Raw genomic sequence first — 142,170 nt, forward strand, 5'->3', positions numbered from 1 at the left:
TTTTCTGGCAATTCTAACTTCCCACAACCACTCTTGGCAGCTATATATTTTTGCAGCAAGGCATCACAGGGGTCTGTGAGAAGTTTGAATGTGAAGCAGAGCTAACATTAAAATACACGTGACATACTCAACATATTTCACTTCAGAAAGTTACAGTTTGCTTAGATGGAATGAAATATGAAATAAATAAACCTCACACAACATTTCTAAATCTTGGAAATCTATTACCTGAACTTTGAGTCAGTTTGCAGGACAGGACTCTGTAGAAATGCAAATGTGAAGTCCAAGAATAGAGCAGAAGGTGTATTGGGCAGAGGTACAGAAGATTGCTCTGAAGGGTGATGTAAGCAAGATTGCATCCTATAAAGATAGCAGCTGCTTCTGCTGGTGCCAACATAGAGAATTTGCGCCACCAGCCTAGTTTTCTGGGGACAGTTGACCTGTACACTCTTGAGGGCTTGTAGATGGGAATGAATGTGTCCTTTGATCTGTTTTTTTCTTTTGAATGTCTATGACCTGACTTGCTATTGTGTACTGTACTGTATCGTTTTATAAACAGACATGTTTCATCTGTTTGAAAGCTGTAGTTGAAAGTGAGCTTGCAATCATGAGTTGGCTGTCAAAAGAATTAATTTTCTGCTTTAAGCAAAATATCAATAGAAACATTCCATCCACTCCTATGATACAGATTCCTTTTGAATTTACAGGGTAATTTGCATTAGTGAGTATACTGCATGTGCAATAAATACGCCTTGCTTGGTTTCTAATGATGATAATAGTCCTCTTTGTATTACTCTAAGGATTGAACTCACCATCATTATTTTCCTGTTGTCATTGAACTGTAAAGGAAAAATAGTTTTGCATTAACCAAGGAGTAAAATGCATGGATTTAGCATCATTCTTGCAAGTAGTCCTCGATTCTGAAAATACCTCTCAGAAGCTGCATCAAATGGGAAAGCTAGACAGATTGCAGAATGCAGAACCTGCCATTTAGGATCAGGTACAAAATAACACCCAAGAAATTCTTCATGGATGCTGCATAAGTACAAAGACGCCGTTATTTAAAAGAGAAAAATAGTCAATGTGAAACGTGTTTGATGAATAAAAAGCTATGCTAATCAAGAGACTACAGTGCCAAGTGTGCTACAAGGCTTTTTTGTAATTAACATCATTCCCAGCATGAAAAAATACTATTTTTATTGTAGATTGCTTAAGAGTGCACAACAGTTTGGAGAAAAGTGCTTTGCTTTTTCTATTCATAGGAACTGTGTATCATGGTAAGAGATACTGTAAACAGGTTTTGGAAAACAATGTTATTATTTTGAAGATTCATTCTATTCATAAATACTTCACATGAAAAAATTTGATCTGCTCTCCATCCTGAAGACTCTTAAAGGAAAATGTCTTTGTTGCATTCTCTTCACACTAGTTCAGGAGCTCAGTCTTACCTGCATTCTAATGCTTTTTTATGTTCCTGATGGCATGGCTTAGACATCCTTGTCTCCATTACCATCATGATTTCCAGATCAAGTGATGAGAATTTTTCTTCAGGATTGGTGAAGTTAAGTGTCATAACATTTTTGTCAAGTCAATTTGAAGGGGTTTTTTTGCCAAAGGAATCTCTTCCTTCCTAATGAAAACCATTGGCAATAGCAAACCTACTCAGTTTTTCAGGAAGTCAAATAATACATCTCCACTGTACAAGGTCCTCCATTTGTTTTTTTTTCACCAGAAGAAAACTGCTGTTCTCTTCTTCTTCTATCACCTTAGACTTACTTTCTTCCAAAATCTTTTTAAACCTTTAGATTTCTATTTATAGCTACTTACTTTCACTGTGGGCTATAGCATATGTATTTGAAAAGACCATTTGTACATATTCAAATGGCTTACTTCTATTCTATTAAGAAATGGCTGTACTTCTATTAAGGAAACATAAAGGTGCAGTAATATTTTTTCTTCTACAAAATTTAAAAAGCCCCAACTATTAAAAATTATACCAGCAAATGATGTCTGTAAGACTGAGGCAGGAGACTTTTTCCAGAACAATGTGCAGTTCTTCCCAATTCTATTTTTCCCTCCGATTACTTTGAACAAAAATAGTTTTACACAGTCTTCTAATAGTGGTGTGTTACTAGTGGGGTAGAGTATTGCCCTGCCAGCATTGGAATTGACTCGACTGTAGTTGTGTTCAAATTTGCTGATGAGACAAGGTTTTTTTGCTGAACGCACTTCAGCAAGCAAGAGAGCTTCTTAGTCTTAAGATGCTATGAGTCCCAGAAGAAGATGAATGAGGTGATGACATGCCTTGTGTTCTGAAGAGAGATCAAAACTTACTTCTGGGGTCACCCCCCCTCTTGGTACAGAAAGCACACAGAGGGCTTTGAAGCAGCACTTTCACCCTCTTTGCATTCACTAGTAAATCGGAGACAGAGCTTGCCCCAAGGTTTGTGCAAAAATACTCTTTTGATGCAACTCTTAACCAGACAAAATCTCTGGGAAAATTTGCAGTGGCAGAAAGCAAGCCCTTCCTGGGAAATCTACTGAAACGGTTCAGAAGTTATTCCCATTCCCTGTTGCTAACCTCTGCTGTCTAGCTGTCCGATATGTTTGGGACCATGTTGAAATCATTCTAAACAATGTACTGATGCCGCACTGTTGAGTAAACATAGGTCTTTTCCATAGGTGTCAGGGAAAAATATTTCTGTTGGTAAAAATGATAGAAAACAATACCAGCATGGCAGAAAAACAATTACATCAATAGAATGAAGATGCCCAGAATTCTTCTTTTGAAGTTACACACAGTCAATATTTTCTAAAGAAGGTTGTGAAACTTAATAAGGAGTACATTCCACGTGACTGGTGCACAAGTTCATGTTTCCACCTTACAAAATACATATTATTAAAAGAAAAATGTTCTGCCTTGTAGAAAAGTAACCCATTAGTAATTTGATCAAAGATAGGATTAGATCAAGTATTCCTACAAGACAGTAGTAGTACTAGGAAAAGCCTTTTGGCGTCTATTTAACTACAGGAAACTTGAGAAAGCAGAAGAGTGTCCTTCCCTGCTGCAAGCTGTACTTCCTGTTTGCTAGTGCTGCTTCAACATTGTCTAAAGAAAACTTGCCAAAATAAGACTATTGTATACAAGCAACTGTAACTATCCATTCCGTTCCAGCTAATTTTAACTAGCAAGTATGAGTCACACACTCTAATGGAATATTCTAATGCATAGATAGAGCATACCTTCACTAATAAATGGGGACTCTGGAAAAAGGAGCAAATGCAGTTGAATTTCAGGGAAGGAAATTATTGGAGTGCTGTCGCAGACATCTTTCATGAAAAATCTTTTTTTAGGATTTTTCTTTGTGAGAAGCTGCAGTTCAGCAACTAAAGTAAACAATGGTTATCGGCTGCTGTGGAATGCAACAGGTAGACTCATGATTGGTCTCCCGTAGGTGTTTAGATTTCTTGACTACTCATGGCAGAGCTAGCTCTTACTTGGTCTGAGACACAGATCTTTGTTATTCATTCTTTTCTATTCTTAGCTTAGCTAGCTTCTCAAGAAACTTTTTCTTTTCTATTGCTTTTTAGTATAGTCTTAATGTAACATATATCATAAAATAATAAATCAAGCCTTCTGATCATAGAGTCAACATTCTCGTCTCTTCTTCATCCTGAAAATCCTTGTGACCACAGTCACAGAGTGCTAACTGCAGTCCCTCGACTTCACAAGAAATGATGTCTGGTAATCCCAACCAGAAACATATAGAAATCCATTTTCAAATGGGTTGCATCTATGGTCCTCTGTTCTTCCTATATGAAGAAACTGTGTTTTGAATCAATCTTCAAAATAGTATGCCTAAAGACCTTAGATGCCTCCAATTCTTTTCTTTTTTTTTTTTTTCCAGAAGCAACTGTCTCAAAACCTTTTTAAAGCTGACATTTTCCCTTAAGATGCCATATTTTAAAAGAGCACCTTGTCATTTAACAGGGTATTCCAAACATCATTTACAAGTTTAGACTGAAAGTAACACTTTTCCTAGTAATCTTTCATTTTTTGCAGCTCAGTGCTAACATAGGCAGCAAAGAAGAGAACAGACCACAGCTCTTTCTGGAGCATCTTGAACAAATGCCCTTGCTTATGTTCTAATCATTCACTTCACCAAAAGACCTAATGATGAAGAAAAGGTTGTGAAAGCATTACTAGTAGTGCTACATGGCAATGTACGGGTGTGATTTCTCAAGCAGAATTTGTATCACATAGATGATACTTGGCAAACAGCAAATGAAGGGGTTTTCTTCAGCTCTCAGACTGATGTTACATGTCAGTAATTTAATAAAAAGATAACAAGAAGAAGGTTATTTTTTAACATGTGAATTTAATTCCACCCCTGCCATGGACATCTGAATCTTATGAATAGACAGTGTCTGATTTAGAAAAAAATAAAGAATTACCACAGTTTAAAGAAACATAGGATCATAAACCCTTTGCTGATGGAACGTAGCCTATTCATTGGTTGAAATGAAGCAGGTAGACAGGACATATGAAATATTTTTTTGTGGATCAAACATTTATTTTCTAAAGTGATGCTGACAGATAGTGAACTCACCAACTTAGATATTGCACGGTAGATAAGGGTACATAACTTGCTCCATCAAGTAATCCCTTGGAACCATCATCCAAGGGGATTTTCCCCTGCATCTGTGAAAATATGCCTACCTTTTTCACAATACTTCTGCAGCAGCATTGTTAGGCCTGATCAGCTGGTATGGAGAGGGAATTATCGGCAGCAAGGTGACTGGCCAGGGCAATTTGCTTCAATGGATTTTGATCTCCCGGATATTTTGCAGACCTGCTTCAGCCCTGCTTGTCAAACACAGCCTTTAAAGGGTGCCAAACAATTGTTAGTCTGTACTGGGCCATATGCTCTTTATTCTCTCCCTCAACTTCTCCATCGCCTCTCATCTGTTTCACATGAGCTATGTTCAAGGTCCACAGGCTACTTTTCACAGAATCTTCAGGCCTGATGCAGTAAGAATGATGACTAGAACACAGCTGGGATCAATTTTCCAGTTTGGATAAAATGCATTCTGCACACAAATCCAATGAGAAGGTGTTCCCCCTATGCCCAGAAAAACCTTCACTAGTACTAGTGCTCTACGTAAACTGCAACTTAGTCTGAAAGAAAAGCTTTTTTCTGAGAGTGTCTAAGAGCTTTGTATGAAGCACAGATATTTGATATATGCAATTTTGAATACCAGAGGAAAAAGAAAACGGCACGAAGTTTTTAATGGTACTGGTTTTAATTTTAAAATCCATGCACCTTTTCAAAAAGTGTCAGCTCAAATGCCCATCAACATATTTTAGTCACCTGTAAGTCAGTATTCATATAAAATGTGATTCAAATCAAAAGAATTTCAAACCTTTCCTCAAAGTTTATATGCCTAGATTTAATACTTCTGACACATATTAGATGAAAGGAAGACTTTTTTTACTGTGGGGGTGCTGGAACACTGGAACAGGTTGCCCAGAGAAGTAGTGGGTGTCCCATCCCTGAAAGTATTCAAGGTCAGGTTGGATGGGGCTTTGAGCAGCAACACAGGAGACTCTTGATGGTAGAGAAACAAAGTTTGAATCTAGAAGAAACTCAGATTGAAGTATAGGAGCACATTTTCCCTCAGCTCTTGGGGTAAAATCAAAGTGTTACAAAATTACCTTTATCTGTGATTTTCACTACTGTAACAGGTTAATGAAAACTATGCAGAAGATAGCAAATTTTAAAAGAGGTAAGAATTACAGCATAAAATACATGGGATGGGTTTCTACATGGGACACAATCTCTGTATTTCCACACTTCCTCATGTTAGGATTTCATGAAGTGCCAAAGAAGGCGGCAAAATATCATTCAGGACATTATTTACTGGGGTTCAGCCTGGCCTTTAGTAGGAATTGGGTTTGAACATAATGCAGATATACCACACACTTTCCCTTCACTGAAAAATTACTGTTTACAATGAATAAGCAGTGAGGATATAAAATTGACTGAAAGCATCTTAAAAAGGTAAAGTATTTCATTGCAAATGATCTGTGATCCAAATAGTTCTTCCACCTTAGTGAGGGACAAAAGAATTCTTCCATATCATGATGGTTTCAAATTGTATAAACCAATGTTTTCTTCTGAAATGATATTATCATTTTTTTCTATTTTTAGAAGAATATATTCCTTGACATACAACACATGAGAACAAAGTAATTTTAAAGAAACAAATGATATGAAAATATTCCCTACATATAATTAAATGAAAAGCTGTGTTTTAAATAGGAAGTAGATATTAAACAGAATTTTTACACCAGATATTTGAATTGTTGCACCAGCTATTTTGCCCACAAAGAGAGGTATTTAGCATTTCGGTCTTTTCCAAGGTGTTCATCATCTGCTATGCTGACCTCTGCGTGGGCCTAGGTGTGTGTGGAAGGGGGGCATGTGAAGGGGAGTGTGTATGTTTGCTTAACACTTGTTGTGGCAGATTCATGCCTCAGCTCCATCATTTGTTTTAGAAACTTCACAGAGAGTGGATATGAAGTTTAATATCAACAAGAGATCAATTCCCAAATCATCCATTTTACCCTACCTTATAAATCATATGCTTTGTTGCATATTTTATCAAATAGACTTTCAAGCCACATGGAGAAATGAGAATGTGGAGAATCCCTCCAATGTCTTGCAACTTTTATGCAAATAGAGTTTCAAGAAAGCATAATTTCTTTTTAAATACATCTGGGACAGGCATGATGGTGGTGTCAAGCTGTTGGAGTTTTTGTTGCTGGGAGAAGTCGTACAAAAGGATTGGTTTTTACATTGACTAGTTACTGAATCAAGTGCATGAATACATTGGAAATTCAACTGGGGGTTCCTTTTTCTAGCAGATTACTTCTAGAACGAGCTTGCAGACTGAAGCTGACTCTTTTGCTCTCTTTTTGTTTCTTACCTATTTTCTTGGCTTCTTTACCACTATCTACACAATTTTGGAACTTTTTTCCCAACTAAAATTGTTTCATAGTCTGATAATTAGGATACATTTTTTACAAGGAATTTTTAAAAATCTTTGTTTGAGTTAAGAAGGTTAAGGACTAAGGTCTTTTTCTTACCTTATCAATATTGGGATGAAATTGATAAATAAAGACTAACTCTTTCTTTTTATTTTCAACCCAAGTAGATAGTTCCCATACATTAATACATTTTGTGGACCAATATTTGCCATTCTGATGTAAGTTGTCCCTTCTTAACAATATACATTCTGTGACTATGTTGACAACACTATTGGTGAAGATCCTAACTGGTCTTAAACACACATAGGGAGAAATTTGCTCAGCCAGTGTCAGTCTTAAGCATGCCTATCAGAAGATCTTTCTATAGCTGGGGAATTTTCCCATGAAAGGGATTCAGTTATGGAAGAGACACTTATCCCAGAGTTTTGCATTCTTCTTGAGCACTACTTAAGGAACTTAGATCCCATGTCCATTTGGATCTCTCTCTGCACAGATCTTTGTCATGCCAGTGCTTGAAATGCATCTCTAAGAGAATTCACTAGCACAGAATGAACGAGAGTGGAAGGCGTCAGTGGGGCTCACCAGGTCCAACCCCCCTGCTTAAACCAGGCTACCTAGAGCCTCTTGCCCAGGATTATATCTGGGTGTACTTTTCATGTCTTCAAAGATCCAGGCTCCACAATCTTTCTGGGCAGTCTGTGCCGTGGTTCAGTCGCCCTCACAGTAAAAAATCATTTGCTGATGTGCAGAGGCAATCTCCTGTATTTCAGTGTGTGCCTACTGCCTCTTGTCTTTTCACTGAGCATCCTTGAAAAGACACTGGTTCCCTCCTCTTTGCACTATTCCTTCTGGGATGTATGTGTGCTGCCACCTAGAGAAATGTCAAAAACCTTCCTGAAGCCCAGGCAGACAATATTCCCTTCATCTACCGGGCAAGTTGATTCATCAGAGGAGTTTAAAAAGTTGTTCAGCATCAAGTTCCCCTGGTAAATCCATGCTGACTATGTTATTTTGTCCTCCTTCATGTGCCTGGCAATGCTTTCCAGCAATAGCTGCTCCATCAACTTCCTGGGGATAAAAATGACGCTGGCTGGCTGGCTTGTACTTTTCCAAGTCCTCCTAGTTGCCTTTTTCCAAGATGGGTGACATTTGCTTTCATCCAGTCTTTGGGCACTTTCCTCAGTCACTATGATCCATCAAACATCATTAGGAGTGGCCTCAGAATAACATCTGCTAACACCCTTGAGACCTGTGGCTGCATCTCAACAGGGCCTGTGGACTTCATGGAATACGTACCAATTCAGTGACTATGCCCATAAAAGTTTGCAGGGGATAACAGAACATATTAACAGGTACCTGAAGAGTGAGTGAAAATCTATGGAAGCAATCCAAAAGGACAAAGACTTGAGTTCCCTTTTCAGACAAAGCATCCTATCGTGGAGCTGAGCAGCTTTAGATCTAGGGAAGCTTCCCCTCTGAAAGGATACAGAAGACATTCTTTTACCCGTATCCACTAATAAAATGTATTGACCATTCACTTGCAATACAAAAAACTAAATTATTTCCAAAATTGTTGCCGCCTAACTAGACAATCATGTACTGGCTGGGTATTCCCCTAACAGATGACAGCACCTGCTTGATGCCTCTTATGCCTACAGACTATTTGAATTAGATCATTTGGGTCTGGAACTTTCTTTCTGATGAATTTGGAAGATTTACTGAAGCAAGGACCTGAAGATGAAAACTTCATTTCCCATCAGTGCACTTTAACATCCACGGCTGTAATGCCATTGTTTCTCACCAACTGAGTCAAGAATTTATGACTACAAAGTGAATCAGCTCCAAAAGGAAAGATAAAGGCTGGAAAACATTCTCTCTTGGTAAAGCAAATGAAGTGACTAAATTCTAATCACTCGCTGGCCTAAAGCTTCAAGGAGCGGGAGGTGGACCAGGTTTCCTTCCACTGCCATTCTCTTTGTCACCTCAGTGTTTTATAGGGGTATGCAGACATTCAAAAAGAGAGCTTTGCTGAATTCATAAAATTCAGTCTTAAAAAATAACTTGATAGCAGCTGAAATGAAAAGAACAAATAAAATGCAATTAATTCCACGGAAGCTTGAAATGATTATTTCTTCATTTTGCATTTGAGGATGTATATTGTGTGAGTTTGTCTTGTATTGTTCTACAGGTTTTCTAACTGGCACACCTTTCTTTATGAATGGACTGTCCTTTCCTAAATGCTCTCATATGGAGGAACATGCTTCTGATAAGAAGAGCACTAGGGTGTCTTTACTTGACCTTTTATTTTTACTGATGTTTGGTCCTTGGAAATGAATGGGGTTTTTCAATTGAAATGTCTTACTATTGTTCCCACAGGATAAGCCACAGGCTCTTCTGCTCAGATCTGTCACTAGTCAGCTATTCTCCTATCTGCCTTTAAGTAGTTGAATGTTCTGGTCTAAAAGTAGCACCTTCTATGTAGCCATGCTCTTAGCTGCCAGTGTCATCTTGAATCCAAACACCCTCCCACAAGGGACCGCTGGTTCTGTAGTCAACTAAGGGGAAAAAAACGGTCCATCCATGCTTCCTGATTTAAAATATAAAGGTATATAAAGGTATGGTGTCCCTAAACGATTCTCTGCAGTTGAACACTACTTATCTTTGCCGTGTTTCTTCAACTCACTCGCAAGTCATTCATGCGCTACGTTATTGTGAGAATTGCTTGGTTTGAAGATGATTTAAAAGGGTATGAGAATACTTTTGTGCCTCTGCTATAAGGATGCTTTTCAAATCCACACAAACTTCCTGCAAATGCAAAAGCATTCATCCTGTATTGTCCTAGGCTACAATATAAAAATGTATTCTGCTCCCAACCTCAAGAGCTGCTGAAACCGGGAGGGGCATCGTTTTTTCCTTATCTCCTTATCTCTTAACGGGGCCATCCATGTCTTGCCACATGACTCAGAGATGACTCCCTCCAGGAGCCATTTCTGTTTAAAGGGTAATCAAGGAACCACCGCATGACTCAGAACAATTTGAGCCCATTACAAGATGCTCTGCCCAGGGGGCAGGAGCTAAGCATCCCCAGCTGGATAGAATCTGAGTTTTGGGACACCACAAGCAGTCTTTCCACTGGCTTCCTAGAAGAACGGCCACCCTCACCCACTGGTCTTCAGAGGACAAGAGCTACCAGATGGTTTCTACAGGATCACCACTTCAACAAGACCATTTCATCCGGACTGCTGCCACCACCCTAACTAGCAGGGTGACAGGTCGTATTCTGTCCGTGGTTTTTCTTTTGTATTATTGCATGTATTTGTTTTTTTGCCTTTTCCTAATAAATTGTATTTCTGACTTGGAGTCTTGCTGCCATGCTGGATTTCTTCAGACCGACTAGCTCCTGACACCAACAGCCAGAGTGGGCTGCCCCCAGAAAGCTGTCGAATCCAGGGTGCAGCTGTAGGGCACAGCTGCTCTATGGCACAGGTGGACTGCATTGGGGATAGGACTGCGCTGAGGGCAGGGACAAGGAACAGGGAGAGGTCTTCTGCATGTTTTCCAAAGGAGTTTCTTCCCTGGAGGGTCAGGGACAGAAAGACACTGACTCAAATGCATACATGTACCACAGGCCCTGAGGATGCAGGATGATTTGGCTCCTGTCTGTGCCATCAAACGTCATGCCAGGAGGCACATGGGGCTCAGCACATGCAGTCAGTGGCTGCTTCAGCCCCAGCTCACACTTAAGCCTCATTAGGAATGTCATGCTGGGGTGACTCGTGGATGTAGCATCACAAGTATTGTGTGTGCAGCTCCCCAAGGGCTGCTCTGCTGGTCCCCAGAGCCTCCCTGAGGTGGGAGGCTGAGCAAACCTGCCAGCCTGGAGCTCCCTTGGTTGGGAACAAGCAAGGAGCTCTGGCTCTTTTTGTTCCCTTTTGTATCAGCAATTACTGACTCATGGCTTTTCTGTTTGCCTCTCGCAGGAGAGCGGAGATGAAATCATGGCATGATGAAATCCGAAGAAAATATGGTACAGTGCTGACATGAGTGATGCAAACTAAGCTTTAGATGAAGCAGCCTGTGTAACTGTGCTCCTTGCCATGGTCACAGCTGTAGATGAGACCTGGCCAGCAGGGAAAACATGGTCCCTGCTTCTCTTGGCTCAGAGTAAGTGTAGAGATGCTGGGCTCATGGTGTGTGAGCCCACACAGGGCTATTTTCCCTGGGCAGGGAAGAGGAAGTGTATAATGTTCCCCAGAATGTGTCCTCCAAGCTTACCCTGTGGGAGAAGCTGATGGAGCTTGACTGGAGGGGAGAAGCAGAAGCTGGCAGACACAGCACCATCATGATGCTGTTACCCTTCAGGCACAGCCCTCCAGTAGCCCTGTGGTGAGCCAGCAGCCTGGGCTGTGGGGCCAGGTAAGAATCAGAATGGCCACAGCTGCAGGAGCACAGAGCAGGCACCAATCCCACCCCAGTCCCTCTGGTCCTCTGTGCCAGCAGTGGTGTCTCAGTCCCCTGGGGATGGGAGTGCACAGTGAGTCCCACAGACCTGGGCCAGGTTTGGACCTAGCTGAGGGGAACATCAGCTTGGAAGGAAGCAGGGAACAGCCAGTTGCTCTGTGCAGGGGACAGCCTGCCCACTGGGGCTGCCAGGGGCTCTGCCAGTGTCTGGCTGTGGGGCAGTTGGGGTCATGCATGCTGCATTTGGTGGTCTCTGGCTTTGGGGGGGTTGTAGGGAATACTAGAGACCTTTTCTCTGCCTGCAACTGCTGCCTGCTGCAGGTCCAGGTTAGGCAGATCCCAGGGCTTCTGGATGGGCAGGCTCCTTGGGGGAAGAAAGAGCAGGCAAAACTGTGCCTGAAGGAGCTCTTGGATGGGAAGCATCTTCCCGTGGAAGAGCTGTGCTCTGGGTCTGTATTGCTATGTCAGGGCTGTCTTGCTGCAGCCTGACCCCAGAGTTTGCAATCTTGTCCTTTGCGGCTGCTCCTCAAAAGTGCTGAGCTGGGAAAGCAGGAAACAGCAGGGCACATGGCTTGTTGCTAGCCCAAAAGCCAGCCCCATACCCTGCCTTGCTGCTTCCTAGTCTCAATGCTGGAGCAGGGAAGCAAGTCTAAGAACAGTTTTAATTTAATTAGGGTCTGGGCTTTCTGCTTGTAAGTCCAGTCTGACAGAAGGGGTGTGCAGAGGGAGCACTCTGGAAGATTAGGCAGGCTGCTTTACCTGGACTGCCTGGGAGAGGAGTTTGCCATCAGGTCAAGCTTCTCTATGGATGTCTCCTCTTGTGCAGAAAGGAAGAGTGAAACAGTGCTGACTGTGGGCACTGCTCAAGTTAAGAGCAGGTGTTTTGGGAGAACTGCAGCTGGGAGGCTTGAGGAGGCTTAAATGACAAAGAGTTGTTTCCCAGGACTGGTTTTCTTGTTGGCTGTGACCACTGTGGGAGCTGCTGTCTGAACAAATCTCTCCTCTCTTCTAGGCCTGTTCAAGGAAGAGAACCCTTATGCAAAATTTGAGAATTAGCATCTCCAGACACACCCACCCACCCTGGTGAACAGTGCCTTCTGCAGAGCCAAAAGTCTCCAGGCTTCCCCCACCACCATGGTGCCACTTCAACTGCCACAGAAAATGACTCAAATCCTTGGTGACACCATTGTCCCCACTCCAGGTGCTCGGTACTGGAGGATGGAGCATTTCTTCTCCCTCACCCCAGGGTGGTTGTGGTGTCCAAAGCAATGCACAGAACACTCCTTGTCCCAGCCAAGGGCAAAAGCAATGCCACACCTCTCCCTCACTCCTGCCTCACCAAGAACACTTCATGCACACAGAGCTAGGCTCTTCTGCTCTGCCCTCCCTGTCTTTTTTCTTTTAGTATATGCAAAAGCCAGCACGAGTTTCCTGACATCAGGGTCAGCAGGAGGCTTTGGCTGTCACTCCAGGTGCCTGCACTTATCCCAGCACATTAGCAGTCCTCTCAAAGAGCACAAGTTTCTGGTGATCTGGTGCTTCCAGGAGGAAGGTCTTATGGTGCACCTTCTCACTTGCAACTAATCTGGGGAAATGCCTCAACTTTCCTACCTCTCTGTGCCTTTCTAGAAAGGTGGTCTTGGGCTCAATGGCCACACCTGTTAGCAATACTGTAAGTTTCAAGTGCATTTACAATATGCTGACTGTATATTAAACTGATTCAATTACTGTTCTGGTCTGAAAGAGTTTAATTCTGCTTCCATGGCAGGCACAGGTTGGGAGTAGTGGCAGATGGAGTTCTCACTGGTATGTGGCTCTGACTCATTGGGTTTAGCTGGGGGAGGCAGAAGCAAGGCTGATGGGCTCCTGCTGGGCTTGAAAGGAGGAGTCAGTTCCCAGAGATGTTCAGGTGTTAGGAAGAGCTTGGGATGGAAGCAAGGCTGCTCTCTGAGGAAGGAGCTGGGTGTTGTGGCAAGAGCTTGGCCTTTTGTCCCCTGGCATCTCTAGGAGAGAGCCCCTGTGTACGGGGGGGGGGCCTGGGGGCTCAGCCTGCAGCCCCGGAAGTGCAAGGGAGCTGGGAAGGACGATGGAGCTGCGTGCCCTGGAGCCTGCCCAGGGCTGGCCATGCAGCACCCACAGCCCCGTCTGAGGCTGGGCAGGACAGGAGAGGCTGGGCTGAGCAAAGCTGCCCGTGGGGGGAATCCCATGGCTGGGATAAAACTCTCCCTGTGCAGGGCCGGGCTGTGGAGCTCAGCATGGCTACTCCAGCTGAGCTGGGGAGGTGAAAGAGCCCTGGCTGGGATAAAACTCTCCCTGTGCACGTTTGTGGAGCTCAGCACGGCTGCTCCAGGCTGAGCTGGGGAGCTGAAGGGCCGGGAGCCCTGGCTGCTGCCAGCACGCCCCAAGGGCAGGACTCGCAGGTGACTTTTGATCCAGATCGTCCCAGGCTATGCCAGAAGAGGCTGGGGTGGAGGAAGAAGTCTGGCTCTGTAAAATTCCCGTTCCTAAACAATGGTGCTGGGAAGGTCGGTGACACGGGGGAGGTAGGGCTAATAATAACAAATACCATTAGAGTTATACCTTACATAGAGAAAACTGCACTGGAACTGGCTTTCCAAGAGCCCAGCAAAAAGCTTTTGTTTAATTTATGGGGCTCAGGCTATTTTTAGCTGGCGGATCCTTGGGGTTTTATCTGGGATCGCTGCTCTGAGCCAGCAACTGGAACATTTTAATTGTTTGCTCTGGATTTAGGGTGGGTTGTTATTTTTTTCTAAAGGGAGAAAGAGGAAAGCAGGTGCTGCGGCCTGACCTTGCTGGTCTCCAGATTTCCTTGGCAGCACCTTCTGGAGTGGGGAAAGCAAGTGGGTCTTGGAGCAGCTCTGTGCCTCCTGGGAGACTTTTTGGGGTGGTGCTGGGGGGCGATCAGCTGGAACCCCTCTCCTCCAGCCCAGCCAGCACCCCACACTCATCCCCAGCCCCTGCCAAAGGCCAGCAGCCAGCAGGTGAGAGGGTGGCAGGGGGACACCGTGTCTCCCCATCCTCTGGTTGCTATGCAGGTCTAAAAATAGCCTGGGCAGTGCGACAAGGAGGGAGCATCCCCTTCTTCCAGGAAAGCCAGAAGCGCTCCAGGGCTGCAGGCGGCCGTGCTTTGTTTGTCAGGAAAGCCCTTTGGTATGTGCCTGCAGCAGGGATGTGAGAGGAGCCATCTGCTCGGGGACAGGAGGTGTTTACAGCAGCAGCCCGGGCGCAGACGCCCTCTGCAGAGCCTGTCCCTGCTCGGAGCTTGGCCCCGGTGCAGGCAGACACCTCTCCCTGTGCTCCTGTAAAGGTGCTGGTGAGTTGATGAGACAGAAGGGAGGCAATTAAAAGCAAAGCAAAACACCTCAGCCTTGAATATGCTGCCAGGAGAGGGTGAAGTACTCCAGGACCCCCATCTGCCTGCACCCTGAGCGTAGGCAGTGGGACAGGAACCCCAAAACACTCTCTGGAGCTGTGCTGTCCCCTAAGGGCCACTGGTTCTGCCAAGGGCTGCAGCCCAGCATCCCCTCCAGCTCTGCCCAGCCAGGATGCTGAGCCCCAGGGCACAGCTCTGGAGGGGCTGCCAGCAGCATTGCCAGTGCCCTGCATGGACAGCAGCCCAGCTCTGGCTGTGCCCAGCCCCAGGGCACAGCTCTGGAGGGGCTGCCAGCAGCATTCCCAGTGCCCTGCATGGACAGCAGCCCAGCTCTGGCTGTGCCCAGCCCCAGGGCACAGCTCTGGAGGGGCTGCCAGCAGCATTGCCAGTGCCCTGCATGGACAGCAGCCCAGCACGTGGCTGTCACCCCCCATGCCAGCTCTCAGCAGCCAGCAGGGATTTCTGAGCTGCCCCAGGAGCTCCCAGCGTGGAGGAGACGGTGTTTTCAGTCCCCTCTGACCCAAGAGAATGTGGGATTGGCATTAAAGGGAAAACTTTAAGAAGTTTTTCTGAAGAACAGCAAAAAAAGCACAAGTTTTCAACCTTACTTCCTCCCTGCCTTTTTTTTTCTCGTTTTTGTCTCCCTACAGAGTAAATCTATTTCATTTGGATCCTGCTGACACAAATAACCCCAGGTTTTGGGCTGAAACATCAGCAATCACCTCTTTCCATTGCTGGCCAGCATGGCAAGCTAATTTTAACCTCCCAAGCTCCCTCCCATCTCCTGGAGGTTGTCCTGTTGCAGCCAGGGAGTGCTAGAAAATAGTGCATTGCCCACTCATCCAGCCTCCTTCAAGGGAAATAGTTATATGATGCCAAAGAGAGGGTTTCCGTGGCAGTGATGACTCTAGCACCGTCGCCTTGGAAACCACTTGAGGCCATCTTGAAGGGTTTGAAAATCCCCTTCAGAGACAAATAAGGAGAGGGAGAGGAAAGGCCACTGGGATCAGAGTGGTGTTCTGGTCTCCCCTGACTTTCCTTGCCTGCTCCTGCTGAGCTGGAGAGCTGAAAGAGCCCTGGCTGGGATAAAACTCTCCCTGTGCACGTTTGTGGAGCTCAGCACGGCTGCTCCAGGCTGAGCTGGGGAGCTGAAGGGCCGGGAGCCCTGGCTGCTGCCAGCACGCCCCAAGGGCAGGACTCGCAGGTGACTTTTGATCCAGATCGTCCCAGGCTATGCCAGAAGAGGCTGGGGTGGGAGGAACAAAGGGACTGGCCCTGCCAGGCTCTCTGGGCGTTGCTCTCCCTCGCTGTGTCCGGGCAGGGGCTGCGCTCGGTGCTGCCCGGCAGGAGCCGGGGGCGGTGCCGGGAGCGGCGTGTCCGGGTGTGCTCGGCACGGAGGTGATGATCCAAAGAGATCCCCGTCTGGCTGGAGTCCCCTTGGGCATGGAGGATGAACCGTGGAGCCCAGTAAAGAGAAGGGAAAGTGCTGATAGGGGTCCTGCTTTTGCTGGCCCAAAGGACCCATGGTGTCTCTGCCCACCAAAGGTACAGGGAAAGCTATGAGGACTTTGAGGGCCAGCAACATCCAGGGACAGCTGGTGCTAAATCCTTTTGAACTGCCTTTCCCCTGCACGAGGGTCCAGTCCCCTTCCTGCCCTGGGACTGGGACCAGTAAATTCATTTTGGGTTCCCTGAGTGCTCCCACTGGCACTAAGGGGTGATGTCTTCAAACCTATCAGGGATGGGAGACCCCTGCAAGCGAGTTCCTCTTCCTGAAACCCCACTTGTGACTGGCTCTGTCCTCCTCTGCTGAGCCAGGGCAGCAGAGAGACCTGCTGGGAGCCAGGATGGATGGTGGATGGAATGTGGCCATGCCCTGGGGACAAGCAGAGGCCAGGCCATGCTGCCAGGGCAGCACCCAGTGTCCCTGGACAGAGGCACTGTGTCCTCTGCTCTTATCCTGAGCTTTGTCCTGGGCTCCAGCATCCTCATCCCAGGGGCTGCTTCCCATCGGCTGGCATGGAGCTACTGATGTTTCTAATTCCTCCGGTGAATGTTTCTGTGTGCAGGGATCATGTGGCTGAGGCACTGCAAAGCTGGTGAACCCTTTGGCTTGGCTGGGCCATGGTCGGGAGGTGAAGCTGTGTCCTTGGGTGGCCAAGGTCCCACTCAGGTCTGGGAAGAAGTGCCTGCAGTGTAACTGAGAGTGGAGCCTGGCAGCTAAAAAGACATTTCATGAGGATTAACTGGTCCCTTGCAAGGCTGCCACAATGGAAATCTGTCCTGAGTGGGATGGGTAAGCAGATAGTGATGGGGACATCACAGCTGAGGAGTGGGACAGTGCCCCACCACCTGCACTGGGTACTAGGAGGACACACAAGGGAACTTGGAAAGAAGGGGTTAATGAGATGTAACAGGGAGCTTGGCTTTGAGCCCAAGGGGAGTTCTACAGCCCTGCACATAAAGGCCACAAAAAGCTGGCACTAGGCCAATTCCAGCCTTGTGATAGGAAAGGTGGGACAAACAGCCAGCACTCTGAGGGGTGAAATCCCAGGGACAGACTGAGCTGTGAGCACAGGCTGCCCAGCTACAGGTGGATAACTGTGCTGGGGTGGCCTGCTGCCATCACAGCCTCTTCCATTCCATCCACAGCAGGGCTATGGTGGCAGCAGCAGCAGGGCCCTAGAGGTGCCTTGTTGTATTGCCTGGTCCTGGAGAGTCTCTGCCAAACAACCTCAGTCTCTTTGCAAAGGGCACAAAAAGATTCCGAGAGCTGGTGTCGGTGTGTAGTGCTACAATGGTATTTTCAGGAAAATACCAGGTATGTTTCAGGTATATTTCAGGAAAAGTGGTGGAAGAGGCAAATGATTCAACAGATCCTTTGCTGTATTCCAGAGCTGCTGTATTTGAAGGGGAAAATGCTCACTGGGGCTGATAAAGGATCAGCCAGACATTTCTCATGAGTTTGGAGAAAGCAGGAGGCTTGGCGGAAGCAGAACTTTGCAAATAAGCTCTGCCCTGTGAGGAAGTGATTTTAACTGTTGACACTGGATTTTAAGTCGAGGATGTTGATCAGCAGCATGAAGCTGAGATAGAGGCTGATCATCAGCAGTGTAGCCCAGGCATCAGCACTGGGACCAGTCCTCTTCCTTCTTGATAGTGGCCTGAATAAAGGGGTCCAGGGCACCCTCAGCAAGTTTGCTGAATTTCCTACAGTGGGAGGAGCTGCTGAGACACCAGAAGGTGACTCTGCACCCACAAGGACCTCAACAGGCTGGAGAAATGGGCTGACGGAACCTCCTGAAGTTCAACCAAGGGCTGAACAGAGTCCTCCCGCTGGGGAGGTGCAGCCCCAGACCCCAACACATGGCATGGAAACCAGGAGGGACCGCCTGGAAGGGATCTGGGCAAACACTGAGGTGTGCAGCCCACTGCCAGGTGGGCCTTGTGCCACAGGATCTGTCTGTGGATGGGGAGCTCCTGGGTGTGGCCCTCAGAGCCCTGTGATGTCAGGCCGTGTCACTCATGGTCATTATGACGCCACCTGCGTAACTATAACCGCCAGCGTTGGGTAGTGCCAGCACACTCAGCTTGTGATCCACAGCAGCTGAGGAGCTTCCAAGCGCTGCCAGCATCTGAGGAGCCTCTGTGCTACCAGCGAGCGAGCGTCTTCTGTGTGCTGCCAGTGACTGAGGAACCTGACTGCTGCCAGTGACCGAGGAGCCTCTGAGTCCTGCCAGTGACCGAGGAGCCTTCGAGTTACTCCAGTGACCGAGGAGCCTTCGAGTCCTGCCAGTGACCGAGGAGCTTCTGAATTACTCCAGTGAGTGAAGACGACCATCTGAGTCCTGCCAGTGAGTGAAGAGGAACCTTCAAGTCCTTCCAGCGACTGAGGAACCTCTGAGTCCTGCCAGAGACTGAGGAATCTCTGAGTCCCACGAGAGGTTGAGGAACCTCCGAGTGCCCCGAGTGGAAGCCAAGCCTTCGAGTCCTGCCAGCGGCTGAGAGCAGTCAATTCCGGGAGCAGCAATGTCGGAGGCCAGGGAGGAGCCACCAGCGCCCCGAGCCGTCCGGGTGTGCCGCATCTGCGTGGATTTCCTGCACGGCCCCGCTGCTGCCGTGGAGCCCTGCGGACACGTGTTCTGCCACGCCTGCATCCAGCCCCAGGCTGCCCCTGATGCCGCCGCCACCTGCCCGACCTGCCAAGGGCCCATCGGGAGCATCCGCGTGCTGCAGGATCAGGAGAGCCGCGCCGGGCTGGTCCCGCGCCGCCCCCGCCGCCGCCTCCATCCATCCCTTCGTGGTGCGCTGGCGCCAGCGGCAGCAGCAGGAGGCGCGGGAGGATGCGGCTCCTGGAGGTGGCCGGCGCCGCAGACTGGCTGATGGGGACAGGGCCCCAAGCCCTGTGCCCCGCCAGCGTCCCCGGAGAGAGCTGGATGACCTGCGAAGAAACGGGCTGGGACAGCGGCCACCGAGGGGAAATGAAGCCATGGCCGCAGGAGACAACCAGCACCGCCCCCGTGTGATCTGATTTGATGTGGATCCTCCACGGCCCGTCGGAACTGAAAACCAGCATGCTGAGAAGGGCCTCGTCTGATTTCTTCTTCCCGTTTACTTCAAGACTAGGAGAGTGGGAACTGTGGGAGGGAAAGCATGTAGTTGTAGAAACTTGGGGATAGAGTTCGATGTTGCTATTAGAAGATTAGGATATTAGGATGTTAGGACGTTTGTTAGGATGTTAAGGATGTTTGTTAGGATGTTTGTTAGGATGTTCGTTATGAAATAAACGTTTTTTCAATTTAAAGCGTTAGAAAGCAGTCATTCTTTATCAGCGCTGGACACACAGAAGTGTATCTATCTCCTTTAATCTGATGTGTGTGGTGAAAATTCACAAGAGGGTATTTATTCCATCCTGATCATACATATTCATTACAATGTGTCTCCTAGCTCATATGCTAACACCACTTCCCTAGAACTAATTTGCATGCGTTCACCTGTAACTGGAAGTCCTTTTTTGGTCCTGGAGGTCATCTAACGGGGGGGGGGGGGTCTCGTGGTCATATTCACTGAATGCTTCAGTATTACTGGTGACCTTTCTTTGAACTTTTTCTTTGGTATGCACTATTGGTTGTTGTTCCGTAACTTGCAAAAACCCCTCTGTAGTCCCCTATCTTTTTCTCCACTGGTTCCAGCTACATTTATCCTCCTTCATGCGTACCTTTAATCTTTTTTGCTAGTTAGCCCTAAAGCTCTATTCAGCATCTTCAGGGGAACTGAAAATTTCTAGTCTCTGTGTTATTTATCAAGTCCCCCCTTTTCTTAAGACTGTCTCTTTTAGGCAAGTCCCAATCCTTCATTTTCCAGCCCAAAGTGCTGCAACAACTGTAACAGTTAATACAAACACACACAACGATTAGAGTGACTGCCATGAATGCATAACAAGGCAAACAAACATTAATAAGGCAAACAAACAGCAATAACTGCTGTGAAACACCCACCGCACTCTGTGAGGCGGCGCTGGACCCACGGTGGTGGTAACACCTTCCCTCTGCTTCACGTAATTATTCTTGGCTATCCCCACTTTTCTACCTTCTTTCTTTTCTCTTTTATGAAAAAAAAATAAAGGTTGAAATATCGCTTTGGATCCCAATATTTAACCTCGTTTGTGTTTTAAATCTCGCTTTCGGGTATGTTTAGAATCTAATTCTTTCCTCAATTGTGGATCGAGGCAAACTTGCCTCTCCTCCCCTTAAGGGGGATCTGAACACCCCAGCACCGGTCTGGGCTGGACTGGAGACACTGGGTGTTTTGATGGAAGGCTTCTCCTCCCGTTTTCCCTCACCCAGGAGCTGCCGTGTCACCGGGAAGGTGCGGTCCCGGGCGTGTCCAGGGGCTGTTTTGGGCTATCCAAGGGCTGCTTCGGGGTATCCCTGGGGTATCCAGGGGCTGTTTCGGGGTGTCCCGGGCTCTCCCCTCACGCCGCTCCCCCTCCGGAGCACAGCGCCCCCGTGACGTTCAGCGAGGACGCGCCTGCACGCGGCCCCCCCACGCCCCTTGGCCGTTGGCCACGCCCCCAGCGCGACCCCCTTGCTCCCCCCCCCGCCATGTCGGAGGAGAAGCCTCCGGTGAGGCGGGGAGAGGAGCGGCTGGAAGGGAGGAGCCGGCGGGAGGGGAGCGGCTGGAAGGCGGGGAGGGAACGAGGAGCGGCCGCCTCTCCTCGTCCCGGGGGCGCGGCTGTGGTGCGGCTCCGCCTCGCCCGCGGCGCGAGGCCGCGAGGTGTCCCGGCCGGGGGCAGCAGGGGCGGCCTTGGTGCCGCAGGATGTGGCGGGTGCTGTCCGGCCCGAGCCACAGAACTACTGGCAAATGAAGCAAAACAATTGAAGTCCAGCACGAGGATGGAGCAAGGGATCTCAGCTGGGCTTTGGGATGCAGCTGCTCCCAGTGCAGTAAGTGAAATACTTTTGTAAAAGCCAATAGAAAAAGCAACGAAGCCTAAATATCTGGGCTGGGATAGCAGGTGTTGGATGTGCTCCTCACAGCCAACATGGAGTGCTGGGAAAAAGCATTGGAGAAGGACTGGAGAGAACTCATCCTCATGAGCTGGCCACGTGTGCTTGAGGCAGTGGGATGCTGGCAGCTCTTTAAAGGGTTGGAGGAGAAATCTCCCAGAAAGCTGTAAGTCATTGGCTGTCTAACATCACAGATATATAAAATATAATATGAGGAAATATTGTTAATGGGCTTGATGCCAGAAAGGAGGTGAGACAAGCCCCTACATGCATGCTGGCTTGCACAGTGTCCACCAAAGGCTGCCCAATACATTTGCCTTCCAAGCAGGAATTTATTTAAGGGTCCACAGCTCCCAGGACAGCTGATAGGGATAGAAATTAAGCAGATGTTTGAGACAGGCCTTAAATGAGGGTGGCCCTACAAAACATAGAATGTCTTAGTATCAAATAATCAGTTGCCCGCAAGGGAAAAAAAAAGGTTTAAACTAAAATAAAAAGGCAGGAAAGTGGCTGAGGTGGGATCCCACTCCAGCAGAGGAGCTGCCAGGAGGAAGAAGTCTGGCTCTGTAAAATTCCCATTCCTAAACAATGGTGCTGGGAAGGTCGGTGCCACGGGGGAGGTAGGGCTAATAATAACAAATACCATTAGAGTTATACCTTACATAGAGAAAACTGCACTGGAACTGGCTTTCCAAGAGCCCAGCAAAAAGCTTTTGTTTAATTTATGGGGCTCAGGCTATTTTTAGCTGGCGGATCCTTGGGGTTTTATCTGGGATCGCTGCTCTGAGCCAGCAACTGGAACATTTTAATTGTTTGCTCTGGATTTAGGATGGGTTGTTATTTTTTTCTAAAGGGAGAAAGAGGAAAGCAGGTGCTGCGGCCTGACCTTGCTGGTCTCCAGATTTCCTTGGCAGCACCTTCTGGAGTGGGGAAAGCAAGTGGGTCTTGGAGCAGCTCTGTGCCTCCTGGGAGACTTTTTGGGGTGGTGCTGGGGGGCGATCAGCTGGAACCCCTCTCCTCCAGCCCAGCCAGCACCCCACACTCATCCCCAGCCCCTGCCAAAGGCCAGCAGCCAGCAGGTGAGAGGGTGGCAGGGGGACACCGTGTCTCCCCATCCTCTGGTTGCTATGCAGGTCTAAAAATAGCCTGGGCAGTGCGACAAGGAGGGAGCATCCCCTTCTTCCAGGAAAGCCAGAAGCGCTCCAGGGCTGCAGGCGGCCGTGCTTTGTTTGTCAGGAAAGCCCTTTGGTATGTGCCTGCAGCAGGGATGTGAGAGGAGCCATCTGCTCGGGGACAGGAGGTGTTTACAGCAGCAGCCCGGGCGCAGACGCCCTCTGCAGAGCCTGTCCCTGCTCGGAGCTTGGCCCCGGTGCAGGCAGACACCTCTCCCTGTGCTCCTGTAAAGGTGCTGGTGAGTTGATGAGACAGAAGGGAGGCAATTAAAAGCAAAGCAAAACACCTCAGCCTTGAATATGCTGCCAGGAGAGGGTGAAGTACTCCAGGACCCCCATCTGCCTGCACCCTGAGCGTAGGCAGTGGGACAGGAACCCCAAAACACTCTCTGGAGCTGTGCTGTCCCCTAAGGGCCACTGGTTCTGCCAAGGGCTGCAGCCCAGCATCCCCTCCAGCTCTGCCCAGCCAGGATGCTGAGCCCCAGGGCACAGCTCTGGAGGGGCTGCCAGCAGCATTGCCAGTGCCCTGCATGGACAGCAGCCCAGCTCTGGCTGTGCCCAGCCCCAGGGCACAGCTCTGGAGGGGCTGCCAGCAGCATTCCCAGTGCCCTGCATGGACAGCAGCCCAGCACGTGGCTGTCACCCCCCATGCCAGCTCTCAGCAGCCAGCAGGGATTTCTGAGCTGCCCCAGGAGCTCCCAGCGTGGAGGAGACGGTGTTTTCAGTCCCCTCTGACCCAAGAGAATGTGGGATTGGCATTAAAGGGAAAACTTTAAGAAGTTTTTCTGAAGAACAGCAAAAAAAGCACAAGTTTTCAACCTTACTTCCTCCCTGCCTTTTTTTTTCTCATTTTTGTCTCCCTACAGAGTAAATCTATTTCATTTGGATCCTGCTGACACAAATAACCCCAGGTTTTGGGCTGAAACATCAGCAATCACCTCTTTCCATTGCTGGCCAGCATGGCAAGCTAATTTTAACCTCCCAAGCTCCCTCCCATCTCCTGGAGGTTGTCCTGTTGCAGCCAGGGAGTGCTAGAAAATAGTGCATTGCCCACTCATCCAGCCTCCTTCAAGGGAAATATTTATATGATGCCAAAGAGAGGGTTTCCGTGGCAGTGATGACTCTGGCAGTGATGACTCTAGCACCGTCGCCTTGGAAACCACTTGAGGCCATCTTGAAGGGTTTGAAAATCCCCTTCAGAGACAAATAAGGAGAGGGAGAGGAAAGGCCACTGGGATCAGAGTGGTGTTCTGGTCTCCCCTGACTTTCCTTGCCTGCTCCTGCTGAGCTGGAGAGCTGAAAGAGCCCTGGCTGGGATAAAACTCTCCCTGTGCACGTTTGTGGAGCTCAGCACGGCTGCTCCAGGCTGAGCTGGGGAGCTGAAGGGCCGGGAGCCCTGGCTGCTGCCAGCACGCCCCAAGGGCAGGACTCGCAGGTGACTTTTGATCCAGATCGTCCCAGGCTATGCCAGAAGAGGCTGGGGTGGGAGGAACAAAGGGACTGGCCCTGCCAGGCTCTCTGGGCGTTGCTCTCCCTCGCTGTGTCCGGGCAGGGGCTGCGCTCGGTGCTGCCCGGCAGGAGCCGGGGGCGGTGCCGGGAGCGGCGTGTCCGGGTGTGCTCGGCACGGAGGTGATGATCCAAAGAGATCCCCGTCTGGCTGGAGTCCCCTTGGGCATGGAGGATGAACCGTGGAGCCCAGTAAAGAGAAGGGAAAGTGCTGATAGGGGTCCTGCTTTTGCTGGCCCAAAGGACCCATGGTGTCTCTGCCCACCAAAGGTACAGGGAAAGCTATGAGGACTTTGAGGGCCAGCAACATCCAGGGACAGCTGGTGCTAAATCCTTTTGAACTGCCTTTCCCCTGCACGAGGGTCCAGTCCCCTTCCTGCCCTGGGACTGGGACCAGTAAATTCATTTTGGGTTCCCTGAGTGCTCCCACTGGCACTAAGGGGTGATGTCTCCAAACCTATCAGGGATGGGAGACCCCTGCAAGCGAGTTCCTCTTCCTGAAACCCCACTTGTGACTGGCTCTGTCCTCCTCTGCTGAGCCAGGGCAGCAGAGAGACCTGCTGGGAGCCAGGATGGATGGTGGATGGAATGTGGCCATGCCCTGGGGACAAGCAGAGGCCAGGCCATGCTGCCAGGGCAGCACCCAGTGTCCCTGGACAGAGGCACTGTGTCCTCTGCTCTTATCCTGAGCTTTGTCCTGGGCTCCAGCATCCTCATCCCAGGGGCTGCTTCCCATCGGCTGGCATGGAGCTACTGATGTTTCTAATTCCTCCGGTGAATGTTTCTGTGTGCAGGGATCATGTGGCTGAGGCACTGCAAAGCTGGTGAACCCTTTGGCTTGGCTGGGCCATGGTGGGGAGGTGAAGCTGTGTCCTTGGTGGCCAAGGTGCCACTCAGGTCTGGGAAGAAGTGCCTGCAGTGTAACTGAGAGTGGAGCCTGGCAGCTAAAAAGACATTTCATGAGGATTAACTGGTCCCTTGCAAGGCTGCCACAATGGAAATCTGTCCTGAGTGGGATGGGTAAGCAGATAGTGATGGGGACATCACAGCTGAGGAGTGGGACAGTGCCCCACCACCTGCACTGGGTACTAGGAGGACGCACAAGGGAACTTGGAAAGAAGGGGTTAATGAGATGTAACAGGGAGCTTGGCTTTGAGCCCAAGGGGAGTTCTACAGCCCTGCACATAAAGGCCACAAAAAGCTGGCACTAGGCCAATTCCAGCCTTGTGATAGGAAAGGTGGGACAAACAGCCAGCACTCTGAGGGGTGAAATCCCAGGGACAGACTGAGCTGTGAGCACAGGCTGCCCAGCTACAGGTGGATAACTGTGCTGGGGTGGCCTGCTGCCATCACAGCCTCTTCCATTCCATCCACAGCAGGGCTATGGTGGCAGCAGCAGCAGGGCCCTAGAGGTGCCTTGTTGTATTGCCTGGTCCTGGAGAGTCTCTGCCAAACAACCTCAGTCTCTTTGCAAAGGGCACAAAAAGATTCCGAGAGCTGGTGTCGGTGTGTAGTGCTACAATGGTATTTTCAGGAAAATACCAGGTATGTTTCAGGTATATTTCAGGAAAAGTGGTGGAAGAGGCAAATGATTCAACAGATCCTTTGCTGTATTCCAGAGCTGCTGTATTTGAAGGGGAAAATGCTCACTGGGGCTGATAAAGGATCAGCCAGACATTTCTCATGAGTTTGGAGAAAGCAGGAGGCTTGGCGGAAGCAGAACTTTGCAAATAAGCTCTGCCCTGTGAGGAAGTGATTTTAACTGTTGACACTGGATTTTAAGTCGAGGATGTTGATCAGCAGCATGAAGCTGAGATAGAGGCTGATCATCAGCAGTGTAGCCCAGGCATCAGCACTGGGACCAGTCCTCTTCCTTCTTGATAGTGGCCTGAATAAAGGGGTCCAGGGCACCCTCAGCAAGTTTGCTGAATTTCCTACAGTGGGAGGAGCTGCTGAGACACCAGAAGGTGACTCTGCACCCACAAGGACCTCAACAGGCTGGAGAAATGGGCTGACGGAACCTCCTGAAGTTCAACCAAGGGCTGAACAGAGTCCTCCCGCTGGGGAGGTGCAGCCCCAGACCCCAACACATGGCATGGAAACCAGGAGGGACCGCCTGGAAGGGATCTGGGCAAACACTGAGGTGTGCAGCCCACTGCCAGGTGGGCCTTGTGCCACAGGATCTGTCTGTGGATGGGGAGCTCCTGGGTGTGGCCCTCAGAGCCCTGTGATGTCAGGCCGTGTCACTCATGGTCATTATGACGCCACCTGCGTAACTATAACCGCCAGCGTTGGGTAGTGCCAGCACACTCAGCTTGTGATCCACAGCAGCTGAGGAGCTTCCAAGCGCTGCCAGCATCTGAGGAGCCTCTGTGCTACCAGCGAGCGAGCGTCTTCTGTGTGCTGCCAGTGACTGAGGAACCTGACTGCTGCCAGTGACCGAGGAGCCTCTGAGTCCTGCCAGTGACCGAGGAGCCTTCGAGTTACTCCAGTGACCGAGGAGCCTTCGAGTCCTGCCAGTGACCGAGGAGCTTCTGAATTACTCCAGTGAGTGAAGACGACCATCTGAGTCCTGCCAGTGAGTGAAGAGGAACCTTCAAGTCCTTCCAGCGACTGAGGAACCTCTGAGTCCTGCCAGAGACTGAGGAATCTCTGAGTCCCACGAGAGGTTGAGGAACCTCCGAGTGCCCCGAGTGGAAGCCAAGCCTTCGAGTCCTGCCAGCGGCTGAGAGCAGTCAATTCCGGGAGCAGCAATGTCGGAGGCCAGGGAGGAGCCACCAGCGCCCCGAGCCGTCCGGGTGTTCCGCATCTGCGTGGATTTTCTGCACGGCCCCGCTGCTGCCGTGGAGCCCTGCGGACACGTGTTCTGCCACGCCTGCATCCAGCCCCAGGCTGCCCCTGATGCCGCCGCCACCTGCCCGACCTGCCAAGGGCCCATCGGGAGCATCCGCGTGCTGCAGGATCAGGAGAGCCGCGCCGGGCTGGTCCCGCGCCGCCCCCGCCGCCGCCTCCATCCATCCCTTCGTGGTGCGCTGGCGCCAGCGGCAGCAGCAGGAGGTGCAGGAGGATGCGGCTCCTGGAGGTGGCCGGCGCCGCAGACTGGCTGATGGGGACAGGGCCCCAAGCCCTGTGCCCCGCCAGCGTCCCCGGAGAGAGCTGGATGACCTGCGAAGAAACGGGCTGGGACAGCGGCCACCGAGGGGAAATGAAGCCATGGCCGCAGGAGACAACCAGCACCGCCCCCGTGTGATCTGATTTGATGTGGATCCTCCACGGCCCGTCTGAACTGAAAACCAGCATGCTGAGAAGGGCCTGAAAGACAGAAAGAGAGCGAAAGAAAGAGAAAGAAATAGAGATAGAAAGAGAGCGAAAGAAAGAGAGAGAAAGAAATAGAGACAGAAAGAGAGCGAGAGAAAGAGAGAGAAAGAAATAGAGAGAGACAGAAAGAAAGAGAGAGAGAGAGAGCGAGAGAAAGAGAGAGAAAGAAATAGAGAGAGACAGAAAGAAAGAGAGAGAAAGAGAGCGAGAGAAAGAAAGAGAAAGAAATAGAGACAGAAAGAAGGAGACAGAAAGAGAGCGAGAGAAAGAAAGAAAGAGAGAAAGAAATAGATAGACAGAAAGAAAGAGAGAAAAAGAGAGAGAGAGACAGAAAGAAAGAAAGAGAGAGAGAAAGAAATAGAGAAAGGGAGACAGAAAGAGAAAGACAGAAAGAAAGAAAGACAGACAGAAAGAAAGAAAAGGAAAAAGGAAAGGAAGAAAAAAAAAAGGAAGGAAGAGAAAGGAAGAAAAAAAAATGAAACAGGAAAAGGGTGAGAGTGAAAAAGAAAGAGCGAAAGTGGAAAAAGGGGTGAAAAAACAGAGTGAAAAAAAGAAAAAAGAGTTGGAGTGGAAAAGAAAGGACATTCGGGAGGGGCGGTGCTGCCTAAGGTGCTTCCGCGCCCAGGAGCGAAGGAGCCGTTTGATCCCCTGGCGGGAGCGCAGCTCCCGGTGGCGGAAAACGGAGCGGTGGCTGTCAGTCCGAGACTACAACTCCCGGCAGGGCCCTGCGGCCGTAAAGCGCGGCGTCTGACGCAACGGCCGACGCGCCGTAGGAGTGGCTGGCGGGCCGAGGCGGCCGCGCGCCGGGGGAGCGGGCTGGGCGCGGGGAGCTCCCGGCGCCTCTCCCGCGCGGGACGGAGCCGCGGCAGCGACGCTGGAGGGGCGAAGCCTCCGTCCGGCCGCCCGTACGGAGCCGAGCGGCGCGGAAGGGGCGTCCGCCCGGTGCCTCGGCCTCGCTCAGCGGTCCCGGTGGCGGGGGCTCAGCTCGGGCGGGGCGCGCTGCCGCCCGCCGATGGCGGAGCGCCAGGCGGTGCTTTGCTGCCGCGGGCCGGGAGCTGCAGGAGCCGCCCCGGGCGAGCGGCGCCGGGCGTTGCCGCGGTCACTGCGGCGGCTGGCGGAGGCGCGGGAGCCGCCGAGCTGCAGCCGTGTCCCTCGGGCTGCTGCCGCTGCTGCGGGCGGGGGCGGACGAGAGGCTGCGCAGGCGGCTCCGCGGCGTGCTCAGCCTTGCGAGCAGAGAGCGCTCGACAACGCTGGAATGACACAGCTGCTGAGTGCCTCAGTGCTCGTGGCTCTTTCTTCCACGCAAACAGATGGAGCGGCATCGCTGAGCAGTAAAACACAGCGATGGCCCGGAGAATGGCGAGCGCAAGGAGCGCGCGGGCTGGATCCTTCTGCTGGCACAGGTGCGATCCGCAAACTCAGCCCCTTGTGCCCCTACCCTCCCGACCCCCAGGGGAAATGCTCTCCAGCCTCGAGCTGCTGCAAGACAAAACGTGTGATTTGACACTAGGGTCCGGAAAAGGTTTCCGTTTAGATTAGCAAATGCCTCAATTGTTCTTGGTTACATCCTAGGATCGGTTTTAGGCAGTGACTTTATACCGCTTGTCGGATTTTTCTTGTGCAATGGTAAGAAAATAGGCAGGTCTGATACTGGTTTCGCTTTTTTTCTACTTCATGTTCCATGAGCTGCTTTTATCCAAGCAATTGGTTTAAAGTTCTACTGTAGGCGTTTCTGGTTCACTTTTTTTTTTTTTCTTTGCAGCACCCGTGACTTTTTTTTTTTTTTTCTCTAAATCGGCAGCAAATATAGCTGAGTAAAATTACCTTGGTTTTCTTCCTTCTTAAATGTTTTTATTGATAATCCTATTTGAATATGCAGAACAAGTGGGTATGTCCTGTAATATATCCTAGCTTTTCTTGTTTACAGGGTACTCAGAAAATACTTTTCCCTTAGAGTCCCACTGAAACATTCTCAGTGCAATCTCCGTTAAGGTATGTGTTTATAAATAAGCCACCATCAGCTGAGATATTTGCCTGTGTACCTTTTCCTGTAATTCAGAGCTTGCGTTCTGTGGTTTTTGTGATAAACCTATCAAACTTGTGAAACTGTTTTGCAAGTCTTAATCGTTGAAGGCAGCAAGAAGTGGTTTTAAAGCCTGTTCTTGAGCAGACAAAGGGAAAAAGTGTGAATTTGATGCTGAACTTGTCCTTTTTCATTTGACTTGCCTTGAATGATTTAGGAAGAGAGAGAACTAGAAAAAAGAGAGAAATAGAATTGGTTCTTGGGCCCTCCTAAAATGCTCCCCGTGATTCTGTGTGGAGCCAAAGTGAAGGGTGATGGAACAGAGCCCTGTGCTTTAGAAGGAAATCACTTTCAACCTGATCTCCACCCTGAGTCTCCCTAATTTCTGTTTTTAAAATGCAAACTAAGTTTAGGAAGTGTTGGAAGTTAGTATTTTGGGGAAGAAATGGCAGTTGCACCAACCGTTCCATTTCCCAGAGGCTCTGGGAACGATTCATTTTGTAAGCGCTGTAACTGCAATCGGTTGGTGGTTCGGGGTTGGAATGTGCACTTGCCCTCCTCTAAAGCACTCGTTCATTTGCATTTCAGTGCCAGGAGTCTGGAGAAACTGGAGAAGAGCCCAAGAGACATTTTTCATCCTGAGATACAAAAGGTAGGAAGTGACTTTTTTTTGTTTGGTTCTTTTTCTTTATGATTTCCTGGAAATAGAAGTAATTAAGTATAGATACTACTGGTTTGTTTCTTCCAGTAGCTAATAAGAATAAGAATAATAATAATCTAATACTACTTAAACTGTCTCTTTATCCATTGAACTGGCCATTTCAAATCCAAACTTCTAAACACAAATAAAACCATCATCCTTGTAGAATCTTTAATAGGAGTGGGCTGAAGATGCTGTTTTTGTTGACAGGATTTATTGGTTCTTGAAGGGCAAGAGATGAGTACAAGCCTAACTACTTCTTGCTCACAGACCCGTCCGGTGAGTACAGCTTTGTATTTTGATGGGCTTTTGATGACTTCTAAATCAATTGCTCGTTACAGTAAAAAGAAGTAATGTTTTTTTGAACCTGACAGCAAAAATAACTTGAAGCACCAACTTAATAATAATTGATCACCCATCTAAGTTAATGGTTTTATGCTATACTATCAAAGTTTAAAGGTAAATTATCGTGTAGTAGGAGATAGTATAAAATGTATGTTCTGATGTGTAGGATGTATGCAAAGATTAGAGGAACCAAATTGTTATGTCTTCTGTTTGACTGTTTACCAAATAATATTTGGTTTTATTTTCCAGGGATCGGTGAATTTTAAATTTGGAGTCCTCTATACTAAGGATGGTCAGCTTACAGGTGATGAAATGTTCAGTCATGGTGAGTTTTCCACCTTCTCCTTAATTGTTTTGCTCATCTGAAAAAAAAAAAAAAAAAAAAAGGTATGTTTATTATTTGTTACCCTGTTCTGTCCGTTTCCTCAGTATTTGCTGGAGCTCTGCTTACCCAAGCTTTGGGTAAAACAAGCTTTGGGTTCCTTCTGTCCCACTGGGTGTTGCCCAGTTTGGTTGCATCTGGTGAAATTCACCCTGAGCCCTTACAGAACCAGCTCAAACCACGTGAGAGCCATTCGCAGCTCTCTCAGGACACCCGGAGGAGGATGGGTGACGTTTCTGAGCATCTGGCAAGTGTACTTCTATCAAAACTCGGCCTGTGTAATTTCTGGGGAAAACCCTTCTGTATCCTGGAGGGTTCCTCAGACTCTGTTGAGGATCCAGTTAGCAGTTGCTCACCTGGATGGTTCCAGCTCCTCAAGTTAACACTTGTACTCTTGCCCTGTAGTTTAGATCTATTGTAGTTTTGTTATTTTGCACGATTTTACATCTTTGGAAAATAACGTGCGTTTCACTCTTTGGAACCTCTCGGATCATTCTTTGGTGCAGCACCACCTAATGGGACACTTGGCTGCTGTGCTGAAGGGCTTGGTTACTAGGATTGTAAATCCCGGAGAGTTTGTAAGTCTTCTGTCCCCAGGGAGGTATCACGCTTTGTTCACTCTGTTTGTCAGGTGCTGCTTCTCGTCGGAAGTATTAACTTCAAACTGCCCTGTTCTTTTTTTAACTTTTTTTCCTGGTTCTCTCCGTAGGGCAGGGAAGGACTCTCGTATCCCGGTCGTCAGACTCAGCGCTGCCCGAGAAGATACAGAGAGTGTAAAAATCATAAGAAGCAAATAGGACTGCAGAGGAAACAAACTGGAGAGAACAAAAGGTGATATTGTTCTCCTTAGCCTGGATTAGAAACATCCCCTGTGCTTTGATGCCGGTGGCTGCCAGGGGCTCGTTAGGTCTTTTTAGGCAGGTGTAGGTGTTCACTTGTAGGTTCTATTTTTTGGCAAAGGACCATGAGAGAAGTTTATTTCTACATCCAAATAAACATTCATCTTATCTGAACATAACCTGTCATCCCATTTCTGACGTTAAGGACTCCTGTATAAATACTTGGGGAGGTTTTCTTTGTCGTTTCTGAATGGTTCCACTTTGGTTCCATCTACCTGCCGGATACTTGAACGAGTCTGAGGTGGTTTAATTGCATACTGCTTCCTTGAAATTCTGTTGGTCTCTGCTTGGAACCCTTCTTGTAGTGCTTAATGCAAGACTTCTGATGGTGTTTTCTTGCCTGTTTGTGTTTAAGGTCGTGCTCTGATGCATTTACAGAAACCATGGCAGGAGAGAGTCAGCTGCTGGAGAAGAGGAGACAGTATTATCCCTGTGCAGCATAGAACTGCGCTACTGCTGTGTCATCAGCTGTGTCTGCACTGAAAGTAGCCACCTTCACTTGTAGGTAGCTCCTTGGTGCTTTAGGACACTCTGAGGGATTTATTCCTTTTGGGATCCACGATGAGAATTCCCAAGAGAGGTAGTAATAAGGTATGAGACTGGAAAAAAGCCTGTGTCCTTGGAATGTTGTTGTTGTCGTCAAAAGTTAATTTTTCCTTCTTTCTTAGCCAGTAGTCAGCTTTTTGCTTTATTTTTTGTGGGATCAGTACTTGATTGTTTAAAAAATTGCTTCAAAATAACTGCAGTGGCTGGCCACCAGGACCTTGTTCAGATTTGCCTATTTGCTTGTAGCTAAAACGTTTCCATATTGTTTCTCGTTCTATTGAAGAAACTGCTGCCCAGTCAACTAAGAACTGAACATCTATCTGTCTAGGACATGGGGAGAGGATTTAGGTCGTGTCTTTGTTTCCAGAAAAAAGTTCCAGTGTAGTTTCTAACTAGAGGCAAAGGGGGGGTGAAGACTCGGGGCTCTGATGCCGTTGGGGGCACCCCGAGGTGCCCAGGAGAGGGAGCCCCACTGCGGTGCAGGAGCAGGTATGTTATCACGTACTAGAGAGCAAATTATAAATAGAAATAGGAAAATTATAAATATAAAAATATTTTTTAAACCGTTAAAGAAAGCGTTTTTTTTTACTTGTCAGTAGGCAGGGTTTTGATGATAAAAATGATAAATACAAAGAATATGAAGGTAGAAATCTAAGTCTAGAAATATATCATAAATACGTGCAGATAAAGTTTAAAACTAGAAGAAAAAATCAGTTGCAGCAGTAGATACGATACATAATATAAATAGTACTTTAAATACATGTCTAGAATTTTATAGATATTATAGATAATTATTAATAGATTGCATCAAAAGAAACTATATATATAAATGTGAGTATAACTATACAAAGTATAAAAATATTTCGATACCGTTTAAAAGAAGGTGTTTTCGTGTATTTTTTTGGTTAGAGATGGGGTTTTTATTTGGATTAATAGAAGTATTCTAGAAATATAAATCTAACTATAGAAAGATACAATCGATAGAGAAAGATATTTCTAAAAACACAACCGAACGACGCCGCCTTCGGGGGAATCGCACGAGCTCGGCCGAAGCAAGGCGAGAGCGGCCGACCCTGACGGCCTCGAGCGAACCGAGGCGAGGCTTCCGAGGCTGCCTGGAGCGAAGCGAGCCGAGCTCAGGCGAAGCGAGCCTGCTGCTCTCGTGCGCGCTAATTAGCGCCAGTGCGGTCCCAGCCTAATGAGCTCCTGCCCGAGCCCGCGCTCCCGGTCGTGTCCGCACCATGGCCGGGCCGCCCGCGGGACGCGGCAGCGGGAGAGCCCCAAGCCGGGCGAGCTGAACGTGAGGCGGCGGCGCTTGCCCGCCCGCTGTCAGCGAGCCGAGCCGAGGCGAGCCGAGCCGAGGCGCGCCCAAGGCACAGAGCGGCTGGGAGTTGGGCCGAAGCGAGGCGAGCTCTGCCGAAGAGGCGAATGCAGGCGCCAAGAGCCGAGTTGAGGCGACAAGAGCCGACTCGAGCCGAGCGTCTCCGGAGCGAGCCGAGCTCCGCCGAGCGCAGCATCCCGGGCAGGGCGAGGCGCCGGGCCGGGCTCGGGGTGCAGCCGGGGCTCTGGGAGGCTTCCCCGCCTGTCCCTCTCTCTAGCCCTCCTTCCTTCTCCCCGTATTCGCCTTCTCTCGCTCCCTTTCCCCCATTCCCTCTCCCCCCACAAACCCGGCTCCTTCCTGTCCTGTCCCTAGCCCGCTACTCCCTTCTATTCCCCCTCTCTCCTTCCTCTGCCCAGCCTCCCTGTACCCTCGTCCCGGGCTTTCCCTTCCCGTCCCGCTTTCCTGCGCAGCCCGAGCTCCCTCGCCGCCCTTTCTCATGCCCTGCTCTCGCTCCTCTCTTCCCGTGCCCCCTTACCTTCTTTGCCCCGCAGCCGCGGGGCTCGGGCTGCCGGAGAATAAAGGCCCGAGGGCCGGAGCCCGGCGGCCCTGGGCCCTTGCAGGAGTCCCCGCGCGGGGCTGGAGGCTCTCGGCGGATCCCCCCGTGCCGCTCAAGCAGCCCGGCCGACAGCGCCGGAGCTGCGGCTTTGCCGGCATCGCGCTGAGAGCGGCCCCCGCCCTGTGCCGGGCCGTCCCCGCCGTCTGTGCCGCTCCCTCTCTCGCTGCCCCCGGCCCGTGACAGCGAGGCTGGGCAGGAACCTCAAGCCTTCTGGGGGCTGCCCCCGCTTTCTTGTTGCAGCAGAATCCCTTGCTGGGGCCATGCACGTGTGGGAAGGGCTTGGGGGAAGCGCTGCGCTGCTGTCCAGGGCAGTCGGATTCGTTCTGAGCCTTCTTTGGGGGTCAGGAAAAGGGGGGGTGAAGACTCGGGGCTCTGATGCCGTTGGGGGCACCCCAAGGTGCCCAGGAGAGGGAGCCCCACTGCGGTGCAGGAGCAGGTGGGGGGCGGGCGAGGGGCGGGGGTCACGCTGGGTGCCGTCCCCCAGAGGGACCCAAAGCTGCCACCAAATGCACAGGGAGGGGTGAGTGGGTGTAGGATGCTAAAACCTGGCAAGGCGTTCGGTTTTCTAGGTATTGCTAAAGAATAGGAATTGGTCTCTAAACTCAGCTGGGGAGAAACCCTCTCTACGCACTCATTTGTTTCCAGGAATGTAGAAGGTTCCGACTGGAGATGGGTAGTAGTTCTGAAGATATTGCCGTGAGGTTTTGATCTAGGAACGGACCGAGCTGTGCCCTGGAACCCTCAGAACAGCTGCAGGGGCTGAAGGCGATAGAAGGGGCTCTCTGGCACCTTTTGCCTCCGTTCTCTGCCAGCGCCCAAATCGTGTCGCAGTCCCGGAAGAGGCGCTTGTCATCCCGAGAGCCAAAAGGAAGACGTGTAAAATCCCAGCTCTGCCTTGGGTTTCGTGTGGCTTTTGTACTTCGTATTGATGTCATTCCAGAGAGCAAGGAAAGAAGAAATGTGACCGGGTCCCACTATTGCTGTGTGAAGGCTTTCTTGAAAGGCTGCTGTATTTCTATTGTCTTTTTCCACTCCAAGCTTGACTTTTCCCTTTGTTTTTCGAGCTCTGCTGCATTGGGTGTCCCAAGGAGGGCGGGGTTCCTCAGCAGGGCTCTTAGGCGGTGGCGCTGATTCTGCTTTTTCTGAAGGCGTCTCAAAGCGTGCTACCAGAATGACAGTTTTGTGCACTGGAAAGCTTTCCCTCAGTGCCATCAGCGCACGTCCGTGTCTGAATTGTGGAAGCAGACGGACTAAGAACAGCCAGCACCCGGAGCAGATTTCTGTTGGCTCTGTGTCTGTGAGAAGCGGGCTGTGTGCTGGACGGGGAGAGGCGCTGTTGGAGAGTGGCATCAGCGCCAGGTGTGAGCTGTGAGGATGATGAGGGGCCGGCTCCTGCCGGGGGCGGGGGGGGCGGGGGCGAGGCTGTTTTAGGGGGAGGCTTCGCCTCAGCTCCCTTTTGCATGGAGCTGCTGAGAAGAGGGGTTCATGGGGAGCTCCCGGGGCTGTCTCATGGAAGGACTGCGAGAGCTTCTCGCAGCATCTGGGCGAACACCTGGATGCGCGCTTGGAGACGCGGAGCATCGCTTCAAGGAGGTGCCGAGGGACGAATCTTTGTGCCGGGAAGCAGCAGCCGAACGGGTGAGCGCGTGTGGATTTGGAGCGGGGACTTTGGTCCTTTCCCTTTTCGATTTGATCTTGGCAGTCCCCCCTCCCCGGTTCCCCAGGACCAAAAACGGAGCTTGTGAAGACAAAAGAAGGAGAGGCAAGCAACTACTCTCCTAATATTGTCTGTGTTCGAACTGGGAGGGATCCGCCTTCACCTGCCGTTCGAAGGGTGTTGATTGAAGGAAAACCTGCCTTTTCCCGGCTGTTAGGGGTATCCCAGGGGTGACAGGGAATCCCTGCGTTCCATTTGAACGGGAATGGGCCAAGTATTGTTGTCATCTGATGGGTTTGATTTGAAGGCAGCCAGCCCATTTTCATCATCCTAAGGTTTAAATGGAGGGGACAGCGCTGGTGTCCCTCCTTTGCGAGGGTTTGAATTGAGGTCCAAATCCCCCTTTCCACACGGCTTGAAGGATTTCATTGGAGGAAAGCCCCTTCTTTTCTGCTCTCCCAGGGGATGAACTTGAAGGGGAGAACCCATTTCTTTGCCCTTTTTGAAGCGAGGTGAGCGCCGCCCGCGGCGTCAGTTTCGGGGTTCAGTTGCGGGAAGCCGCAGCTCTGGCAGCGTTTGCAGGGCTGCAGTCGGGGCTGTGCCGCTGCATTTGAGGGCGCTTCTTGTGGCCGCGGCCCGGCCCGGAGCGTTGCCGCTCGGGAGCGCTGCCGGCCCGGGCCGGGCGGTTGCCGAGGCGCATGGGGAATTTGGCGCGGCAGCGGCGGAGCCGCTCTGCCGGTGCGAGCCGCCGTGCGGAGCCGAGGGCGGCTGGCGCCGGGCCGGCCGAGGGCGGCAGAGGCGGCGCGGGCGCTGCTGCGCCGGCCCGGCCGGTGCCGGCCGCTCTGTCCGCTCCGGGCGAGGGGCTCGGGCGCCGCCGGGGTCCCCCGGGCAGGGGGAGCGGGCGGGGGCGGGGGGGTCTCCGGGGCGGCGCCGCCCCTGCGCGCCGGAGGAGCCGCTTTGCCGCCGGGAGCCACGCTCCGTCCGGGGCCGGCAGCGCGGGGTTCGGCTGCCGCAAGTTCTTGGGTGTCGTGGTTCAGAGGTGCTCTGTAGGGATCGATCGCACGGTTTTGTGTGGGTCGCAGTGGGTGTGCGCTAAGGGCTATGGCGTTCTTCCTGACCGGTACGGTTCTCGGTTCAGGTGGTGACGATAAAGGTTTGGTTTGAATCGAGTTCTGTAGTCGGATATTTTTTTTGCCGGGCTATTCTGTTTTTAAAGGCGTGCAATGGTTTCTACGGGTCGTTACGCGAAGCAGCGGCTCGGATTTTAATTCTGTCGCGGTGGCTTTTATTAGCGTGGGCGTGTAGCGTTTGTTTCGGTGGGTTCGAGGTGGCGTCGTGTCGTTAATAGCAGCAGGGTTTTTAAAATCTCTCTAATTGCGTTCGTGTTTATCGTCTTCCAGGGCTTTTATTGATTTGGTTTGTTTGATTGTAGTGTATGTTGTATTGTTACGGGATCATTTGGGAGATATTTTAATGGTTACGTTTCTCTTTAGGCTTTGTGTTTATTTCTGGGTGGTATTTTTATTTTGATCGAATGAGGCTCTATGCGTTTATTCTTCAGTTGGGAATATTTTTTTTGTCGTAAATTAAAGTTGATTTGGTTTGGGGGACTTTTGTTTTACAAATGTATTTTCTTTTTTTTCTTTTCGTTTTTTTGTTGTCCTTTGACGTATTTGGTGGTTGTTGATCAGTTTTATTTTTGGGAACGTGGGTATTTATATAGTGGGTCTTTTTAAGTAGTTTTTTTTTTATTTGGATAGTTATTTTCTTATTTTTTAGTGGTTGAGGGTTTTTTTTTCTATTTCGTTAGTTAATTCGCTTTCTAAAGTTCTTTTGACAGAGTATTGGTTATTCTTTGAGTTAGTGTAGATGTAGAATTTTGGTTAGTTTTTAAAATGACGTTCAGGGTCAGTGGCACTGATTGGAGTTGAGCGAGTTGGTTTGGTTTTTTTTAGAGGTTTTTGTGATTTGCTGCGTGTGTTTCTCCAGGGTTTTCTTTTCGTTTGGTTCCATTTTTCTGATGTGATGAAAACTGTCAGTGAAAAGAGTGTTGTGTGTTTTTTTCGCTGGCAGTTGTTTGGCTGGTGGAGGTATCTTGATGGTTTTGGAAGACATTGGTGGGAATTCGATGCTGTTTGTTTTGTCCTTGTATTTAGGAATTGGATTTTAAATGTAAAATTCTAAGGATAGCTATCTTTAAACAAAACAAGTAGATGTGTAGAAATGGGAATAAACTTTTATTTTGATCTATTCGGTCTATATTTAAAATTTAACAGGTAACATAAGTCTTGATATATTCCAATAAGATATTGTATTTTTTAATAGAGCATTGTGTATGTTTATAGATATATCAATAGAGATGATAAATATAAACACAACTCAAACGAAATTTTAAATATAGAAATGTATTGGGAATCTATGCAGATATATATATAAAATTATTAAAGGATTGTAAATCTAAAGTGACATAAATCCATACAACACATAATACAAGTGATACTGTATATATCTTCTTTTATATTATAGGAAGTAGCTATAAAATAGTTATAGTACATCACTATGATATAATATCTAAAACATTAGAGATATGGTAAATATAAATACAACAATATTATTAAAAGTAGTTTAAAAGAAAGGATGGTTTTGTTTTTTATTTGGCAAAAGCAGGGGTTTTATTATAAAAACTACAAATACAAATGATAGAAAGGTAGAAATCTAATTGTAAAAATATCTCATGAATACATCAAGCTTGATATAAAAATTGAAAACATTAGAAAAAATAATTTGTAGCAGTAGATATGGTACATAATAAAAATAATAATTTATCTCTATGATGTGAATAATATATATGTGATATGTAATTATGAATAGAATGCATCAGTATAAACTGTGACTATAAATGTGAATATAATTATGCAAGCTATAAATATAAAACTATTTCAATATAGTTTAAAAGAAGGGTTTTTTGGTATTTGTTTGGTTAGAGCAGGGATTTTTTTTGGAATAATAAAAGTATGATAGAAACCTAAATCGAAGTATAGAAATATACAATCAATATATAATGATATTGATAAAACCACAAAATATGAATAAATACAGATAATAGGAATAGGCATAATAGATTGTATAAACGACGTAACACATCAATGTCCGGTATAAATATGCGTGTGAATAGAACTAGGAAAACTAGAACTATAAAATTTATTTCAAGAAGGCTTGAAAGAAAGGGGGCTTATTTGGTTCTTGTTTGGTAAGAGGCAGGTTTTTGGCATTTATTTTTAGAGGAGTTTTTTGCGGGGGGGAATCGCCCCTGTTCTTTTTTGCCGCCTTGGCTGCCCGCAGCCCCAAGGCGCGCGGCGCCCCCGGCTGGGGTGGGCGGCAGTGCTGCCGCCTTGTGGGCAGAGCGCGGTACTGCAGCCCGCCGCCGCCAGGCAGCCCTCTTGGGCGTGGCGCGTGGCGGAGTTGGTTTGACCTTCTAAAAATGGCTGCCTAAAGGGCGGGAAACCGGAGGACCCCGGTGTGTCTATGCGGACTGCCTGCACGGAACACCGACGCCGGCGCGGTCCCGAGGGGATTTTCTCTTGCGTTTCAGGTGTAGCCGGCACGGGCTGTGGGGTCAGCGGCGCCGCGGGTGGGCGTATTTTAGCGGGTTTCTGACCGGCATCTGAGTAATCGCCTCTCTCGGCGGAGGGGGGGTGGGGGGGGGGGGGGGGTCCTTTCTCGGCCGCCATCATGGGAGCGGCGCGTCGCCAATGTCGCGGAGCTTCATTGACCTTCTCAAAATGGCGGCCAAAAGCGCGGGAAAATCGCGGACCCGGGAGTCTGCCGCCCTGTGGCCAGAGAGCGGTACTGCAGCCCCCCGAGCCAGCGCCCTGCCCCTCGCCGCTGGCACGGGGCAAGGACGCGGCTGCCGAGCGAGGCAAGGGCGAGGGGCAGGAGCGAGCGGCGGGTGGGGCGGGCTCGGTAAATGGCCGGGAGGGGTGAAAGACGTTCAGGAGTGCAAAAGGGACACGATGGCTGAGAAGAATGGCCGGGCGGGGGGTGGCCCGGCGGGGCCGCTTTCGGCGGGCGGCGGAGGCGCGGTCGCAGCGCTCCGCGGGCCGGGGGCGGGCGAGCGCTGTCGGAACGGGGCTGCACCCCCCGAGCCCGCGCACGCCCCTCTCCAGGTGCTGGAAGCGACGGCGGGCCGGAAAATCCCGGCGTGGCGGCGGCGCTGCCCGCCCTTTGTGCCACCAGCTTTGCAAGGTAAGACCGCCCGCCCCGTCCCGCCCTGTGCCGCCGCCTCCCGGTGTCTGTAAACTTCCCTCTGGCTTCCCACTTCTCCGTGCTGGAGAGTGGGAGAAAGGTCCCTGCTGCTTGCCGTGTCCTCGGTGGGCAGAGAGCTCTGACCTTGGCCGGATGGGCTGCTGAGGATTGGATCCATGGGGATGGGCTTTGATGCATTTAGTGACCTTTACAGATTTCTTTCCCCGCTTTTTTCAGTTCACAGAATTGTGGAATAATTCAGGTTGCAAGGGGCTCTAAAGATCACCTCATTCCAAGGCTGCTGCCGCCGTGGGCAGGGACGTGCTTCCATAGAGCATGCCCTGTGCCAGCCAGGTGCCAGAGGAGGAAGGAAGCCCTTCCCACCTGGAGCAGAGGCTGCTGCAGCTTGGCGTAGCCTTGTGTCACCGAGCGTGTGAGACAGAAAGGCCCTTCCTTTCTGGAGGGGTAACAACACTCAAAGCTCTTTCTCGGGACAAGCAGAGCAATGGAAGGCCAAAGTAGCCTTCAGTTCTTCCAGCAGATTTGGGAACAACTTGAAGGAGGAGCAGAGCTGGCCTGGTGCCTGCCAGCTGTAGTTCCTTTTCAGGCATGACGTGCAAGTTGCCCCTAGAAGTCCAAAGGCAGCTGTTTTTGTAGCAGAAGGAAGTCAGGAGGAGGCAAAGCCACCAGCTAAGTCTGGATAAAAAACTTGGCTAACCTCTTTTCCCCCCCTCCTCCAAACAGGCAATTGTGAAGCACTCAGCAGAGATCTGCCCGGGAGGAAAAGCAGAGCCAATCTCTGAGAAGGGACGTGCGAGCTCTGGCGAGGACGGCTGCTCCCCCTGGCCTTGGTGTGGGACCTCCTGAGCTGCCATTCCTGGTGGTGGGAGTGTTTCTCCTCTCATCCAGCCAAGCCAGAGACCGCCTAGGGAAGGAGCAGGTAAGGTTGAAGTACCAAGATCTCCCAGGTAAGAAGTGACACGGCAAAAGGAAATGGCCTCGACTTGCAGCAGGGAAGGCTTAGATTGGATTGGAGGGACAATTTCTTCACTGAAAGGGTGGTCAGGCATAGGAGCAGGCTGCCCAGAGAAGTCCCCGTGCCTGGAGACATGTCAAGGATGTCAAGATGTGGTGTTTAGGGACCTGATTTGGGGGGGCAGCTTGGCAGTGCTGGGGCAGCAGCTGGGCTCGATGTCCTTAGAAGGCTTTTCCAACCGCAAGGATCCTATGGTTCTGGAAAGCCTTGACCCCTCTGGCTCTAGCACAGCACCTGGTTGCTGACAAAATGAGGCTGGTCATAGAGCCTGGAGGTCCCTGTGCCACAGGGAGAGGACAAGCCAGTGTCACCTGCAGGGAGGGTCTCGTCCCCAGAGAGCAGCCAGTGACTCCGTCCCTGCCCGGGGCTCTGGGTGCACCCTCGGGGGGTGGGGGACGCACCTGCCCTCCTTGGTGCTCTCGTCCTTATCCCATATGGATTTAGCAGCAATCTTCTGTCTTTTCTTTAAAACTGTCCTTGGGAGAGTTCAAAGAGAGGGTCATTAGTTATTTTAAAGCCTACATCTTTTACCTATTGGCACTGAAGAGAAAAGACACAAACCTGCTTTGCACCCTTCTGCCTGGAAGTCATTGTGACACAGGGAAGGGAGGAAGGGGCTGGCCGGGGTCAGCCTCTGCTGAGCCTCAGCTCTGGCTGCTCCTGCTCACAGGGTAAACCCAAAAGCTGTCGTGATCAAAAAACGCAGGCGCCCTTCTGACCTGAGTCACAGGGGCCCTTTCTTCTGAATGACTCAAGATGGGAAATCATTCTTGGAGCTTCAGAAGGAAAAAAACCCCAAAACCGTAGGTACATTTGTAAGAGTGTGTATGTACATACATTTCCTTGCAGGCAGCAGGGTGAGAAAGGGTGTTTATTTGAGGGCCCCCCACACAAGGCTTTTCAGAAGCATAGCAGAGGCATTCCCATGTCTTCCTCACACAAGGTCATCCAGTGCACTCACAGGAATGCCATTTAACTTTGCTTTTCTCTAACCCAGGTGTCACTAATAATAATGCCCACAGCCTTGGAATCAGGATGAAGGTGGAGCCTGAAGGAGCCAGGCACACTCAGGAGAGGGCAAGTAGCTGACTTGCTGGGATTTGGCCCACATAACTCTGAACTCATACGTTGGTTTTGGTTTTCTTTATTGTAGCTGACCGAGAGGCTAACAGGCGATCATGGGGCCCTCCGAGGCAGACTCATTTCAGGTGCAACGTGGATTCACATCACCGATCATCCAAAAGATAAGTCTGGGTCACGGCCTGGAGATGGGAGAGCAGCGGGTTGGGAGTTCCTGGGACAGATTGAAAAATTAGCAGAGGGAAAAGCAATCTTCTCCAAGGGGCCTCTTAGGACAGCTCAAGGGAGAGACTCCACATTTGATGGCAGCGTGCAGGCGGGCAGGGCAGAGCAGTTCCAGTCCGCGTCATGTTGTCCGGTGTACCGTGTTACCTACTGTGTCTTTGGGGTCCCTTTTGCCTTTTCCCCTCGAGGCCCTCACCACAAGCATAATGTGTCGTGTTTAACTTCCCCCCGTTTGTCACGTTCTGTGTCACGGGTGTCTGCACATGTTTGTGCCGGAGCTGCTCTGCCCTGCCGCAGAGGCTGCTGCAATAGGACAAGGCTCAGGGACAGGCAGTTTGTGGGGTGTCGCCAGACTCTAGATGATATTCCTAGATAGACAGAAGATGTTTGGAGCTGTGAAGATATCTTGCAGCCCTTTGACGTTTGTCCTCGCTTTCTTTCAGATGCAGAAGGATAAAATCCAGGGCAAAATCCATCCACCCATCCTGAGTGAAGAGGTTTCCCCGAGCAGGTCAGTCACCGTTTGTCTCTGCAAGGGGAGTGTAAAGTGTGACTCTGTTACAGCTCTGTTCTTTTTCTTTTTAGGAAGTAAAGCTGGACATCAGCAGTCAAGGTGAGGTGGGCAAGGTGAGCATTGAGTAGCGTACAGAAGCAGTTGTTATTGCTCAAGTCTCACTTTCCGGTGCAGCTCTAAGCATCCCTTCCTGTTTCTGCGCTTTAGGCAATCCACTCGGAGTACGCCAAGCCCCAGTCACCAACCGGCCGACGCGCCGGGTTTGCCGCTCTCCTGAGCCCTGGGGAAGTATCACGGGACTCGGCGATGAAGCCTCTGCCTTTTCTGTTTAAAGGTGTCACCAGGGCAGCCTTCAGCAATGGCCGAGGAGTTGCGTTGAGTCAGGGAAGTAGGGAGGAGGAGCGAGGCTCCGCTCAGGTTTCAGCAGCGCCACATCACCTCGTCTCCTCTTAGCCCAGGCGTGCCCCACGACGATGGCGTCAGCCTCCGAGTGCGGCTGAAGCGTGCGGCCCCAGGAGCCGGGCATTCTTGGGAAAAGAGTGAGTGGCAGAATTGTTGGGTTTTGGCCAATGTTCTGCTGAGGTTATGCATTGATATTTCGTTTTCTTTATTGGAGCGGACAAAGAAACAACAGGAAGTTGTTTAACAAGAGTGCCAGCAGGACCTTCCCAGCTGTCGAGGCAGCCTTCCCTTGCACCTGACACAGACCGGCATCCCCAGATGCCTGAGAGATAAGTAGAGGGCTACGACCCACAGAGGGGATGAAACCAGGGCGCAGGGCAGGGACCCACCGGGAGGGGTTTCTGAGTCCGCTTTGGAGACGGGGGTGTCCACGAAGCGGCCCCTTAGGCCTGGGGGGGAAATAAAAGCAAAGTCTCACTTTTGATCACAGTGCTGAGGTGCGCAGGGCAGAGCAGTGCCGGTGTGTATCGTGTCCCTTGTCTTTTGTGTATTATGTGATATTTGGGTATCTCATGTCTTTTATCTTAGCCCTGTGAAGGGCCTGTCGGAAACCTTGGCGCCATTCTTAGAATCTGTGATCTCAGTGTTCCTCAGCCTGGTACCCAGGCCATTGAACTTTTGACTCGGGAGCTCCGACAGGCATCAGAATTGCATCTCTCTTTGGAAGCATCCAGTCAGGTGGCTTTTCTGGTCTTGTTCTGAGCTGCACGGACAGCCGTGCTCCTCAATGCTCCATTTCAATGGATTAGGCTTTGTAAGAATGCGAGGTTAGGGAGAGGATTCTGACCGTAGGATTCCTGGGTATCCATCTTTGCAGTTCTTGGAATAAATCCTTCAGCCAGCATCTTCCTCCAGGGTTCTCTGAGCCTCATCAGTTTGCCATCTGTCTCACCTCGGTCATCTCCTTTTGCATTCTCTCAGACCTTGCAGCCACTTTCCTTGCCAGGAGATTTCTGTTCCTGTTGTGTCCCCCCGTCTGTCACGTCCTGTCCCGTGTCACGGGTGTCAGCACACACATTTGTGTAGGAGCTGCTCTGCCCTGCCGCATAGCCTGGTGCAGTAGGAGAAGTCCCTGGGAGTTTGTAATGTGGGGTGTAGTTGGACTCTAGATGGGATTTGTAGATGGACACAAGATGTCTGGAGCTCCTAAGTTGTCTCTGTTTCTCTGCGAGCCTCTCAGTAGCCCTCGGCCGGTCCCAAGTCAGCAGACACCGGGGGGGCAGCCCCGACACGGCCGAGAGCGGGGAGACACCCTCTGTGCCCCGAGGGTGCTGAGGGCACCTGGGCTGGGGGGAGACACTCTCTGTGCCCCGAGGGTGCTGAGGGCACCTGGGCTGGGGGGAGACACTCTCTGTGTGTGCCCCGAGGGCATTGAGGGCACCTGGGCTGGCAGGGAGACACTCTCTGTGCCCCGAGGGTGCTGAGGGCACCTGGGCTGGGGGGAGACACTCTCTGTGCCCCGAGGGTACTGAGGGCACCTGGGCTGGGCCCCTGTGCAGCACAAGAGACACCAGAGACAGCAGTAGAAGAGAAAGGGCTGACTCTTAACAGGGGTTAATCCAAGGCTTTATTAGGATCCCAAAGGAGCTCCTGCACCTCAGGGGCCTCCTGCCGAGAGCCCCAGGGAGATGTGCCAAGGTCACCTTTAAAGGGAGGTGGAAACCGAAAGTAGATAACTTCTTACCAACCATTAAGTGACCCTAAGGGATGGATGCTGGGGGATCCAGACATACAGGACAGCGTATGGGGCAAGGCTTGGGGGGCTGACCCCTGGCCTCTGGCTCATCACTCGACGACTTGGACCGAAACTTCTGCATGGAGGGGATGGGAGGCTGAGTGATTGACAGAGAGGCAGGGTGGGCATTTGGGGATGATCTCATCCCGGGAAAGGGATAACACAGGTAGAAGGAGGGGGGTACAGTCTGGGATAAACCATTTGGGAAAAATATGGGGATACAAAACAAAACTACTTCAAAGTATTACAAAGTATAGAAATGCACTACAACAGCTATGAAATAGATTTTATGTTTACTCAAGCTTCTAAAGTCAGTCCACGTTAGGAAATGCGTAAGGCAGGAGTAAGAGTAGCCCACTTACTGAAATGCAGTGACTGAGAGAGCAATGACTCTGTCCAGGCTACTGATTTCCGAGTCCTCCATTAGAGCCTGCTTTCCTTTCGCAGTTCTGTCCTCCGTGGTGATGCTGCATTGTTGTGGCAAATAAAGCCTCTGGTATTGCAGAGCTGTGAGCAGCCACTTAGACCAAGAACAAAGCTTTAATCTTTTGATAGTCATCCTGCTGCATTTTGGGAATAGAGAACGGGTTTGTGCTATTTTTAGGTGCATGGAATTACAGTAACATAAATGTCTTCTTTTCAATTTAATGTGCTGTTAGCTAGTGGTTGGTTTGATAGTTCTGTGCTTGCTACAAATCTCTGTGTGTTAGGGGGTGAGCAGTAAGAACATGGAGTTTGGCACAAGCGTGAAGGAAATTAATGTGGGTTTTTTGACTTCATAAAGGAGAACAAGTGTATTGATCAATAAGCAGCAAGTCAAATCCGAAACAGAAGAGTGCTCTATGCTATGTAAGTGGCTCATATTGTTTATTCCAGGTGATGCAGTCGCAGACAAACAAATTGAATAGATATTGGCAATGTAATGTTGAAAATTTTGGGAGTATATCCAGTCAATTCCTAAAATATTGCTGCAGTTTAAATGTTGTGAGGGACATGATCAGCAGACTGTTTCTTTTTAATTCTTGTTTGTCTGAAAACCTGCAAGAATCAGGATTTTTCTGTGATATTCTCGGTTCATGCAGAGTTCATTGATTCAAAGGTACATGGCATGCAGAGTCCTGCAAGGCCTGAGAAACAGCTGCATCACACCTGGTGGATGTCCAAGAGTCTGCACAAACAGGGATGAACTTTAGGATGAACTTGTAATTGATGAGCTCTGTTGTTCTGTCAGCTCAAGAGAGCACGCACCCCCCTCCTTTCCAAGGATGAATATTTAATATGGCTCACAAAGTGTGCTTGCTTTTAATTTTCGGTGCCATTACCCATTCCAGCATGCTGCTTGTCCAGATCTGTTGGAGGTGAGCAGCTCCCAGAGTGAAAGGCTGATTTCTCAGATTCTCAAACTGCCTGGGGCTCAATGGCAGGACACCCCCAAATTCACTTGAGAATGTATCTCAGGTTGTCCAAATGCTTCCTGCACTCGGGCAGGTTTGGTGCTGTGACTGCTTCCCTGGGGAACCCGTTCCTCAGGAGAAGTTAAATGGCTTGCTAGGGTTTTCACAGTCAGCATTGAGCTTTAATGCAGATTTGATAATGCCCAGTACAGCATAATAGCCACAGGAGCATTATTCTGCATCAGAGCAAAGACATTCCTGGATTTGTGGAGAGATCCAGAATAAAGGGAATTTATTGTCCCAAAGGGAATTCTGAGCGATACCATAATGTAAATAGAACATAGGAATGCTAATAAAGAATGAAGTGAACATTGCTTTCAGTTAATAATAATTGTGAACACAATATTTATACTCCACATATTGTATTTTCTCATGCAGTGGTCTTCAAACCAGAGAGATAATAGCTGTTGATCTAAGAGTTATTATACTTTAATTAGGAATGATTCTTCTCTAGAGCTCTTACTTGTCTTTGTTCTAAGAGCGAAAGTTGTTGAACTTTTTAGTCAAGACAGAAACCAGTTGTCAAAGTTTAGAAAGAAAAATGGAAAGAGAAAAATAATGCCTTTTTACTCTTAGTTCTCTTTTTTTCTCGCAATATTGGTAGAGAATATTCATGGAAAATACTTAGGCTTTTTATTTTTTTTCCTGGAAATATAAGACAGGTGCCTTGTTTTTTGTTACAGTAAAATAATATACTCTTATGTAGCTATGAAACTTCATTTTGTGGCTTGTTACTGGTAAACAGTGCCAGGATTCTGATGGCAGTCATGTAGGCTAAATAGTTATGTCTGAAATTTTTTTATTGCTAAATACTTCATGGTCCTTCTCCTTTTTGTTTGCCTCCTTTTAAACTGACTATTTGAGAGTTCTGAGTAGCCGTGTGAAGGCTACTCCCGTTTTACTGAAAGTGTGGTATTGGCATTCTCTGAACAAAGAGAGATTTAATTCTCTCTCCCAGGATTTTTCCTGGGGAAGGCAGTGAGAAACCTCAGAGAAGAAGAGAAAACAATTCTTATCTCTACTTGCTGCTCCTGTTTGGAACATGTGGAATGTGTCATGGAGATGGTTTACCAGAAGTGATTTGTGAGCTGGACACCAGCGAGGGTTGTTTGGATTGATTGGCCAATTGGGGCAAAGCTGTGTTGTGACTGTCTCCAGAGAGTCATGTGTTTTTCTTTAGTAGTATTTGGTATCTCTTTAGTGTAGTTTTAATATGGTATTAGTGTAATATAATACAGCTTAATAAAGCTTAATAAAGCATTTGTTCAGCCTTCTGGAATCATGGAGTCAGAGCACATCATTCCCCGGATGGGGATCGCTCATCTACAACAGAAAGCGCGGATTTTTACACCTTGTCAAGCTGACATCTCTTGCTGACGCCCGATTCTTGCCCTTCTACAGAGGAGCTCAAAGAGAAGCTGCAGCAGTATGTTGATGAGGTGAATGCCCACAAGCCAGGTTTCATCGAGGTTGTCCGGCACAGCAGGCAGGAGGGGCTGATCCGCTCCCGAGTCAGCGGCTGGAGAGCAGCCACAGCACCAGTCGTCACTCTCTTCGATGCCCATGTGGAATTCAACGTGGGTTGGTATGTGCCCCTTCCATTCTCTCACCCAGGGACCTTTTCCAAGCACTGGTGGTAAATTACTGACGTGCATTTAGAGGGTGAGTTAGAATTTTGAGCTTTTTAATGAAAATTCAGACATAATCATGGACACAAGCAGGAAAAATGTGTTTGTGCTGTGTAATATGATCTAGATACATTTTTATGGTTTGAGTAATCTGCTGATCTAATTACAAGGTAGTTAAATCACATTAGAAAACTGCACATTAAAAATCTGCTCCAGTAATGTAGCCCTTTGCCCATGAGGGTGAATGTATCTTCATTAAAAAATATTATGTTTCTTTTACATTCTGCAATGTAAACAAAGAAGCGCTATTTTGGTTATTTTGGCCACTCTGCAAAAGTAAACATAACTAAAATAATGTATTTTAACATGTTCAGTCTGGATTTAATATCTCCCTTGCTCCTTAAGTAAAAGTGAGGTAAAAAGGCAAGAGCTTCTGTCTCTAGGATAGATCTATTATTAACTCTGCTCCTGATGTCCTTGGTAGTGTTGAGAGCCTGAAGTTATCATTACTTGGTAGCAAGGATATAAATGCTCTATGATATGCAGATACTCATTTCTTCCATCCACCAGCTCAAATCAAGGTTAACAACAGAGCGTCCTAGAGAATATGTTGCCGTGTATTATTTTGGGGCAGAAAGGGCTCTGAATGGGTAACAGCTTTAGACTTTGCTCCTTCTGAAAAATACAGCATTAGCTGCTATATTGTTTATTTGGTGGTGGACTAAATACTCTTTAAGGGCTCCTTCCAAACCAAACTACTCCATGATTTCCATCAGTGCTATGCTTGCATTGGTATAATCTTAACAGTGTATTTCTTTTTTTTTTAGGGCTGAACCAGTGCTCACCAGGATAAAAGAAAACAGAAAAAGAGTAATTTCTCCATCATTCGATAGCATTAAGTACGATAATTTTGAAATAGAGGAGTATCCCCTCTCAGCACAAGGCTTTGACTGGGAGCTGTGGTGCAGGTATCTGAACCCTCCTAAGTCCTGGTGGAAACTGGAGAACACAACTGCTCCAATAAGGTAATAAATAACTAAATTACAGTGTCTAAAAGCTCTCCTGGGTGTGACAGGGGGCAAGTGGGCTCAGCTGTGTGATAGGTTTTACTGACTGTAAACTTCAAATACTTAAATGTCCTTGATGCCTACACAGTCATCAAGAAAACTCCTGTTTTCAGTAGATGTTTTTAAAGGAAACTTTTGTTTTCAGTAGATCTTTTTAAACAGGTTTCCTGCCCAAGTGGAATGGTAGGCAGGGCTGCTCAGCAGCACTCCATTCTCCAAATGTCTTGCCTGCTAATTTAGTGCTTACAGGCCAGAAATGGAATTTTCTTTGCAGTTACATTGCATAAGCAGAGCTGGCCTGACAGCTGTATTCTCTATAGTGTTGTCACATAGGTGCACAGCTGTGCTGTGTGCCAGGAGTTAATGTCTGGTCACTGACACTGTGAGCAAAGGCTGTATTGGGTCCTTGCTTTGGGACAGTCTGGGTCTGTACTTTGTTCCCATGTCCAGAGTGTTGTCAGACTGGTACAGAACAATACCTTTGTCTCAGGGAGGGGAGTAGTACCCTCTGAACCCACTGAGCAGCTCTGCTGAGAGTACAGGCCTTGCTTGTAGACACACATTCATTCCAAGGAGGGCACTGGTACCTGTGCTCCAGCTCCCTGCAGAAAGAAAGTGTGAATGCTGTTCTTACCTCCTGAAAGCAGAACCTCAAACAGCACTGGCAGCTGTTTTTCATCCAGCAGCTATCTTTGCAGGCAGGCACTTTTCTCAGGTTCTGTCAGTTTAACACACTCTGAACTGCACTGACCTATGAACAGAACCTAGAATTGGAAAGCAGGAGATAAAAATTAACAGGTTTGCCAAAGACAAACGTAAAAAGGGGTTAATTTCCACAGCATTAGAAATAGTTATTGCTGTTAATGAACTCTGTTGACACGATAAAAATGTTCCTGTGAAGACAGGTTGAGAGAGTTTGGGTTGTCCAGCCTGGAGAAGAAAAGGCTCCAGGGAGATTTACAGCACCTTCCAGTACTTAAATGGTGATTCCAAGAAAACTGGTAAGGGACAAAAGTAGGTAGTGATAGGGCAAGAGGGAACAGCTCTAAAGTGACAGAAGGCAGGGTTATGTTAGATATTGAGATGAAATTCTCTCTGTGAGTGTGGTGAGGCACTGGAACAGGTTGCCAGGGAGGTTATGGATGTCCGTTCATGGAGGTGTTCAAAGCCAGGCTGAATGGGGCTCTGAGCAACCTCATCTGTTTGAAGATGTACCTGCTCATGGCTGGGGTTTGGAATGAGATGATCTTTAAAGTCCTTTCCAGCCCAAGCCATTCTATGATCCTGGGATTAATTATAGGGAGTAACCATTATGATTTTTAAAATTAAAAGTAATGAAACACAAAGTAATGAGCGAATACACTTTTCCATTTTACCCCCAAACTCTGTTCCATATGAGGACTGGGCAGTGCGTGTACTTTATGAATTTCAGGTTTGTTCCCTAGCTCTTTCCCTGGCACATTTTTTAATTCAGTGCAATATGCTGCATGTGTGTGTTGGATAATTGAAACAAACACGCCAACAAACAAAGCCATGTGTCTTGATCGATGGTTTCTATCGTGCCTCCATTATTCTTTTAGAATTATAGCAAAGGGAAGCAGATGCACTGAGAAACACTTAAAAACAACAACAAAGGCAAAAGGACCTTATCATAAAAGAAGCATAAGTTTTGTATTGATGTTTTCTTCATGAATAAATACATCAAAGATGGTCTTTCATTGTTATAAAACGGGTACTATAGCACTTGGAGGCATTAATATATAGATTTCTGTAGAACTGTACAATTTGTGATTGACAGCCTATGATCTGTTTGAAAGCAGATGTGTCCACTAGCTGTAGCTTGAGTGTTCTCCATAAAAGCAGGGTGATTTCTCCTGTACTGCTAATTAATATCTTGTCATTACCAGAGTGCCAGCATAATAATCTGAAAACACATATTTATTTCTTGCAATTGTGGATTATAAGGTAGGAGAAAAATGAAAAGGCTAAATGACTCTGTATCCTTCTCTACTCATAAGGTGAAATTGTACCCTCTGTGGCTGAACTCTTACCTGACTAAAATTTGCTCTGTGTAGTAAAAACTGGTTGGTTCCCACCATGACATAAGTAGAGTTTACTGATCCAGTAAAGCGATGTGATTTGTTTAGGTTTGGCTCAGGATAATGGACTAATGTTATGCTGGTAAAGGCAGGCTTTGCTTGATTCTGTATTAAAAAAATTTATCTGGATGGTCCTATTCAAGAAATAATCTCTTTCTTTAGGTAAGCTTACAGACACAAGTTTTTAGCTCTAGCTGAACCTGGCTTCTGGCTAAACACACAGAACTGCACATCATTTGCAATTGTCACAGACAAGAGCCTTGAGGACTTAGCAAGGACAGAGACTACACTGGCTGGTGCCCCAGAAACAAAACTGGGGCACCTGGATCTCACACTACTAGCGCTGAAATCCTTACTGCTCTGGTGAATATTTATGTCCGATAATTTGTCTCTAATTTCTTTCAATGGTGCTCATTTCACTTTAGAATTAGGAATGTCAGAAGGCAAGGCTCAATAAAGCTCTTTGAGAAATACTTTCTTAAGAATCTGTTTTGCTGCATCATTTTACCTAGCAATGATAAATACAATCTGTGCCTGAAAAATAAAATTCTTCATAATTTATCTGCTAATTTTGGTTGCTGATGATTTATTCTTCCAGAAGTCCTGCACTGATTGGATGCTTCATAGTAGACAGAGAATACTTCCAAGAGATTGGATTGCTGGATGAAGGCATGGAAGTATATGGAGGAGAGAATGTGGAGCTTGGAATCAGGGTAAGTAAGGAAAACAATTAGCCCATACTGGTGGCTTACATTTAAAATATAGCTTACTTCTTATTGCAGAGGGGGAAAGCAGTCCAAACCATGGATGATGGCGTGAAAAGGAGATCCACAGCTCTGCAGACATGTACATTTATTTGAGGAGAGAGGAGGGAAAAAAGAGCAATAGCTCTCTTTACAGAACTTAATCTGGGACAAGAGTAGATGTGTAGAATTTAGGATTGTTCTTTCAACAGAGTTTTGCAGAGTTGATAGCTAAATTTCCCTGCTTACCTGTGGTCCCAGACTCAGTAAGAAAAGTTTCTCGCAGGTGTGATGAGAAAAACCTTTCTAGTTTATTTGGTTTATTTGAATTAGGAAAATCACTGTGGAGCAAAGTAGAATATAGGGGCATTTATGCTGCCTTCCAGACATAAGGGAATTAAGGTATTCATAATGTGAATATATTGTGAGTGCATATGTTTTCTTTTTCCATTGTACACTCTTCACCTGTTTACTATAATGCAGTATTGTGTGTGATTTGTGTACTTCTTTCTGTATCTCTTCACAGTTAAACACCTTTGTGTTCTCTTTGAGAATCTCTCAGGTTTTTGATAAGAGTGGAATTCCTAGGTAGATAATGGTAGTGAAAAATGGGGTGGTGTGTTATAAAACTAAATTCTGAGCCCTGCTAGGAAATGTAAGGGAGAGGTAACATTGTGTTTTGAGCCTTTTAGCTGCCAGAATATAAGCATACCGTTGTACAATAGCAAAAAAAGGGGAACTTACTGTAAGAATATATAATTATTTCCTGAGACAGCAAGATATAACAAAAAATACTCATTTTTTATTTTGGGTTACTTGAAATTCTTTTTCTTCTGCCTGTTAGAGATAAAGAGGTTTTTCAGCCAGAGTGAAGCACAGACCCTCTTTCAGCTTTCTCTCTCCCTGTTTCACTTTTTTAAGGAAAGGGAGAGAGAAATGCAAGACTGCTTCTTTTAATAACATTGTTCTTCTCACTGTAAGGGCCAGAGAGCTGCCTTCTGCTCCCAAAAACTTATTTTGCAGCTCAGTGTTGCAATGAGTTGAAAATTACCATCACTTTGATTTTTCTGTTCTTTTTCCAACTGACAAAACATTATTGTTTCCTCATGAGTGCAAGGAGTTGTCTCTTGGTTTGCATCATGAGATGTATCCTGTCTGGGCTGCAGCACTTAGCCTTGGAGGAGTTGATGTTGGTATGTTGGTAGACAAGGCCAGAGAGACACAATCTCTGCATAATTGAAATTTTGGAGTATGCTGGATCACTGAAATAAGGCCTGACACTGCTCTGATTTCCTTATGGCTTTTTCTCTGTCTCCAGGGAAGCAGTGCCTGACCTACATAAAATACTCTCATCTGTAACAGATTGTAGTGTGCAAGGTAACATAATACATGCTTCCTTATCTGAATTTATGCTGGCTTGGATCTGCCTGTATGAAAACAAATTACCGAGCTGTAATAAATTACAGATTGTTTAACAGTTTATTAATGCTCTTCTCACAATCCTCAGTGTGTCTGAGATCATACAAGGGCGAGACTCAGTGAGGGGAGACCTCAGTGTGGTCTTCAATATCCTCACCAAGGGAGGTAGAGGTGCAGGCACTGATCTCTTCACTCGGGTGGCCAGGGGCAGGACCCAAGGGAACGGCCTCCAGTTGTGTCACAGAAGGTTTAGGTTGGATATCAGGAAAAGGTTTTTCACTCACAGGGGTGGTTGGGCGCTGGAACATCTCTACAGTACTTGTGGTGCTTTCAGCTGTGGGGCTGCTGATGAACGCCTTAATCAAAATAGTCATTGTTCTACAAAAACGACATTGTAATTACAGTATTAGTGCAATGAATAATGTTTGCCTTTTAAAATGCTGCTCTCCAATCTGTGACTATGTAGGCTCACTGCACCTCCTCTTTCATTGTCATTTTCCTTTTTTTAAAGAAGTATCTAGATTTTTTTACTATTCTGCTGTGTGAAAAGCATTATCATTCAGGATAATGGACAAGCAGACACTGTCCAAAATGGCCTGCTAGGGAAATTTTATGCAAAAGCTTGTAAGAGCAAACATCTAGAGGAACTGGAGAGTTTATTTTTGACTGCAGAAATAGCACATGTTAGAATCATTTGAGCTACCTGTTTATCTTAAACACAGTGGGTAGAACATGGTCCCATGTCCATATATCACTGATTTTGTTCCAGAGGATGTAAAACTTCTGTGAGGAATTAGACCCTGACAAATGGAGACTTTTCCCACTATCCTCACCCAGGAGTTATGTTTGTCACCTCATCATCTGCACAAATATCTAGTTATTTATGATATAGGAGTGCAAGAAAATCACCAACTCTTGGAAACTGTATTTGAAGGATCCATTGCTGGCAAACCATTACAAGCCACAGAGAGCAGGACTTTGGAGGATTGTTCTCTTGATTCTGAATTTGCTTCAGAGCTGCTACTCAGCTCTGTTGGTCTCTGATTTGGAATACTGTTTTAACTACTAAGATTTTTACCCTTGTCTATGGATTTGTAACAGCATTTGTAAAATACTAAACATCTATTATTAAATAAATATTAATAGAAATCTTTTGCCTTGAGCTAGAAGCTGGCAGATGAGTTCAAAACACGAATGGATTTGATTCTTAGAAGAAACTCTTTACGCTTCAACCAAATGTTTTCTTGTAAATCTGTTTATTTGCCTCATAAGACAAAAAAGGCCGGCTGGTTGATGCAAGACTTAATAGAATCCTCTTTGAGCAGTTCAATCATTTTAACTGGGGTTTAGAAAGATTCATTTACTGTGAAGAAGCATCATATTTATAAAATCAAGTTAGAATGAGTGGTGCTTCTTTTTTGTTCAGTCATTCCCAATTGAATGGACTTAAGTGTGCTTTTAAATTACCAGGTTGCATTTAGAGGGCAGATTGGAATCACATTTTCATCCATGTGACCAAGCAGGAACTGTGTTGGTAACTGCCTTAAAAGAATGTGAGTGTAAGGCTGGTGTTTCTCAGTGTCATTTGGGCTCAGCTTCTGGCTTGGGCCTGCACAAGCAGTTCCTGTGGCCGTGGAAGACCCTACAAATCCTCTGCAATCAGTTGCATTCATTCAGCCAGATTCTGCTTTGCGTGGTTCAGGTCTGGTTTGCAGTAGGCTTCTTAAAGGCCTCTTCCAATTCCTACTGAAGTCAGAAGAAGATTTTCTATCAAAAGCAACCCTGTAGCAATTCTTTTGTCTTTTAAAGCAGCCTACATGCTTGATAAAGCTCTGGAATATCTGTTACAAGAAGTTATTTGTGCCACTTTTAGGGATGCCCTAACAAATACTCAGTGATCTGCCTCAGGTCCCAGACTAAGTCATCATCAGAGTCATGGGAATGCAAGCCCAGGCTTTGACTTAGAGTAATTCTGTGTGTCACAAAGACTTTGTGCTTGCAGATGAATTTGTGTTCACTAGGATATAATGGCCCTCTTAAGTGGGTAAGAGGAAAATTTATTAGAAGGTAAAAGCTCTTTAAGGGATTGGGTCTTGTTCCAACTAAATGCTATATCAGGACTTTACATCGGCTGACCCAGGAGGAAAATTGCATTTATAGTTAGACTGAGTGTGGCGCACTACTTTTGTGTAGTATATTTCTGTAGTGAAATTAATTGCTTCATTTCTTGCTAGTCTGGTGGTTTGTCTGCAGACCTTTTGTGAATCTCATGCTGTTTCTGATGGTGGAGAACTGGAGGAATGCAGTTAATGAATAGAGATGGAGAAATTAGTTACTTGAGCAAAATATAGTCCTAGGGTTCTTTGGGGTATTTTCCATACATGAGGGTCCCTCTGTGGCAAAGCAAGCAGATGTGAAGTCTGTCATGGCTCTCTCTGATCTATTGTTTTTGAATTCCAGAAGTTATTATTTGTTTGTTAGTTTTGGGCTGGGTCTTGGTTTGTTGTTTGTTTGGGGTTTATTAATGTGTTTTTGGGTCTTACCTATCTTGTCTTTTCTTTAACCTCCTCCCCACAACATGCTTCTGGGATCGTGATTTTTCACTGCTTCTTAGTTAAGTGAGTCTCTCCCATTTGGTACCTAGAAACTGATGGCTGCTTACATGTTCCAGCCATTTCCAGTCCACAGTGTGTGTGTATCCTGATTGTTTCTCACCTGAGATCTTTCTTACAATATTGCCCTTGGGATAGTGTTCTTTTTGTTAATCACAGGCAAGTGAAGGTACTTACACTTGGCCCCAAATCTCCATATTTATGGGGAAACATTTCACCCTTTTTCCTCTTTACCTGGAAGTTTCCAGCAATTTTACCTGTCGGTGTTCCTAACACAGGCCATAAATGACACGAAACTGGGACTATATTGCATGTAAATAGATGTCTGACTTAATTAAGGAAAGCCTTTGCACAGCTGTCCTGGCCATGGCTGGAGTGGAGATAATTTCGTTCCTAGAAGCTGGTACAGTGCTGTGTTTTGGGTTTAGGATGAGGATAATGTTAAACTGCACCAACAGTGTTCAAGCTCAAGTGAAGTTTCACAGCACATAGGCTACACTGGGTTACATTTTCTCCTTCTCCTTGCCATGCTCTTGTTCTAGTTCCTGCAGCAGCTCACCAGTGCTTTGGCCCTGCCAGCACAGTGGTCTGCCCCACACTGCTGCCTCTGAACACCTCTGCTTCAGTAAACTTTTATTGTCTTTCAAATACAGGGTTAATTTTAATGCTAATCAGTTAGTGATTTGCCCTGCTGCCTCACAAACTGTTTTGTTAGGCAGATTGACAGGCTGGCGTGCCAGTGTGATAAATATGGCCAGGAGACTCCTTTAAAAAGGCCTTTATTACCCGAGGGGTCGCGCACAGCGCCGCTGCTCCCACAGCACGATGCTGAGGAGGAGGAGGAGTGCAGCAGGAGGGTGCGTGCAGCTTTGTCTCTTGGCAGAGCTGGGGCTTCCACCCTCAAGAGAGTCCTTAGGAAGATGATGTTGGCTTGTAGTCCAGGGGTATCATCCAAGCTGAGCACTATTAAAATTATGGTGGCAGGACGGAATCCGGCTCTGGTCAAGGGTGGGTGATTTAGTGTGGTTCTGGTGGGTTAAAGTCAGAGTTCATGTTGGTTGTTTTGAGAGGGTTCATATAGTTCCCATGGCCTCTCATTTAAATTCAGTCCAGATGCAAGGCCTCCTGGGAGCAGGGGAAGTGGTTCCTGACAGGAATGGATACAAATCTAAGGTGAGATGGAAAGGGGCACAAATACAGAGTATGACAGAGAGAGATACAAATACAGGGTAAAATGGTAACATAGAACAACAGCAACTCAAGGCAAGTCCTAGAACTCTAACATTCAATGTTTAACAACAGACCGACACTTCAAATTAAGACCCTATCAACGTCATTAACATCAACTAGCAATTACTTCTCTGAAAAAGAGCTCTCATCTCCAGGTGCTGCGGTGCTGGGGTGGAGAGTTTGCCCGGCTCACGTCCAGCCCCGATCAGCAACGGTGGGGCGCTTGAGGAGCCCGAAGCTCCTATCGCGCCTATGGGTCCGCAAGCGAGAGCGGAGGAGGGCGGCAACGCAGGGAGGCGCAGGCGAAGAAAGAGGGACTCAGCCTTCGGGAGGGGTAGGCAGGTTTATTGGAGGAAGGTCGGTCGGGGAGAAAAAGCAGGGTGGAGGGAGAAGGACTGAGCACCGAACTGAGGGCAAGTAACAGATTATAAGGGAAGGGGGAGGGCCCGGGAGGGGCAACATGACAACCAATGAGGGTATGAAAGAACTGATACATAGGTTGATGAACGCATGAAACCAACAAATCAGCAAAAAACTGGGGAGGGGTCCCTGCCCCTGCCCAATCACTCGACACCCTGGGGAGAAGGTTCTAGAAGGAAAGGCAGGGCTGCCGAGTGATGGACAAAGGCCAGGGGTGGGGACAACAAGACACATTTGATGGATAGAGGAGGGGAAACTTGACAGACAAATAACGCTACGAACTTGGGGATTTCCAGGGAAAAAGGGGAAACTGTTCAGGATGAGCCAAACTAAGTTAAAATGACGTAACATCACGCACTACCACATCTCCCCCTTTCACAAACAACAAAAAAAAGGAAAGGGGGGACAGGGGGACCAACTTATTATAATTATCTGAGTCTTTTGCTCTCATTGTTCAAATTCGCTGTCTTCATAAGACAGTTCTCGGTCCACGGGCCCCATGCTGTCTCTTTCGTCCGGATCCTCCCAAGAGTTCTCTTCCGGAGAGTTAGGGGGTGCTTGAAGTCGGAGGACTTCCGGAGAGGAGAGGGCTCGGTTAATAAAGTTTTTCAGTACTTTCCATAGTATTGAGGTAGCGAGTAACACAAGTATAAGTGAAAAACATAAATAAACGATTGGCTTCAGGATGGCCACGGCCCAGTTTGAAAACCCCCACCCGCGGAACATGTCCCCCAGCCAGTCCAAGCAGAGCAGCTGGTGGTGAGCGTGGCCCAAAGGAGGTAGATGGTAACTGAGCGTGTCTGGGGCTGTGCCATACCTGAAAACTAAAAAGAGGCAGTATCAGGGTGGAGAACTGGGCTTTAAGAAATGGGAACTAAGTATTCGAACGGTTCTGGCTCATCGCTGAACAAGGAACATATGGGCGGAAGAAGGGGGTCAGGGGGCTTTCTTCGGCGCCTCCAACTGGCGACACGGACTTGTTGCTCTTTCGCCCGGTGTTTCGCTTCCCTGGGCACAAAAGGCCGTACTCACTTTGAGGGCACCCACTTGGGACCAGAAGGAGTGAGGACGCAAGCGTACCCTCTCCCCCAGGTCACCAAGTCAAAGGGCCCTTGGGTCTGCCAAGTCTCCGGGTCCTTAATGAGGACCGGAGGCTTGGCTGTAGGTTGCAGCGCGTTGTGGTTCCCGAAGTGCCTAACCATGGGCGGATTCAGACTCTCAAAGGAGCAGTTCAAAAAATTCAAGGTGAACATCGCCCTTGAGAGTCTGATGTGAGGGGGCTCTACCTTTAGGGTGGATTTCTGGTGTTCTAAAGTTTTCTTAAGGCTTTGGTGAGCCCTCTCTACCATGGCTTGGCCTGTCGGGGAATAGGGGATGCCTGTTCGATGTTCTATTCCCCATTGCTGCAGGAACTGACGCAGTTCCCTGGACTTGTACGCAGGCCCATTATCAGTTTTGAGCAGCCTAGGGATGCCCAGAACAGCAAATGCCTGAAGTAGGTGTTTTTCGACATCCGCTGCTCTTTCCCCCGTGTGGGCGGAGGCGAATACCGCGCCGGAGAAAGTGTCTATCGAGACATGAACAAAGCTCAACCGGCCAAAGGAGGGAACATGAGTGACATCTGTTTGCCACACTTCACAGCTCGAAAGTCCTCTAGGATTTGCCCCCAGGCTCAATGATGGAAGCTGGTGGGACTGGCACTGGGGACATGTCGCCACGATAGCTTTGGCCTGTTCGCGCGTCAGATTGAACTGGCGAACAAGGCCAGGCGCGTTTTGGTGGAACAGCTGGTGGCTTAGTTTGGCCTGACCGAAGCGATCAGGGAGCGGGGCTACCTGAACAGGAGCGGCAAGGGCATCAGCGCGCCTGTTGCCCTCCGCAATGAACCCCGGCAAGTCGGTGTGCGACCTTACGTGCATTACGTAGAAGGGCTGCTCTCGGTGGGAGACTAAATTTACAATTTTGGAGAGTAGCTCGAAGAGACGAACATTCGAGACGTCCTGGAGGATTGCTCCCTCCGCTCTGGACACTACACCGGCTACATATGCCGAATCAGTTACCAAATTGAAGGGCTCAGAGAACCTCTCAAAAGCCCGGACGACTGCATCTAACTCAGCCACTTGTGGCGATCCTTCCACCACAGAGATGTCTGCCTCCCACCGCTGAGTTTGAGGGTCCCGCCAAGTCATCACTGACTTGTGGGATGCTCCAGATGCGTCAGTAAAAACGGTCAGGGCATCGAGGGGTCTCTTGCTCTGTACTGACTTAATGGTGAAAATAAATTCTTGATTAAACAATTTGTGGGCCGGCCGATCTATCGTAATTTGGCCCGTGTAGCTGTCCAGAGCTAGTTGTAAAAGTTCATTCGTCTGAAGGACGTTCTCAAACATTGTTAATTTGAGGTGGCCCGTGCCGAATTTAATGGGAAGATGAATGCACGTCAAGTCCTCACCTGCCAGCTCCCTGATCCGTGATCTCGCTTTCCGGATCAGGTCAGCCACCAGCTCCAGTGGCGATGTCATTCTTTTGGACCTATGGTGGCTCAGGAATACCCACTCTATGATCAAGAGAGGGTCCTTCGCCCCGCGGTCCTTGCTCTTCCCGATGACTCCGTCCCACTGGAAGAGCATGCCGTGAAGGTGTGGCAGTTTCCCCAGAACAATAAAACGGAATGGCAGACCCGGTTGGTACCGGTGGGCCTGCCTGGCCGAGATTAAACTCTGAATTTTCTCCAGAGCGGTTTTGGCCTCCGGGGTGAGGGTCCTAGGAGAACTCAGCTCCTCTCCCCCCTTCAACAAATTGAAGAGAGGGGTTAGGTCTTCGGTGGGAATACCTAACCAAGGTCTCACCCAATTTAAAGAACCACACAGTTGGTGGGCATCTGCTAGGCTTCGAATATTGCTTTTTATTGCCAATTTTTGCGGAACAATGGTCCGCTTGGTAATTTCAAGGCCAAGGTACCGCCAGGGCGGCATCCTTTGAATCTTTTCTTGCGCCAGCTCAAACCCTGCAGCAACCAACGCAGCGGTTGTCAGGTCAAGCGCATGAGCCAACAGGTCGTCGTCTGGCGCACAAATCAAAATGTCATCCATATAATGATGGATGACGGCTGACTCCACAGCTGCACGAACAGGGGTCAGCAGGGAAGCGACGTACCATTGGCAGATCACCGGGCTGCACTTCAAGCCTTGTGGCAATACGGTCCAATGGTAGCGCTTGCCTGGGGCTTCACGGTTAATAGATGGAACCGTGAAGGCGAAGCGCGGCGCATCATCAGGGTGTAGAGGAATTTGGAAAAAACAATCTTTTATGTCAACAACTGCCAAATTCCAATCTTTAGGGAGCATCGCAGGGGACGGCATCCCTGGTTGGAGGGGTCCCATATCTTTAATGACTGCGTTAATTCGACGGAGGTCATGCAGGAGTCGCCATTTGTCTTTGTTGGGCTTTTTGATGACAAAGATGGGAGAGTTCCAAGGCGACATGGACTCTACTAAATGCCCTTTCTGTAGTTGTTCCTGCACGAGCTCGTTGAGCGCCGCTAATTTTTGTTTGTTTAGCGGCCACTGCGCCACCTGTACTGGTTCATCTGAAAGCCAATCCAGCTTCCAGGTGGGGCGCTCAGCAGTGGTCGCTGCCCGAAAAACCTGGGGAGTCACTGGTAAGTCAATTCGGGCTCCCCACTGGGCCAAGAGATCCCTCCCCCACAGGGGTTCCGTATAATCTAATACAAACGGACGAACAGAAGCCAATTGTCCGTCGGGCCCCGTAATTTGTACGATGCCTTTCGATTGCTTCGCCAATTGAAGCCCTCCTACACCTCTGATGTGGCCAGGGACGCTTTGCAATTCCCAACGCGACGGCCAATCCCGAGAGGGAATAACCGTGACGTCTGCCCCTGTGTCCAGCAAGCCGCGTAGAGCGACTTGCTCTCCCCCCTTTTTTAGTTTACAAATAAGTTTGGGCTTTTCATGCCCAAGAGTTTGAGCCCAGGCTACTGTAGGTATGTCTGTAGCCTGGGTTGCTGACCGAAGTTCCGGAGGTGGTAAAGCGGAAACAGCATATGGTGGTGACACGATAAAGAATTGGGCTATTATTTGCCCCTTCGGTAGGAAAAGCGGGGGGTGGACACAGTGCAGCATGAGTGAGATTTGTTCCGAGCCAGCGGGAAGCAGGCTCGGGACAATACTCACTTCTGGTGGGGTCGCCTTTGTGTCGCCTAAGACGAGGAGACTGTGGCTTTGACGTTCCCAGTTTGTTAGGCCCTCCGGGAGGACAGCAACGTGGTGAAAACCGGCGGAACGGAGATGTAATGGTTCCGCAAGCTGCAACCTACGGGAGGAAACACAGGATGAAAGAGCATAGTTATTGATGGGTGTTGTTTGTGTCAGTCCGGCATGAAAGTCAAGTCCAGTTGGAGGCATTATTTCACTGTTCTCCTTCTTCTCCCGCCAGGACGGATGGTGTGAACAGGCCTCCGCATTTGTGTCCTGGCGCAGGGGGCCGCTGCGCTGTTTAATTAGTTTTTTTGAACAGTTTGCCCGTGGGTCCCCTGCACGGACTTTTTAAACTCATAAAACTGCTGTTTGAGGGGGCATGCGGGCATCCAGTGCCCCAGCTTCCCACATAGATGACACGGTGTGGCTGGAGGCTTGGGCACCGGGGTCGACATTGGTGGCAGCGGTTGCGCGGTAGTGGGACAGACGTCGGTGGTGAATGGGGGCTCCTCGACGGCGGCGGCGGCGGGACGGAAAGGTGTCCTCAGGCGGGCGGCTGCGGCAGGTGGTGGTCCGGTACCTGATGGAACTAATACTTTTTTCCCACACACCAAAAGCATGTCCCGCAGGGTGGGAGCTGGCTCCAGAGGGAGGCTGTTGATTGCATCTTTGCAAGCCGAGTTGGCATTGAGGAATGCCATCTCTTTTAACAGCTCGGCCTGCAAGTGCTCTCCCTCAACTTGATAGTTGATAGACTTTCGGAGCCGCTCCACAAACTCGAGGAATGGTTCCTCGGCACCCTGCAGGACCTTGGCATATGGGACCTGGGGTGTGGCCGCTCGCAACCCCAAGAAAGCCTTTTCAGCCGCCCGGGCAGTTTGCTGCAGGACCTCCACAGGTATGGCTCTGGCTTGAGTTGCTCCGTCACTCCAGTTCCCCATCCCAAGCATATGGTCAATGGAAATGACCTCTCCGTCTACACTCATCCCGGAGTTCGGGGAATCCCATAGGGACGGGAGCACCTTCAAGGCTTCCTTTCTCCACGCTGCCTCCCAGAGCACTTGCTCGGTGGAATTGAGGAGGCAGCGGAAGACTCGGCGGAGGTCGGCAGGTGTAATGACCGACTCCGCCAGGACGGCCTGAAGGAGTCCCCGAAAATATTCGGAGTCCCTCCCGAACTCTTTCTGTGCTTTGCACAGCTCTTTCATGGATGAGTGAGAGAAGGGGACCCATTGAGCCAGGGTTGTCCCATCTCCCGCGGGATGAAAAACGACCGGGGCTGCTGATGGGACTGCAGACAGCTCCGGTCCCCGGCTCGGGACCCCCCCCCCGCTAGCCCCCAGAGCGTGGGAACCGGAAGGGAGGGCGTGGGAACCGGGAGCGGGGGAGGGAGGGTCCCGGCGTGGGAACTGGAGGGAGGGTTCTGCAGCAAAGTGCCTCCCCTTATGGGAGGGGCCCCATGACGTCGTTGCGGAGGCGGGGGGTGGTGGGAGAGGAGGGGAAGGGGGAGGAGTTGCAGGGGGTGAAGGCGGGGGAGGAAGGGGAGGAGAAGGGGGCGGGGGAAGGGGAGGGGACGTGGGAGGAACCCGCGAGAGGGGAAGGGAAGGGATTTGGGGGGGGGCTCGGGAAGGAGTGGGGGAACTCTGGGAAGGAGAAGGGGGTTTTTTAGGATTGAACACGCGGTCCCCTCCATTTTGGGATGATTTGACGCCATCTTGGCGAGAGGACCGCGGAGAACTGAAACGAACTTTGGGTTTAACAACTGGGGTCGAGGGGGTGTGGAAAGAGGGAGCAGGAACAGTCTCCTCCGGAGGTTGGCCAGACCTTCGGAGGCTCGGGGACCGGGTCGCCCGCGAGGAACTTAGGGACGGGTGTTTCCCTGGCGCGGGGCTGTCGCGGGCTGCTCCCCGCAGGGACTCGGTTCGGGAGGGCGGGCGCGAGGAACGAAGGGCAGGTGCATGGGGACGGGGAGAACTGGGGTATAACTGGGGGTCCGCTGGCTGAGTCCGGGAAGAGGGTTTAACAGCGAGGGCAGAAATCAAAAGGGATATTAAACAGAAATGGCTCTGAAAAGATTTGCTGCCAGCTTGGATCTCTCTCTGAAGGCGGGATTGAACCCGCCTCAGAAATCTGGGATCCAGGACTGATTCAGCATTTAAATCAGGGTAGGTACGGGTCAGCCAGCGGACTAAACTTTTAACTTCCCTTTTATTAAACTTATAATTCCCACCCCCCAGGGTACCCACAACTTGGTAAAAAACCCCTTTCTGAGTGGCCGACAGTTTAGCACCCATATTTGCAGATGGAATACGCAGGGGTCAGCCACTCGCTCTACCGCTAGCAACAGGAAAATCAAAAGGAATCTAAAATAAAACTAAACGGGGTCCCCACTGACCCTGACCTCCCCCTCCCACTGGCCGAGGAGAGGACCGGGATGCCTATGCCAGGTTTTCCGTGAGGTCAGGTGGTGGGCTGTACAACACAGCCAAGAGACTCACCCGTCAGGGGGACGAACCAAGGCTGCTGCTAGCGGGAGCTGCCTGCGCCGAAGGCGGCCTCTTTAGGGTGCGCTGAGAGGGTGTCGCCTTCTTCTCTCCGGAGCACCGCACCTCCCGAAACGAGGGCGTGCTACACGGAGAGCGGTGAGTCGCCCAAAGGATTAGAGCAATCCAACCCGCGCGTCGCGGGACTCCTGTTCCGAGATGCAGTCCTCCGAACGGTGTTCAGGATCCGCAGACTGCCTCAGATGCAGGGGTCTTCACGCCACGCGTTGGGCGCCAAACTGCTGCGGTGCTGGGGTGGAGAGTTTGCCCGGCTCACGTCCAGCCCCGATCAGCAACGGTGGGGCGCTTGAGGAGCCCGAAGCTCCTATCGCGCCTATGGGTCCGCAAGCGAGAGCGGAGGAGGGCGGCAACGCAGGGAGGCGCAGGCGAAGAAAGAGGGACTCAGCCTTCGGGAGGGGTAGGCAGGTTTATTGGAGGAAGGTCGGTCGGGGAGAAAAAGCAGGGTGGAGGGAGAAGGACTGAGCACCGAACTGAGGGCAAGTAACAGATTATAAGGGAAGGGGGAGGGCCCGGGAGGGGCAACATGACAACCAATGAGGGTATGAAAGAACTGATACATAGGTTGATGAACGCATGAAACCAACAAATCAGCAAAAAACTGGGGAGGGGTCCCTGCCCCTGCCCAATCACTCGACACCCTGGGGAGAAGGTTCTAGAAGGAAAGGCAGGGCTGCCGAGTGATGGACAAAGGCCAGGGGTGGGGACAACAAGACACATTTGATGGATAGAGGAGGGGAAACTTGACAGACAAATAACGCTACGAACTTGGGGATTTCCAGGGAAAAAGGGGAAACTGTTCAGGATGAGCCAAACTAAGTTAAAACGACGTAACATCACGCACTACCACATCCAGGGTTTCATTTCTCACACCAAGAGGTAGAAGAAATGTCAGCAAAGGAACAAAGAAGATGAAGGGATTTTTCACCAAACTGCTGTGTTGTGGGACTGTTTGCATGGAGAGGGAGTAGTGGGCTGTGCCATGTGTGCCTGGTGTCCCTTTCTGTCCTTGTTGCTGGGCTTACCTCCCTTGCACTCCACTGAGCAATGGAGATCTTCCCCAAATATGCCTCAGGAAAATTAATCAAGATGTTCCCCATTTTCGCACTTGCAGCTATCATCACTTCTTGTAGTCTTAAAGCCATGTTTTTAGCTTGTTTTCAGTAAGAAGGCCAATATCCTTTGCCACTAGGGAATGATTTGCTCTCCAGAAAACATCCTCAGTACGTGATCACAAGTGCTGCTCAACAGTACAAGGTTGGTGATGTGTAAAGGCAAAGGGCTGAGAAGTCCAAAAATAGAAATAGCCTTAGTTGTTACTCTGAGGTAACTTTTAAATACTGCTTTTTCATATAATGATTTCTCTTTAAATTTGCATTAAAGCTTTAAATAGAGAGAAGTTTATTTTGCTTTTATCCATTTTGTGAAATTAAGAGGAGACAATTTCTAGATTGAAGCCTGAAAGAAAAAGATTGTAAAGATTGACCAAATGTTGCTTCTTACAAGATGTAGCCAATGATTTTCATAGCTCACACTTTCACCAAGACGAAAATAATTCCTTAGCAGTGCAAGTGTGGCATAAGCACTTGCCTAGCACCCTGTGTAACCAGCAGTGGCTTATCTGTGTGCACAGGATTATTCCTGAGGTTAATTTTGTTTTGCAAAGTACCTCACTGTGTCAACAATTTGAATCCCAAGATGACACAGGCTAAAATTCTCTATTTACAGGATTGTAATTCCAACAGGTTAAAAAAAGAAAGGCTCTATTGAGAACAAAACAAGTAATTGCCATGCCTCCAAATTCTGCCAGTCATGACGCTACTGAGTTTTTTGGCTTGGTCTGGTTTCAGTCACTCCTACATTGGAATAATTGTTTTTCCCTCTGTTCTTATGAATGCCTCAGCAGGTAATCTGCAGCTACAGCGTGTGTAATTATACATTACTAGTGAATCAGTTTTGTGGTTTTGCTATTTCTGGGGAGAGAACATTTTATTAGCTGCTCCCACAGGAAAGAAAAGTATTACAGCAGCAGCTAACATGGGCCATCACTATACCCTACAAGGAAGGATGAGGAGGCACTTGGAGATTTCTCACAAGTGTTTTTTCACCAACCGTGCATGTGTAGTTGCACATTACCAACTGGGAAGTAATATAGATATATTTATGTTTTATGAGAGGAAAGTGTTATTTAGAGTGGTATGGGAAATAGTAAAACAGTTTAACTCAATATACACTTACACATCAATGGACTCAGGTGAGATGCAAGTTAATTAGTGCATTATTAGCCTCATGTTTAATGCTCTCCTGCACTTTCAAGTCATAGTGTAATTGCCATTGTACCTTCTTATATTCCAAGTCTTCACGGCCTAAGCTGGGAAGATTCCATATTTGTGGCTTTCCTCTAGTATTTAATTTCATTGAGATATTTTAATATTGCAAGACTGATTTAGTAATCTAACAAAGATTAGAGGAAGACCAGTGAGGGAGAGCAAGGGGTTGTTGTGGTAGTACAGAAGTGAGTAGATGACTGAGATGGGTTCACCAGGATGGATGCAGCATGTTCAGGTCACAGGTGTGAAGGCCAGACACCTTTATGTGTGTGACAGCACCTTATATTGTAAGGCAAGGCAGTGAGACGAAAGACCAGCCTGGCTGAACAGGGAATTCTTCAGGAGCTCTTGCCTCAGTCTCTAATAGTACTGATAGAATTTGGGCTACTGTGCTGTGGAAAGGGACCTGGGGGTCCTGCCAACAGCAAACTGAATGTGGGTCAGCAGTGCCCTGCAGCCAGGAGGGCCAGGCCTGTCCTGAGGCACAGCCAGGAGAGCCAGGCCTGTCCTGAGGCACAGCCAGGAGAGCCAGGCCTGTCCTGAGGGCATCAGGCACAGTCAGGAGGGCCAGGCCTGTCCTGAGGCACAGCCAGGAGGGCCAGGCCTGTCCTGAGGACATCAGGCACAGCCAGGAGAGCCAGGCCTGTCCTGAGGGCATCAGGCACAGGCAGGAGGGCCAGGCCTGTCCTGAGGCACAGGCAGGAGAGCCAGGCCTGTCCTGAGGACATCAGGCACAGGCAGGAGGGCCAGGCCTGTCCTGAGGCACAGCCAGGAGGGCCAGGCCTGTCCTGAGGCACAGCCAGGAGAGCCAGGCCTGTCCTGGGGACATCAGGCACAGCCAGGAGGGCCAGGCCTGTCCTGGGGATATCAGGCACAGCCAGGAGGGCCAGGCCTGTCCTGAGGCACAGGCACAGCCAGGAGGGCCAGGCCTGTCCTGGGGATATCAGGCACAGCCAGGAGGGCCAGGCCTGTCCTGAGGCACAGCCAGAAGGGCCAGGCCTGTCCTGAGGGCATCAGGCACAGCCAGGAGGGCCAGGCCTGTCCTGAGGGCATCAGGCACAGCCAGGAGGGCCAGGCCTGTCCTGAGGCACAGCCAGGAGAGCCAGGCCTGTCCTGGGGATATCAGGCACAGCCAGGAGGGCCAGGCCTGTCCTGAGGACATGAGGCACAGCCAGGAGGGCCAGGCCTGTCCTGAAGGCATCAGGCACAGCCAGGAGGGCCAGGCCTGTCCTGAGGGCATCAGGTGTGAGGGTTTCCAGGATGAGGTGAGACATTAATCTGACTCTATATATTTTAGAAGGTTGATTTATTATATTATGATGTTATGTTATGTGATATGAGAATGATATATTAAAACTATACTAAAGAAAGAGAAAGACATCAGAAGGCTAGCAAAGAATGAATAATAAAAAACCATGACTGACTAGAGTCTTGACACAGCTGGCTGTGATTGGTCATTAATTAAAAACAATTCACATGGCACCAATCAAAGATGCACTTGTTGATAAGCAACCTCCAGACCACATTCCAAGCAATCAGATAATTATTGTTTGCATTTCTTTTCTGAGGCTTCTCAGCTTCTCAGGAGAAAATCCTGGTGAAGGGATGTTTCATAAAATATAACCGTGACAACAGAGGTGGCTGGGCACTGGAACAGGCTCCCCAGGGAAGTGGCCACCACACCGAGTCTGACAGAGTTGAGGAAGTGTTTGGGCAATGCTCTCAGACACGTGGTGTGACTCTTGTGGTGTCCTGTGCAGGGCCAGTGATTGAACTTTGATGATCCTTGTGGGTCCCTCCCACCCCAGCATGTTGTATTCTATGATCAGGCTTTAGGCACAGTGCAAGATTAACAAGACTGATCAGGCTAAGTGTAGCTGTGGTAAGGAGAGAAAGGTAAAGCCATAAAAGATGGCCAGCACAGTACATTGCTCCATGAATACTAAACCAGTGGCAATCCTGTTTTTCAGTCTCCTTTTGTGCTTTTTAAGACAAAAAGTGATTTCTTTTACTTCCTGTTGATAACATCAACTTGGCAACGCAGTGATTGATGTGTGGGTTATTATCTGTGCCTGGCAATGAGATGGACACACTTGGCAGAGAACTGGATGGGGCCATAAGTGACCCTTGCCATGTGTTACCTCCAAGTAACACAGGTGGAGAGTGGTTCCTGCAGTTCAAAGCAGCAGCACACCATGCATAGTTTAACAGTACACTCTAACAGTTTCACAGCTCATGAAGATACATGCAAAATTAATCCCTGCAGAACAAAACAATTTAAAAAGTACATAATGAAGCAATTAGCTAAAAGAGGAAGAAAAGTAATGACAATTTAATTTGTGAAGAATCTTTACATGTATTAGGTTTTCAATAAGAGTGTTCTATGAAGGCACAATTAATGTAAAATGAGGCCTGTGAGGCAATTAATGATGACTTCAAAAGTTAGATTTAAGGGATAATTTACATATTAAAACTGAAGAGTAGCTCTAGTTATGTTCAAGTCTTTTATTTTTCTTTAAAAAAGCCTTTTAGATTGTGAGGGGGTGTTTTTGTCGGTTACTTAGAGTTTCACATTAATCTATCAGCTTGGTTATGAAAAAGGCTGTTCTTCCATACAAATAAATAAGTTTACCGGTCATGAAAGTATGACCGGATTGTGTGATGATCAGACATATTTAGTAAAGGTTATCTGAATTCAGTGGAGATATTACCTAAATAAATATTAACATATTCCATCCAGTGGGTATAGTTTCTAGCTCTGCAGAGGCAGATACCCAACAAATGTGCACAACAATCCAAAAACTTCCAGGGTGTGATAGAAAAGCCACTGATAGCAACTAGAAATATGAACCTTGATTTCAGTGATCTTTGTGTCTGACACTCTGTCCTTTCTGCAGTCACCTGTCCAGATACCAAAATAAAAATGCAGATTCAAAATGATTATGGTATTAAATGCAAATAGCTTATTCATACTTGTCTGTAGAACATCAGGCTCATTACTTTTATCAGTAAACAATTAATGGTAATGACAAAGGATGACAAGATTTGCAAGTAGTTTTTACAATAAATTGTTCCCAAAAATATATTTCAAAGATACTGGTAACTAATTAGTTTGTATCCACAGTAGTAATTAATTTACACTGACTGTTTTTTTAACTTTGGGGCATCTTTAATGAGTACTTCTAATTTTGTAGTTTGCAACCTTCACAGAAGCTAGAAATTACTTCAGCTTTTTGAGAAATCACTTAATTATGAAGAGGTTTTTGTTTGCAGTCCAAATGAGGTGATGGTATCAAACAAGGTCACATCAGCTCTTGGAGGAGCTGCACGCTCTGTGTAAATTTAATGAATGCAGTGCATGCTAATCAACTGCTCCGTGACTTGTAGGTTTTTGGTTTTGTTATTAGATTAAGGTTCTAGAACATAAAAAGAACACTCAGTGATTAAAGAGATAAAAAGAAACTTCTAATGAAGAAGTGTTATATCATTTTATAATGAAGTATATATTAAATATTTGAGAAAGGGATCAACTTCTGAGTTGCAATTGTTTGGATTAAATATGCAAATTCAAATACATTTAAATGAAATTGGAGAGGATTTACTAAATAATGTAGTGCAAGATGTTTTCCAGATGTGAATGGAATTTGCTTAAAACACCTTGTTAGCAGATGGATGTGGGTATTTGTAAGGAAGTGTGAGTGACACGTGGCTCTGCAGTGCTGTGGGATGCCTGGTGGGAGCGAGTGAGGGCTGACAGGGGTTTCAGGACTTCACGAGTTGCTCTGAGCAGCCACTCGGTGTGCTCCTGCCCCTGTAGCTGCCTCCCCTGTGCCAGCCATCCCCCTGCACTGCCCCGTGCTCAGCTCCTGTCCCCCTCCAGCACAGGTGTGCCACCACCTGTGTCCTCTCCGTGGTTCTAAGTTGCTCTCCTGACTCTCCCAGTGTGGAGCCCCTGTTTTCTGTTGCTCTGAGGTGCTGCTCGAACCTTGGTAAACAGAAATACTCCCAGATTTAGGGCCACAGCTATAACGATGTGCCAATAAACATTCAGTACTTACCAGAATTAGGAGAACTATGGCAGTAAATACTGAGAGCATATATAAAACCCATGATTGACAGCTTTATTCAATTTAAAAAGCAGAGCTTAAGTTAATAGGATTTTTGTCTGCTTGTTTAAAATAAAACCAATGCAGAATACCAAAGTAGGCAAAACCAGAATTAAGTATTCCACTGCAATATGAGTTCATGAATTTAAATTCAAAAGAAAAGATCTGGCATTTAGTACCTGTCTATTTTCTATCAAAATGTTAACATATTTGTGATTTTAAGCATGTATTTCTAGCACCACAGTGTATTATTGAAGGTTTCTGAGCACCTTGGTTTTACTACTATCAAATATTGTTGCTTGGAGTTCAGGTCCTAATTAGTGCATGGACATGAAGAAGAGCAAGTAGGTCAAATAATCAGTATGCTGGTGCCTTAATTCAGTAGATTCAAATCTAAACACTGAAGTGAAATAGTGAATCTCACTTTATTACCATTAAAATCCAAGTTAAGGTGTGGCTACACTTGGTGTACCAGAGCTGTCTGTCAGCTCTTCACGAAGGCAAGATTCCAAGTTAATTGATCCTCAGCATGGGTACAGTATCATCATAATGGTTCTAAAGTTGAACCATCAGGCTGAAAACCTGCCTCCAAAAGCAGCATGAATCTTCTGAGGGTTGACCTGTGGCTTGGGAATAACTTTCTGTAATTCTCAGCCCATGTTCTCATGTATTTCCTTCCTCAGCAGTGTTTTAGGGCAGCACAGGACAGAGAGATGCTGTTGCTACAGGACAGCACAGCCTCTCTCCTCTGCCACTTCCTACATGAATAATAAATGGGAAAACACTTGATTTTCATCTTAGTGATGTATATGTTTGTGTTGTTCAGAATGACCTTGGATTCTGTTGGGCATTTTCTAATCAGGGTTGGAAAGCTCTTTCTTTCTGATGTATTTATGGAGCAAGAAGTGCCAGAATAGGAATTAGGAACAATACAAACAGCCAAATAAAGGCAATGGGAGCTAAGTCTGGATTTACTGGAATCCATCAGACTGCTCCTTGGCTGGAGTTACAGTCAAGTATGAATCTGCTTTGAGACTTTGGACCTAGTATGTTAATATATTAATCCTGACAATAAATGACTTCATGGATTCATTTGGAAAAAAATATGGTTCAAAGATGGAATAAAGCAGTGGTGAATCAGGCTTCTTATCCCTCAGTTACTATGCCAAAGGCAAAGTAGCAAATAAATACTGCTGGTGGTGAGCATTAAGTTTGCTCATTATAAATGCAGAGACGTGTCCCAGTCTCCAGCGTGATTTCATCTGGGAACGTTGCCACAAGGATTACAAATGGCTTTCAGCCTGAAAATTGGTATGTATTGCTCTAAGCTTACAGTGGGGAGTTGGCAATTTATCCTTCAGATAATCATCTTGTGTTAAGTTGAACATCTAAGTGTAATTTTTTGCAACATGATAAACCAGCTCCCATGAATAATTTACTGCAACTGGCAACCCACTTCAGCTCTGAAGTCTTTATGAAGTCTGGTGGCTTTTCAAAGTTTAATAACAAACTTGGATCCAAGACTCCCATCACACTCAAAGTCAGTGGAATTTCAGTGTTAATTGCAACGGGAATCACAATTTGACCTTTCAGGGCAAACTTCTCAAGGACAGAAGTTCTGCATGACAGCATTGAAAAGGCCAAAGCTGTGCATTTGTGTCCAAGTAAGCAGAGCTCATTTACCCTTCCCTGTACTCTACAGCATCATGGGGGGTTGTGCAGATTTTATCTTGGGTAAGTGTTTGAAATATTTTCACTGGGCAAAAAAATGTTGGCTGGATTACCTTGGGTGTAATTTCTGCCATGGCAGGCTTAGGTGTGTTCTGCACTGTGCCACTGCAACGCAGCTACACGAAATGTGAGTGTTGCACCAAGATTATCCTTCCAGCCCTCAGGAAGCCTGCCAAGGTGATTGAGTTGGTGATTTTCAGAAAGAGCAGCAGCACCTTTCACTTTGGCAGGCCCTGACTGAGTGGCTGATCTGTACAGTGAGGTCTGGCCCAGCCTTCTGGTCTGGCTCTGTCTGACCAGGCTGGGCCAGAGCTGAAGTACAGGAGGACGTTCTGTGGATGGTGCTTAGCATCATCCCCCTGTGTGAAACAGAGGCAACCAAACCTTGTCACAGATCTTTAATATCAGCAAGGAAGTACTCTACATGCATGTGTAGTTCCATTTACATTGTCTCAGCTCTAAACCTTTCTACATCCCTAACTGTTATTTGCTGATTTTGGGCCTCCTTGCTCAGCTCTGCTCTGTGCTGTGCTCCTTCCCTGCCCCCTGGCACCTGTGGGTGCACTCTGCAGGGCTTTTCAGGGAGCAGCAGCTGAGCAGAGGATGAGCTCTTTGGCAGTGAGAGGGCTGTGCAAGTGATAGTTCAAGATTACAGCTGAAAGCAGAATTTGTCTCGGAGGAGATGGGTGGGAAAGAAGGATCAAAAGACCCTTTGTTCTGAATTTAACTACTGAGATTTAGAGGAGACTGTGACTCCAAGCATGAACTCTCAATTTTCCCTCTTCCCTGCTGATTTGCTACATGAGATTGCATCAGGAGAGAGGGGAGTCCTGGCATTCCCCAAAAATGAGCAAGGGTGTGTCTTGGTGCAATGACAAATAAAGAGTGAAGCTGCTTCTCCTTACTTCTGGAGTTGGTCTGAGTAGCAGTACTGAATACAGCTCTTGGCAATATTGTAAGCTTTCTTGATAGTGCAGCAAACTCTTAGAAAATGTTAAGCTTAGAATATTAAATAGAAAAAAATAACATTTAGCAAAAGTTCATCTGAAATGCATGTCTGAAGAACATTTAAAACACCCAATTTTCTCTAATAGTTCCTAGTCATTATGATGATTTCCTGAGAATCCTGTGCAGTTCTCAACTACCACTCATTCATGTTCTCATGAATCCTTTCAATATCCTTTAGCTATCTTTTTTCAGGACAAATAAATGTTTTTCTTAAGAAAAAAAGATAAATTGTTTAACGAAAACAAGTATGCCTTGACTAAACCACACATTGTCACCTCATATGAGGATTTGGGGAACCATTTAATTAGTTTTAATTATGTGATACCAATCTCACTTTGCTTGTCCTAATGTGAATAGACAGATTATTGGGTAGAGCAAACGGAAGTTAAGTGATGGCTTTGGATAGGACACTTCTAGTAAAATAAATTCAAGAAAGCTGCAGACTGATTGTTCCTTCGGTTGGATAAAAGGGTATTTGCAAGCCAAGTTTCTCAGCAGATATTAAAAATACTGGCAACAGTTTACAAGAAACCCCCACGTTTTACAGTCTGGGGGAAGATTATCTATGAAGAGTTTAGTTATGAGGCTGGTCTTTGAGAACACAAGAGAGACTGGAGCAGAAGCCTTGTGGCAGACACCTCTGTCCTGCTTTGAGGCAGCCAGTGTGCTTCTCTTCACACCCAGGGAGGAAACCTCTGTTATTTATTTGTTTGCTTGCTGCAAACCTTTAGGTTGATAACCCAGGGTTTTGTTTTGAAGAATTCCTTTCCCATCCCTTCAGTCTGCTGCGAGCCCCAGGCCTGCAGGGAGCGTTTCCTGAGGTCCCTGAATGCAGCTGGACCTGCAGGGAAGGGAGGCAGCCTCCAGTCATCCTGTGTGCGGGGCACTCACCCACCTGCTGGGACAGTGCTGGGAGGAGAGGGGCAGTGCCAAAGGCTCAGGGCACACATTGACACTTTGTGGGTCACAAATCCTACCCAAGGTTTCACAGAGTTTCTCACTGACAGCAATGCTGAGTCCTTGCACCTTCACTTGTTGAGAAGGTGAGTGCCTTTTGTCAAACCTAAGTGATTTCCTGAACAGAAGTGCTCCCTGCCAGGTGCCCAGGAGACACAGTTGTACGTCAATGCTGCTGTAGTGAGAAAACAAGATGGTAAAATGCTGTGGGCTAGAACAGACTAATGAAATGTAAGGAGGCTTATTTTGTTACAGACAAAGAGAGTTGTTACCTGGTGCTTTGGTACCAATATTCAAGCAGGATTCTTCCTGTGGAAATTCAGTAGCTCCTCCGGGAGTATGTGTTTGATGGTGATGTGAAAATCTGTGCTTGTTTTGCTAAGGAACTTGGAATGAATGCTTTAAATCAGCATACAGCAAGTGTCTTGACTGCAGTGGATCAAAATAAATTTTTGTCTAAGGCTTAGTCCCTTGAACAAACACTGCTGTGACATTTGCTGTTGTAGCTCAAATGAAAACTCCAAGTTCCAAGTAAAAATTTCACAGTTAACGCAACAATTCAGAAGCTCATATTTAGTGTTCAGTCATTTGGACTTCTAGGGCAGTTCTGGAGTGGTTGTTCAACAAATCACTGCCCTGAATTACTGCAGAATTTCTGTCCTGTTGTGTTGGTTGATGGCGATGTTTGCAGTATTGTAGAACAAATGTGCCAGTGAAATGCATTTCACCTGTATCTTTTCAAGTGTTTTAAACGAGAGTGTCTCAATTGTCCATTTTGTGCTGAAGTGCACTGCAAAACAGCTTGTGTGCTTGTTGATGCTTCTTAAAAGCATCCTCCTAAGGAAGGAGGATGTATGTAACAGCTTGTTTAAATGACAAGTGCAAGCTGTGTGTTTATACAGCTGCAGGATCTTAAAGCATGAGCATGGTTTTAATCTGTAAGGCCAAACTTTACCTGAAGGTCAAGTTAAAATATGTTAAAAAAAAAGGCAGAGTGTGCATGGCTGACATGTACATTTTGAGAGGGTAATTCAGTTCATGTAACTCAGGTCATCTCCTATGGCCTGCTCCAGACAACTAATTTGTGTACCATCCTTAAACAAAAAAACCTCAAACAAAACAAAACAAACCCCAAAAAACCAAACAAAACCCCAAAACAAAACAAGCCTTCAAAAAGTATTTTGGAAAATGTAAATAAGCAAATAGAAACAGGAAGGTCTTGTATGAAAGCAATTAAAGTATTCTGAATATATGAAACTGTTTAAAGGGATGCTTTACCATGGTTTCATGTTTAGTAGCTTTAGGTTTCAGACTGGAACAGTAATCAGTGATAGTGAACTCTCTTTTACCAAATGGATCTCCTCCCTTCATCCCAACAGGGTTATTACTGTGTTCTCTCTGTGCAGGCGCTGTTCAAGTCTCAGAGTGGGGGACAGGAACCAGGGGCTGTTGGTAGGTTTTAAGAAAAGTTTTCTGGCTAAGTGCAACATAAACCAATGCCTTCCTATTGGCTAACATGCTGCTCAAATTGAATTTTTAGAAGTTGTGTGGTTTTAATTTGATTGCTCCAGTAGAAAAGGACAGCAGTCAAGCTGCGAGGTTGTGCAACGTGTTAAATTCTGAAGTGAAATAAGAAATGGATTTATTGTATAAGAGACTAAAATGTTTGTAATGATACATAGAACAGTTAAATATTGTCCACGTTACTGGATAAGCAAAGCAACATCTTGGAAGAGCCTTGCTGGACAGGCTGCCCCCCTCCCACGTTCTGTTTTAGTTTGAGCTTGTGCCACTTACCAAGCTGAAAGGTGCCTTTCCAACACTGGGTGAGAATTCAGGATTTCTCACCTCTGTTTCCACCTGGCCCACAATGAAAAACGCAGTTATATTAGCAGGTAGGCTCTCTCAATTAGCAGCCTGCTAATTAACTCTGTGTTTGATTGTTCTGCTTCTGTACAGTGTTGCCAACAAGCAATTGAGCAGTTCCTCCAGCCAGAGCCATGGTTCTGCTCCTGCCCAGAAGGAGGCTCGGGCTGAGCCATGGCTGCATTGACACCAGAAGCAGCTGGCAGAGCTGTAGTGTGAACTGGGTTGGTTCTGTCCCTCCAGAAGGTGAAATGATTACCTGCAGCCTTTGCTGCCAAAGGCTGAGGTGTGTGAGCTGATAAAAACAGCTCAGCCACGAGGGTTTGCAGGCACACTGCCTTCTCTGTGCAGACCTCAGGCCACAGAATGCACTTCTCAGAGTTACAGCCAAGCCTGCTCATCGGTTTCCAGCCACTGATACGTGTAAATAAGAAAAAAATGCAACCCCCCTTTATGTTCTTACATCATGTTTTCTGTAGTGACAACATGCTGAAATGGAATATCCCTTCATGTTAGTTAAAAATTTAAATAACCAACAATTTCCCTTTATGTTTTCTAGTCGTAATTTCAGGTAAGAGGTAAACGAGCTGTGACAAAAAGTTCATCTGTAGGGTGTCCTAACAATCCCTTTGTAAGATCATCTTGATCTTTTAGCCTTGCTTGGTCACTACCTCAGTTTCTCCAAAAAAAATGTCTAAATAGATCATATACATGTCTAAAATAGTTGCTCTGGGCCTGTCTAGAAAGTGCATTCTTCATGTTTAACAGTTTTCTAAGGCATCAGTTTTGTTTGCTGGAATGTTAATAACCTGACTTGTGGATGCAGAGTGATCTTGTTATAGTTCTTAGAGTTTACTTCAGTCATAACCATCCATTCTGGAAATGTGCTCTGCCAGTTCCTTTATTACCCTGCTCTCCTCCTGTAGGGCATAACTAAACTATTGAGCTTTTCTCTGTTCAACCTCTTAAAACTTCCACTCACCTCACTTCAGCCAGCTCAAGCTTGTTACTGTTTCTGTGGGGTGAAAACAATGAAACTTCATTAAGGGGGCAAAACCTTGGCTTAGTCTAAACCATTAATGGTAACGTAATTAACTTTAGTGCAGCTCTGGCAGGTTACATCTGCCCTGGCAGTGCTACAGGAGGGTAAACTGGGGACACAGTCTTGCCCAGAACACCACCATTTGTTGTGGTTGTATTCAATCCCTGAATTGACTACTTACAGCATTCCATTTTTTTTTAAATTTTATTTATTACATGAAGCTCCAAAATCTTTCATCAGACCTGGCTTGTTCTGCTTTTCTGCTTTCTCTCTTATTTTACCAGAGTGTTCACAAAGGAGAACACTCACACATAAAACAGTTCACAACACCAACAATGAACAAATACCAGGAAAATCTGGGCACCAAAAAGATTCCCAAATACACCCAGCAGAATTTCCAGTTTCCCTTTTGTTACAGACGAATAGAATAGCTACAGTAAATGGCAGGGGCATTAATTTGGTGCTTCTGTCCACTCTTGTCTGTTGTGACTCTGCCACCACTGAGTTACCACAGACTTAAAACCTGGAGCACGATGTTTCCCTTTAATCTTTCTCATGGTCCTTCCAAGAAAAAGGTCTGATTGTAGCAAAATAAATTCTATTTGTGATTAGCAATCAGGCAATCCTGGTATAATCCTGTGTTACCTTCCTGGGCTTACACGTAACCTGCCAATCTGAAAGGGGACATATCCCCTCCATCCTTCCCCTTCTTTCCTTTCTTCCAGAGAAACCTTCCACATATCTCTGTAGTCAAACAGAGTAGAAAGAATTTGTATAACATAATAAACTCATGTCTTTGGTCCCAGGTGTAATCCCTGAGGCCTTTGAGGGCCCTTCTCTGCTAGAAATACAGAGCAGCCAGTGTCTGTCCCTCTTCTTTGTCTCTTGTATCTGTGTGTATTGACTTAGGAAATGTAAAATGAGAACAAATGCCTTGCAATGTGGCCATTCTGTTCTCTCTCATGCCTGTATCTGTCACCAGTTGCTAACAACTTTTTCTTTCTATATAGCATCTGCTTCAAGTGTGGATTTTAGCATTTGTTTGCAGAAAACCTTAATTTATCTTTCTATCTGTCCTATAAAAGACTGAGATGCTCTGAACTCCTGTGCTGCTGTTCTCTTTTTTTAGCTCTCCAGTGAGGTGTTATCCACAGATGAAACAGTCTAATCAGAGCTGATGGCCATATTCAAGCCAATCCCAGGGTGTCTATCTTCCTCTTTGAAGACCCTCAGAAACAGAAGGAAAAACAGAAGGAAAAAGTCACATGATGAGACAATAATCAGTTGTATTTGCATATTTCCTCTTCAATACTTAACCAATATTTAAGCAATTAATTGTTAATTTAGACCAACTTTTAAAATGTTGTGTTGCTTCCTGCATGAAAGGAGATCCTTTCAAAGCCACCATGGGGTCAGCCTATTCAGCATATTTCTCTTTGCCATTAGCTTTTGGGTGAAAGTGCTGCTTCTGTGTAGAGGCCACAAATCCTGTTTGTGCTTCCTGTTGCAGAATGTTCATTACACAAGCAGTCAGCAGCTCCACGTGGGTGTTCTGAGCCCCACCATCGGCGACGATGACAACAGATGCCTGGTGGATGTCAACAGCAGGCCCAGGCTCATTGAATGCAATTATGCCAAAGCCAAGAGAATGAAGCTTTACTGGCAATTTACTCAGGTAATTTTTGCCCAGCAGCCATTTCAGAAAGTTTTAAAGCTCTGTTTCTGTGTTGAAGTGTGAGTAATCTGTTTATTAGCAGAACAGAACCAGATTTATCCTCGCTTGCTTTGCACAGAGCCAGGAAGCTCTGTGCAGGTTTAGTTTTGATCCCAATGTCAGCTACCTCAGTAGGGTACAAAACTTGTATTATATTTTCTGAGTTCACCATGAATAACTCCTAAGGCACAGCACTGTTATGGGGAGTGGGAAAAAAAGGTTATTTCAGTGGAGTCAAATGCAAAATAACCTATTTCGGAAAGAGGAACAGAAATCTGTATGGTTTTCTTTTAGAAGTAGCTGTCACAAATGGTGGTAGTGGATCATTGGTGCTAACAGCCTCATAATGAGCTAGTTCTGCAGTTTCTTTTGTAAAAAGGCTCAGGCTTTTACACATGAGTGTGAGAGAGGCAGAAAGAGGCTCGAGGAAAGGCTGAGAGGTGCTTTCACAGGGATGAGAATGCTGATAGGACACTAAGGCCGGGCCTGGTGTCTGCATTCCTAACTGATTTAGAAACATGAGGGAGAATAAACAAGCCCCAGAAGTTCTGGGGCTGGAAAAGGTGCTCCAACACTTAGGGAGATCACTCTGGTTTAGCTAAGAGGAAACAGCAGGGTGACTCAAGGCATCTCAGTGCTTCCACAGTGGAACACTTCCAACCACTGGAACCTGTTTTGGCTTCAGGCTAACCTATACCCTGAGGACAAAACAGGTTCCAATGGTTGGAAGCCAAAGACAGTCAAATTCTGTTTTTCAAAGAAAGATGAGTTTTTCCTAAGGTAAGTTTAACACAGTGGAACTTTGCCATGTCAGGTGCTGGCATGCTGGTGACTCAATGAAATGAAATGACATTACTAAGTCATTACATGTCTAGTGTGAGTTTGCTGGTATCATAGTTGCTCCTCTGCAGTTTTGAGTCAACAAATCTAGTTGGGTACTCCAGCCCACAGGCTGAGGCTCACCATTAAAAGCAATTTTTTTCCTACGTTTAATTTTTCTGTAACATCCATGTGGATTTGCAAATATCTTTTCTGTCAACTCAATAATTTCTTTAATAGCCATTATCCATATCCTTTAGGACATTTGTAATACAGTTAGTATCAATCTTGGTGCAGAAAGCATCTGGACATTAATCATTAAAGCATAGTATTAGCTTATTTTGTATTTATACTTGAAAGTTGTCTAGGTCTGTAGGAGGTAACTCTCAAGCAATAGATCTTAAATCCCTAAGTTGGCCACTCAAGGGCAAAGTTTCAATTATATTTTGTCACAAATTTTAACACTAGTCTTTTCATGAGGGGAGCCTCACTGTATCCATCTCTGATTTTTTTATACCAATTCTAAAAAGTATAATTAAAATTGAAGAGTATTTCAGTAACATTTTAGCATGGTTCACCTCTCCAGTGATTGCACTGTATACCCCAAGGTTTTGGTGACAATTAATGGTTTCTACGCCAGGATACTACTGCTATTTCATAATACTGATTATGTTAGATCTTACTGTGGGGGCAGGGGACAGCAGCAGAAGGCCTTGATAATTTAGCTGTTAAAATCTTTAAAAATGGGATTCAGCAGTATCAGGACTGTTGCAATTCCCTGTTCCAGCTACAATCTCTCAAGGAAGGTGCAGCACTGGTAAACTCAACTCTGTGGCCTCCCTCTTCCTTCTGCAAAGGAACATCTCCCTGAGAGAAGTGAAAGCTAGTTAGTTGTTTGTTCATGATAAATTAAGAGACAAATGAAAGAATTAAAAGTTTTCTGTTCAGAAAGGATTTTGCTAAGCCCAATGCAATTAAAATGTCATTATTGCTCAATGGGGTACCTTCTGTAAGTTAGAAGAAAGTTAATGAATGTAATCAGGGCTTGCCAAGATCACTGATGAACTCCATTTGCAGTGCACCCATTTAGCCTGGTGAACAGATGTATTTGTGTGGCCATCTTGGAAGTTCTCTCTAAAAAGACTTTTCATTACATCTTTAAAGCTCTGGTTCTCCTTTTCCATATGTGCAGTGAGCAGGACTACTGTGAGTATCATACTGATGCTTATATTGCCTTGAAATTTGTGAACCATTAATTAAAATGTAGATGCTGGTTGTAGCCTTTTGTAGCACTTTGTTTTAGCTGGAGCTGTGCTTTGACTTCTCTGGGCTCTTGGGCCATTCCATGGGAATGTCTGATGGTGTAGGTATGTAAAAATACAGCAGGGCAAGTGGGGAACTGTGTGAGAAGGGGAACAGGAAACAGACTGAGCACCCAAAGTAGGATAAACCAGCTGAACTAGATTTCCCTGACCAGCACAAAAAACTACATTTTTCCTGACAGACATTTATGGTAAATTAGTTTGAATGAGGAAGCACTACAGTCTGAGAGGCCCCACAACAATCTGTGATGGGACATGTACAGCAGTCTGGTTGATAGAAAACTGCACAGCTTTTAAAAAAAAATATCCTTCAGGTAACACTTTGATCCTCCTTTGTACTATGTTATGATGAGTGAATTCCATATGGCAAAAGTAGAAGATGGGTTACCCTCAGTTAGGGGACTCCTTGCTTCTGTAGATCTATTACAGAACTATTTAATTAATTATTAAGTCACATCTTTTAGATCAGAAATATGTGTATACACACCTACATATATATATGTTGTGCATATATATCAAATTTTTTTTTTTTTTTTTTTTATCTTTTACTTTGGTTTTAAAATTTTAAATTCCCTGGCTATCTTCAGTTGCAGGCAGTTGGAGTCAGGCAGCCAGGTGTCCACTGCTACTTTGTGGACAAAACTGTGGTTTGATGGGCAAGCACTTGGAGGGAATCACTGCCTCTGGTGTCTTTGTCCTGTACAGAAACGTGCATTGAGCATTCAAAGCTTGTAGTGTGTGTTTGTATAATCAGGATCTCTCTGAGCACATTTCCATGCTCCACAGTTTTGTACAGCTGCCAAATGCAATGAGACCCAATAAAATGCAGGCTTTGGTGGCATTCTTGCTTGCAAAGCATCTTCAAGTGTTTACAACAGTAATTATGTCAAATTATGTAAATTAGCCCAGAAAAGAGTCCCATCAACTGGGTGGTGTTCAAGAATTTGATTGTTCAGGCTGTTTGTCAAGTCTTCTCTTAGAGAAATGTTTGTTTTGGAAATACTTTTATGCTGGAATGTTTTCTAGGTGTTTGATAGCTCACCTAGTTCAGTCTGTCTCATCACTTTTTCATTTAATCAGAACCAAGCCAGAGCTTCCAGCAAAAAGCCCAGTAAGTGATCAGAAATTACATAAGGCAGAGGAGATAGAGGCAAGAATTATTTGGTAGAAAAAGGTCAGAATTTTAGTAAAATAAGATTTGAAACATGGTCTCAAGGAAGCTGCTTTGTCATCATGAAGCATGAGGAAAGCAAAACCTCAGGCTGTCAGCAGGTTTTGGCCAGGAGCAGGTGCAGCCACTGCTGGCAGCAGCAGCAGCTCCCATGGAACCAAGGGCTGGGACAAAGCACCAGCTCAGCAGCATTTCTCACTGTGCCCAGTGCCCAGTGCTCAGTGTCGCTGTCCCCAGTGCCCAGTGCTCAGTGTCACTGTCCCCAGTGCTCAGTGTCACTGTCCCCAGAGCTCAGTGAAGCTGTATCCATTGTACAGTGTCTCTGTACCCATTGCTCAGTGTCACTGTCCCCAGTGCTCAGTGTCACTGTCCCCAGTGCCCAGTGCTCAGTGTCACTGTCCCCAGTGCCCAGAGCTCAGTGTCACTGTGCCCAGTGCCCAGTGCTCAGTGTCACTGTGCCCAGTGCCCAGTGCTCAGTGTCGCTGTCCCCAGTGCTCAGTGTCACTGTCCCCAGAGCTCAGTGTCACTGTCCCCAGTGCTCAGTGTCACTGTGCCCAGTGCCCAGTGCTCAGTGTCACTGTCCCCAGAGCTCAGTGTCGCTGTCCCCAGTGCCCAGTGCTCAGTGTCACTGTCCCCATTGTGCAGTGTCACTGTCCCCAGTGCTCAGTGTCACTGTCCCCAGTGCTCAGTGTCACTGTGCCCAGTGCTCAGTGTCTCTGTCCCCAGAGCTCAGTGTCACTGTCCCCAGAGCTCAGTGTCACTGTCCCCAGAGCTCAGTGAAGCTGCTGGGACTGCTGCAGTGATGGTGCTACAGGGTCTGGTCGGTGGCAGAGAAGGGGCTGTGGGAAATGAAGGCCAGAGCACCTGGGCAGGTGAGGCCTCAGGACATCTGTTGGTAGAAACTGCTTGTGGCCATCATATCAGTCCTCTGATAGGATTAGGTTTGTTGATGTTCTGGAGAAGCAGTACATTCTCAGTGCTGCAGCCAGGTTTTTCAGAGAACAAATCCCAAATTTGCAGGATTTTAAGAAGTCTCTCAGTCTCCAATCTGATTTTCCAGCTTTGTTGCTGATGCAGAGTCAGTTGCCTGCCCTACAAGTGAAATTTGTCTCTATGTACCTCACCTGGGTGGCAGTAGATTAGTTGGAAAGTTCATTTACCTCGTTAGGGCTCCTCCAGAGGCATAGCAAAGGCAAAAGGGGAAGTTTTTCTTTAATTACTCTTTATCATGAGCTGTCCTGTTTCTGTTCAGTTGGACAGGGATGTGACCATTCCATTCTAACCAGACAAGCCACGCTCTCAATTTCTGCTGTTGTGAGAAATGCAACAGGGGAGAGCTCTGTGTAAAAAGAGGCAAAAGAAAGGACACCAGGCTGAGCTACAAACTTGGGGTCAATCCTATACAGCTGTTTCATACTTAGTTAATTTCAGTAATTCCACTTCCAGTGTGGTTGCCATAGAAAGGTAGGAAGAATCTGCATCTCTAGGGATGGGCACTCACCACATCCCTCCTGGGAGGGAGAAGATGTGCAGGGCCTGCTCTCAGCACCCTCCTGTTCCCATATCTTCTGATAACATTGCTTGTGCATGGTGTGGAGGACTGTGATTCTAGTCACTGCTGAAGGTTTCCACAGGATGTCTTCCCATTCATAAATGCCTGGAGGGAATGGTTTATGCTATGGCCAGAAATTGTAAATGAAATTTGTTGCTGATGGCTGTAGTTACAAAATGTATTTCCTAAATGTCATAGTAGGAACTGCTTGGGAAGGAAAAGGGAAGACAGACAAGCATATTAATTACTGAGTTGTTACAGGTATTCCTCAGATAAATATGATGATTTAGATCTTACTTAAATAGGTGTTAGATAAGGAGGTCTGTTTAGCTGTATAAAGAAACAATAGACCTTAAAATGACTGAATTTACGTCTCGTTCCTCCTAAAGGCTTTTGCCTTTAAATTTCTCTTACCCACCTTTATCTAATGAAAATAAAGGTAGTGCAGTGCTAGGTTACCCAGTGCCACAGCCCAGAGAAGCAGAGGAATGCAGCTGCACAGCCAGATGAATCTGGTGGGCTGGGGAGCAAGCAGAGGATCTCTGTACCAATTTCAGATGCCCCCTTGCTGAGCACACAGCATGCAGAAGCAGAGCCCAACACCATTACAGAGCAGCCAAATTGTGATGTCCACTCCTGTTTGCATCCCATCCATTAGCCAAGGACACCAGCATACAAGAGGGATTCATCTCAGCAGAGCTCTGTGTGTCTAAGGGAACAGTGGCCCCCATCCCCTTCATCAGATTCTTCCACTATGAGAGCCACAGGCTGGCAAAGCAGCATCATTGATTTACAAGGAATCTGTATTAATGTGGTATTTCTAATACTCTCAGTATGTCTCTGTAGCTTAAGCCATGCTGTACTGCTACAGAGCTGTGTGATTAGGCAGTGCTGTTTGCCTGGCAGCTCAGAACAGAAAGGGATGGTGATCCTGTTAAAAGAAATTCAGACTTGGATCCTGCAGGAGAAATATAAAGAAAAACAGAACCTAATTATTCCATTCAATGAGCCAACAGACCAGGTTAAGCCCTGTATTTTAGTGAGGCAATCTGATTTTTAAGTAACCAGTGTTGCCAAGTGTGGAGTTTTGAACCTCAGACATAAAAGAGCACTTCCACAAACCCCATGGCTCAGTGTTGGTGTAGAGGTCCCGTGCATCAGCAGCATTTCTAAATTTAGGTCTTCTTTGCTGATTTTTTTTCTCAAATACTACCCCAGCTTGCCTGTACTTCATATTTGAACTAACTGGATAACAGCAGAAGGAATGATGGCTGGAGGATGAGGAAGCTGAACCATTGTTCTGCTTAGACATGACAAAACTGTAGTTCATATTTCAATTTGCATTTTTCTCTCATAAATTGGTCCCTAAATGTGTAACTTAATATTCTTGTCATATTTCAATATGACAATATGAATTTTAAAAAAGGTGCATTAAAATATTTCTTTTTTATTCATCATGGACTAACTAAAAACCTATAAACATTTTTAGTACCATTTATGCAGAATGGAATGGAGAAGTACAAAAATTTAAATGCATACAGGCTTTCTCCATTTTGACTGCAACTTGACCAGTACTTGACTGCAAATGTAAATGCTAAAAACATGCAAAAATATGGAATAGAAATATTACTATACAATATTGTGTTTTAAAAACTGATGTTAGATTTGCTTGGCAGTTACCAACTGATGCTTACCAACTGATGCTAAATTTACTTGTTAATTATTGCCATAGCTAGTGGTAACCCAAATTTCATTGTATCAGTTCAGTTTTCTATTTGGAGTAATTTTCTAGCAGAAAGTTTGAATCTTTGCAAGTAGTTCAGTTTCTGGGTTAAAATGCATTAAGCCTCCTTCTTATGAAGCATTCAGATTAGAAAACTTAGATTAATTAAATACAACACCCACACAAAGGAGATAAAATCATCATTCAGTATTTTTGTTTTCCAAGGGAGTTATTTCTCACAAATAATCTCATCTAAACCCCATAAACCTTTGCAAGTCCATTAACATGTCTGGGAAAAATATAAAAATCTTGGGTTTCCTAGTTGTGCTGAAAGGAGTTTCTCATTTATCTGGCTGAAGAAGAGTAACTAGGTATAACCTATGCTAAGGCTGGTAAATAGCAATGTGAAGTTGTGTTCTTCACATCACTTGTGCTATATTAGAACAATATTTTCATCCATGGAGAGAAAAAGAGAAAGAACAAGGCAGTGAGGTGCTCCTAGGCATGAGCTGCAGCTGCAAGATGTGAATGTGAATAGGTTTGGACCCCTCACTGTCAGCAGGACACTGAGATGCTGGGAGGTGTCCAGAGAAGGGCAGCAGAGCTGGTGACAGGTCTGGAGCACGAGGCTGAGGGAGATGGGGATGTGGTGTTTGTGAGGGTCCCCAGGACGAGGTGAGAGATGAAAATCTGACTCCATGTTCTCAGAGGGCTGATTTATTATGATATGCTATGCTGTTACTCTATTCTACTCTATTCTATTCTAGAATGCTATACTAAAACTATACTAAAGAAAGAGAAAGGATATATCAGAAGGCTTCACAAGAATGAATAATAATAAAATCTTGAGACTCCTCAGACCCTCAACACAGCTGGACCATGATTGGTCATTAAATTAAAACAATTCACATGGAACCAATCAAACATTCACCTGTTGGTAAACAATGCCCAAGCCACATTCCAAAGCAGCAAACACAGGAGCAGCCATCAGATAATTATTGTTTTCATTCCTCCCTGAGGCTTCTCAGCTTCCCAGGAGAAAATCCTGGGCAAAGAGGATTTTTCAAAAAATGCCATGGTGGCATGAGGGTGTATAGTCAGAAGAAAAGGAGGCTCCTGGGGCCCTCATTGCTCTTTGTGAGGGGAGGCTGTAGCCAGGTGGGTGTTGGTATCTTTTCTCAGTGCTAGGAGGAGAGGAAATGGCCTCGAGCTGTGCCAGAGGAGGTTTAGATTGGATATCAGGGAAGGGTTGTCAGGCAGGGGAATAGGCTGCCCAGGGAAGTGGTGCAGTCCCCATTCCTGGATATTGAAAAGACACCTAAAAGTGGCACTTAGGGACATGGCTTGGTTTGGTTATGAAATTGATAGTGTTGAATTAATAGTTGAACTCAGTGATCTAAAAGGACACTTCTGTAATTCTAGGTACCACAGTGATACTACTTTTATTAAAACCAAATAGGAAGGCAAAACCTAGGAATATACAATTTGCTGCATCACAGATCACAAAATTAATTAAGTGGATTATTTACCTACTCCAGAAGACTGTCCCAGGCAATGGGCAGTGCTTGCTGTTTCACAGAAATGAGCTGTTGTGAGCCAGCAAGTCACTGTAAGTCCAAGAGGAGGATTTCCTTCTTGACCCCTGATTTGCTCTCTTCGAGAAGATTGAGGCTTGGTTTGTCTGAATGATCATCTCAGCATGCCTAAAAAGAGTTATCAGCACTCTTAAAATTAACTCAGCCATCAAAAACATCTAGTCAGTCACTGAGCACTGATGTCTGAGACAGGGAATTCAACAGGTTTCCTGTACTCTGATAAATCACCATAGCTGTAGCAAATTTTTAACCTAACACTTATTTTTTCCTTAGAAGCTTTGTTCACCAGTTCCTCACTGCTATTCACAGGTATGCATACTTTGGAACACTAAAGGCAGGTCCCACTAATGTCCATTCCCCTACTAAGCAAAGTCCTGGTTTTATTTCACGTTACTGTATTTTGTAATTCCCCACCATCTGAACAGTCCATCACACTTCAAAACAGCTTTGTTGCCTTCCTCTGGCTTACACTTTGAACATCTTGAAGCCAGCCTAGATCACAGCAGATAAATCAAGCCTGAGTTGTTTGCAGAAATAATTTGTGTAATCTCAGAATGAAAAAGGTAACTTTTCTGAGAGTTTCACAAAATGCAGTACTAAAACAAATAAAGCAAATGTCTCCAGCACTCCTGTTTTTTTCTTGGTTGTATCAAGGTATTGTTTCACTACAAAAGCAGCTGTTGCATGGCACAATAAATGAAAAGATAGGAAAGAATTCTGGATTTAGTTAGAGAAGAATTACCCTGCAGAAAACATTGGGCAAAGCATTAACTTTGGATATTTTCCATAGGTTAAGTCTCAGATATGACTCCAGAAGTGTTTAAAATGCAGGATTTGCCTATATCCAACTCTTGTACTAGAGGGAGTATAAAATGTAGCAGTTGTTGCTGTGAGCTGACATGGTTTAGAAACACATCTTAAGTTCTCGTTTAGTGCTTGAGTGTCAGAGCTGGAGCACGAAGTAGCCAGTGAGCACTGAATGTGGTGGGTTCTGCATATGGAGGTTTCTGAGTGCTGCCCAGTAGCATAAGCAGGCAGATTAGGGCAAGGGAAGACACAAAAGACAAGTGTGAACATCATCCCCTTTAGTGATGAGGAAAATAAAATCAGAAATACCCATCTGTGAATCATCCCTCATCAGCATGCATCTCTGCAGCTTACTCCTTCAAGTTCCCAAACAGGCAGTTCTTCCTGAGTGCTGGTAGGGGTTACTCAGGACAGCTGTGGTCAGAAAAGCCCAGCACAGCATCCTCAGCTGCAGGGCATCAAGCCAGTCCTTCCTTTTCAGAAATGGCTTGCCAGGTAACCCTGGCTCTCAGAACATCAACACAACACAGCATCATCTGGGTTTGCTGCCACATAAAAACCAAACAATGCATGCAGCTCTAAGTTCTGCATTTCCCATCGTTATCAGGGCCATGTAGGGATAAAGGATTCCCTTTTTAATCTGCTTTCCACTCTGCCACAGCCACCCCCCAGCCCTGAGACAGTGTTCAATAATTAATTACAAAAATCTCATCATAGAACTAGAATAGCTGTTTCTGCGTGTTTTTCTAGCATGTCAGGAAGATTTCCTGGCCACTGCTGATAGAATAATAATTCATGTTTACTTTCTGTAAAATATCTTAGTCTGGCTAATGTATTCTTCTCCAAAACTTCTGGTTTTGTAGTCTTATCCCAATTTTCTGTAGTGAAACACATTTCCAGCTGTGATATCCTGAAGAGCTTCTTGGTATTTCAGTAAAGGCTTGAATTTAATTATTTCCAAGTTATTATTTTCCTAATCTTGCTATTACCAGGACTGCAACCTGTTAGAAATCTGTGATATTTTTTTTTATATGTGGAGAAATGTTAGTGATAGGTATAGATCCACGTGTTCCATTTCTGATTTTTATGCCGCATCTCTCTAATTTTTTTTCTATTCCAATTACATTCTCTGATTGAAGCTGCATTTCCTTGTACCAGGTTTAATTGCTTTTATTTTAATACCTCAATTAACAGTATAGTGTATTTCTACATCCTGGAGAGAGTAAGCAAATCAGACCATCCAATCTAGAGTAAAGAAAACAGAAAATGATTGCACAGATGTCTAGTTATTAAATCCTGCTCTGGACATGCAGATGAGGCTGCTTCATTTGATTTGTCACAGCTGCAGTATTAAAAATTTAGTGCAGCATTAGGAAAATGTAGCATTTATGATCATGTAAAACCTGAACACTCAGATGTCTTGGGAAAGGAATGAGACAAAATTGTGATGTAGACATTGAAGCTGTGTAACTGTTGAATGGTGTGCCTGATCCCTCTGTCAGAGGATGTTTCACAGTATTTACACACTGAGTACCAGCAAGTGGATGTCAGTGCTTGGGTGGCTACCTGACAACAGAACTTGAGTGCAGGAGGAGGGAAAGAGTTTACATTTCCCTTAAGAAATGGTTTGGCTGATCCCTACTATAACACTACTTAAGTTTTCATTGTACATCATAATTAGTTTTGTTTAGTACTGGAAAAATGAATTCAGATTTTAAGTGAGTCTTGTAAAAATTCTCATGTGCTTAGCTACCCTTTAAATAAAGATCCAAATAGCTGAACAGATAACAATATATTTTTAATATATGAACCTGCTGTATATGATACTTCATATACATAAAAGCAGTTAAATGCACCTCATTTTCACAGTACTCATCTAAAATATATTAGGAAGCATGTGTTTGAGTAAGGGCAGCTATCAATATACTTCAGTGAGAAATATTTGAATTAAAATAGTTCAAGTTAATTGATGAAACATTTGAACAGGAAAAGATATGTTAAAGAGCCTGCTTTACTTCCAGCACACCTGTTAGACAAAGAGTTGGAAAATTTGTCATATTTCTTTGCATTCAAGAAGAAGTTAATTCATTTCCTCTATGTTATATATATCTGTGTCCTTTATACAGCTAAAAAGCAGAAAATCTAAACTGAATAACATCAGCCAATATTTCTAAGAAATGGGCAATACTGAAAATGCATAAATTACTGGATGGGATAAATTATTCCCTTCTTCCTGTGAACATTTTCTTATTGCTTCCACATCCATACAGAGGTGAATCACACGGAGGAAAAAAAATATATATATATTTTTTGTATAATTTGAGTAATTTTCTTTAGGTTTAAATTTGGTGTACTAAGAGTCACTGAAAATGTAGCCCAGTATTCCTGGGAAATGCACAAGGAGATCAAGTGTTCTGTTTGAAGTGGAGATTGTCTCATACACCTCACCATAATTCTTTGATTCAAATGTATCAAAGCAACAGCAAAGATTAGAGTTTCTGCCTCAAAGGCAGAGTGAACATGTAAATATTTGAGGTCACTGGTTGAGGTCCACATAGAAAATTAATAGACTAGAGAATGCAGTGATCTATACAGTGTATGTGATAGGAGGCTGGATATACTTATTAACCTTTAAGGACCTTTTTCTGAAAAACCCATGTTTAGGCAAGCATGTTTTTTCTCTTTCAGGCAGAATAACAGGAGCTTTAATATGATGAGCAAAAAGCAGGTGTAAACTCTGAAAGGAAAAGTGTTCGCTTTAGAGTAAGTCCTTAAAAACAGCCTCAGTCTGATTTGCAGTAGTGCTGACAACCTCCAGCCCTCATCCTTCTTCTCTGCAAGTGACCGGGTCTGACAGAGTGATCAGGTTTGGTAACTGTGCATCCACCACCCCCAGTAAACCAAAAAAGATCCCATAGAACAGTTCAGCAAAAACTAGCATGTCTAAACTGTCTGATTGCTTTGCACAACTTTGTACTGCAAGGGTTTGCAGGCACAGCAGATGGTGTCCTTAAATGCCATGGTACTGGATAAATTCTGCTTTAGTGAAGGACTGGGAAGGAAACCCCTTCCATCCAGTAGAAATGCAGAAAGTGCAGTAACTCTGAAGGAAGTCAGAAGCGTTGCTTTCCACTCTGTGTACCAGGATGTTGACTTGGGACAGTGTTGGCATTAACAGTACACTTACAAATCACCCAGTCAGCCTTCTGTGTGTCTGGGTACCAGCAGGAGCTGAGAGCATTTGTGTTTCTCACAGGAATTGCTTCAATTTGCTTTGCAAAAACCATGCAGTTCCCAGTCAAACCTGTTAGTGCTGACACGTTCAGTCCATTTTTTACAGAAGAGTTGACCTGGATGCTTATTTATCCTCTTGAGACTCCTACTGCCATTGAGCTGTCTCTCATCATCAGTGATCTTAATCCTAATTCTGTTCAATTGCCCACAATGCCTCTTGAAACTTCTTTCAGTCTACAGAATTGTGTTTAATGTTTCATGATTAAAGACATTACTCTAGGCTATCAATTTTTGCCTTTAAATTGGAAAGTAGAGATCTTGCCTAGAATGGGGGAAGGAACCCAGATGGGCATCTCTCCTTTCAGTGAGCATGAAGTGTAGTAACACAATAAACCCTTTTGCCAAGCATGCAGTAAATCCAATTATGAGAGTTTTATACAAGTTTGGATAACTGCTTACTATAAAAAAAGGCAAAAAAATAATTAACTTAAAGGGCACCTTTGCCTGCATTTGGCTTTAGGGTTCCAAATGCTAATGATGACAACAGACTGCAGAAACCATTCAGGAATGCTGGAATTTGGAGGCCAGGCCAGTTAGAGGAGCACAAGACAGTGTTAGCTTTTGATGCCTCAGTCCTGCCTGCTCATTTTTTTCCTGGACTTACTCAGTTTGTGTGCTTTAATCCTTACACAGCTCACTAGTTCAGGCTTTGCAACCTGTATTAGGTGCACTGTCAGCAGTCCAGAGCTGACAGGACAGTACCACTGTCCCAGGCTTGGATTGGGCATATGAAGGGGTGAAAACAAACACAGTAAGTAGAAAAATAACAGGAAATTTTAAGTAATGTGTGTGAATTGAGTATAGAAACCTTCCTCCCTGTACTTCAGAGCAGTTCTAAAGCCAAAGCAGAGGCAGAGCTGAACCAGGCTCTGCTCTTGTTCCTCCCTGTCTCTGTGGATCTGAGAGCCAGCAGTGCTCATCCTGCCTTTCTTCCTTGCTGCACCCCAGGCCATTGCTGTAGGACACATTCAAGGCCCCGTGCAGAGGAGAACAAGTGGCTCTGTGGGGGTTTAAATGATCTGCCCAGTTCCCTGAAGAGCTGCGGTGCAGGTGAGCTGGGAGTGCTCATCCAGCTGTGCTGCAGCCCCGTCCTCACACGTTCACCACAGCTGGATTTCACCAGAGCCCCCGGGGCAGAGTGCAGCCACTGGCTTTCAAAACACTTGCAGAATGTTTGGGCCTAACTCTTTGGAGAGGATTGAATTTTCTTAATGACTCTGAGTAAAGTGTGCACTGCACCCACTCTGAAGGCTGAGGCAGTGGCTCTGCACAGGCCTCTCATCTCTTGGAAACAGAACAGCTTAGCTCCTCACAGGGCTTGAGCCTTCACATTTCCCTTTTGTGGTTAAAAAAGGCACATCTTGCTAGAAGCATCTGTGCTCCCTGCAATACTCAATTCACACACATGAACCACTACTTAATTTTGGTGTCTCTGTGTATTCCATACAGCAGCTCCAATGTACTCAGCAGGCTGGTTTTCAGTAGCCAATGCAGAGCACTTTCCCCACATCAAAAAGAGCTTCCTTGGCTTTTTATCTCCCACCTCACTTGTTTCTGTTAAATAAAAGCCAGATTTTACATGAGGGCACTTCAGAGAGAGTGAAGGAGTGTGAGGGGGCTTTTAATATGGTTTTTTGGTTGCTTGTTTGTTTTGTTTTTCCTTAGGAATGGTTTACACTTAGTTTGTGTAGCTGCCTGTATTAGTGTTTCTCATGAACACATTTACTATAACACCTAGGTCTGCTCTACAAAATTTAGAAAAAAGGAAAAAACGTTGTCTCCACAGTGAACATCCTCCTTCCTCCACCCCCAAATCCACGTGGCATTTCAGCCCATTCAAGTGAAAGAAACCCTTAACCACTGACACAAATGGGAATTAAGCAGAAAAATTCCAACTCCTCATGGCAGTCTTTAAGTTTTAACCCTGTGCCTTCCTCTACCTAACAGAGCTCCAAGTGCTGTACTTCACAAAAACATGGAGAGAGGGAATTCTGTTCCTGTTCTTACGCCAGTAAATTAGAAATGACAGGAGAAGCCTAAGAGTGCCATGCACAGAGTCATATCCCAAGTCCAGAAATCAGGCAAATAATGGACCCCAACTAAGGTAGTTTTCTAACAAGACAAACTGGGACAACTTTCCTCAGCTTCCAGTGCAGGTTCCGAGCTGAGAATGTCTCAAGCACCAGAAGTCGGATGAGAGACAACCAATAAATGGAAGATGCAAAACTGCTTTACATAGCTAACAGCGACACAAGCACCTCCAGCATCAGCTGAGAACACAGGGAAGTTCATCTTGATTTTGGCTTTAGGCAGAAACACTTGTAAGGTGTAATTCCCAACTGCCAGTTTAAGCCAAGAGAGCTGAGCCTGGGTGCCATGCAACACTGAGTCTCCCCAGTGGAAAACCACACTCTACAGCTTTCATCAAGGATGGAAATGTTATTCTGGAAGAAAACAGGATAACTGTTCCTTTCACAGTGAGAAAATATCCATTACCTCAGAGTTTCACATGTGAATAATCTGGTTCAGAGCTCATTAAATTAACTTGGAGAAAAAAAAATCAACCTCACTACAGTCATCTCCAGAAGGCCAAAGTAACAAAGGGAATGGGGGAATGAGATGAGTGGAGGGGCAGGGATAAAGTGTGAGTGTCTAGGATAAGACAAGAAATGGCATCTAATACAGAACTGAAAAAATTTTCATCCTAGTTTCTTCAAATTTCTTGTATGTCATGCAGTGTTATTACTTTTGGATAGTTTGGAGTTTATTTTCCCACCAGGAAGCCAAATTTAACTACTGTTATTAATACAAATGTCAATAACAGTTACACAGCAGTGGGAAAATACAGTTCATTCAGCATTTCATTATGGAGGCGTATTAAAATGCCTCTGCAAGCCTGTCTGTCTGGTAAAGTAATCAGTGGGAGTTTTATCAAGGCTGTACATAGGCCTACCAGGAGGATTTATGGGAGCCACATGTTTCAAATTTTTGTGGATTATTCTAGAAATTTCCCTCTTGTCCAAAGCTATATTTAAAATGTGGAGCTTTCAAACCTAATTCTGTATTTCATTAACCAGGTCCAAAATGCTATTTTAGAAGTCCCATCTCAGAGAAGGTTCTCGCTAAGCATTACTGGTGGGATAGGAGGGGACCCTCAGCCACCTGTGTGCATGAAGCAGAACCTGCCCTGAGTGGCACAAGCTGCCCCTGGCTGGGGAACAGCACACAGCCTTTCTGTGGGGTTTGTGCCAATGTCCTTCCACTTTGTAATGACTTTATAATACAAGGTACAACACAGACTTGAACAGAGCTATGAGGTGGTGGGCTTTTGTATGGAATTGGGTATTCAGTTTGGGTTTTTTACAGAAACTCTTTTTTCCCATCGTACCTATAAGCGATTTGAATGCTTCTGCTCCTTCCATACTTCAGGTGTACTAATCTGCACCAAATCCTTTCTTTGATTTACAGATTCAGCCAGTGATTCTCTACACAAGCCCAAGGTCCTTTTTAGAGAAAGCCACTTTCAGACCTGTGTGCAATTTACTCTACTCTATCTCCATGTATCTTGGAAGAAACCTCCCAGACACTGATGTGTACGCATTATCTGTTGCCTTCCTTAGACAGGAGAGAGGAGGAGAGAACCAACTGAAAATAGATTTAAAGAGGGGGAAATGTAATTTATGTCACCTGCATGACAATTTAATTGTAATTGAGGTCTATAGGTTTTTGTGTGATAGCAGAGATTTAAAGCTTGATGCAACTCAAAAATGAAGGCAAGGCTTTAATAAGGCAGCATTAAGCTGGGAATTGAACAGAATCAATACTGAGAATTAGCAAGAAAAGATTATAAAAGACATTTCAGTATTCAAGGAAAAAAGAGTTTTTGCATTTTATCATTTACGCAGCCTACCATGGCTGTGTTTTGCCTTATTTTGGTGTTCAGAAGTGCAGCAGAACCACAAAATCAGGGAACTCAAGCAAACAGGAAAGCTTTTGGCTTTTTTATGGTTAAAATGCATGGGTAGAAACACAGCTCAATTCCAGAAATCCCATTTGCTGAAATGGAAACCAGGCAATTGAGACTATTGCAAACTGCATCAGAGATTAAAGCAGCCTCCAACAAAGGAACCCTCATTCCAAATCCAGCAAATCCTTACCTTGTCTCTAACTGTAAAGGTTTTCACAGTAGATGGACACTGGAATGTTCTATAACTTCTGTTACCCCGCAGGAGCAATGCAACAAGGTCAGTGTTTAACACAAACCCCTCTTTTTCTTCTTCTTTTTCTTTTTGCCCCAATCTCTACAGGGAGGTCCTATCCAGAACCGAAAATCCAAGCGCTGCCTGGAATTGCAGGAGAACAATGAAAATGAATTTGGATTTCAAGTGGTCCTTCAGAAGTGCACGGGACAACGCTGGTCCATAACAAATGTCCTGAGAAGCTTGTCATTATAGCAGACTAAATTTTGTACCCATTTCTTTTGCTACTGTGTAGCAAGTACTGCATTGTCGCCTGCTGTACTGTATCCCTCCCGCTCCCCGTCCCCCCAGCTCCTTCTCTCCCCTTTTTGTCTCTGATTTGATTTTGTGAGTGTGTGGAAATAGGGTTTGTGGGCTGGAAATAAGAAGTTTTTATTTCACAATGATGTTTTCACGACATTTATAGAGATGCTGAATGACAGGTGACGGGTAGGCTATCCTAAAATATTTTACAACTGTAAACATTAAGCAAATGGAGAATATTTATATCTCAAACTTTTATTGAATAAAAAAGCCCAAACACTGTTACTGGGTAGGTGTCTCCATGGAAATCAATTTGGAAGCTAAGTGCTGGTTTCATTGCTTCATTAACCCAAGCCTGATCCTGGCATGTTGCTGCAGAGCATCAGAATTCTGCAGACTTTGGATAAAGAGTTCTACCTGCACACCAACAGCTACAGCAAGGGAGGATTTTCTCCATTCTCCCTCCAGAGATCTGTCTAGGCCACGGTAGGTACCGGTGTGCAAATACAGGGGAAAGGTCTGGGGTGTGGAGGTGTTATGTCCCCAAGTATTTTTCCTCTCCAGTACCACTTAATAAAACCCCAGAGAAAGCTCCAGGGCTCAAGTGAGGCAGGGAAGAGAATTTATTAAAAAGAAGGGAAAAAATATCCCAAGAGAAAAGCAGCAGCTACTGGAAGAAAAGTAAAATATAAACCCTGACATTTCACAGTGGGCTGGTCTCCATTTCAGTGGCTGAACCTTCCTTCCAATTCTTCATTGTTCTTACAAGTCTTTTTTTTTTTAATGCAGTTGTTCCCTGGGTGCTGCAGACTTGGGCAAAAGTGGCTCCATCCAAGAGAAAAAGGGATGAATTCACTCTGCTTTTCTTCCTGCCTTGAAGGAGGTGTGAATGCAATTCCATATCACTTCATCTCTTCTCAGACTGGTGAGGAGAGGAAATTTGATGAGGTAAACCAGAGCACTGGGATTACTAGAGTTCATTTCCAGCAGCTTTTATTTGTATGTAAATTCCCCCATATTTTGATCAGTTTTTCTTGACAATAACAGTACACCTACCACATCTACCAGCTGATAAGGAGATACTGACAATTAAAGGAAATAGAACATGGCAAGACACCCCAAGCCGCCTTCCTACAGTACTTGCTTAAATATTTATGGACAGCAAATATCTTGTCAGGTATCATCCCTTGTGCCAGGATATCACCTAGGGTGCTTTCCCAAGGTCTCCCTCCCACTGTGTGTTCTCTCACCACATTTGCACTTGGGGCAAGCCACCAGCACCAAGGAGGAAAAAGTTGTGCTGGTGATGTGAGGAGAGCCTGCAGAGCATCTCCACATCCTCAGGGAAAAGCTGTTAGGGCTTGGTTGCTATCAGAGACCCTGGGTAATACTTTTGAAGATGGGCTGTTCAGAAGGGATCCAGGTTCCGGGAATTTATTCATTGATATGTTTATATACTTATTTTTACAAAGCTACAGGTTTCAGGAGCACAGATTACTGACACCATACCCAGTCATTCCCAGCTGGAACTCTGACAGGAGAATTCCTGATTATCCTTGCCTGCCTGATCTTTCCAGGCTGGCCAACATCTGCTGGGAGTGACTGTGCAGGGCATGGTTTAGGATTGTCCTCTTTTGCTGGGGAAGGTTCTTTGGCTTCATCTTTCTGAAGGACCAGAATTTCATCCTCCAACACCATGTGTCTTTTTCTGTGTCTTTTATAAACAGAAGTTAATCAGTCAAAACTAATCACTGAGCCTTTTTGTGTATGGTAATCAAGAGGTAGTTGCAAAAATTATAATTAAGCAAGTAGCTGTCATATGTCATTTTATACTGGGTAGCACTGAATACTTATTTAGCTGGAGATATAAAGGGAAACAGATTTTAGGTCATACTTACATTTTACAATCAATGTAAAAATGTGTCTGTAAGCATCATTTTGCTTGCACAATTTTGCTTGCAGACCTAAATTATGTGTATTTGTGTGTGTATATCTCTACATCATCAAATACATGTAAATTTATATTTAAAACATCAGCATGCATGTACACAGACAGCTCACTGGCCAACCACAACAGAAGCAGAATTACATTAAAGTGCACTTTCTCCAACTACAGCCTTTTGAGACGTGCAGATAAGAGACCAAAATGTCAGCTTTGGTTCACAAGTACATCACTGCTACACAGATCACCTTCTGCACTGCAGCTATTTTTAATGCTGACAAAAAATGCAGAACACGTGATCCTTTTTCAACATTTTTTCAACTGAATGTTAGAAGTTTTCCACAATAACTTCTCCAACCAGAATACAAAATATGTGTTCACACAGAGGCTCTGGAGGCAATTAGCAAGGCTTTTATCTAACAGTGCATTTTCTACTGATTTTCTAAATTTTCCCCCTGCTGCACACCTTGCTTTAAAAATACTTAAAAGTGCAAAAGTTGAGTCTCAGGTCTGTCCTTCATGGCTACATTTTAACAGCAAAGCAATGTATTGTTGTTTACTGGCTAACATGAGCTTTGCATTGTCACATGAAATGACAGTTTTACCTGAATTCAGTCTTGTTCTGAACAGTCTGAGGGGATTTTTGTGATAAACCAGCTGAAAACTGTTTAGCACTACAAAAACATACTTTTCATGATAATATATTGTTTCCAGTGAAGTAGTCTCATTTGAGGTGCATATATGATAGGATAGTTTTTCAATTGAAGAATATAATCTTAGGATATGAAAACAACAAATATATATTAGTTCAAAAGGCCAAAGGTGCATGAAATTTTAATTCAAATTTTAAAAGGAAAGAAACTGAGTAGTCTAAATAAACTAGACCACAGTTTAGAAGGTAGTGACTGCTCAGGCCTAAAAGTATGAAGAGTTCAGCCTTTAAACTCTGCTGACATTCTTGATCAGAAGTCTGTGTGGGTGGCAGTTTTGGGGTTTCTTTAACGAACAATAGCAGGCAAACATTTTAACGTAGAGACTCTTTCTTACTCCTAGAGAACCAAAGCTCCTGTAAGCACACACAAAGAATGTTGTGAGCTCCAGCTTGTCATTTGGACTGATAGTCCCTTACCTTCTCTCATTGCTAAAATCACTTTATTTCAGTGTTTTATTTCCCCATCTGCTCCAGAAGTGGCATACCAACAGGTAACCTCAGGAAGATCTGCCCATTTTCTGCAAACACAGATAGTAAATAACCATATTTAAGTGCCCATAAATGCCAGTTATTCTCATACCAGTTAGGAATATTTTGCTGCAGATGACAAGAGCACTCGTTCAAATTCAAAACAAGCCACCAAAGGTTACATTCTTATTTTCAGCATCTGTTAATAAGGGTTTTCTGTGCATCATATTTTTGTGATTTACCATTATTTTATAGTTTTCTGTATTCTCATAGACATTGTTCAGCTGTTAACACAAGAAGTATCACTTGAGTTAAATGCTCTGGAAATACTCACAATTAAAGAGGAGATTCTAAAAATATGTCCCAAACTTGTGGACAGATCACCTTGAAGAAGCACTGACAACCACAAAAAGCATCCTGTTGCACAAAAAGGACCTTGCCACCAATATTGGATGCTGAGACCTTTCTAAACAGTAGAAAAAGTACAACACAAGCAGTGCAAAGACAAGAATCAAAAGCTGTGCATGGGCAGCACTTTCCAAAACAGGTCTCGTGCTTTAGGCATTTTTGCTGACCATATCTCATCAGATCTGGCAGCCATTCAGAGAGAGCTTCTTTTATTAAGAGATGAAGAAAGATCATCACACTAAAGAAGTGAATTGCCTTGACTTTTAGTGTGCCTCACATGCTTTGCTATTGAACACCTTTTACCTGGGCATGCATTGCAGGAGGGAAAAAAACACCACAAAACCACCAAACCTGTATCAAAGCTAGCTTTACATTTCTGGCAGGCATCACTTTCCTAATCTGCCTCACTTTCCTGTTCTTAGAAATCAGAGTCCAAAGTTCAGTTGAATATCTTGGAAGGCACATTGGGTATGTGTGAGATAGCTAATCCTTCTGCCTGCAGCTGAATGTAATGTGTACCACCTCCATTTTTCTAACCTGTGTGTATTGTGCCTAGGCACTTCAATGTTAGATTTCTGTGTATTTAGCAATGAACAAAGTTAAAGAAAAACCCCTCTCTTACACCCAGTTTTTTTAGCAGAGAGACAGAAGCGTTCAAAGTGTCAGTTCAGGCTTGAACCAGTTCATATTTAAATCATTTTATTGTTCCGTAGCATGACTTCCTCTACTTGGTCTCACAATCACAACTCCTGTCAAGGATGGCAAATTTAAATAATTCTTCTTGAGAGTAAAGCTTTCAGATATTAAACCCTTGACTGAATTTTCCTAGGAGAGATTGAATCACATGGAGATTTCATCATCTGGGAAAGGGCTTGGGGGAAGCGCTGCGCTGCTGTCCAGGGCAGTCGGACTCGTTCTGAGCCTTCTTTGGGGGTCAGGAAAAGGGGGGGGGGGGGGGTGAAGACTCGGGGCTCTGATGCCGTTGGGGGCATCCCAAGGTGCCCAGGAGAGGGAGCCCCACTGCGGTGCAGGAGCCGGTGGGGGGCGGGCGAGGGGCGGGGGTCACGCTGGGTGCCGTCCCCCAGAGGGACCCAAAGCTGCCACCAAATGCGCAGGGAAATTGCATTCCAATGTCTTGGGACAGAGGCTCATGGGAAGTTTTCTCAGCTATCCAAGGCACGGAGCCCTGGAGCCCTGGAGCCTGAGCTGCTGTGTGCTTGCTGTGAGCCTTGAGGTGAGCGCGCATCATTGCGGGCTTGGGATCGATTGAAATGCACTAAGGAAACCAGCTCTGGGGAGGGAGGGAGGGAGGGAAATGCTCTCTTAACATGTGCCAATTCTTCTGTCAAACTCATCAGGGCAGGACAGCATTCAGACTGAAAGTGTGAGAAGCTGTGGAATGAGACAGAGAATCTGACAGGAGCACCGGACTCACAAGTGCACGTATTTTGCTTTTGGCTTGGATTTAAACTCAGAAGTTGTAAGGAATTTGGGAAGGAGAAGGGACATTTCAGAAGGAGAAGAAGAAAAAGAAGTTGTTGTTTTTTTTGACAGCCCTGGCAAAATCTTTGGTTCTAGCTAATAAAGGAAGTTAGTTGAAATAAAAAAAAAGAAAAAAACATGGGTTTTTTTCCTTCACTGTTGTATTCGTTGGTGGTAGATGGTGTGTTGTTTTATTTCTTGGTCTTATTAACTCTGTGTAAATAGTTTTTTTGAATGAAGCTAACTTTCTGGACGGGTTGGTTTGTATTTGAGGTAGGATTAATTTCAAGAGGTTTCTTTCCTAGACTTCTGATAGGTATTCCTGGGATTTTGGTTTTGTTTACTGTATGTATCAACAGAGAGATTTGGTAGGGCCAGCTGGGCTGCTGGAGTTTTGGGTGTTAATTTATTAGATGGCTTTTGTTAAACACAGAATAATTATGTAAGTTAACAGCAAATTACCCAATTTATCTAGGTATGCTACCTAAACACAATGCTTTATGTGTTACCATTTTTCTGTTGTTCTGCTCCAAGTAGTTGTGTCAAAAAAGAAAGCGCTGTTATTTTTCTGAAGAGCTTTCTTCTTTAACAAGGCCATTACTCCCTTTGAATTTGAGTCAGAGGAGCCAAACAGCTGCAGCTGCTCTGGGGGCTTTTATATTTGGTGGGATTAGCCCCCTCCCTTTTCCCAGGCATCATGGGAATGGGAGGCGGGCACCATCGGGGTATATTAACCCCAGCCTTTGCTGAGGGCTTTCATTCCCTCTCTGGGATGTGCTGGGGTAAGGGCTCTCTTGTCATTTCAGTGAAGAGGCTCTTTCAGCTTATCTCAGCTTGCTTTCAGCAGGTGTCTCTGAGCATTTAAAGCAATAGAGGCTTGGAAGATACTGTGAAGAAAATGGCATGGAATACAGGGAGTATTTAAGGTGACGATTTCAGATTTTGTGTTTAGGGGTGATAAAGCGCATTTGCAACTTCTGGTTTTGTTCTTGTTTTGTGTTTTTATTGTTTTTAGGAGGTGCACAGCTTCCAGAGATCCCAGGTTGTGTCAAGCACAGCACTTCTTTCAGCAGATTCATCATGTCACAGGAGGCATCTGCCCAGTGTCAAAAATGATGTTTGAGATTGAGGCTTCAGGTGAGTTGAGGTTTGTGACTGGGAGAGGGAGGGTGAGCAGGTATCCAGTTAGGAGTTATTGGGGGGCAGGGGGGTTTGCAGGCAGCAGGGTGAGAAAGGGTGTTTATCTGAGGGCCCCCGCACACAAGGCTTTTCAGAAGCATAGCAGAGGCATTCCCATGTCTTCCTCACACAAGGTCATCCAGTGCACTCACAGGAATGCCATTTAACTTTGCTTTTCTCTAACCCAGGTGCCACTCATAATAAAGGTCACACCTTTGGAATCAGGATGAAGGTGGAGCCTGAAGGAGCCAGGCACACTCAGGAGAGGGCAAGTAGCTGACTTGCTGGGATTTGGCCCACATAACTCTGAACTCATACGTTGGTTTTGGTTTTCTTTATTGTAGCTGACCGAGAGGCTAACAGGCGATCACGGGGCCCTCCGAGGCAGACTCATTTCAGGTGCAACGTGGATTCACATCACCGATCATCCAAAAGATAAGTCTGGGTCACGGCCTGGAGATGGGAGAGCAGCAGGTTGGGAGTTCTTGGGACAGATTGAAAAATTAGCAGAGGGAAAAGCAATCTTCTCCAAGGGGCCTCTTAGGACAGCTCAAGGGAGAAACTCCACATTTGATGGCAGCGTGCAGGCGGGCAGGGCAGAGCAGTTCCGGTCCACGTCGTGTTGTCCGGCGTACCGTGTTACCTACTGTGTCTTTGGGGTCCCTTTTGCCTTTTCCCCTCGAGGCCCTCACCACAAGCATAATGTGTCGTGTTTAACGTCCCCCCGTTTGTCACGTTCTGTGTCACGGGTGTCTGCACATGTTTGTGCCGGAGCTGCTCTGCCCTGCCGCAGAGGCTGCTGCAATAGGACAAGGCTCAGGGACACGCAGTTTGTGGGGTGTCGCCGGACTCTAGATGATATTCCTAGATAGACACAAGATGTTTGGAGCTGTGAAGATATCTTGCAGCCCTTTGACGTTTGTCCTCGCTTTCTTTCAGACGCAGAAGGATAAAATCCAGGGCAAAATCCATCCACCCATCCCAGGTGAGGAGGTTCCCCCGAGCAGGTCAGTCACCGTTTGTCTCTGCAGGGGCAGTGTAAAGTGTGACTCTGTTACAGCTCTGTTCTTTTTCTTTTTAGGAAGTAAAGCTGGACATCAGCAGTCAAGGTGAGGTGGGCAAGGTGAGCACTGAGTAGCGTACAGAAGCAGTTGTTATTGCTCCAGTCTCACTTTCCGGTGCAGCTCTAAACATCTGTTCCTGTTTCTGCGCTTTAGGCAATCCACTCGGAGTACGCCGAGCCCCAGTCACCAACCGGCCGACGCGCCGGGTTTGCCGCTCTCCCGAGCCCTGGGGAAGTATCACGGGACTCGGCGATGAAGCCTCTGCCTTTTCTATTTAAAGGTGTCACCAGGGCAGCCTTCAGCAATGGCCGAGGAGTTGCGTTGAGTCAGGGAAGTAGGGAGGAGGAGCGAGGCTCCGCTCAGGTTTCAGCAGCGCCACATCACCTCGTCTCCTCTTAGCCCAGGCGTGCCCCACGACGATGGCGTCAGCCTCCGAGTGCGGCTGAAGCGTGCGGCCCCAGGAGCCGGGCATTCTTGGGAAAAGAGTGAGTGGCAGAATTGTTGGGTTTTGGCCAATGTTCTGCTGAGGTTATGCATTGATATTTCGTTTTCTTTATTGGAGCGGACAAAGAAACAACAGGAAGTTGTTTAACAAGAGTGCCAGCAGGACCTTCCCAGCTGTCGAGGCAGCCTTCCCTTGCACCTGACACAGACCGGCATCCCCAGATGCCTGAGAGATAAGTAGAGGGCTACGACCCACAGAGGGGATGAAACCAGGGCGCAGGGCAGGGACCCACCGGGAGGGGTTTCTGAGTCCGCTTTGGAGACGGGGGTGTCCACGAAGCGGCCCCTTAGGCCTGGGGGGGAAATAAAAGCAAAGTCTCACTTTTGATCACAGTGCTGAGGTGCGCAGGGCAGAGCAGTGCCGGTGTGTATCGTGTCCCTTGTCTTTTGTGTATTATGTGATATTTGGGTATCTCATGTCTTTTATCTTAGCCCTGTGAAGGGCCTGTCGGAAACCTTGGCGCCATTCTTAGAATCTGTGATCTCAGTGTTCCTCAGCCTGGTACCCAGGCCATTGAACTTTTGACTCGGGAGCTCCGACAGGCATCAGAATTGCATCTCTCTTTGGAAGCATCCAGTCAGGTGGCTTTTCTGGTCTTGTTCTGAGCTGCATGGACAGCCGTGCTCCTCAATGCTCCATTTCAATGGATTAGGCTTTGTAAGAATGCGAGGTTAGGGAGAGGATTCTGACCGTAGGATTCCTGGGTATCCATCTTTGCAGTTCTTGGAATAAATCCTTCAGCCAGCATCTTCCTCCAGGGTTCTCTGAGCCTCATCAGTTTGCCATCTGTCTCACCTCGGTCATCTCCTTTTGCATTCTCTCAGTCCTTGCAGCCACTTTCCTTGCCAGGAGCTTTCTGTCCCTGTTGTGTCCCCCCTGTCTGTCACGTCCTGTCCCGTGTCACGGGTGTCAGCGCACACATTTGTGCCAGAGCTGCTCTGCCCTGCCGCATAGCCTGGTGCAGTAGGAGAAGTCCCTGGGAGTTTGTAATGTGGGGTGTAGTGGGACTCTAGATGGGATTTGTAGATGGACACAAGATGTCTGGAGCTCCTAAGTTATCCTGCAACAGTTTGAGTCTTGTCCTAACTTTTTTTTCAGATTCAGATGGATTAAATGTGTGCCAGAGGGCCCCATCCCAGGTGAGGGGTTTCCCCCGTGCAGGTGAGGCCCCGTTTGTCTCTGCGGCAGAAGTGTAAATGATGCCTCTGTTTCAGCACTGTTCTTTGTCTTTCTTTTTAGGAAGCAAATGTGGATACCAGCAGTCAAGGTGAGCAGTGGAGAGAAGTAGTTGTTATTGCTCAGGTCTCAATTTCTGGTGCAGCTCTAAGCTTCCATTCTCGTTTGTGCGCTTTAGGCAATCCACTCGGAGTATGCCCAGCCCCCGTCACCAGCCGGCCGATGCACCGGGTTTCCTGCAAATGTGAGCCCTGTGGATGCATTACAGGACTTGGTGATGAAGCCCTGAACTTTTCTATTTAAAGGTGCCATCCAGGTGGCCTCCGGCAAGTGCTGAGGAGTTGTGGTGAGTCAGGGAAGTAGGGGGGAGGAGCGAGGGTCCACTCAGGTTTCAGCCATGCCAAATCACCTCATCTCCTCTTAACCCAGGCATCCCCTGTGGCGACGGCCTCGGTCTCCGAGCGTGCCCGAAGCGTGCGGCCCGAGCAGCTGAGCGTTCTTAGGAGCACGGTGAGTAGCAGGCTTGTGGGGTTTTGGCCGATGTGGTGCCACGATCCGGCACTGATGTTTGGTTTTCTTTAATATAGCTGTCTAAGAGACACCAGCCCGGTGCCAGCAGGACCTTCCCAGCTGACGAGGTTTCCTTTCTTCGCACCTGAGACCGGCATTCCCGGATGTCTGAGAGAGAAGTAGAGGGCCATGACCCCCAGGGGGGATGAAAGCAGGGTGCTGGTTTGGGAATTACTGGGAGGGGGGGGTTGAGTCCGCTTTGGAGGTGAGTAGGTTTGGAGGTGAGGAGTGTCCATGAAGTGGCCCCTTAGGCCCCATAAAAGCAAAATCTCACTTTTGATCCCAGTGCTGAGGTGAGCGGGGCAGAGCAGTCCCGGTGTGTATTGTGTCACTTGTCTTTTGTATATTATGTGTTGTTGGATATCTCATGTCTTTTATCATAGCCCTTTGAGGGGCCTGTCAGAAACCTTGGCACCAGTCTTAGCATCTGTACTCTCAGCGTTCCTTGCCCTGGCACCGATGCCATGGAACTTTTAACTTGGTAGCTCAGACAGGTATCAGAATAGCAACTCTTTTTCGAAGCATCCGGTCAGATGTCTTTTCAGGTCTTGTTCTGAGCTGTACGGACAGCTATGCCCTGCCAGGATCCATTATGGCAGATTAGGACTTGAAAGAATGTGGGGACAGGTAGAGGCTTCTGACCGTAGGATTCTCGGGCATCCATCTTTGCAGTTCTTGGAATAAATCATTCAGTTAGCATCTTCTTCCTCCAGGGTTCTCTGAACTTCATCAGCCTGCCATCAGTTTCACCTTGGTCTTCTAATTTTGCGTCCTCTCGGTGCTCGCTGTCATTTTCCTTACCCTGAGATTTCTGTTCCTGTTGTGTCCCCGTTGTTTGTCCTGTCCTGTGTCACGGGTATCTGCGCACACATTTGTGCTGGAGCTGCTCTGCCCTGCCGCATAGCCTGGTGCAATAGGCGAAGTCCTGGGGACTCGATGTTTGTAATGTGGGGTGTAATTGGACTCTAGGTGGGATTTGTAGATGGGCACAAGATGTCTGGAGCTCTTAAGTTATTCTGCAGCTCTTTGATTTTTGTCCTTTCTTTCAGGTGCAGAAGGATAAAATCCAGGGCAGAGCCCCCCATCTCGGGTGAGGGGATTCCCCCGAGCAGGTCAGTCACTGTTTGTCTCTGCAGAGGGAGCATAAATGATGGCTGTTAGAGCAGTCTTCTTTGTCTCACTTTTTAGGAAGTCAAAGCAGAGAGCAGCAGTCAAGGCCGAGTGAGCGAGGTGAGCATTGAGTAGTGTACAGAAGCAGTTGTTTTTGCTGATGTCTCAGTTTCTGGTGCAGCTCTAAGCATCTCCACTTTTTTTTTTATTTTAGGTGGTCCGCTTGCCATCTATCCTGGCCGAGCATGCCCATTCCAGGTGTGTGCAGCTTAAGGTATCAGTGTGGCATGCTTGTCAGATTTGGGAGGTTGTGTTTTCACAGTGTCTCAGCATGCTTTTCTGCTTTGTTTCTTTGCAGGTGCTGTCACTGCCCTAGGCATGCCAAGGAACGGAGGAGGGCAGGTGAGTCGGGGTTTAGGCAGGCTGACTCATAGGTGAGCGTTACACAGCAGCATGCTAAGGGTGTACCTTTTCTTTTTGCAGGTATCTTCTGGGCACCCTCTGGAGTCAAATCAAGATTTGAGGTGAGCCGGGGCAGGGGTGCGGAGGAGCCCTGGGGATTACTGGTTTTGAGGGCAATAGTCACCTTTTCTGTTTTGTCTTAGGTACCCTGAGGAGCCTCGTAGCCAAAGGTTGGAAAGGACAGCACCGAGGCACACACGGAGCACGTTTCAACATCCACGTCCGACCGAGGATGGATTTTGTCTGCTCCTTTTCCAAAAGCTAAGTGTCGGGGCCAGTGGTTGGGAGAAGGGGAAAAACCTTTACTATCGCAGAGGGCAATTTGATGTCAGCTTGGTGGAGAGGTCTGTAGTGGGACAGGCTCTCTGGAAGTAAAGGGAGAGGGTTTCTCCTCAGCCTGACCAGAGCCTTTGCCGGGCAGGGCAGTTCTGACCCATCTCAGGATTCTCGTGAACTTTGTGTCGTCCGCCTTCCTCAACTCAACATCGTCACGGATCTTTCCCCTGAGGAGCTCGCCTTCAGGTCCGGAGCTATCGCCACGGTCACCCGGCAGTCCGCTTCCTTCTCTAGGCTCGCTGAGCCTCTCGAGCATCCTCTTAACTGCTTTGGCACTAACTTCTTTTAACGAGTTACATTTCATCATCGCGTGCCATCGTCATAGGGCTTCCTTTCCTTTGGCATCATCAGCCTCTGGCTCATCTTGCACTAGGAATCTCGGGTCCCTAAGGGGACAGTGCCAGGCAGTTGCCACTTGTCTCTGTGTTATGTCACCCATGTCTATGTTATGTTGTCCGTGTCTGTGTCCGTTGTCTTCCATGTCATAGGCCTTTGTTACGTCTCGATGCTTTATTGGCACTATTCTGTGCCATATAGGCCGTGTTCTACTCACGTTCCTTTCTGGATATCCCTTCTTCTGGCATCTTTTCATTTTTACTCTTTGAGACAGTAATGTCTCAAACGGACAAGATGTTCTCATCCATCTTCCTTCTCACTACCAGCTTTGGTAGTGCCTTTTTTTCCATGCCATTCTCTTGGACTGCTAGAGGGAGTGTCTTGCACACTCCTCATGTGACTGCAGTACTTCTATAAGTTCCATCTTCTCAAGGGTATAGGACTCAAGAATTGATCTTCCAGCGAGTTATCTCAAGTCCTGGCTTTTATATTGTGTGTACCTGTGCTGGCTTATACTGTATGTACCTACACTCTATGTACACTTGCACTGTATGCATCGACTTACATTGTTGTGTGTATTTATATTGTACCACTTATGGTTGGAGCTGCCCTGCCAGGGCACGTAGTCACAGTTAGGTAGAAGAGTTATAAAAACTTTACTGTTCATCTGTCTTTTATGGGATTTTGGGTAGAAAACTTATTGGTCCAGAGTGGAGACAAGTCCTAGCTGTCAGATAGCCACTCGTTGACCGCTTCCTGTCGTCTCACAGGTCCCTGAGGCTGCCGATTTCCCCAGAATCTACCATTTGATGTCAAGGAGCGCAGCCAGAAGATGTGTCGCAGCACGTTCTTCAGCGTCTCGAGTAAGGGCCGCAGCGAGCGTGTAAGTGGGAAGAGCGTGTGAGCGTGTGTGAGAGCACGTGTCTGTGTCTGTCTGCGTCTGCTCGTCTCCGCGTGTGTCAGCGCATGCTGACTGGATTACTGGATTTAACCTTGTGTGTGTGACTTTTGCTTTTCAAGTTTTTCAACTCATTTTTAAATTGAGAATAAAAAATCCCCAGCTGGGTTCCCCCCCCCCCCGGCTGGTTTTTTTTTTTTCCTTGGTCCCGGTCAGTCTGTGAGGCGACGTTCATCACCAAAGTTTGGGCACAGACTGTCCAGGGACCGGGGTTTTTTTGTCAAGCAGAAGGATTTTTTTGAGGCTCCCGGGAACCATGTTCCCGAGGACCAATGATTGCTGGGGTGTAATTTAGCAGTTGTGATGAGAGGGATGGTGACTTCGTGTGTCATCTGAAGGGGGTGTTAATGGTAGATGAGTGTTGTTTTTTGTGTGCTTTTGTTGGTTTGGGTTTCCTATAACAATAAATCCACATGTAATGAAAATAGAAAAAGGTTATCATCTTGTGTTAATATGTGTGTTGTGTTGTATTGCTCTGTATTGCAGGGTGAGCACAGGGTGAACCCTCTCCTCCTTGCTGTGACACCTGGGCTGGCAGGAATGACACAGTGACCTCGGCCGGCCGATGCTGCCTGTGCCATCACCTGGCACTGACGTGTTTGATGAAAATCCTTTCGCTGGGATTTTTCTCCTGAGAAGCCTCAGAACAGAAATGGAACCAGTAACAATCTGCTGGCTGTGGAGTGTGGCCTGGAGATGGTTTAGCAACAGGGGCATCTTGGATTAGTCTCCTGTGCATTATTTCTACTTGATGACCAATCATGGTCCAGCTGCGTCGGGGCTGTGAGCAGTCCCAGGTTTTTATTATTCATTCCTTTCCAACTTTCTGATGTCTCCTTGCTCTTTTAGTATAGTTCTACTATCTCATTTTCTTTTAATATAATAGAGATCATAAAATAATATTTCAGCCTTCTGAAAGGTGGAGTCAAGATTCTCGTCTCTTCCCTCGTCTTGGGGACCCTCATCACCACAATCAGCGGCCGAGCGCGTTTGTGCGAGCCCCTCAGTAACCCTCGGCCGGTCCCGAGTCAGCAGACACCGGGGGGGCAGCCCCGACACGGCCGAGAGCGGGGAGACACCCTCTGTGCCCCGAGGGTACTGAGGGCACCTGGGCTGGGGGGAGACACTCTCTGTGTGTGCCCCGAGGGTGCTGAGGGCACCTGGGCTGGGGGGAGACACTCTCTGTGTGTGCCCCGAGGGTGCTGAGGGCACCTGGGCTGGCAGGGAGACACTCTCTGTGCCCCGCGGGTGCTGAGGGCACCTGGGCTGGGGGGAGACACTCTCTGTGTGTGCCCCGAGGGTGCTGAGGGCACCTGGGCTGGGCCCCTGTGCAGCACAAGAGACACCAGAGACAGCAGTAGAAGATAAAGGGCTGACTCTTAGCAGGGGTTAATCCAAGGTTTTATTAAGAGTCCCAAAGGAGCTCCTGCACCTCAGGGGCCTCCTGCCGAGAGCCCCGGGAGATGTGCCAAGGTCACCTTTAAAGGGAGGTGGAAACCCAAAGTAGATAACATCCTACCAACCATTAAGTGACCCTAAGGGATGGATGCTGGGGGATCCAGACATACAGGACAGCGTATGGGGCAAGGCTTGGGGGGCTGACCCCTGGCCTCTGGCTGATCACTCGACGACTTGGACCGAAACTTCTGCATGGAGGGGATGGGAGGCTGAGTGATTGACAGAGAGGCAGGGTGGGCATTTGGGGATGATCTCATCCTGGGAGAGGGATAACACAGGTAAAGGGAGGGGGGTACAGTTTGGGATAAGCCATTTGGGAAAAATATGGGGATACAAAACAAAATGACTTCAAAGTATTACAAAGTATAAAAATGCACTACAGCAGGTTTGGGCAGCACCAAATAAAATGTAATAAAATGCTTTAAAAATAAAAAAATTAAAAATAAAAATTATATAAAATTTAAAAAAACAAAATTAATTTAAAATAAATGAAAAACAAAAACTGTAAAGTGCTGTAAAGTGCTGTAAGAGTTCCCGAAAAGGTAGTGCCATAATGCAAGACCCTCAAACACCACCACAATCACCAGCTTGAGTTGGTCTGGGCAGCACTAAATAAAAAAAACTAAAAACCTTTAAAAATAGAAAAATAAAAAATAAAATTAAAAAATAAAATTAAAGCTTTTAAAATAGAAAAAATAAAAATAAAATTTAAATAAAAAATAAAAATAAAAAATAAATGCTTTAAAAATAGAAAAATTAAAAATAAAAAATAAATAAAAAATAAAATTAGAATAATAAAATAAAAGCTATAAAAATAGAAAAATAAGAAATAAAATTAAAAAATAAAATTAAAGCTCTAAAAATAAAAAAATTAAAAATAAAAATTAAATAAAAAATAAAAATAAAAAATAAATGCTTTAAAAATAGAAAAATTAAAACTAAAATAAAAAATAAGATTAAAAATTAAAATAAAAAGCTTTAGAAATAGAAAAATTAAAAATAGTAAGTATATAAAAAATAAAACTAAAAAAATAAAATAAAAACCTTTAAATATAGAAAAATTAAAACTAAGTAAATAAAAAATAGAAAAATAAAACAAAAGCTTTAAAAATAGAAAAATTAAAAATAAAAATTAAAAAAATAAAATAAAAGCTTTAAAAATAGAAAAAGTAAAAATAAAAATTAAATAAAAAATAAAATTAAAAAAAGCTTTAAAAATAGAAAAATTAAAAATAATAAGTAAATAAAAAATAAAATTAAAAAAATAAAAATGCTTTAAAAATATATAAATTAAAAATAAAAATTAAGTAAAATTAAAAAAACAAAATTAATTTAAAATAAATTAAAAACAAAATAAAAACTGTAACGTGCTGTAAAGTGCTGTAATCGTTCCATAAAAGGTAGTGCCGTAATGCAAGACCCTCAAACACCACCACAATCACCCGCTTGAGTTGGTCTGGGCAGCACTAAATAAAAAAAACTAAAAACCTTTAAAAATAGAAAAATTAAAAATAAAAAATAAAATTAGAAAAATACAGAAAGCTTTAAAAATAGAAAAATAAAAAATAAAATTAAAAAATAAAATTAAAGCTTTTAAAATAGAAAAAATAAAAATAAAATTTAAATAAAAAATAAAAATAAAAAATAAATGCTTTAAAAATAGAAAAATTAAAAATAAGTAAATACAATTTTAAAAATAAAATAAAAAGCTTTAAAAATAGAAAGATTTAAAATAAACATTAAGTAAAAAATAAAATTAAAAAATGAAAATAAATTTAAAATAAATTAAAAACAAAATAAAAACCGTAAAGTGCTGTAAAGTACCATAAAAGTTCCATAAAGGGTAGTGCCGTAAAGCGCGACTGTTGTAAAAGGCGCCGTAAAGCGCGACCGTCGCAAAAGGTGCCGTAAAGCGCGACTGTCGTAAAAGGTGCCGTAAAGCGCGACTGTCGTAAAACTGCCGTAAAGGGCGACGGTCGTAAAGCGCGACTGTCGCAAAAGGGGCCGTAAAGCGCGACTGTCGCAAAAGGGGCCGTAAAGCGCGACTGTCGTAAAAAAAAAAGTGCCGTAAAGCGCGACTGTCGTAAAAAAACAGTGCCGTAAAGCGCGACTGACGTAAAATTGTGCCATATAGGCTGGCAGCGCCGTGGCCGTCACGGAATGCCGCACAAGATCGCGACGGCCTCCCGAGTGGGCGTGTCCGGGACGGGGCGCCGTGTCGACGGGCTGACGTCATTAGGCGGCACTCTGCCTGCAGTGCGCCGTTCCAGACGGCAGGGGGCGCTGTGCCTGCAGTTCGCCGGCGCAGACGGCAGGGGGCGCTGTGCGTGCAGTTCGCCGGTCCAGACGGCAGGGGGCGCTGTGCCTGCAGTGCACCCATGCAGACGGCAGGGGACGCTGTGCCTGCAGTGCGCCCATGCAGACGGCAGGGGACGCTGTGCCTGCAGTGCACCCATGCAGACGGCAGGGGACGCTGTGCCTGCAGCGCGCCAAAGCAGGCGGCAGGGGGCGCTGTGCCTGCAGTGCGCCCATGCAGACGGCAGGGGGCGCTGTGCCTGCAGTGCGCCCATGCAGACGGCAGGGGGCGCTGTATAAATAGAGTATTAAGTACAAACTATCTAGAAGAAGAAATAAAAGCTCTATGTCACCTGCAGCTGTAGAAAATTTCAGCTCCCATGGAGGAAATAGTTTTCCTAAAATCATTACCGTTTTGGGGGTTTTTGCACTCTCCGGTAGCCTGAACGTTTCTACTGCTGCTTTTTTATTCTAAAGCTAGAATGGAAATCCAAGATTAGAAATACAGGGAAAGAAAGAGAGAAATGATTAAAGAGAGAAAGAAAGAAAGAGAGAAAGAGAGAGAGACAGAAAGAAAGAAAGAAAGAAAGAAAGAAAGAAAGAAAGAAAGAAAGAAAGAAAGAAAGAAAGAAAGAAAGAAAGAAAGAAAGAAAGAAAGAAAGAAAGAAAGAAAGAAAGAAAGAGAAAGAAAGAGACAGAAAGAGAGCGAGAGAAAGAAAGAGAGAGACAAAGAAATAGAGACAGAAAGAGAGTGAGAGAAAGAGAGAGAGAAAGAAATACAGACAGAAAGAGAGAGACAGAAAGAGAGCGAGAGAAAGAAATAGAGACAGAAAGAAAGAGACAGAAAGAGAGCGAGAGAAAGAAATAAAGAGAGAAAGAAATAGAGAAAGACAGACAGAAAGAAAGAAAGAGAGACAGAAAGAGAGAGAGAAAGAAATAGAGAAAGACAGAAAGAAAGAAAGAAAGAAAGAAAGAAAGAAAGAGAGAGACAGGAAGAGAGCCAGAGAAAGAAAGAAAGAGAGAGAGAAAGAAATAGAGAAAGACAGACAGAAAGAGACAGAGAGTGAAAGAAAGAGAGAGAAAGAAATAGAGAGAGACAGAAGGAGACAGAAAGAGAGCGAGAGAAAGAAAGAAAGAGAGAAAGAAATAGATAGACAGAAAGAAAGAGAGAGAAAGAGAGAGAGAGACAGAAAGAAAGAAAGAGAGAGAGAAAGAAATAGAGAAAGGGAGACAGAAAGAGAAAGACAGAAAGAAAGAAAGACAGACAGAAAGAAAGAAAAGGAAAAAGGAAAGGAAGAAAAAAAAAAGGAAGGAAGAGAAAGGAAGAAAAAAAAATGAAACAGGAAAAGGGTGAGAGTGAAAAAGAAAGAGCGAAAGTGGAAAAAGGGGTGAAAAAACAGAGTGAAAAAAAGAAAAAAGAGTTGGAGTGGAAAAGAAAGGACATTCGGGAGGGGCGGTGCTGCCTAAGGTGCTTCCGCGCCCAGGAGCGAAGGAGCCGTTTGATCCCCTGGCGGGAGCGCAGCTCCCGGTGGCGGAAAACGGAGCGGTGGCTGTCAGTCCGAGACTACAACTCCCGGCAGGCCCTGCGGCCGTAAAGCGCGGCGTCTGACGCAACGGCCGACGCGCCATATGAATGGCTGGCGGGCCGAGGCGGCCGCGCGCCGGGGGAGCGGGCTGGGCGCGGGGAGCTCCCGGCGCCTCTCCCGCGCGGGACGGAGCCGCGGCAGCGACGCTGGAGGGGCGAAGCCTCCGGCCGGCCGCCCGCACGGAGCCGAGCGGCGCGGAAGGGGCGTCCGCCCGGTGCCTCGGCCTCGCTCAGCGGTCCCGGTGGCGGGGGCTCAGCTCGGGCGGGGCGCACTGCCGCCCGCCGATGGCGGAGCGCCAGGTGGTGCTTTGCTGCCGCGGGCCGGGACCTGCAGGAGCCGCCCCGGGCGAGCGGCGCCGGGCGCTGCCGCGGTCACTGTGCGGCGGCTGGCGGAGGCGCGGGAGCCGCCGAGCTGCAGCCGTGTCCCTCGGGCTGCTGCCGCTGCTGCGGGCGGGGGCGGACGAGCGGCTGCGCAGGCGGCTCCGCGGCGTGCTCAGCCTTGCGAGCAGAGAGCGCTCGACAGCGCTGGAATGACACGGCTGCTGAGTGCCTCAGTGCTCGTGGCTCTTTCTTCCACGCAAACAGATGGAGCGGCATCGCTGAGCAGTAAAACACAGCGATGGCCCGGAGAATGGCGAGCGCAAGGAGCGCGCGGGCTGGATCCTTCTGCTGGCACAGGTGCGATCCGCAAACTCAGCCCCTTGTGCCCCTACCCTCCCGACCCCCAGGGGAAATGCTCTCCAGCCTCGAGCTGCTGCAAGACAAAACGTGTGATTTGACACTAGGGTCCGGAAAAGGTTTCCGTTTAGATTAGCAAATGCCTCAATTGTTCTTGGTTACATCCTAGGATCGGTTTTAGGCAGTGACTTTATACCGCTTGTTGGATTTTCTTGTGCAATGGTAAGAAAATCGGCAGGTCTGATACTGGTTTCGCTTTTTTTCTACTTCATGTTCCATGAGCTGCTTTTATCCAAGCAATTGGTTTAAAGTTCTACTGTAGGCGTTTCTGGTTCACTTTTTTTTTTTTTCTTTGCAGCACCCGTGACTTTTTTTTTTTTTTCTCTAAATCGGCAGCAAATATAGCTGAGTAAAATTACCTTGGTTTTCTTCCTTCTTAAATGTTTTTATTGATAATCCTATTTGAATATGCAGAACAAGTGGGTATGTCCTGTAATATATCCTAGCTTTTCTTGTTTACAGGGTACTCAGAAAATAGTTTTCCCTTAGAGTCCCACTGAAACATTCTCAGTGCAATCTCCGTTAAGGTATGTGTTTACAAATAAGCCACCATCAGCTGAGATATTTGCCTGTGTACCTTTTCCTGTAATTCAGAGCTTGCGTTCTGTGGTTTTTGTGATAAACCTATCAAACTTGTGAAACTGTTTTGCAAGTCTTAATCGTTGAAGGCAGCAAGAAGTGGTTTTAAAGCCTGTTCTTGAGCAGACAAAGGGAAAAAGTGTGAATTTGATGCTGAACTTGTCCTTTTTCATTTGACTTGCCTTGAATGATTTAGGAAGAGAGAGAACTAGAAAAAAGAGAGAAATAGAATTGGTTCTTGAGCCCTCCTAAAATGCTCCCCGTGATTCTGTGTGGAGCCAAAGTGAAGGGTGATGGAACAGAGCCCTGTGCTTTAGAAGGAAATCACTTTCAACCTGATCTCCACCCTGAGTCTCCCTAATTTCTGTTTTTAAAATGCAAACTAAGTTTAGGAAGTGTTGGAAGTTAGTATTTTGGGGAAGAAATGGCAGTTGCACCAACCGTTCCATTTCCCAGAGGCTCTGGGAACGATTCATTTTGTAAGCGCTGTAACTGCAATCGGTTGGTGGTTCGGGGTTGGAATGTGCACTTGCCCTCCTCTAAAGCACTCGTTCATTTGCATTTCAGTGCCAGGAGTCTGGAGAAACTGGAGAAGAGCCCAAGAGACGTTTTTCATCCTGAGATACAAAAGGTAGGAAGTGACTTTTTTTTGTTTGGTTCTTTTTCTTTATGATTTCCTGGAAATAGAAGTAATTAAGTATAGATACTACTGGTTTGTTTCTTCCAGTAGCTAATAAGAATAAGAATAATGATAATCTAATACTACTTAAACTGTCTCTTTATCCATTGAACTGGCCATTTCAAATCCAAACTTCTAAACACAAATAAAACCATCATCCTTGTAGAATCTTTAATAGGAGTGGGCTGAAGATGCTGTTTTTGTTGACAGGATTTATTGGTTCTTGAAGGGCAAGAGATGAGTACAAGCCTAACTACTTCTTGCTCACAGACCCGTCCGGTGAGTACAGCTTTGTATTTTGATGGGCTTTTGATGACTTCTAAATCAATTGCTCGTTACAGTAAAAAGAAGTAATGTTTTTTTGAACCTGACAGCAAAAATAACTTGAAGCACCAACTTAATAATAATTGATCACCAATCTAAGTTAATGGTTTTATGCTATACTATCAAAGTTTAAAGGTAAATTATCGTGTAGTAGGAGATAGTATAAAATGTATGTTCTGATGTGTAGGATGTATGCAAAGATTAGAGGAACCAAATTGTTATGTCTTCTGTTTGACTGTTTACCAAATAATATTTGGTTTTATTTTCCAGGGATCGATGAATTTTAAATTTGAGTCCTCTATGCTAAGGATGGTCAGCTTACAGGTGATGAAATGTTCAGTCATGGTGAGTTTTTCACCTTCTCCTTAATTGTTTTGCTCATCTGAAAAAAAAAAAAAAAAAAAAAAAGGTATGTTTATTATTTGTTACCCTGTTCTGTCCGTTTCCTCAGTATTTGCTGGAGCTCTGCTTACCCAAGCTTTGGGTAAAACAAGCTTTGGGTTCCTTCTGTCCCACTGGGTGTTGCCCAGTTTGGTTGCATCTGGTGAAATTCACCCTGAGCCCTTACAGAACCAGCTCAAACCACGTGAGAGCCATTCGCAGCTCTCTCAGGACACCCGGAGGAGGATGGGTGACGTTTCTGAGCATCTGGCAAGTGTACTTCTATCAAAACTCGGCCTCTGTAATTTCTGGGGAAAACCCTTCTGTATCCTGGAGGGTTCCTCAAACTCTGTTGAGGATCCAGGTAGCAGTTGCTCACCTGGATGGTTCCAGCTCCTCAAGTTAACACTTGTACTCTTGCCCTGTAGTTTAGATCTATTGTAGTTTTGTTATTTTGCACGATTTTACGTCTTTGGAAAATAACGTGTGTTTCACTCTTTGGAACCTCTCGGATCATTCTTTGGTGCAGCACCACCTAATGGGACACTTGGCTGCTGTGCTGAAGGGCTTGGTTACTGGGATTGTAAATCCCGGAGAGTTTGTAAGTCTTCTGTCCCCAGGGAGGTGTCACGCTTTGTTCACTCTGTTTGTCAGGTGCTGCTTCTCGTCGGAAGTATTAACTTCAAACTGCCCTGTTCTTTTTTTAACTTTTTTTCCTGGTTCTCTCCGTAGGGCAGGGAAGGACTCTCGTATCCCGGTCGTCAGACTCAGCGCTGCCCGAGAAGATACAGAGAGTGTAAAAATCATAAGAAGCAAATAGGACTGCAGAGGAAACAAACTGGAGAGAACAAAAGGTGATATTGTTCTCCTTAGCCTGGATTAGAAACATCCCCTGTGCTTTGATGCCGGTGGCTGCCAGGGGCTCGTTAGGTCTTTTTAGGCAGGTGTAGGTGTTCACTTGTAGGTTCTATTTTTTGGCAAAGGACCATGAGAGAAGTTTATTTCTACATCCAAATAAACATTCATCTTATCTGAACATAACCTGTCATCCCATTTCTGACGTTAAGGACTCCTGTATAAATACTTGGGGAGGTTTTCTTTGTCGTTTCTGAATGGTTCCACTTTGGTTCCATCTACCTGCCGGATACTTGAACGAGTCTGAGGTGGTTTAATTGCATACTGCTTCCTTGAAATTCTGTTGGTCTCTGCTTGGAACCCTTCTTGTAGTGCTTAATGCAAGACTTCTGATGGTGTTTTCTTGCCTGTTTGTGTTTAAGGTCGTGCTCTGATGCATTTACAGAAACCATGGCAGGAGAGAGTCAGCTGCTGGAGAAGAGGAGACAGTATTATCCCTGGGCAGCATAGAACTGCGCTACTGCTGTGTCATCAGCTGTGTCTGCACTGAAAGTAGCCACCTTCACTTGTAGGTAGCTCCTTGGTGCTTTAGGACACGCTGAGGGATTTATTCCTTTTGGGATCCACGATGAGAATTCCCAAGAGAGGTAGTAATAAGGTATGAGATTGGAAAAAAGCCTGTGTCCTTGGAATGTTGTTGTTGTCGTCAAAAGTTAATTTTTCCTTCTTTCTTAGCCAGTAGTCAGCTTTTTGCTTTATTTTTTGTGGGATCAGTATTTGATTGTTTAAAAAATTGCTTCAAAATAACTGCAGTGGCTGGCCACCAGGACCTTGTTCAGATTTGCCTATTTGCTTGTAGCTAAAACGTTTCCATATTGTTTCTCATTCTATTGAAGAAACTGCTGCCCAGTCAACTAAGAACTGAACATCTATCTGTCTAGGACATGGGGAGAGGATTTAGGTCGTGTCTTTGTTTCCAGAAAAAAGTTCCAGTGTAGTTTCTAACTAGAGGCAAAGGGGGGGTGAAGACTCGGGGCTCTGATGCCGTTGGGGGCACCCCGAGGTGCCCAGGAGAGGGAGCCCCACTGCGGTGCAGGAGCAGGTATGTTATCACGTACTAGAGAGCAAATTATAAATAGAAATATGAAAATTATAAATATAAAAATATTTTTTAAATTATTAAATAAAGTGGGGGTTTTTTACTTGCCAATAGGCAGGGTTTTGATTATAAAAATTATAAATACAAACAATATGAAGGTAGAAAACTAAGTCTAGAAATATATCATAAATACATACAGTTTAAAAGTAGAAGAAAAAATCAGTTGCAGCAGTAGATACGATACATAATATAAATAATAATTTAAATACATGACTAGAATTTTATAGATATTATATATAATTATTAATAGATTGCATCAAAAGAAACTATAAATATAAATGTGAATGTAATTCTACAAAGTATAAATAAAAATATTTCAATATCGTTTAAAAGAAGGCATTTATTGTATTTATTTGGTTAGAGATGGGTTTTTATTTGGATTAATAGAAGTATTCTAGAAATATAAATCTAACTATAGAAAGATACAATCGATAGAGAAAGATATTTCTAAAAACACAACCGAACGACGCCGCCTTCGGGGGAATCGCACGAGCTCGGCCGAAGCAAGGCGAGAGCGGCCGACCCTGACGGCCTCGAGCGAACCGAGGCGAGGCTTCCGAGGCTGCCTGGAGCGAAGCGAGCCGAGCTCAGGCGAAGCGAGCCTGCCGCTCTCGTGCGCGCTAATTAGCGCCAGTGCGGTCCCAGCCTAATGAGCTCCTGCCCGAGCCCGCGCTCCCGGTCGTGTCCGCGCCATGGCCGGGCCGCCCGCGGGACGCGGCAGCGGGAGAGCCCCGAGCCGGGCGAGCTGAACGTGAGGCGGCGGCGCTTGCCCGCCCGCCGTCAGCGAGCCGAGCCGAGGCGAGCGGAGCCGAGGCGCGCCGAAGGCACAGAGCGGCTGGGAGCTGGGCCGAAGCGAGGCGAGCTCGGCCGAAGAGGCGAATGCAGGCGCCAAGAGCCGAGTTGAGGCGACAAGAGCCGACTCGAGCCGAGCGTCTCCGGAGCGAGCCGAGCTCCGCCGAGCGCAGCATCCCGGGCAGGGCGAGGCGCCGGGCCGGGCTCGGGGTGCAGCCGGGGCTCTGGGAGGCTTCCCCGCCTGTCCCTCTCTCTAGCCCTCCTTCCTTCTCCCCGTATTCGCCTTCTCTCGCTCCCTTTCCCCCATTCCCTCTCCCCCCACAAACCCGGCTCCTTCCTGTCCTGTCCCTAGCCCGCTACTCCCTTCTGTTCCCCCTCTCTCCTTCCTCTGCCCAGCCTCCCTGTACCCTCGTCCCGGGCTTTCCCTTCCCGTCCCGCTTTCCTGCGCAGCCCGAGCTCCCTCGCCGCCCTTTCTCATGCCCTGCTCTCGCTCCTCTCTTCCCGTGCCCCCTTACCTTCTTTGCCCCGCAGCCGCGGGGCTCGGGCTGCCGGAGAATAAAGGCCCGAGGGCCGGAGCCCGGCGGCGCTGGGCCCTTGCAGGAGTCCCCGCGCGGGGCCGGAGGCTCTCGGCGGATCCCCCCGTGCCGCTCAAGCAGCCCGGCCGACAGCGCCGGAGCTGCGGCTTTGCCGGCATCGCGCTGAGAGCGGCCCCCGCCCTGTGCCGGGCCGTCCCCGCCGTCTGTGCCGCTCCCTCTCTCGCTGCCCCCGGCCCGTGACAGCGAGGCTGGGCAGGAACCTCAACCCTTCTGGGGGCTGCCCCCCCTTTCTTGTTGCAGCAGAATCCCTTGCTGGGGCCATGCGCGTGTGGGAAGGGCTTGGGGGAAGCGCTGCGCTGCTGTCCAGGGCAGTTCTGAGCCTTCTTTGGGGGTCAGGAAAAGAGGGGGTGAAGACTCGGGGCTCTGATGCCGTTGGGGGCACCCCGAGGTGCCCAGGAGAGGGAGCCCCACTGCGGTGCAGGAGCAGGTGGGGGGCGGGCGAGGGGCGGGGGTCACGCTGGGTGCCGTCCCCCAGAGGGACCCAAAGCTGCCACCAAATGCGCAGGGAAATTGCATTCCAATGTCTTGGGACAGAGGCTCATGGGAAGTTTTCTCAGCTATCTAAGGCACGGAGCCCTGGAGCCAAGTCAGCCTGAGCTGCTGTGTGCTTGCTGTGAGCCTTGAGGTGAGCGCGCATCATTGCGGGCTTGGGATCGATTGAAATGCACTAGGGAAACCAGCTCTGGGGAGGGAGGGAGGGAGGGAGGGAGGGAAATGCTCTCTTAACATGTGCCAATTCTTCTGTCAAACTCATCAGGGCAGGACAGCGTTCAGACTGAAAGTGTGAGAAGCTGTGGAGTGAGACACAGAATCTGAAAGGAGCCCTGGACTCACAAGTGCACGAATTTTGCTTTTGGCTTGGATTTAAACTCAGAAGTTGTAAGGAATTTGGGAAGGAGAAGGGACATTTCAGAAGGAGAAGGAGAAGATGTTACAGTCCTGGCAAAACCTTTTGTTCTGGCTAATAAAAGAAGTTAGTTTAAAAAATAAAAAAAGAAAAAAAAGTAGATTTTTTTTCCTTCACTGTTGTATTTGTTGGTGGTATATGGTGTGTTGTTTTATTTCTTGGTCTTATTAACTCTGTGTAAATAGTTTTTTGAGTGAAGCTCACTTTCTGGACGGGTTGGTTTGTATTTGAGGTAGGATTAATTTCAAGAGGTTTCTTTCCTAGACTTCTGACAGGTATTCCTGGGATTTTGGTTTTGTTTACTGTATGTATCAACAGAGAGATTTGGTAGGGCCAGCTGGGCTGCTGGAGTTTTGGGTGTTAATTTATTAGATGGCTTTTGTTCACTGCAGTTTTGAATTGTTGAAAGGGTTTTTAATGTAGTGGTTTTAAGGCGGTTTTTAAGAATTGTTTGTATTGTTTCACGTTGTTTGTAGTTGGTGTATGATCAGGGATATGGTGGAACTTCTTGAACGTTCTGGTTTTAGTGTTCCTAAGTTCCGATTTCTTTCTGGTTTGATTTTTTTTTTTTTAGTTTTATTTTTTGAGACAGGGGCATTTATATGGTGGGTTTTTATAGGCAATATGTTTTTAAATTTGGGTAGTGATATTTTTTAGTATTTTAATAGTTTAGATTTTTTATTTTAATGCTTTTTTAATATTTTAAAATAATTTTTATAGATGATTGGTTATTATTTGTGGGTTAGCATAAATGTAGAGCTTTGGGGGTTTTTATAGTAATGTTTAGGGTCAGTTGTAGGGTTTTGAGTTTAGTGAGTTGGTTTGATTTTTTTAATTGGTGTTTGTTTTTACTAGCAGTTCTGTCATTTTCAATGTGTATCTGAGTTTTTTGGGGTTTTGAGCCATTGGTTTAGGAGGAAGTTTATGATGAGAATGTACGGAGCTTTTGGGCTAGTTATAGTGGGATTTCAAATTTCTTGACAGTTCGGTTGATTTGAGTTTTTCTTAGGGTTAAATGTTGTGGGGTCTTTGTTCTGTTAGTCCTAGAAATAGGTTTTGTTTGGATATGCTGCGATGGGATGAGCGTGGGCTGCGTACCGGTGCTGACGAAGGCGCAGGATTTTTGTGGTTCTGATGCGTTGGGTCAATGAATTGATATGGTCTAATATATAGATTAAAGTTGAAATAAATATAAATATAAAAATAAATATTAAATGATAGTGGTAAACATAAATATAGAAAACAAATAGATAAATATGTAAAACTATAATATATAGTATATTATTGTAACATACCATAATATATATAAATGATAGTCTATTTTATATATATCCAATGACATATAAATCTAGATTGTAAATCTAAAAGTATTTAAATATAGTTAAAATAAATTGGGGATTTTTTGATTTTATTTGGTTATAGGCTGGGTTTTTTTATAAATAATATAAATAATATAAAAATAGAAATAGAAATATACAAATATATATTATATACACCCATATCTATAAATATGTATTACAAATAAATATAAGAAATATACAATATAAAAATAATATCTCTATTTTTTATTATTTATATTATTTATAAAAAACCCCCTCCTCTGTGCAGTCTGTCACAGTTGCCCACAGTCTGTCGTGCTGCTTACGGAAGTGCCAAAAGCCAAAACCTTGAGGAACAGACCTTAATGTGACTCTATAAATGGCTTTAACAATCCCCTCCTTTCTTGTTTTCATTTTGAGGCAATCCTGATTGACTTTGGTTTTCTCCAGCCAGAGTTAATCCAAAATCTGTCTCTTCAGGCCCCTTTCTGCCCTTGCCTAGAGCACAGCACACTTTTTCCCCCTTGAATGTTTCTCCTGGCTGGTGAGGCCATGAAAGGAGTGGGAGATGATGGGAGAGGAGCTCAGTGCAGGCAATTGCAGAGTTCCTCGCTCTCCCCTGTGCAATAAGGAGGGGAGCATTGCCCAGCAGGCAGACGATGGAACGAGTGGAGATGCCTTGTGAGGAAGGCAGAAGGAATTAATGTCTGCAGGAGCCCAGGGAGCGCTGGGGCTGTAACTGGGAGATGCACAGCAGACATTCTCCCCAAAGGCAGGGCAGGGGCGGTTTCTCCTGTTTCTGGGCAATGCCGGGGTGGCTGTCACTGCTGCTGCCACTGGAACTCTCAGCCCAGGGCTCAGGCCAGCGCCAGCAATCATCTCTGCCAGCTCATGGGCATTGCTGGATGTCTCCTGTGCTGCTCAGTGACGCTCAGCAGTCTCAGTTCTGGTCAAAATCATTTCAGTGGGAGCTATGAGGCACAAAAATGCTGAGACCGATTTCACAGAGCCACCTGTCCCTCGTGAGTGCAGGGTGCAATCCCAGCAGAGCAGGGGCAGCTCTCCCTGGCTGTGCTTTCTCTCAGCACCTGAATGACCCTCAGTGTTTGGCAGGAAAGGGGCTCCAGTAAACTGCCTCCTTTCTCCTCTTCCTGGAGTCCCAGCTGCAGAAAGAACTGAGCAGTGGGGTGCAATCCTTGTTTGAAATGGCTGAGAATGAATCTCGATCCCAGCCTCAGAACTGAGCCCCGGTCGTTGCGTTTGCCTTCTCCTGGGTGCGCTGCAGTCGGTGCCATGCCCCAGGGCAGGGATTTGTGTGCCAGCCTTAGCAGGCTGAAGTGTTGGAGATCTCTCGGTGGGCAGGAAATGGAATGGGCTGCCTTGGCCGCACCTGCTCCTGCCAGCTGGATCCAATATCCATGGGGGACTTTGCAGGCACCGCGTGCGTCAGTCCCGCTCCTTAGGACAGGCTCCCAGCTCTGCCCTGGCACTGATCCGGGAGCTCTGGGACACCAAAGGTTTGGAGCGGCCCCTGAGCCTCGGCAATGCCTGCAGGGCCGGAGGCTTCCCTGGGCCAGGGCAGGGAATCCCTGCTTGTTCCCAGGCGGGAATGCCCGGGCTGGAGCAGCTGGGAGGCGTGGCCCATGGAAAGGGACGCGAGCTAAAGGCCGAGAGCTCAGGTGGAAGCAGCGGCTGCCAAGGGAGCTGAGCCAGAGGCAGCCCGGGCAGGGCAGAGGATGGGAATCCTGAAAGGTGAACGTGCCCAGACCGGCAAAGGGCAGAAAGCAAAAGTCCAAGCCAGCAAAAGACAACGTAAACCGTGGAGATAAAAAGACTCTTGAATTTACCTTTTCATAATGAAATAAATCCAGCTGGAACAACATCAATAAAAGCAGTGGGAAGGATCATAGCAACAGGTGGGGTTTTGCTCAGCTCTGCTTCACTTTGATTCCACTACAAAAGATCAAGGCTTCTCAGGAAGATGGAAATGAACACATAGGTTGATCCAAGAGCAGTGAAAAGTGGGAATGAGGCACTTGTAGCCCCAGGAATGGCTCTGCCCTTGTGCGCTAAGAGAGCTTCAGCAGCAATTCCCGCTTTGGTGACATTTTCCAACAACGTGGATTTTCTACAGGGGCAGACTTGGAAAAGAGCAGCTCCACACTGAGATCATGTTGAGAGCTGCTCATGAGTGTCACAGCTGCAGCTCCCCAGAAGCTGAACTGTTCACTGCAGAAAGAAGGAGAGGCAATTTGTTTTGCCATTATCAGTGTGCTAACAATGTGTGCCATGCAAAGGTCACGAGCAGAGATGGCAGCAGGCTTTGCTCTGAGAAGCAGAACAGGTTGGATTTAGGGCATCCTAATGAGATTAGAGTGAGACAAAAGCTCAGCTGATAGGAGCAGAGGAGCACGTGGATCCATCCAGGGATTTCTGTCATGGAAAGCTAAATAGGCAAAGATCTGGCATCAGCTTTAATTGATGGCTGTCATCTTTCCGCTTTTGAGACCTAGTCAGTGGCATGGTATTGGCCAGAGTTTTCAAAAGAAAATGGCATCAGTGTTAGGAATCTTAGCTAGGTGTGATTGCGTTAAGAAGGAAAGGAGAACAGCGTTGTTTATCTTTGTTTTGGAGCCTGCAGCCATTGTGGCTGCTTTGCACAGTGCACGTTGGTAGCAGTCGGTGTGCGAGAGTCTGTAAAATGAATATGAAAGCTTCTGGCCATGCCTTGATCCCGCCCAAGGAGCACAGAGCGAGTTCTCCCTTCAGGAGCAGCCCTGTCGGCCGGCAGTGCCGGCTCCTCCCGGGCACTCCCATCCGCCTCCTCCTCCTGGCGGAGCCCGAGCAGAGAGCCCGCGTCCCCGAGTCCCCGGGCGGGATGCGAGTCCCGGGCTCGGGCCCGTCCCTCTGCTCCCGCTCAGTGCAAGGGGCTCGGTGCCGGCTGCTGCCGAGCCCCGGCCGCTGGGGCTCCGCTTCCTCTGCCAAAGCTGCCGCTGTCCCTGAGAGAGGCGGGGCAGCTGCCATGGCCCGGGAGCGCGGCCATCCTTGGGGAGCTGCTCCTTCCCGGCGGCGGCAGCTGGGAGCTGCCTCAGCCTGAGCTCAGGAGCCGGGCAGGAGCGCCTAGATCGTCACCCGCTGCTGCCCGCTCCGGCCCGGGCACCGGGCACCCCTTCGGTTCCCCCGGGCCGAGCGGATCCGGGGCTGCTCCCCGCGCCGCGGCAGCGCCTGGAGCCACGAGCGGCATCGCTCCGTGAGCCGGAGGCGGCGCAACAAACCCGGCTGGGGATAATGGGATATCACAGTGCTGGGATAACGCGGTATTGCAGACAGGCTGCATTTTATGGCATCCTTTCAGGGCAGGCTTCCTACCTTCTAATGCCACGGGTGGGTTTTTTGCCAGCCTGAGGCAGTTCTCCCAGGAGAATCAAATGTGTGAGAGGTCCATTCCCTGTGACCATCTGTGGGGATGTCTGCAGTCAATTCCACGAGCCTGTGAACTGAGACTAATAAATTGGGCATTTTTCTGGTCTCAGAATCGGGAGTCCTGTGGGTTGTTTGCTTGTTTTGGGTTGTTGTTGTTTTTTTGTTTGGTTGGTTGGTTGGGGGTTTTTTTTGGTTTTTTTTTGTTTGTTTTTGTTTTTTGTTTTTTGTTTTTTGTGTTTTTTTTTTTTTTTTTTTGTGGTGGTGAAGGTGAGGAGGGCTCAGAGACAAAGTCCTCCGCTGCTGGCACTTGGACCCAGTCCCAGCCGGCCAGGCCGAGGGCTGTGAAGCCGGGACTTGAGCCCTGTGTTTCGGGGGTGCAGAACGAGGCTCGCCCAGGCCTCGAGCACAGAGGCCGAGTCCTGCATTTTGGGGCCCGGGCTCGGCCCCGGCCTGACGGGGGCGGCTTCGGGGCTGAGAGAAGCACTCAGGCGCTCCCTCGTGGCGCTCGGCAGCGGAGGCCGAGCTGCGGCCGAGGCTCTTCCCGGAGCCGGGACACTCGTGGGGCCTCTCCCCGGTGCCGATGGGCGGGGGGTGAGGAGCCGGGAGCGCGGCGTTGCGGGGCGCGTGGGGCCGGCGTTCGGGGGCTCGGGCCCAGCCCCCGCCGCGGTCTCGGGTGCCGGAGGCCCCGGGGCCGTTGCCGGGCGGGCGGGGAGGTGCCGGGGGCAGGAGGCGGGGCGGGAGCTGCTGTGTCCCCGGGCCTGGGCGGGTCCCGGCCGGGGCTCGGCGAGCCCGGGCCCGACGGAGCGGGACGGGAAGGTGGGGCCGGCGGTTGCCGCTCCCTGGACGCCACTCCCGCCCGCGGCGCCGGGACACGGAAGGTGACACCGGGACGGGGCTCTGCGGGCTCAGGAGAGCCAGGCCCCTCCCGCCCCATAGCGATGCCAGTCCTGATGGCGACGGGGGAGAGGCGGCACCGCCCGGGGCCCCCCGGCAGAGCCAGGCAGCGCTCGGCCCCCGCAGCCCAGGCCGCGGTCACGGCCCCGCCGCAGCGCCCCGGGCTCCGAGCGGTCCCCGGCGGGAGCAGCCGTCGGGCGGGGCTCGCACAGCGCCGAGCGAGGCTCCCGAGCGATAGCCCCGGGACCGGGGGGGACAGGGGGGCGGGGCCGGCACAGGTGCGAGGGGCGGGGCCACGGAGCGCGGGCACGGGGCGATGCGACGGTGCCACCGCGGCCGGGGGTGGGGGGCAGAGCGCCGCTGGGGTGTGCCGGGCGGTGCCGCCTCTCCCCCGTTGGGCGGATGGAAGCGGCAGCGGGCCCGGGACCGGTTTGGGGCCCGGGATGGCCGCGGGCACGGGGCGCTGCCGGGTGCGGGATCGCGGCCGTTCCCCGGTGCGGAGCCGCCGTGTGGGGCCGGCACCACGCAGGGCGCCCTCTGGCGGACACGGAGCGCGGTGCGAGCGCGGCGCCCCCGCCTGGGGGGGGACAGCGGTGCGGGGGGCGGAGCCTGAAAACAGGGGGCGGGGACAGGGGCGGGGCCGGGCGGCACAAGGGACGAGGCCTGAGAGAACGGGGGCGGGGCCAGGCGGCACAAAGGGCGGGACCAGGGGCGGGGCCGGCTCAGGTGTGCACGGCGGGCGCGGCTCAGGTGTGCGGGGCCCCAGAGCGGCTGCGCGGGGCGGGGCCGAGGTGGTTTAGACCCCGGAAATCGCCTCGGCCGCCATTTGCTCACTCAGAGCACGGTGCGGACGGGAGCTCCGTGTGCGGGCTCCGCCGGTAAGGCGCGGAGGCTTCGGCCTCCCCTTCTGTCCCTCTCTCTACCCCCCCTCCTTCCTTCCCCGCGTATTCCGTTTCTTTCTCCCCCTTCCCTCTCGCCCTAAAACGCTCCTCTCCTCCCAAACCTGACTCCCCCCACTCGTTCCTGTCGTGTCCCTTCCCCACTACTCCCTTCTATTCCTCCTCTTTCCACCGTCCCTCTTGTCCCCCCTCGGTCTTTCCCTTCCTGTCCCGCTTCCCTCGTCACTCCGACCCCTCTCCCTCCTTGTCCTCACCACCCTCATCTCTCCTGTCTCCCCGTCCTCCCGTTTCCTCCTTTTCTCTCAGCCGCGGGGCTCGGGGTGCCGGGCAATAATAAAGCCCTGAGGGCCGGAGCCCGGCGCCCCCGGCCTCGCTGGGGTCCCCACACGGGGCCGGAGCCGCTCTGCGGGTCCCCCCATTGCAGTCCAACACACCGCCCGACACCGCCGGGGCTCCGGCTTTCCCAACATCACACTGGGGGGGTCCTGGGGCGGGGGGCCCGAGTTACAGGGGCCCCCTCATTAGGAGGGGGTCCCAGGGGGGAGGGGGGTTTAGGGGGGGCCCCCTCATTAGGAGGGGGTCCCAGGGGGGAGGGGGGTTTAGGGGGGGCCCCCTCATTAGGAGGGGGTCCCAGGGGGGAGGGGGGTTTAGGGGGGGTCCCAGGGGGGAGGGGGGTTTAGGAGGGGCCCCCTCCGGAGGAGGGGGTCCTTGGGGGGGGTTGGGGAGGGCCCCCTCCGGAGGAGGGGGTCCAGGGGAGGGGGCGGGGCCTGGGGGGAATGATTCCCCCTCCAGGCTCCGCCCCCTTCCCCGGACCCCCTCCTCCGGACGGGGTCCCACCCCGGCCCCCTCCAGGGACCCCCTCCTCCGGACCGGGGTCCGGGGGGGAGGGAGGGTCGGGTGGGGTGGGGGGGGAAGCCGAGGGGGGCATGTCACTGTGCAGCGTGAACACACGTAAAAAAAAAAAAAAAAAAAAATTGTCAGACACACGACCGTCCCCTGCCGTCCTGTCCCCGCCCGCCCCACCCTCCCCACCGGGCCCCGGTCCGGAGGAGGGGGGGTCCCTGGAGGGGCCGGGGCGGCACTCCGTCCGGAGGAGGGCGTCCAGGGGAGGGGGCGGGGCTTGGAGGGGGAATTACCCCGCCCCAAGCCCCGCCCCCTCCCCTGGACCCCCTCCTCTGGAGGGGGCCCGCCCCCACCCCCCCCAAGGGACCCCCTCCTCCGGAGGGGGCCCCTCCTATCATCCCCCCCCCTCCCCCCAGGGACCCCCTCCTAATGAGGGGGCCCTTCCTATGCCCCCCTCCCCCCTGGGACCCCCTCCTAATGAGGGGGCCCCTGTAACTCGGGCCCCCCGCCCCAGGACCCCCCCAGTGTGATGTTGGGAAAGCCGGAGCCCCGGCGGTGTCGGGCGGTGTGTTGGACTGCAATGGGGGGACCCGCAGAGCGGCTCCGGCCCCGTGTGGGGACCCCAGCGAGGCCGGGGGCGCCGGGCTCCGGCCCTCAGGGCTTTATTATTGCCCGGCACCCCGAGCCCCGCGGTTGCGAGGAAAGGAGGAGAGTGGGGAATGGAGAACGAGAACAGGGCAACGGAGGAGAAGTTGGGGAGAAATCGGGGTGTGCAGGACAGCAGGGGACGGGGCTGGGGGAAAGGAAGGGTGGAGGAAGGAGCAGGATTGAGGGCGGGTGGGGAGCGACTGGTGGGGGGGAAGGGGAGCAGGGAGAGGGGGCAGGGGGGAGTCCGGCTGGGGAGGGAGGCCGAGGATGGGAAAGCAGGGTAGGGTAGGTAGGGTAGAGAACGAGAGAGGGGCGGCCGTAGGGGGGGAGGGAGGGGAGGGCTAGGGGGGAGAGGGAGGGGGGGGGTTTGGGGGGGGGAGGGTGTAGGGGGTGGGGGAGGGGTGGAAAGGAGAAGTACACAGAAATACAACACAACAGAAACGCAGAAGAAAAGAAACGCAGAGAAAAAGAGATATAGGGCCCCGGCCGGCAGCAACCTCCCTCACCTAACGCCCAGGAGCAAATGGCTCCGCCGTGCCCTCCCCGCGCCTTAAATCCCCCAAGGCCCCGCCCCGCGCAGCCGCACTGGGGTACCTCACACCTGTGCAGGCCCCGCCCCTCGCACCTGTGCCGGCCCCGCCCTCGGGGCCCCACCTTCCCCCCGCCCCCCGCCCGCCCATAAATCCCGGCCGATCGGCGCCTGTCCCGTTTTCTGCGGGGGATGCTCATCTTGGCCTGCGGCGGGAGCGGCGGTCGGAGCGCTGTGCGGAGATCCGGATCGGGGGCTGCTGCTGGTGCTGCGCGGGATCCAAGGCGCTCGGGTGGGACTGGGATCGGGATCTAGGCCTGGGGATTAGCATCCTAGTCCTGCTGGTATTTCCCATGGGAGCTGGGCCGAGCCGCTTCTTCCTCGGCGGGCAGGGTATGAGTGCCAGGGCCGGAGGATCGAGGTGGGATTGGGGCTGGGATCGGGACCACCACCGCCGCGCTGGGGAAAAGCCGCTCCGGGACAGGCGCTGCCGCTCCGGCTACGGCCAGCGCGGGGCTGGGTCCCGCCGGGGCTCCAGGCACGCTCCGGCTGCGGCAGCAGGGAGCCGGTGCTGTGCCGCTGCCGTGCTCGCCAGGAGGACGACGCTTCCCCGGAGCAGCCTCTGGATCGCGGCTGGCAGCGGGAAGGACACCGAGACCGCCCGTACCGGCCCCGGGACCCCATGGGCATCGCCGCTCGCTCAGCGCCGCCGCCCGCCCCGCGGGGCGCCCCCTGGCGGACACGGCGCCGCCCCGCAGCCCCCCGGCCCGGTAACGCCTCGAGCGCCGCGCTCCCCTACGAGCCACAGCGCCCGCAGCCCCTGCTCCGTGCCCGCAGCCCCTGCTGGGGGCTGCAGCTTCCCAGCCAGGAGCAGCCGCTCTGGGACGGCCGCTGGGGCCGAGGCGTTGATGCTCCCGCTCCCGTTGTGCCTGGGGTGCGACTGGAGCCCCAGGGAAACGCTAGGAAAAACCCCATGGGTTAAAAAACCAGTGGTAACTCTTTGTTCTTTATTTCCAGAGCCGTGAGAATCATCAAGTCAAATGCTGAGAAGTGACCGGCCCAGCTGTGCATCAAACCCAGAATTTTGGCCTTCTCAGCACCCTGCTCCAAACACCTGAGCCAATCCCAGGGCTGTTCCAAAGGCCCTGTGTGGGATGGGAATGACTGCTGCCACTAAGAGAACTCCTCTACAAATGCAGCTCCTTCCCTTCTGCTACTGCTGCTTTACACAGCAGCCCCTGCAATAGCTGTGGGGCAGAACTGGCTGGCACTCAACATGTCAGCACCAAACTCTTCCCCATAGCCCTGATTGTTCTGCCCTTGCCAGGATTTCCCCAGCAGCTGTAAATGTGCTCCCACAATGTCCCTTTGTTTCGCCAGGAAGAAGCGAACAAGACAAGCCCTGAGGGTTACCTTGCTCCGTGGCCAAAGCTCTTCTGGAGAGTGCTGGGGGGCGTTGCCTGCAGGTGAGTGCTGCCAGCTCCAAACGATGCTGGCTGCTGAGGCCAGGGCTGTTTTTCTGGCCCAGGGGCCTCGGTGTCTCCTGCTGGCTGCCAGCCATGCTCCTTGGTGTTCCCTGGCTGTGTCCCAGCTGGCTGGGAGCGCAGGGCAGGAGGAGGCCAGGAGCTCCTGAAAGGCAGCAGCCCCTCGTGTCTTTGGCATCTGCAGGGGAGGAACTGTGCCTGCACCGTGGCTCCTGGGCCAGGGGCTGCTCTGAGCAGGCCCCTGGAAATGCTTCAGCCCGGACAAAGCCACACCAGCAGCCCAGCAGGACCCCAAGGAGCAGCTGGCATTGCTGGGAATGGAGGCACGGGCCCTTTGCAGAGGGGCTCATGCAGCAACTCTGGGGTCAGAGCTCCCACACAGCTGCCAGCTGTGGCCCAGCCACCCCAAATCCCTTCCCTCCTCCCCAGCCTGAGGCCATCGGCCATCAGCAGCATCAAAGCCAAGGCCATCTTCCCCCACAGATGTTCAATCCCAGGCAGCAGCCCTCAGAGGTACCTGAAAATCAGTGGGATGGAGTTTGGAGTTTTCCAGGGATCCAGCTGGAAGTGCAGAAGTGATGGAAAGCTTTCCCAGGTAGGTGCCACTGGAGGTGTGCTGAAGACAAAGCTGTGCATCCCTTTCCTGAGAGAAAAGAATTTGTAGAGGCCCCTGCTGAGGCTCTGAAAGGAGCTGAACTTCTGCAGGGAGAGATGTCCCCCCCTGGGCACAGGGGCTGCCTCAGCTCAGGCTGGGAGCACATCTGGCCACTGCCTTCTCCTGCTCTAAACCATCCACTGGATGTTCTCCGTCCTGGAGCTCAGGGGGGTGAAATGGGCTCCATTCCAGGCAGCTCTGGCCAGTGAGCCCAGGGACACCATTGGGCTGAGGGTTCCCAACAGCCACTTCTATGGAATAGAACCCTGGCCTTGTCCCTGTGCTGCTGAGCTTCCTTGGAAGCTCTGCTGGCTCCTGACACAGCTGCTGTCCAAGGCAGCAGCTCTGCATGGGAATGCCCACACTCCATGGGGCACTGGGAGGTTACTGCAGCGGGAATGGAGCAGGGAATTTGGGGCTATGGGTATAACTCATCAGAACTGGCACAGCTGACAGGGAACCCCAAATCTGGGCACCACACAGAGAACAATCTTTGTCCTGCCCTGTCAGCTCCAACTCCTGGGCTGAGAAGTTTTGGAAATTAAATGGATGGAATGATACAAACCACAGCAAGTGGCATCACCCAGAGGGACAATCCAGGTCCCAGACAATTGCTCCACAATCCACTATGGGGGAAAACACCCTGTGCCTGCCAGGAGCTCTGACTCTGCTTCTCTACCAGCTCCTGAGCAGTGTCAGAGCCACCATGAGGGCTTTAAAATCCAAACAAACCCCATATCCCACACAGTGAATAATCCAAATAAAGAAATGCATTCTTGTCATCAAAGCTCAAAACTGTGTCAGGAGCTCTGCCAACAAGTTAATGGGATTCCCAGGAATCTCATTAATGCTCTTGGTTTCATTTTCATGTATTTTTAATCCCTCAGTGGGCAGCCTGTACAACTTATCCTGGGATTTAGAGGCTGAGCAGGGCTGGCTTTGGATTGACCTCCACCTCTGGCCCCAGCCTGTGCAAACACACCTTGTGCCAGGCTGGGTGAGCTCATCACCTCAGCGTTTCCCTCCTAAATATCCCCTCCTTATCTCTCTGGAGATTGACATTTTGCCCAAACCATGCACTCCTCACCTCCATGTGGCCTCCAAGTGTCCATTCTGTTCCTCACAGGTGCCCTGGTGCCACCGTGTTGGTCCCTTTGCCTTTCTCCAGCCCGAGGCTGCTCCTCTGCTTGCTCTCTGCAGTCTCATCCCACAGGGATCCTCTTCTCCCTTCCCTGCTGGCTGCTGCCAAGGAAGGAGGACACAGGGACTCTCCAGTGCTGCCCCCTCAGCCCTGGAGAGTCCTGGCTGTGGGCCCGAGGGGCCTGGGATTTCCCAGGGAAATTGTCTGCTGGTCTCCCTTCAATGACCTCAGCAATTCCCTCCAAAATGCCACCTCACTGCCCCTGACATCCCCTCACATTCCATTGCCCTACATAAACAGTTCTTGGATCCCCTCTAGATCACACCAGGTTTTCAGCCACATGAATGGCATCACCTGTGCCCACTGCTTGTTATTGACCCAACCAAAATCAAGAGCAAATGTTGGTTGGGCTTTAATAACAACTTGAAATAACTTTACAGCAAAATAACTCACCTTTTTCTTCTGTGGGTTTTTTTCCCTTCAGCTGCTGGGCTTCCCTGTGAGGATGTGTGCTGAGCTCTGGGTGGAGGGGACTGTCAGGCTGAATGGCTGTGGGTTTGTGCTCTTCTCCCTGGGCATCAGCCATTGCCCCAATCCCTTTGTCCAGGCTGTTCCCTGTGCCTGTGCTCAGGCTGGGGCAGCACAGGCAGACGCAGCTCTCAGCACTCCCTACTCCAAACACAGCTCTGGTCTCCACTGCAATCTGGCTCTGCTGGGAGGTTTGCTCCTAGAGAAATCCAAGAATTGCTCATGGCAATGTGGAGAATCAATCTCCATAAAGGGAGGCAAGGAATAAAATCCTGCTCTGGGAGCCCTTGGGATCTGCAGGGCTGCTGAGGGAAGGGGACATTCCCTGCCTGCAGGGCACACAGCCCCACCTGCAGCAGCCAGCCCAGCCTGCCAGCTGGGCTCTGCCAGCCCCTCTCTGAGCCTCCTCCCTGTGCTGCTCCCTCTCGGTGCCTTTGGCAATCCCAGCCTGAGCCTGAGCAGCCCAAAGCTCTGGCTGGCAGCCTAGGGACAAAGGGATGCTCCCAGGGATGGGGCACATTCCCAGCAAACGCTCCCAGCAGGGCACAGAGGCACCCCTGGAGCTCCTGGCTGGGGCTGGCAGGAGGGCACAGCCCCCAGCTGGGCTGGCAGTGGCAGTGACAGCAGCAAAGTGCCACGCTCTGGTGGCACAGCACAGACACCCAGGCCAGCACTGCCCGTGGCAGGGGCACAATGAATTCTGCTCCCTGTGCTGCCCCATGCCAGCAGGAAAGCTCCAGGGGCATCGAAACTCCTGCCCCTTCCCCCCAGCCCAGATGAGCACTCCTCAGTTCCCAACACCCAGTTCTCACCTCCAGCCTGCTCCCGGGGCTGCTGCCACGTTCCTGACAAGGTGCCAAAGGCCCCTGGGCACAGGGCTCCCTCTGTGTCTCAGGGCTTGGGCACGGCAGGGACCAGGCTGCTCCAGCAAGGACAGCCTGGAACCAGAGCAGATGTCCCGGGGCTGGCAACGGGCTGGGGACAGCAGCTCTGAAACCCAGAGTGCTGAAAACAGCCCCCAAAGTGTTCTATGGTCACACCTTTAACATGGCTCCAAAGGGCAGCAGCTCTGGTGCCAGAGCAGCACCTGCACCATTCCCTGTGCCAGCCCCAGCTCACTGAAAAACAAAACAAATCAACCACACCCAGGCCTTGTTTGCACAATTCCTGATCCAAACCCTCACCTTTCCTGCCCAGCACTGAGGCAAATCTGACACAGCATTGAGAAGTGACCTTTGCTGAGAGCAGCCATCATCCCAGTCCTCCAGCCTTGGCAAGATTGTGCAGTGAATGGACCTCAGTTCTAATCCTAAACCTCAATTTCTGTCAGTTTTTGTTAGAAAGATACTGGACAGTAACTCATGCAGCAGAATTTGCAAATTGCACAAGGAATAACAAGGCCCAGAGCAAACGCAACCACCCCCATCACTGCTGCACCCCAATTCTGGGAGAAATGCTGATCTCATTTCTAAACACTGCACTTCCTCCCACTCAGTCCTTCCCTGCACATCCCTGCAGAGCATTGACTCCATCTTTTGCTGCCAACAGCACCTCTCCAGCCCAGAGCCCACTGCTCACAGACACAAACTGAGCAAGCCTAAGGCAATGTTCCCAGCAGCAGATGCAATTCCTGAACTCCCTTTTCCCTGGATTCTGAGCCCTTGCAGGAAACTCAGCTCAGCCCAGAGTCTGTTCTGCTTTCCCAGAGGGAAATACAGCCTGCTGGGCCCCAGCTCTGGCACCACATTGCCCTTGTTCCTGCTGCCCTGGAAAGGCACAGGCAAACCCAGTCCCTCAGAGCCCATCCCTGGGCCCCAGGAGAGCTGGAGCTGCTCCCAGATGCCAGGGCCCTGCAGGGCTGTGCTGACACCAGCACAGGCTGACCCCTGTGCCCAGCACCACCCCTCACTCTGCTCCCATGGCTCCCAAATGCTGCCAGCCCTGCCCCTGCCCCTGTGCCAGGGCCGTGCCTGCCCCCAGCCCCAGCAGAGGCTGTCACCCAGCCCTGCAGCGGCTGCCAGCCCTGGCAGAGCTGGGCATGCACTGAGAGCTCCCGAAGGAGGGCCCAGAGCAGCCCTGGGCTGCACAGACAGTGCCCAAGCTGCCCTCAGGGCATAGCCAGCACCACAGCTCCAGCATCCCCAGGGAACTCTGGCACTGCCTCTGCACCTCTGCCCTTCTCCAGCAGGCACAGCTGGGGCTGGGCTGGCAGCAATGGCATTGCCATGGCAGCTCATGCCAGCAGAGAGGAAAAGGGGAGCCCTGTGTCCCTCTGACTCACCCCACAGCGTGGGCAGGACCAGAGCCCTCCAGCGCAGAGCCCTGCTCCTGAGGCCTCTTGCCTTTGGCTGCTCCCACACCAAAGCTTCGGGCAAAGATGGGAGGAGTTGGATGATTTTTCCTGCCCTGAAAGAGAGGAGAAAAGAAAATTAAGTCCACTGTGGAAGTCCAAGGATCCCAGCTCTCATAGCTCTGCTCTGCTGGCTCACTATGGGGTTTTACCCATGAGAGGTGACACCAATTCAAACACAAACGTGTCCTTTGCCAGCACTTTTATTCCTGACTATTTCAGACAATGAAAGGATGCTCATTTTTCATCTTGCATTCTCTGCCTCATTTGAACAGAACCATTTTTATCCCAGAGCCCACGTGGCAGCCATTCCATCCTTTCCCATTGGACTTTGCACAAAGGAAGGGACACCTGGGATGCTGCACCACAAGAAATCCCAAAGAGAATCCCCTCCAAAACCTCCCAGGGAAAGGTTCTTTGCTTTTGGGACACAAGAAAGGCCTTGGGCCATTTGCACCCACATGGAAAGCCCACACTGAGCACTTGCTTTTAAAGATGTTGCACTTGAAGTTACAGACATGGAATTGCTTTGGGATTTGGCATTTCCTGCACCCACACAAACACATTCAAGGAATTAAGCGCAGAGTCCTGAAGTTTGGTTATTCCAATGCTGTTTTGGTAGTGCCACTTGACACACCAAAATCCACAGCAACACTTCAAAAAATGCCAAGCAACTTTCACCCCCACAGCCCCCTTCCTTTCCATTTTGCAGTTTTGGGCTCCTCTTAAGAACAGGTTAAAGAAAAGAAGAGAAAAGGCCAGGACCTGCTCCCAGCCAGTGCCCCAGCCACCTGTTTGCCAGAGATTCTCCTTACAGCTGATGGCTTTTCTAAGAAAGCTCCAGCTCAGCCTTATCACAATCCCCTGGCAGCCCTCACCATGAGCCCCAAAGGCCAGGGCACATCTGTGTGCTGCCTCAGGAAGCTCAGTGGCTCTCTGGGGGACAAAAGCTAGTTTGGGCCCAGAGCTGACTCTGCTCCCTGCTGGCTGAACTGTGCAGCTGTGGGATGCAGCTGGGTGCTGCAGGGCAGAGTGTATCACCCTCTGTGCCAGCCAGGCTCCAAAGGCAGCCCTTGGTGCCCCAGCAGCACTGCTGGAAGCGCTGGCAGCGCTTGGCACAGATGGGATGGAGCCTTCCCACAGCTCTGTGCCCTGGCACCGAGGCTGGCACAGCAGAGAGGCTGATGGCAGCAGAACAAACGCTGGGTTTCCATGGGCACTGATGGGACTGAGAGCCCCAGGCCAGAGCTGCTCCCTGCCCAGCCCAGGAGCTCCCAGTGCTGCTGCAGGGCACGGGCTCTGAGGGAACCCTGCAGCTGGGCCAGGAACGCAGCAGCGACAATTCCCAGGCACAAAGAGATCCCCACCTGCTCCAGCAACTGAACCTCTGGGGCTCAGCCCCGCGGGCTGTCCCTGCTCCAGGCAGGAGGAGCCACACAGCCCCCGAGGCTGGGCTCACACCCTGCCCTGCCAGCAGGAAACAAGGGCTTCATGAAGCTTTGGGGACACCTTCTGTCCCCAGAGGGCTCTGACACAACATCCAGCAGTGTGGATCTTTAATAAAGACAGCTCGGACCTATCCTTGCCACAGACTCACCTTTGTTATTGCCTCACAGTCTCTGCTTTAAAATATTTTGCTATTACAAGTGTTTAAACAAGACTGACCGTGAGCCCTGCACCCTTGCCGTGCTCCAAGCCCTAAGGCAGAGCTGGATATCCTCACACTCATCCAGCCTGAGGGAGCTGCTGCAGCATTTAAAACATTTACAAACCACCCCTGCCCTGAGGGTGTGCAGCCTTGCAGGTGCCTGGGTGCCAGCCCAGCATGAGAGATGGGACATCAGGAGAGCGAGCAGACAACGCCCACTGCAGCCTCTGCACTCTCGGCACTGCAGCTGCACGATCCTCACTGCTCAGCGACTCTCAGCTCTGATTCCAGGACTCCCGCCAGGAAACTGAGGGCCCTTTCCAGATGCAAATCCCCACAGAGCCACTGCTCTCCTCTCCACCCACCCTCCTGCTCCAGCTTTTACCCCTTTGGTAGCCACCACCCCGCCCAGGACACAGAGGAGGCTCTCGGGTGCCAACTGAGACCCAAATCGATCCAGGTGCCTCAGGAAATAAATACAAACAAACTCGTCCCTTCTAGGCTAACAAAATGTCCTGGTGCCCAGTTCCTGCTTCCTAAGGCAAAACCCACGGATCAGGGGAAAATGGCAAGTCCCAAACCCAACCAAACCCGGTTTGGCATCGGTTTCCATCAGGACTGTTCAGGTTTCCCAGTGCCCCTCAGCTGCAGCCACAGGAGCAGCTTCTCTCTGGGACCCAGGGGGGTGGGCACAGGGACAGCCATCCCGCTGCTTCCCGGCAAACAGAGCTCAGCCCAGCCCAGAATGAAACATAACAAATGCAGTTCTTGCCCTTGCCATTCATGTCTGAGCTCTGGCACGGTGTTATTGACCACAAAACTCCTGAGAGGGGACAGTCTGTAACTACTGCTCTGGATCAAGGATAATCTGTCAGTTCGTGTATGCACTGCACAGCTTTCATAAACAGCACTGTAACAGACACTAGTTTAGACTGCAGCATCATAGAGACTGTGAAATGTTCAAATGCTGTTACATGTAAGGAACTCAGAAAATGGTGTCAGATAATGAGGTGATTTCCCACAGTTGGGGACAATCTTATCTGAAACACAAGATAACAGAAACAGAAACCAGAACACTGAAAAAAAAAGGAAAAATTTACTGACCCTCGTTATCAAATAACGAGGGAGTGAAAATAAAACAGGATGGCACCACAGGAAGAAATAAAGTATATTGGTGTAATCCACAAGATGGCACGAAGGTTCAAACCAAGCAAAAGAACATCTAAACTGAAAAGGACTCTTTGAATATGTATAAACTCTAATGAATATGCACACACCACTGCAATGGAACAGAATCTAGAGAACACGGTTTAAGGGAACCGGGTGCTCCTGGCAAACCGCCAAGCACCCCAGCGCTGCCTTTTATCCCTTAACAAACGTGTAAAAATTCTAGAGAGTGAACTCTGTTTCTCACCCAATAAAACGCTGTTCCCGCAGCTGGGACGAGCCCCAGCTTTATTCCACGGCACACGATCCCAGAGAGCCGCAAGGCCCGGGACAGAGCCGTGCCACCCGCAGCGGGTCCCACGCAGCAGCGCCCAAAGCAGCCCCGGCCCCCTGTGGGTGCCCCCGGCCCCGGTGCCCCCGGCCCAGCTCCCTCCCCTCCGGCCGCTCACCTGAGGGCACCGCCCGCTGCCTCCCGGCGCTGCTGCCGAGCCGAGGGCATTGTCCCCGCTCCTGGCCCAAAGGCCACGTTCTGCGCTGCAGGGCGCGCTCCGGGGGACGCGGGGGCGGGCAGGGACAGGGTGACCCGGGCTGAGGCGGCTGTCCCGGCGCTCTGTCCCCTCCCGGGGCTCAGGCCGGGGAGCGGAGCCCTGCCAGCGGCCGCCATTGCAGCGCGGAGCAGAGTCGGGCAGGGCCGAAGAGCCGAGTGTGGCCGAGTGGAGCCGACAACAGCCGAGTGTGGCCGAGTGTGGCCGACAACAGCCGAGTGTGGCCGAGTGGAGCCGACAACAGCCGAGTGTGGCCGACAACAGCCGAGTGTGGCCGAGTGGAGCCGACAACAGCCGAGTGGAGCCGATAACAGCCGAGCCTACCCGAACGGCCGACTCTGGCCGCGATTTGCCGAATCCATCCGACCTTAGCTGAGGTGAACTGAACGGAACGCGACGGAACCGCGTTCAGCCCAACCGAACTAGATAAGCCCGACCGAACTAGATAAGCCCGACCGAACTAGATAAGCCGAACCAACGCGAGATCAGCCGAACCCACCTGAACATTACAGGGTCGCTCACTCACCCATCTCTCAGTGTCGGCAGGCACCCTCAGCTCCAAGGAGCTGTGCAGAGCGAGCGCTTGGTCCCTTGGGAAGCACGGAGTGATCAGCCCCAGGGACAGGAAAGTACAGACAAATGCCATGGTCAGCCCTGAGGATTCAGGAGGATTCAGAGCCAGTGGCCCAGAACCTGACACAATTCTATCTACAATTGCAATGTAATTACGGTGGGACAGTGCAAGGCTGGAGTTCAGAGAGCTCAGCCGTTCCACCGGGGCTGGGGACATGACTGAGGGGGTTTTGTGTCAGTCTGATGGCCCTGAGCAGCATCAAGAACCAAAAGGAAATTTTACAGAAATGTTTTGAGACGAATTGCCCCAAACACTTGGGCTGCTTCTTTCAAAAGATTGAAAAAGATTTCTCTTGAATTCCTGTCAGAAAGTCCAGACCCACAGCTATGGAAGGGATGGATATGATGCACCACAGAAAGAGACAAAAGCAGAAAGGTTAAAAGGTCTATCTCCCATCCTTCCCCAAACACGCTCCAAGGAAAAAGTTTCAGACAATGAAATAACAAAGAACTGGTTCCTACCTCTGGAGTTCAGTCCTACATTTTGTCCAAGTGCTGAGTGGGATGAGTGGCAGTGCTGTGCAGCCCTCATCAGTGGAGACTCGCCCTTAAAAGCTGCCACACATCAGGTGCCAGCGGGCACATCTGCAGGAGCAAGGTCTGGCACAGAGCTGGTCTGGAAAAGGAATCACCCTGAGCAGAGGAGACAGGAGCTGCCTGAGCAGTCTGGCTGTGCCTGGGCTCCTGCCTCTGTGGGCACATCCATGGCCTTGTGCTGCAGAGGACTTGGATGGGTGCCATTGCAGACACTGGCTTAAATGGTGTCATGTGCTTATCCATATGGGGAACGGCATCTACATCCCTGGAATAAAAGCATTGGCATATAAATTCTGTTTTGTAGGAGGGTAACTATATACTGAAGTCATACAAACACGTAAAACTTACACTGCCCACAGAAAAAAAAGGAAGCACTGCCATTACTGTCAATAATACAGAACATGAGAATATGCACCTCACCTGTCAACATCTAAAGGTCAGAGCATTTCCATCCTGGAAGTGCTTCCCGGATGGATCCTTGGAAGATTTATAGAAGCATGCTGAAGCAAAATACAAGCTAAACATATTTGGGGTGAGAGGACAAAAGAAGGAACTAAGACAATTATTCCAGCTGAGCCTCATCTAGTGTCACTTCTGGGTCTTAGGTAGATCTGGAGGAGCCCCATTTCTGCTGCAATCCTCTTCCTGCACGGCCTGACGTGGTGTTCTGTGGCTGCCTGGAAACTCTGCTCCTTCTGGGCTTTGACTGAAACACTGCACAGTGTGCAAGGCAGCAGAGACTCATCCCGAGACGTCTGAGTTATTCCTGTTCAGCTGGAAGCTGACATTCCTCTGACAGGCAGCTCCTACCTGCTCTATGCTCACAGCTTTTCAGTTTCCCATCTTAGGGACACAGAGCAGAGCAATGCTCTTTTCTTTTTCCTGGCCTTTGCTCTTTGTTGATTTGTGAAAACATCTCTCGGGATAGTTGATAACTTCTGGCTTTGTATTGCAGGCACAGTTTTTCTCCTGGTATCAGCTCCTTCAAAGCCTGAAAGATTAACTTTTTTTTCCCTCACTTGATAACTTCATGGAGGTCACCCTTCCTGCTACTCAATTAGATTGCATTTCTGCCATGTTGGATAGACAGGAATAGAAAGGAAAGAAAGCAGAAAGAGCCCCCAAACATGCCACTGTTTCCCATTTTTGGCACTTCACATTGCAAAGAAATCAATCAATTCCCGTAACTCCCATCGTGGCAACACCAAAAATCTGAGGCTCATCTAAGCTCCACTGAATGAGAATTAGAAACAGGGAGTTTAATTTTAATGCAATTTTAGGATTGAGACATAGGTTGAACTTAGATGAATCTGATTGTTTTCAAGTTCCCTGATGCATGAGCCTTGACTTTTCACGTGACACGAAAAGCTGTGATTGATCTTTGCTTCTTTATTTTGCCCTTCAGCCAATTAGGTACTATGAGCTCCAAATTCCAGAACTGCAGCTTTTTGCCTTAATTTAGGGTCAACAAAATTATGCTGCAGCCTCTGACTGTTTAGTAGAGGTTACTACATGAAATGAATGACACAAGTGCACAGGCAGAGTGAGATAAAGGCAAATCAAAACATTTTATCTACAACTTCTCCCCTTTTACAAATCACCTTGGAAGAATGCAAATCACCCTGCACTGCAGCTCACTTGTCTCTCAGCTTCTGCCCCATTAAACAGCGTTGTGTCCCTTGAAG

The 142,170-nt window shown here is 48.1% G+C and overlaps 1 protein-coding gene and 2 long non-coding RNA genes across 3 annotated transcripts; all 3 read left to right on the plus strand.

The window, feature by feature from the left end:
• Positions 1-35,718: 35,718 nt before the first annotated feature.
• Positions 35,719-44,069, plus strand: LOC136571057 (uncharacterized). Its single transcript, XR_010785627.1, has 6 exons — positions 35,719-35,881; positions 40,890-41,085; positions 42,179-42,997; positions 43,072-43,099; positions 43,335-43,539; positions 43,617-44,069. It is a non-coding gene; the product is annotated as an uncharacterized lncRNA (long non-coding RNA).
• Positions 44,070-45,525: 1,456 nt separating this feature from the next.
• On the plus strand, positions 45,526-96,471 carry LOC136571053 (polypeptide N-acetylgalactosaminyltransferase 18-like). The gene is made up of 6 exons (XM_066571443.1): positions 45,526-45,529; positions 48,053-48,236; positions 49,107-49,304; positions 52,044-52,158; positions 79,198-79,362; positions 95,992-96,471. Exons 1-6 carry the CDS (start codon positions 45,526-45,528, stop codon positions 96,136-96,138), a joined length of 813 nt encoding a protein of 270 aa, XP_066427540.1. The 3' UTR covers positions 96,139-96,471.
• A 6,984-nt stretch (positions 96,472-103,455) lies between these two features.
• LOC136571059 (uncharacterized) lies at positions 103,456-104,456 on the plus strand. Its single transcript, XR_010785628.1, has 3 exons — positions 103,456-103,486; positions 103,722-103,926; positions 104,004-104,456. It is a non-coding gene; the product is annotated as an uncharacterized lncRNA (long non-coding RNA).
• The last annotated feature ends 37,714 nt before the right edge of the window (positions 104,457-142,170 follow it).

Source organism: Molothrus aeneus, unplaced genomic scaffold, assembly GCF_037042795.1.
Source record: "Molothrus aeneus isolate 106 unplaced genomic scaffold, BPBGC_Maene_1.0 scaffold_58, whole genome shotgun sequence".
NCBI lineage: Eukaryota > Metazoa > Chordata > Aves > Passeriformes > Icteridae > Molothrus > Molothrus aeneus.

Excerpts from the sequence above, each read along its gene's own strand:
- LOC136571053 (XM_066571443.1), top strand. Across the intron at positions 52,159-79,197 it reads ATGTGGAGCTTGGAATCAGG|AATGTTCATTACACAAGCAG; the intron begins GTAAGTAAGGAA and ends TTCCTGTTGCAG. Across the intron at positions 79,363-95,991 it reads TTTACTGGCAATTTACTCAG|GGAGGTCCTATCCAGAACCG; the intron begins GTAATTTTTGCC and ends CAATCTCTACAG.